Here is a 144,179-nt window from a genome sequence, read left to right on the forward strand (position 1 = left end):
ACAGTGCCTTTGATCACTGTGTTATTCAGTGTTTCTAATGACATGGAGCTGGTTCAGATGTGAATTCTTCTTAGCTGGGATTTGTGGAGCCTAGGACTACTTGTTTTTTTATTTTCCAAACCTAGCAGTAACTGCTTTAATAAAGTTAAGACTTTTTTTTTTTGTGAGTTTCTACTTTGCTGCCTGAATTCTCAGTTTGATGTGCAGTTAATTCAAAAGAATTATGCTCTTAGAAGAGGTGCTTTCCCTTTATCTAGTCATGTCACTGCTTCCTCTGTAACCTCAGCAACTTTCTCGCACGCTGTCCCTCTCTTTCCCGTACCAGAGGAGGCAGCTATAGCTGTAACTGCTAAGAGACAACAGCAGAGCAGAAGGGTACAGTGAAAAGCTGAACTCTTTCAGACAACATCAATGCATAGATGGACTCTTTCTAAGGATTACCAAAAAATTAGATGATACAAACTGAATAAGGAGGGAAAATGTTTCGGTGCCACATTCCTTAAAGGTTAAAATGATAAAACCGTATTGTAAGTGAAAATACCTGAAGTGTTTCTGTTGTGAAAATGTGGGGAAGTTCTTCCTGTTGTATGTGAGTCTGGGACGGAGACTGAATGTGATCTAATTGTGTGAGCAAAATGTACATTAGGAGACTACTAGAAGTGTTGGAAGTCTGAGCAGCTATATGACTTTCTCTTTAAGGATCTGTCTATAAAATGGCAAGGAAATTAGACCCTGTTATTTATCTCTAGCTCCTTTCCTTTCTTTTTGTTTCCCCTTATATGATGGGAAGCTTCACAGTGGGTAGCTTTGAAATTACCAAACAAATTGCTGGCATGGCCTGGTTCGGAAGCCTTAAGGGACTATGGGGCAGTACGAGCATCTATCTACGCATGTGTTTTATATTCAGGGTGGGTATCATACTTTAAATAAATACCTGTGGCAAGCAGGGCAGGGATCTTGAAACAGCTGCTGGCAACTCATAGAGTAGTTGCTTAATACTTGCATATGCTTTAAGAATTCATTATCACCTGTTTTTCCAGCGTGAGGGTTTGTATCAACAGGCAGCTGCTACTTTTGGACTGCAGCTGTAAGTGGTGTCACGCACATACCAAGTGTGCATACGCACGCAGGAGATACTGCGTGCAGAGCCCTGTGCACTTGCAGTATTGTAGACTTAAACACTGGGGACTCTCAGAGGTAGAGAGCAGTCTCTGCTTTTGATCAGGCTCGTTTCTTAGAGGAATATGCACTTATAAACAAAAGAGAAGCAGAAAGCATTAGTTGAGCTGGCTGGTCTGTCTTCAGCAAGTCCAACACACTGACCAGTCCAGTTTTCCTCTGGGCTTAAAACTGGTTTTGTATAGTTGAATTTCAAGTGGTATTCCATACCCTGTGTACTCCGGTCACAACACTTGTTGCTGCAGAGTGGTTTCCAGTTGTTTATTGCCCTATAATTCTTGCAGAGGATAAAATACCAGACCCCTGCAAAAAAGGTGCACATTTCTGAGAGCCTACTGTGGGGATTTGGGCCTGATGGAAAGAACTCCAGGGAGAAAGAATCCTCCCCACCTCTCAAGATAAATAGTAGTAAGAAGTATATTATATTTAGGAGAAGGAAATAGCATGTTCTGAATTATTTCAGCATTGTTTTCTCCCCCCTCCACTGCTTCTGTATAGCTCCATCTCTTACAAGATCTCTTATGTTGAAACCCCACTGAACTGTGGAGGAGGGGGCAAAGTTGTGTGGTCTGACTCTTAAATCCTTGTTAGGATTTCTTCCTGCAGAGGAAACAGAGGAATTTCTTTCCTTCGTGGCTGTGGCACTGGGAGGAGGGTGGTCTGGTGATGAACGGCAGATCCAAGAACTGTCTGCAGTGACTCCTGCCCGCACCTCCGTTAGGAGTGGGACAGTGGTCAACTAATAAGAAGAGCCTTTGTGTCTGAAGGCAGTAGTACAGCACCAATAACTTCCCTTCAAGTCTTCAGTAAAAAGGACAATTATTTTTGGAAATGAGGTTGTGGCTGAAGCATTAGCCCCACTTTCTTGTGGAAGTACAGCTGTGCTATTAGCAGAGGTAGGGAAGGGTTGGATTTTGGCAAACCTGTTTATCAGCACTGAAAAGGAGTAAAAAATAACCCTTTCTTTGATGGTTTTGACATTTCTACCTCTCTACTGAATCCGTGACTGAAAACCTGTGTTCATGGTGGCCACATCTGGGCATCAAAATGCTGCCCTTCCCACTTACTATTGGGCATCCAGCCGCTCCATTTTGCTGTCTTGAGTTTTACTTGGAAAGGAAGATCAGGACTTGGGGGTTTTTTTTCTCCTTTTGTAATGTCTACACCCATACATCTTCATTCTTTTATGGAGGGAGAAAGGAGGTTCATGTATGTACAGGGAGTCCTTACACCTTATGCCACTGAACTGCTCCTGTTTGCATCATGGGGTACAGCAGATGTTGAGCAGAGAATGGAACAACACTGGAAATGATGGCAAAATTTAGGGATGTTTAGAGGTGGCGTGGAGTTGTTTGATAAATTCCCCCCTGTAATTCAACTGGCTGGTATGTGCAAACTGCCATTGTTTCTTGGAAAAAGTGCCAAGGGAGCTTTCTGAAGTGGAGACTATGAAGTAATTTCCAGATGTGCATCTGGATGAAAAGAGAACAGACTGCATCATTCGCTGATTTGTTGGTTTGGCAAAACGCTCAGCTTGTTAAGAGGCCTTTGGGTGTTCCAGGGTTGTGGAGATGCTCACAGACTGGGCTTGGGGCTGGGTGCGCTGGTGAGGGAAGAGCGCAAGGAGCCGTAAACACGCTGCAAGCAATGACACTCATTTTGCAGTAAGGTGAGGTTCTCCTCTGCACCCCTCGGCAGAACCGGTTTGCTGCACAGAGCAGCATGGGCTGTGCTCGCTGCAGGGCTGAGCAGTACACCCAGTGCCTTCACGGGCCACGAATGCAGGAGGGCACTGTGCAGGCTCGGCATTCCCAGAGCTTCTGGTGCTACTGACTTCTTCTGGAGTTTATGCTGCAGGGGCAATCCTTATTCCAGCCAAATCCTACGCAAATCAAGAGGCAAGATGCAGTGCTTTCATAGCTGTACTCATGCAGGTGCTCCTTCTTACTCTGTGGTGCCGGAACCTTCCTTGCTGGCTGTACCTCGACCTCCTCCTCACTATATGAGTGGCACATAAAGCTAGCCGTAAAGGGCGAGGAGGCTGCGGCACTGCGCTGCTTTGGGGACAAGCGTTTCCTAACAGTTTTGACACTGCAAGAAACTCCACCAGGAGGGCCCCTTCCCAGCTATAGCACCGTATCGTAGGTGCTCTCCTATCGCTGCCATTGGTTTTTAGAGAATGGAGAGTTCTGTTGCATTGACTCACATCACTTATAAATCTAAACAATTTTCTTATATGGGAAGTGCGTGGCAGCAGTTGGCATCAGCAAAGCTACTTGAAAAACATTCTTTATGTCCTATGCATAGGTCAGACAAGCTCTCTAAAATTGGTCCAGACATACTTTTGGATTTGCTTCATGCTTTGCTCTTGCCATCAAAAATTGGCAAGTTCAATAACTCCGAAAAGAATGTTCACTCCTTCGTAAATACTGACTTCGTCTTTTTTGTCTGCATAACAAATACAGTATTAAATATTTTAACAGTCTTGCTGGATGAGGTATGGAATGTAGAACTGCTTTTCAGATCAGTCAAGTGGGTTTTGAGCACTAAGGCTTTGTGTCGTTAGCATCTGAAAACAAGAGTTTGGAGTTAAAAGGAAACTTATCAAAACAGTGATTATGCAGCTTGCTTTATTTCCCTATTTTTTTTAACTTCAAAATTAACTCAGGCGTGCAGCATCTCAGGATCACAAAACAAAGGGAAAAATAGCTGAAGGGGATTTACACATAAATGAAATGCACAAAATTAATCAGGCTATTTGTCTCTCCTGCCCTTCTCCCTTTGCATCTGAATTCTTTCTCTTTATTTCCCTCCCATCTTACTGTCATTGTTATCCTCAGTAGGTGCAACTGTTAGTACAGTTGTGCTTTTGGAGATGCAAGCAGCTCAGCCTGCAGTCCTTAACTAAATTATCTGGATGGGGAGATCTGTGGGAATTTTGTCTGTGTGAAGTCTGTGATATTTAATTTTGGTATTTTTCTATTCATGGAAGAGTAAAATTCAGATAACTTCACTGTTACCCAGCAGACATCTCACATTGCTTTCTAAGAAGTGAAAGGCAGTTTTGCCATACTCTAATGGATGCCATTGACCGAACCGACCGCTGTTTTAGGCAGCGTCTAAGTCAGTGTAAAGTATTTATAAAATGCTGATTTGATAGTATGCCCTGTTGTACTCAAAGCACATACCAATGGAAAACTAGGTATGTGATACCATGCTGGTTATTTTTTTATTTTATGTACGTATGACTCTGCTACACAGAAGTACACAAGTAAATCATCTCTGGTCCTGCCAAATTGCTGGTACTTCTTGCTGTATTGAAAACATTCTGTAACACTCTTGGGAACCTTATCCACATATTTTTAACGTAGGTATTGACATGGAGGGATAATACATGAGCTGCTTTTTTCACACAACCTTTTATGTTTCTCAAGAAATTACATTTATTCAATCAAATATAGGCATTTGCTAAAGAAATCCAGCAAGTACACTGATATTTTGTCCAACGTCTGGACAGGCAGTTTATCATCAATTTTTGTCTTCTTTTCTCATTAAGTTAAAAATTGCTTTCAGATTACTTTTTTTTCTGATTAGCTTTCCCCAGATATATTTTTCAACCTTGCTTCTTCCAAGTAAGCTGCCTATTCTCTCAAAATGGTTTTTGCATATCCTACAGGTCCCCATATTTTCTCTATTCCAACTCTGTATCTTCTGTCTTCTTGCAAAATTGGATACCATGGAGCTAGTTCCACTGTCCCTGTTTCCAATAGAATATGCAAAGTAGGATTAGCCCCAGCTTTGAACCCCGCTGAGGGCAGCTCTGAGAACAGCAATTACAGACGCGGGCATATTCTCCATGCCTTGGACGTGGCTTCCTTCCAGTTTTAATGCATCTTGGCATGCTTGCATTGCACTAGTGCTTCTCAACAGAGACTCCTCTGGAGACATGTCTGAAGAGCCAGAACTCTGTAGTACTTGCCTCATCCTTTGCTTTCCATTTTTCCACCTGCTATCTTTTTATGTTGATGTCCTTGGAGCCTGTCTTATCAATATTGGTCCAGGTATATGGAAGCCCACATGTGCATTGCTAGTAGCAGGCGGGGCTTATTTAGATATTGCTATTCCTTAGCATTTGGGTACTCTGGAAAAGTCAAAAATTGTTATATGGATCTGTTTGGACCTGTTTATCTACACTCACCTTGACAGGTTAATTCTTATAGTAGAGTCTCTTTGGCCTATAAGAAGCTCTGCATCTCAAATTGCAGTAAGTGTAAAAAAGTTAATTGCTCCAATCAAAGACTTAATTGTTCTGGATTCTAAGGTCCCTGTGAAACTCCCTGTGAGACTGAGTGCCACCATTCTGTGCTGTTGTGAAGAACCAGGCCTCGTATGTTATGTTAATCTTGTTCTCCCTGCTGAAATGTGCTTGGGACTAAGCATTTCCTGATGAACTCTTCTTTGTTCACCTAGGCTTAATTCTTCCTCTTCCCTGCTCTCCCTGTGCAGTACCTGCCCCATTCATCCATGGTCCTCAGTAAAATAACCAGCGGTCTGAAAGTGCCCCAAGACTCTGCAAGGTTGTTTCCATTTTAAATTCACTAATTTACTTTTTTACCTCTTGGCACTTTCCTTTCAAGATAGCTGTATGAGAGAAGGCTACAGCTGCAGCCTGCCCTTGAAGTCAGTAGATGTTGGACCAAAATCTCTGCTCCAGCGGAGTGATATCAGCAAAGAATTTGGCCCTGAGCCTCTAACAGATCAGCCAGGGAGAATGTGGCGCAGTTCTGTGATCCTTATTCACCCAGACCATCCTACGAGCACTATACTACCAGTTTTCCTGCTTTTCTTAAATAAGGGGGGTGTCTAGTTGTTTCAACTGATAAAAAATCAAATCAGGAAGGTAGGCTGTTTGTAGACAAGTAGGATTTAAATGATTCGTTGGCCTGAACCAACTGGTGTGTTTTCCAACCTCAAACCTGTAAAGTTTGGCTTCTCTTTGTAAATGATGCTCTGAAAAACACGGAGCACTTGCTTCATGAAACTGAAACTCATCAAACTGCTTTTTTATTCTTTCTCAGCCTGTTTTTCCTAGCTCCTTTGGCTAATTAAACACAAACAGTATAATCGATAAAGCCTTTTTTTTTTTTTTTTGGGCACTCAAGAGCTTATGTAAAATCTTTGGAATTTGTTAGCATGATAACATTGTTATGCTCTCCCAGCTGATAGAAGTATCAAAGCCAGCTAAGAATAACTCTGCAGCAGACAGAGAAGATTGGATTTGTTTCCTGGAATGAAAGCAAAAAGCATGTATGCACTGATCAGTTTCTAACCACTAAGGAAAAAATTCTAGCTGTCATGAAAACAAATGGACACTAAAATCTCCCATCTCCCCTTTTTAACAATGTCATTAAATGAGTCAAAATATATACTTAGTTTTGCTGAATATTTGAAAGTCTCCAAGATTTTCCACATCTTCCCTTTTTTTTTCCTTTTTTTTTTTTTTTGGAATGCTGTGATGGTACATGAAACTTCTGTTGCATGCGGCATTCTTCAAATCTTGTTCTTCTGGTAGAAACCCCAAATGAACTTGGTTTGTTAGAGAAGTTACCAATGGAATTTGTGAAGCTTTGAGTCTAGCCTAGGGTTTTCTAGAAATTGATCTTACTAATTTGGAAATTTTTAAAATGGCAGTTTCCCATCACTTTGATCCTCAAAAATGTAATGGTTAACATTAAACCTTCCTTTTTTTTTTTCCCCCCAAAGAAGCAGCTTAAGGTAGAAGTCTAGGAATTTAAAGAGACGGCCATCCCAAAGCCTTCCCAATAAAAATTACTGGGAATTGCACAACCTAATTTTCAGCCACCACAAATGATGGTTGTGGGCAATTTGTATGTGGAAAGTAGTAGAAATATAAAGTTCAGGTGTTTGTTACAGAAGCAGCTTGGAGATCTCAGCCAGGCTGCTCTGCAGCTAATCAGGTCTGTGTTTTGCAGAATGTATGACTATGAACCTCTGATTAGGAAATGCAAAAGAGAAACTCCTCTTTAATTTTAAACAAACTGAAGTCTATTTATATGGTTTTCTTTGTTGCAAATGGCCTTAAAAATGGGCACTAAGCTTCCACAAAGAACAATTTAAGATCACACATGCACATTTTCTTAAAGATTAGTTGCATGATGCAGACTTAGTGTTCAGAACAAACATAGGCATTGCTGTTTTGCCAGCTTTTTTGCAAGTTATCACAAATATGGTAGTATTTGTATTTGCTTACAGACCAGTGATAATCTTAACATCAATTTAAAGAGTTGGAGAAGACTGAGCCTTGTTTTTCATGCTTACAGGAAAAAACTTGACAATGTCATCCGAGTTCACCCTGTAGTCTCAAAAAACAGAATGCAAATTTAAAAGAAAAACTGTGTGGGGTTGGGTTTTTTTTAACATTTATTTAATGGAACATTCCAAGCCAATTTCATGGGTTTCTCATAGTTTTTTTGAGGGCTGGCTCATTTCCACCCCCACCCCCCCCCCAAAGTCCTTTGGTTTGGCAAAAGTGACATGGTTTATGGGAAAAACCCTCGGATCAAATTCACAGGAGCTGGACAGAGTGGGTCACCGCTAGGCATGTGGTGTCCATCGGAAGCCTTCACCAGGTGTCCACCCACAGTTTTAAAGCACCCTGACTATGGAGCACAGCCTGAATGACGGAGTCTCTGACGACATTTCTCAAGTCATAGTCCAGACTTCTGAAAACGCAACCTAAAACAATGTCCTGGAATCCAGCACTGCTGGAGGTACTGAACTTAAGTACCTTTAATTTTTCTGTAATTCAGTTTCCCATATTCCTGAGTGTAGGGTAAAAATGTTGCACGCCTGAGGAGAATATTCATGTGGCGATCCCGCAGTTAGAAGCAACGTGGGATGTGGAAGCTGGGTGAAGTATGTATATATATGCTCTGCCTTCCAGCACCATGTGCCTATGTAATGTCAGGCAACTATAGTATCACCACAGGCACTTCCTTGTACCTGTGTCATGAACTACTTAGCATTGCCCAACTAAAAAGATGATTATTTCTTTTAGGATTTTCTCCACCCGTAAGATTGCAACCTAACTTCTCACATATAGCTTGGTAATTGTTATTTTCCTGGGCACATACATATGGAGAAAAGGAAAAAGTGGGGGTCTAGCAATGATAAAATCCTTCACCCACATGCAAAATACTGGTGTTCTTTTAAAACGTTTGGGATCTACAGTAAAAACCCACAACAGTTCCCCCCAGTATAAGCCATCCCGATGCTTTCTGGCCTTTCCTTGAGGCTAACTCTTCCCTGGGAGCTAGGGAAGGGCCCGGACTCCAGCGGGGCCATCCTGCAGGACGTCCCCTGCCGCTGAGCCCCTCTGCTCAGCACGCTCACCGCTCCCATCCAGCTCCAGCCCTCCAGAGAAATCTTGTGCAAGACTTTCTTTCGCGGCCCTTTGATCTGCAGGCTCCCAGCCTCAGCCAGACAGCGTGTCACTGCAGGCTGCAGCCTGAAAGTCAGCCCCTGTCCTGTAATTGTCTCCCCAGCCTTGCTGGGAGGGTGCTTATCTCTTGTTTTCCTGTTGCTTTTCAGCTTGTTTCCTCTCTCCTCCCCCAAGCCTTCTATTAATGCAGATTAATTAATTCTCACAGGAAAATCAGATAATCAAGCACACCTTAGCAAGGTGTTCCTGGAGTTACTGCGTATCAGTTTTCCACTGTTGAGGTAGCAGAGGGCACTGGGAGGAAGTGGGAAGGTTTTTGTGACAAAGGTGGCTTGAGATTGCTTAGCAGTAGGTGAAAGGGTTTTGGTACAGCAAGAGGCTAATGAGTAAACAGGGAGAGGCATGTTATTTGAGTCTGAATGACCAATAAAATGACCATTTTATTCCAAAAATGCTAAATTTGGTTTTGTTAGCAGGAATGTAGCTAGCCCATGTCCACAGCCGTGCACCAGACTGAAGTGCTGCTTGCAAAGAAAATAAAAATTTATTTTAATGAATCTTATTCTCTCCGGGGTCTCCCTCCTCCTCAGGGCTGTTATACCTGCAGAAGCTATTTGTGAAATGGTTTCCAGATGACAAAAGAGTTTAGTTCCCCCCAAAATGAGAGGGTGGCTGAATGCCTGTACCTGTATCAGAAATCACAGTAACTTTTTCCATGCCTGGTTTCCTGCTGCTTGGGAGGCAGGATATGAGAGAGCTGCTCTCCCCAGGAACTTTAACTCTCTGCCTGAAGTTGATCCTTGCTGTCAGAGCAGATGCTACTGGCTCCTGGTGCTGCGACTAAGTGAACTCCCCACAGCATCTCATTCCACAACTGATGTTTGCCCCTTGATGAGCCGTACCTTGCAGCCCAGGTGATGTTGGTAGTCTACATGTTTTTCAGCATTTTAATCTATGATAGTCTCTGATTTGGTCTCCAGGGATCATTTGGTATATTCCTCTATTTCCTGTACAGGTATCTGAATTGTTAAAAGCAGCAATGAGCACATCCAGGGGAAATCCCTGTCATCTGCTTTCAGACTCGTGAATGTGAAAGTTCTCCTATAACACAAAATTTACCGGGGCAAAAATCTGTTCCCTCCTTTTGCCCATAGAAAATCGAACAAGGGCTAGAATGAGAAAAAGTTCAAGAGTCAAAAAAAAAAAAAAAAAAAGATGAATACCTTTTTACACCTGAGGCTCAGTTCTGAATTGATGCTTTGGGAGGTCCAACTGGTATCATCAGTGTACCCTAACATTAAAAGGAGATGCAGAGCCCTGCTAAGAGCTGGACTGAGTTCTGAAGAAGAGGAGATGTTTTGTCACCCAAGCAGGTAGAGCTGGCACCACAGTTAAATGTCCAGAGTTTGGGCAGAGTGCCCGTGGAGTCACCTGGGAAAGTCAGCTAAATTAAATCTCTGTAGCCCCAGCATTTTATCTGAAATATCTCGATTGGGGATTTGGTAAGCAATGAATCTACCAACTACCTTGCTGTGGGATAGATATTATAGGCGTTTAGTCTATAGGTATTGTGTGACATGTTATAAACATGATAATGATCTCCCTGGGTAGAGACTCAAGTCATTCCTTGGGTGCTGGCAGCTTGTAGACACAGTTTGGTGTATCTCAATGTGAAGACTTAATTACCTGTGAAGCCATTCTTTTGTGCTGTAATAAACCCATAGGAAACCAAAGAGATTAATAAGGGCATGCAACTAATTAAAACTGCTCCATTTTCCTATAGGTAAAGAAACCTATGAGAAAACCTGTGTGACTTTAGGAGCTGGAATTAACACCAGAATTAGAGTAGGAATAAAAAGGTTTGGTTTAGATTTACAGCTATAAACAAATAAAGTTTCAGTGGACGCTGTTAAAAACTTTTCCTGCATCCTGCAACTTTTTAAAAGTCACCTTTAAAGTCGGGCCAAACACCATTCCTGCATCCTGCAACTTTAAAAAGCTGCCAAACACCATCAACTGGCTCGGCTGAAGCGGTTTTTAAAACGTTAGGAGGCATTTGTGCACGCTGGAAGTGTTACATACGGCGTAATTCAATCCCTCCACATCCCCCACCATGGGCAGCAGATGGAAACTCCGAGCAGCTTGCCGTGACTCAACAAGTCCTGGAAGAAATTCCCCGGGAGAAAAAGAACAAAACCCACGGGGGGACGAGTGTTTTATCGCTCTTGCAGCTTTGGGCCAGCGTGAGGGGTCTTGGATGTGTGGGGTGGGGGGGTGTGTGTCCTTCTCTCCGCTTGCTGCAAGCGCTCCCGCGGCCGGACGCGCCCCGCGTCCTCCCCGCCGGGGTCGGATGCCTCCGGGGCGGCGGAGCCGCCCCGGAGGCATCCGACCCCGGCGGGGGAGGACGCGGGGCGCGGCAGGCTTGGTCGCTGCGGCCTTTCCTCGGGGAGCCTCATGGGAGGAGCCTCCGAAAAGCAGCTCCAGGCTTCTCTTCATCGGCCTTTTGTAAGCTCCGGCGCTCGCCCAAGCAGCTGCCGGGGCTGGGGTTTGGAAGTAGGGGAGGGAGAGCCGCTGCTCCCGACCCGGGATGGTGGAAGTGGAGGGAATTCGTTTTCAACTGAGGGCCTGTTGTGGGTTGGCGTGTTGGAACCGAGGATGACTGAGAATAGCGAAGCTGGTGATTATTTCCTGGCCTTGGTAAGTAGACACTTGCGAGGGGAAAGTTAGCCAAGGAAATAACAAAAGCAATGTGCGGTTGCAGTCTGTATCAGAAATTAAAAGTTAGCTGTCGTTTGCCCCTGCTTTTCTCTCTCGGAAAGATTATTGCGCCTTCCCCCCCCCCTTTTTCCCCTTTGCGCAACTTTTTGAAAAAGTTCTTCTACCGAGGAAAATGCCCTCCTGCTCACACTCCAGCTCTGGGACAGGATTAACTCTCCTTGCCTCCAAGAAGGAGGCTGGATGGTTTTGTGGCTCCTGCCATGGCTTGCGGTTGGGTTTCTGCTGGGCCGGAGTGTCAGCGGGCGAGGAGACTTTGGAGGGGAGCTGGGGCTTGATCGCGCTGAGAAACTTCTGGTTCAGGTTTACTAGCTGGAATTAGGAGACTTTTAAATTCTGCAGCAGTGACATCAGGACGTGACTGGGAGCCCTTCAGAGGCTCTAAAAGCTGCACGGCGGTGACGTTGTGGGCTTTTTATACTGGTTGACAGTTATTACAGCGAATACGCTTATTCATCCTGTGCAGGCGTGATTTATACTTCTAAGACTTTTATGTGGCTTTCTGTTGTCCCTCTTAGCTTGCGAAGGAAGTAATACTGTAGCGCGTGTTTCAGTCCCCTTAAGTCTTTTAATCTAAAATAATTGTATTTGCCTAATGTAATAACTCACCATAACTTTTAGGTTTTAATGTGACCCCAGTAATGTAGAACACTCGGGCAAAGAAATTTTATTTTTTTCTATTATGGTTATGACTGATCACATCCATGATCAATCTGGATACACGTGTTATGCGAATCGAGGGACTTTTACGCAAGCAGGGTTGGGTGAGAGAGGAAGTCCAGGCCCTCAGGTAATGTGTGACTAAACACCATCCCTGCCAGGATAACTTCTCTGTCTTGTCAGGATTTCCACAAGCACTGCCAGAAAAGCATCCCTTCTGAGAATTACTCTCCATCGTCACGTGCGCGGACTCCCTGACAGCGATAGCACTATCATCCCGCTCGGCCGGGCGATTTGGAGTTACCTGCAGGGCTTGCCAGCTGCTGTGCAGCTGGGTTTCTGAGGTTGCTTTTAATAGGTGGGGTATTGCCTTCAGGAAGTCTTTTAAAAGATGCTTTAATTTCTCCAGAATGCAGTTTCTGGGTTTGTTTTCCTTTCTTACTTTATCAGGATGGAAATTTGCAGGAGGAGAAGGGACTCCCTTGTTGCTGGAAGCACAGTCTTGTGTCTGGAGCCGGGCAGTCGCGCGTTTCCCCACGGACTGCAGGCAGCCCGCAGCCTTCGGGAGGTGCAGCTGGCTCCTGTTGCTCAGCAGGATGATGGCAGTTCCCTTCCTTGGGGACAGGTGTGACTCAGGTCCTGCCCAAGCCGCGGTGGGCTGGGCTGGCTCTCACGGGACGCTCTGAGCATGGTCACCCAGCATCCAGCGCTGTTCTGCTGATTGCTTGAGTCCGGCTCAGAGGAAGAGCATGTGTATCTGAGACACTGGAGTAATTCCCCCAGGAGCCAGTTCTGGTATCTTGGTGGTCATGTCTTTTTTCCGTAAGTGTAGAAATGCTGCTGTGCACAGTACTGTACATCAAACTCATGTGTCCCCTGAATGCCAGTGATTTTACTTGTTTAATTAACACAGGCCAGTTCATCTCTTGGATACCTTCATTACGGTGTTTGTACAGCGCCCAGCTCAGCAAGACTCAGCCTGGCTGAGGCGTGCAGAAGGTCCTGCAGTGTAAATACAAAGTGCTGATGCGAGGCGCTTAGGGCATAGTTTCTCCTTCAGCGTACAGAAGGAATTTGAGAGATTTTTCCAAAATCACATATTTAAATGCAAAGTAAGTCTTTGGTGGGTTTACAAAAGGCAGCGTATTTTCCGAAACTCGAACTTTTGACTGTGAGTGTGTGTTTAGCTGGTACGAGTAAAGCCTTGGTTATATCTATGCATAGTGACCAGCAAAGGCAACTGGTGACCCCCAGTCGCTGCTGTATCTGAGCTTTTAAAGCTATTGCTGGCATACGGACTTGCCCTGTGGGGACATCGTTTGGTTGTATGGATGTCCCCTTAGTTCACGGGGAAATAAAGCCAGACTTTCCATTTCAATCTTAGCATCTCATATTTTTTCTAAAATTCTATTAATATTTAAATCAATCTTAAATTACCTCACAAGAAGTAGTAGAGGGAAAAAAAAAAAGAGGGTTTTGTTTGTTTTTAATCCTGTGCTGGTAGCTTATGCAGCAGTCCTGAACAAGATTAGTTTTGGTTTCTGATACTAGTAATGTTGATTTCTAATCTGGGAAATAGCTTCTTACCTGCTACTCTGCTAAATTATATTGACAGGAGTCCTGATAATCATGAAAATACTTTTAAAGAACAGAAATACCAAAGGTACATAGAGTTACTATAGCAGGTTATTGTTGGATTTTCTACACATGAAGTTTATTTCAATGAATGTGGCTAATGTATGAGATAAGCTACAAAATAAAGTCTGAGAAGGTAAAAATGAATATTATGAAGGAATGACATAATAAAATGGATGAAATTTTGCAAGGTACAATGTGTTTGAATGAATGAATTTGAACTGATGTAGATGCTGCTAGATCTCTTTCCCTTGCAAAGAATTGCAGTGTAAGAACTTACCAGAAATAGTAAATCAATACATTTCTGTGATTAATTAATATTTTTTCTTATGCATGTGTAAACTGAGGCTCAAAAAATTGACTCTCTGGCCCAAATTATTACAAAGCCAAGTATGAAATCTAGCAGATTTTGTCTATGAGCCTTGCTGTACCCAGTGAGCAACATCTCGTTTCTTGAAGAAGACGACAGCGGGTGATGAGAGTGCTGAGAGCTCAGTCCTGCCTTGCAGTTGTTGGTGCCATTTTCCAGAGATTTCTGGAGTAAGAGCAGGACCTATAAATCTTACCCTTATCTCATTAAAAGCAACCAAATGTTGGGGACTAGGAGATAGCAGGGCTTGAAATGCTTATTGGTTTCCCTTGGAGTAAACTTGGAGCTGTTGTTGAGGGTTCAAAGGGAGCCACATCCAGCTCTCCTGATTGGAAAAACATGGACAGGGAGAAAATGCCAAGACCCGTAGCTGCCTTCTGTCTCCAGCAGCAGTGGCAAAACATTGTAAAACTTTAGTATGAAATTGGGGTTGTAAGATTTGCATCTCACTGATGTCGGTAGGAGAGCAACAAATGGAACCACCACAGTACCTAGCCCTCGCGGCGTTCGCGGGGCTGGCGCCGAGGAGCTGACCCTGCTTGCCTCTGTGTCCACATGTGTAAAGCTGTGCTTTTTTACATATTTTAAATACATTTCCTGCCTTGGTTTGAAAGATTCTTACACAGACAGAGGTCAGACCTCCTATGTTTAAACAGAAGAAATTACATAGGTTTATGCAGTTATTTCTCATTCATTCATTGACGTTTAATGACTGCTATAGGTCAAGCTTTGTCTAAAACTTGCTATTTGCATACCTGCCTTCTAACAGTGGCTTGGAAAATCTCTTTTCAAGGATAAGTAGAGACCTTAAAAGTGAAATTATGAAACTCACGAGCCTAAGGACACTTGATGGGCAACGTCTTTCACTTGTGCCACGCTAATAACAGACTGAACCCCTTGGTCTTGAGGCTGAATTTAGTGTGCTCGCTGCAGCTGTTAGTAAGCAACTGCTTGTTAAACTGTGAGGTATTTTCCTTTGAAAAGTATTTCAGTCATGCTTGTCACAAGTAGAATTTGGAAGTCATTTTAAGTAGATCCTCCTCCAGACTTGACCCAGAACTCAGGCAATGGAATGGAAAAAGCTCATGGCCTTTTTAGAGCTCGATTCTTGAAACAAATTGGCCTAAAAGGCCAGCTGCTGGCGAGGACTTGCAGCAGGGACCTGGTGGCGGGCGCCTGGGAGGCGAAGGCCTTGTGATGCCCAGGAATGTCAGTTGTAGAACTAGTTTGAGCAGCTTTTGGATAGCTTCATTGTTTGTGCCGCACAGAGCAGGGTGGCTTGGCAGCGAACAGCTTCGCCATCACCTCCCCAAGCCCAAGTTTCAAGTTACCTTGTCCGTAGACTGTGTGAACATCGCTGTCTGGGAGTGACAGTTTTAAGTTTATGCTTAAATAAAATCTGTCTGTGTAAGGTACCATCTGTCTGTGTACAGGGTTGTATTCACTTGGTAGTACTGGAAACAACATGGACAGAAGGGGGTTCAGGAAAGCAGCACCTCAAAACCGAGCCAGTTGGGTGAATCCGCAGGTGTGAAATCGGAACTCCAATTAAAGGTCACATTTTACGTTTTCCAAAAACCTGAGGATTTCAGTGAGTTCCAGGGAAAACTGATACTTCCAGGGCCCTGGTCTCTGGGTGGCCACATGAGAAAGTCAGGCTGAAGTAGGCAACAAAACCACTGTTTTCAGGGGGTTCCCATGATTTGGTGTCTGTGTTAAAAACAAACGAAACCCACTTCCTCAGTGAGGCTCCTTTCCTTATTGATTCCAGGGTGCGTTTCCAAATCGTTTTCTTTTAGCCACTTAGTACTCGGCTGTGCCCTGCTTTCCCCGGGTATGGGGCAAGGCTGGGGGTCTCCCTGCAACACCCGGGACACCTTTGGCTGACTCTGTGCTCCCGCCGATGAGCCCCCGCGCAGCTCCGTGGCAGGTGAAAGCCAGACTCGAGCTCCCTGTGTGCTACATGGTTTCTGAGCAAGGAAGTCTTGCCATTTCTCTTGTTCAAGCAGTCGCTCGTTTTCTCATTTGCTTTTTAAAATCAGAAGCAAAATGGGGTTAATTTGCTGTTGTACTATCTCATTGCTCCTGCAGTTGTAACACAGACAAAAATCCAGTGACTTCAGTCTGGTGGGAACAGTAGAGCTGTGCACAAAAGCAGCTTATATTAAAAAAGCCAACTTTCGCTGCATTCCCTAACACACAAGTTCGCATACGCATGCTAAAGTCTGGGGGCTCAGACAGGCAAGTGACAGTAGTTCTGCAATAACTCAGACCTCTAAGGCTGCCTTTTTCCATGTCTTTTCTCTCCGCAGCCCTTCTGGGCCAGGTGATGATATACAGTTGGCTTCTCCCCTTGATCCTTCTGAGCAACCCTTAGCTGTTTCTGCGGCGTATGGAAATGTTGACCCCGCGGATGCTGCTGAGCTGACTGCAGCAAGGTATTGTACAGAGCCATCGCAGCTGGAGCGGTGGGAAGCAGCTGCAGACCGCTTACTGATGTGGGCGGGTGGAGGACCACGGAGGTCAGCGCTAGCTAAGAAATTGCTATAACTCTTCTTGGATGGATATATGTCTGGTATGGCCGGTTGCTGATGGGTTTGCTGAGTCTGTCTGTAGTCACTGGAGCATCTATCAGTGGAAGTCTTTACCAGAATTTAAATCTCCCTCTATCAAAACCTTCAAAGGAAGATGCCGCTTACCTTTCCCTGAGATTGAATCACTTTGGCACATAGGAGGGTCATGCAATGTGAAAGTGCAATATATGCCTTATATTTTTTTAGGTGCTTATACTATTTTTTGGATTAGTACAATGTAACTGATCCTTTGGGTGTTTTCTTTACTTTTGAGAAGTTCTTAACAGTATAATGCTGATTATAAAGCATTCAAGCATCACATCTCTGTTGGACACTGGGCTTTTTGGCTGCTTTTATGTGCACTGAGAAGGGAAACTGTTGCTTTATTTGTGCTGGTGGCAGTTGGGTTGTCAAGATCTTTGGGTGTTGGAGTTTGTCTTAACTGCCAACAGTAGAGGAAGCCTTGTAGGGTGTGTTTGCCCTTCAATCATTGTGAATTCAGTGGAGTGTAAACATGCACAATATATTTAAGCTAGCATTAAATTGGTTAGCTGAAGTAGCAATAATATGCTATCAAAGGCAGAAAGGAGCTTGTGTGGTTTGCTCAATCCACCTTAAAAGCTGGGTGACTTTGCTGTTTAGCCCATACTGGTCTTGAATCAGTCCCCAGGCTGGTTAGTCGCAAATGCTGGCTGAGTGAATCTGCGAGAAACAAACTTTTTTCTCCAGTTGGGGTAAGATGAAGCTTACAGTGGGAAGCTAATGATGTGGATTTCTTCCAGTTCTTTTAAGTTTTTACTCAAAGAGTTGTGTTTCTTTGTTTTTAACAAATGTAATTGAGTTACTGATGGGTTTTTGTGGATTCTGTTTTTTCTTGCTAATGGATTGTTGGCCATAGTAGCAAGGCAGTTAGAAAGAGTGAGCAGTAATTGAGGTGGAGCTGCTTTCTGACTGCGAAGAAATGAAAAAAGACTAACACCAAAAGTGCCAGGAAGATTTGTATATGGTCTCTGGACTACAGTTTGAAATAGAAGACTCTGTTGCCCTTGGGGTGATAGTTTGCTGTTTATAGGGAAAAAGGCACACAAGCTGTCTATGATGAAATGTCACCTTAGGAAACATTTAGGAAGAGCAGTCTGAGAGTGTTTTCATTTACTGCTTCTTGTAAACCTTATGAATTCACACTGTTCACATTCTTACGTGGATCTGGAATTTTGAGTTTATTATATTATACCTTTTCTTTTGATCTACTTCATAACTTCTGTCTTTAAAATGTTGAAAATGTGTTAATGTCCAAAAGTCAGGCTTGGGGTTCCTTGCTTCATCCCGGTTGTGTAGGCTGCGAGTGCTGGTGCTGAGCCCGTATGGGGTGGCTGAGCCCAGTAGGGGTGAGGGCACACAGACCATGCAGCAGCCGCAGGAGCTGGCTCTTGTTTACATATCCTGACCTTGATGGAGGTGCAAGGATTTTTGCAAGGGTTCAGTGCTAAAAAGCTGCAAACCAGGGGTATTTGGTGTGGAAGTAGGTAGTTTTTCAGCTCCTGAAGCGGAGGAAGGTGAGAGAGAAATACACTATGGTCAGCTAGAGTGAATCTGGCTGCAGGTAGTTCACCTATGTTTGTTGGTTTTAATTTTTTTGTCTATTTTTTAAAAAAGCTAACTCTTTTCACAACTCTTAGCACAAGTTAACTCTTGTCGATATTGTTTGTTTTTCTTACTCCTTTATTTTGCATCCTTGCTCAGCTTTAGACATAAAAGCCTACCTGTTCTCCTTGCACCTGTCTTTCCTGCCCAGGCTGTTGTTGCTTGCCAGCTTCTCTGTGAGCCTTGCAGAGGTGTTCCCTGGTCTCCTGGCAATAGAAACACAGTAGCTCCCATGTGTGCCCACCCGCAGATGCAGCGGATCGGCAGAAGAGGGGTTAATACCAATGCAGCTGGACCCCTGCTTTAGCTCCTGTCTGAAACAGGCATGGCGCAACTCTATTCCAGCAGTAAAAAACACTGCTGACTTCTCTGTGGTTCCGTCAGACCTAAACTGGTAACAACATAATGTTAATAGCAAATGAAAGTAGTACTCTTAAAATGCATGGGATTATGCTCACAATGAGGATCAGTAATAGCAGGACTGGGCTTTTCTTATCCAAGGGAAGAGTTGCAGTGATGTGTCTTGTTTCATGTCATTGCCCTATCCCTCAGCTTCTCTTCACCTGTGACGTGGAGCAGATTCTTGCCTATGTAATTAAGATCATCATATCAAAGCCACTGCTTTTTCAGCATTTTTTGTAGGAATACTGCACCACTGCTTTTCAATGTGACTGCACAAAAATTCTCTAGTGCACACATGTGTCATGGCTCTGTGTCGATGCTTTCTGGTTATACCTGTGCACTATACTTTTGAAATGTTACCAGGGCTATTAGATGTCATGATGCTATTCCAGTCTGTCTGCAGTAAAGTACAATTATAAAGTGTTTTTCTCCCAATTTATTTAGTTATTTACTAATAAGTTCCTTTTGTTTCCATGTATTTCCCCATCAGGGGTGTCACATAATGCAGATGGTGTGTACTTTGACAGGGAAAAATAATGGTGCATATAAGGCAGGGGTCGGTTTGTGCTAAATGTCTTCCAGATGGCAGTGCATAATAAGAGATCAGGTTGTCCCTCCATCTGTCCAGTCAAGAAACTGTATCTTTGTTTTGCTTCTTGAGGATGACTGTCTGCCTCTCTCCTCCCCTGCTGGTAACATATTGATCAGGGACAACATGGTATCATCTGCTCAGTAAGTAGATTTTATGTACTGCATCTACAGAGGAGTGCCCTGAAAAGGATTAGGTAAAAAGTTCACTGGCTGTTCTGCCAGGCATTTTTGTTTAGCAATGAATCTGAAAGGCCAAGTTCACTCTGGTTTGCCAGTTCACGTTGCACTAGGAGAAATTTTGGCTAAACACATCTTTCTCTTTATGCTGCAGGTGCAGAGCGCTGCAACAGGACTTCTGTTTTATATGAGAAATGTTTGGATTGGAAAGGCAGAGAAGGCAGATAAGTGCTCCGGCTGTATAAGTGCAGAGAAGGCAGATAAGTGCCACAGCGTAGCTGGGCTCCATGGTTAGAGGTGTTAAACATTTCTGAGCAGTGCCTACCTGTTCCCTTCCAACTTGCTGCCCGTCTTGTGGGCAAAAAACCTGCAGGTGCCCAGGAGAAAATGGCAGCTTGGAAAGCACTTGCTGCATGAGTTGTATTAGGGTCAGGCTATGGGTAACAAGCAGGGCAACCCTATCTAGTCCCTTCCACGTGCTAAGGAAAGCTTCTGCTCTTGCATTTAATCTCCATCTGAAGTTGCAGCATTATGGGCAACTTAATGGGCACATTAAGCTGTCATAAGGGAATTTGTTATAGGTGATGTCGGATGCACTAAAAGCTGTGTTGCTTCATCTGCAGATGGACCTTTCCCGGTGACATAGTTCAGCCTGGGGAACTGTGATGCTCTCAGCGTCTGCTCCTCAGTGTTAGCAGGACACAGGCAGGAATACCCAGGGTTATCTGTATCTGCAGACAGTCAGAAAGTGACTTTTGAGAATTACTTAAGAATAAGCAGAGACAGAGCTTTAAAATTACTTAAAAGTAAGCAGAGACAGAGAACAAAAATGTTTGTTTTCTAATCAGCTTGACTGTACAGGAAGAAGACTGGCCAATGTATGGTTTATTGTGCACTGGGAAGGTTTGGCTCTTTTGGTAGTATCCTTGCTATAACTATTTGAATATTAGTAACTGGAAGATAAGTTTAATGGCAAGTCTTGTTTTAGTAGGAGCTGGGGAGAAGCAGAGGTTTTAATGTAGCCACTTCATGTCTGAGCTGATACAAGTACCATGAGTTGATAGGTGTACCAGAGGTGATGCAGACTTAGGCGGGATTGTTTGAAGTGGAGTCTGTGTTTGGGGCAGGGTTGCTGTGCTGTGCTACCCTGCCTCAGTTTGGGCAGTCTGTGCCATTTCTGAGCTGCTCTGCTTCTGCCTTGTCCCTGGTGAGCTCATTATGCCACCAGTGGGCAGCACCCATCTGCAGGTGATGCCCGTCTGGTGATGGGCAATTGCACTACGCCGTTGCGATTCTACCTGCAAACCACGCTGAACAGTGCCAAAATTATTACGTGGCAATATTAGCCCCAGACCTGGTGTGATTACTCTTGCAACCTACTTTTCATGGCCTTGCTCAGCACTCCTTGGTACTGTGGACCCCTTGTCAGAGCGACAGCAGTGGGGAAAAGGGGTGGAGGCTGCCCGTGGTACCCTGTCCGACAGCCCGCCGTCCACGGCACGCGGGTGGATGCCTCCTGGTACTTGTGTTGGTGCCAGATGTCAGAGAAAATGCAAGTACTAACTGCATTTCTGCCGTGTTCCTTTACAAGCTCACTTGCACAAGGAAGGCAGCTGACACTTGGCAGGCATGGTCTTTATGGGAATGCAGTATTTGACGGTTTAGATGAAGCTTGGAAAGATGAAGGGAAATTATTTGTGGATTTTAACACATACAGATACTATAGCTCATAAAAGTAAGCCCTGTGCTTTGTGAAGGCCAGGGAGCAGAGCTTTTCTAAAAATGCCTGTATTTTGATGGCTAGTTCTGCTTCGCAGGGAGCGTTAAAAATGACATTAGTGGAAGTATATCTCTGAAAATTGTTTCATTTTATGTGGAAAGACTTAAAGGGAGAAGCTGAAGGGCTGCAGGTGGGCAGTGGGGCCTGCGTGAAGGGCGTGGGTGAGAGGGAGCAGGTGCTTCTGTGAGCAGTTAACTGAGACGGTTTTATGTGCGCTAACATAAGGTCCGTAATTCTATGTGCGTTTGGTATTCTTGCTTGGCTGGGCCCTCTTGTGAATTGTTTGGGCTTTGCAATTCTTTGTTTACTCTCCAAACAGATGTTCAGCATTCGCTTATTTTTAGCAGTTAACTTTTTCCTTTAAAATCTTACTTTCTCTAATCTCCGTGTGACCCTATATAGTCACATCACGTCTGTATATGTTTGATGCTATTACTATATTAGGACAAAGACATTTTTAGCAAGGGGAAAAGCCCTTTGCATGCAAAAGGAAATAGCTTGCTTTTTAATTATTATTTATTTATTTATTTTGACTTGATGTGACTGAAAATTTAGGAAATCTATGTCAGTGTCAGACCAGTTTGGACAAACTGGGGAAAGGGAAGGAGGGACGGAGGAAGGGAGGGAGGAAGGAAGGAAGGAAGGAGTACATAAAGCACAGATAATTTCTTAGAAGAAATAACCGAGTAACTATCCCATATGGCACAAAACAACTTCATGGATATGAGCTAGTCAAGGTAAACCACTCTCAGCAAGAGCTTTCATGATCTTAGTAAGTTAGTGGATAAACACTTTGGGGAATAACTGTTCTTGAATGTATTGTAACTAAAGTTGGGAATGTGATTTATGTTTGTCCTCTGTTTGTATACATGTTTCTAAAGAAAGGAACAATCTGTCCCTGAACTTTACCAACTCTTATTCAGTAACACAACTTAATCTACCTTCTACAATTACAATATAATTACTGGGGGGGGGGGAGGAAATTTTAAAAGGAATGGCTAAGATAACTGCTTATATTTAGTTCAGGAAAACTAAAAGAAACTTCTTGGCCAAGGCCTGGTTTCACCAACGTTTCCTTGAACGTCTGCGTCTGGATCTCTGGAAGCAGGAGCTGGCACGAGGGGAGGCTGTTACGTGTGGCTGCTACCCCAGAACGTCTGTGTCCCTCCTCTGTGTCGGAGGTGCCTTGGAAAGGACAACGTGGCGTGACAAGACCCTACGCTGCTCCTGCTTTTGAGACATGAAGTCATTGGTTATTTAGTTCCTTTTCTGTCATTAGTTTAATGAGCGTGGCCAAGAGCAGGGCAAGTAGTATGGTTACCAGTCTGTTTAAAGTGAGGGAGGGAGAATGCAGGTGAGCTTCTTGTGGGGTGATCTTTTGGGTACACTGGTGATTTACCTTCTTCAGGACCGTTAGAAGGAAGGCTTATGAGAGAAGTGTTTTATTTGTGTTGCTGTCGAGGGTTTTTTTCTAATTTGGGTTTTGCTTGAGAAAACAGAAAGTTAATGGAGCTGTAACGGGGCATTCTGCTCTGGTCTGCCTTGAGGAGAGGGAAGGGCAAGGCTACCTCCCCGGTGTGCCGGGGATGTGGGCAGATGGCCGCCTCCTCCTGTACTCTGGCTGGGGTCTGTGAGCAAGAGCTCCTTTTCTGCGGGGACCGGGAGAGGGCATGCCTCCCCAGAGCACCCCGCAGTGCCTTCCCTTGCTGCGAAGAAACTCTGTCTTTCCAATCTGTATTTACATGCTCTGGAAATCATTACATGGCTGTCATGCTTCTGAGCCTGGGTTCCGTGGGGCTTTGCTGAGCAGAGGGACTTGTAGGAATTAACAAATACAGCAGTATTACAGACCTGTAATCTTAACATTCATGTCATGAGTTCAGGGATTATTGTGCTTTTAGCTTTACAGTCTAGGGAGAACTTTTAAAGCATGAGAATTTTTTAGTCCTGGGTTTTAGTTTTTTCTAAAAGACAAGACACTCAAGTCACTTAATTGAATGTTTGTACTGTACGCTGAGGAGAAAGGGCTGTCTGAGAACTGCAAAGTAGTCATTAGTGATTTATTTATGTTACTAATTTCATATACAGTTAAATTTCTCTGGCAGTTAATGTTATGGTCTATAAGAGCTGTCAAAACTTTGCAATATTACTGGTTATGTGGTCACCTGAGAAATTAAGTGAAATAGGGTTTGTAGGAAGAAGTAATTTGTGGGAGGTGTGAGAGAGACGGTATTGGGGAGGGGACGATGTGCTCCTTAGAGCTCCTTGGTTTAGATCCAGCCAAAGTTCATCTTTTAAGGGACTTCACTGAAGCTTCATGGGCACTTCTGAAATTTGTCAGCTTATTTTTAATAATTGTTTTGCAGCACTTCCAAGTCTGATAGCTGCAACGAAGTTGCTAACCTTGTTTCTGGGGATGTACCTTTGGCTGCGGTCCCTGGTGATGGTGTAGAACTGCCTGCTCAAGAAACTGAAGGTTTCACAAGGGAAAAAAAGAGGTATAGTGCAATGTTATTTCATTACAATGTACAATAAATTTCCCTATCTGTACATCCTTTGCTTAAGAAAACATAAATAGTGTGAAAGAGGCTGAATAATTTTAACAAGCGTTTTGTCTAAGTTATACGAACGCTTTGTTGCTAGATTTTGAAACCAAATGGTAGACTGTCAAGACCTGCTTACTCCAGTGTATTTACTGCAAAAGACCAGAAGAGGGAGCTTGGGCTACACTGGTTATTACTATCCTGATCTTTCCTACTATTTTTAAATTAATAAATTTTTAGGGTTTTTTCCAAATATTTTCCCTTCTTGAAGTTCAAGTTTGTTTTGGTTTGGTTTGGGTTGGATTTTTTTGTTTTTTGGGGGTTTTTTTTGGTGAAACTGTGCAAGATCAGGTCATATTCAAGAGGACTGTTCTACTCATTGCCCTTCAGATGCTGCCAGCGTCTTCCCCACCCCACACTACTGATTTGTATTGTAGCTGTCAGTACTGAAGGAATAAGTTCAGCTTGGTTTTGCTCTTGCTGAAGAAATGTTGAATTACCTTGATTTCAAAGTGAAATGTTTCTCTCCTTCAGATTTGCACTGATTGGTGCCATAGTGTTTGATAGGTGGCCTAGGGAATTTTTGCTTGGAAAACCCCCAAACTGAGTCCTACCATCTCAAATATAGTCAAGACGAGACATGTGCTTGGATATTCATGTCAGAGCTTCAGATGACGCCTGTCTGTGGATGATTAACCAGTGTGCTGTTGTGGCTGAGCAATAAAGGCATGCCCTTATTGTGACATCTATTAATGGAAAAGGTCACAGCACAGCTGAGAATATTAAATGGGCACTCCCTGGGGAATAGCGTTCTCCACCCCAGAAATGCAGGCCGGCAGCTTGTGACAAGTACGATACAAGACAGGAGACACCATGGGAAATACAGCTATTCCACTAAAGTTCTGTTCAGAAACGTTAAAAGATGCCACTGTCAGCGGGAGGATACTCTGAATCACGAGTGAAAACGTACACAATAGGCATGTTCTGCTGTGGAACAGTGAATGAATACCTATCAGCAAATGCTATTCAAAAAACCATCCACAGCATAATATCTAGGAAACATGTTAGTTAACTATGTGTTCTAAAGCTCTGATTATTTTAATCGGAAAATGGTGTCCTCATCTCTAGTGTATATGCTTGCTGTAACACAGTTAGGCCAAGTCTTCTGTGTAATGTTCCTCCATGATACTGTACTGGACCTGCACTTTTTAACCTGTGGGTAGTTGGTGGGGAACAGAAGTGCTTAAAGGTCTGTTTTGCACCAGTATGCAAGTTCTGTAATCTGGTGAGAATTTTCTGAATGAAGGGTAGATACCATGGTCATTCTCTAAAAATGGAGAGAAATGGTCAGGTGAGGTTGTAAGTTAGAAAATATTCACCCGAAGGTGTTGGCTCTTTCCAGAGAATCATTCAAAATTGTTTGAACTTTATGGATACCCTGGACTGAATTTCACATTCTGTCAGTGCTTTAGTGTAGTCACAGATGACTATCGTTTACAAATCCAAATTGAAACCACCAAAACACATGGTGATTTTTTTTTTTCCCTTTTCACTAGAATTCAGCATCAAAGAGAGGAGAAATAATTTTAGAACTCTGTAGACAAGTAGAGCTGCTGTGCTCACACATTTAGATTGGCTTCTGCCTCTGAAGTTTCTGTTTGGTTTTGATAATGATGTAGTGTGTTTAATAATATAAATATCTGTGTGCGTGTAAGAATCTCTTGGATGGGGTAAACGATGGTGTAATTAAGTGATATTAGTAGAACTGCTTAATGCAGAACCAAAATCCAGCCTAGGACATCAGAAACCAAAATGTTCACTGGCAAGCATCCTCATTAGGCCTTGAGAATAGCAGCGTTATCACCCACAGCCTTCTTTCTCTAAAGCTGAACTTGCGTGTTTGTTCTGTCTGTAACATGAACGCAGACTTTCACAGATCTTAATGGAAATTAAGATGCATACAGAGGTGAGAATTAGAGATATCTGTGGGACAAAAGAGAGTTCTTGCATCCTCTTGAAAAGCAAATATATTACTGTCCAAATAGCTCTTTGCGGTTATAATCAGCCCCTTATGTAAATACTTCTTGGACTGTCTTGCATTTTTATGCGATTCATGTGTATCAAGTCAAATCAGCCATGGAAAATTGGGTTATGTTTCACTTTGTCACGTTTATGGCAACTGCCTGGACGGCAAGGTGCTAAACTTCTGCAAATGCTGGGCCACTGCACAATTTTCTGCAAAATGGATCCTTGAGGCATTTCAGTCTCCTCTGTGATTATGATGGTCACGTTATGAACTGTGTCACAGACACTTCATAATTTGGGAGAAGCGCTGAAATATTGCTAATGAGTGTAACTTGTCCTTTATGGAAGCCCTCCGGGTAGAGCAGGAAAGGCTCTGAAGAGCTGTTCCATCCCTCTGGTTGTCCTATGAGGAAGAGAGACAGATAATCCATTCTGTAGAGCAAAAAGCAAATGCTGTCTTTGTGCATGTCCTCACCTGTAGCCTCACTACCTGCTTCGAAAGCTGCACCTGTGATGTTAAATGGGGCTGGTGCGATTGGAGAGGTGGGTCCTCCTTGTCAGATATGGGGTCAGTTTTCTTTCAAAAGCTAAAACAGACTGGAGTCGGATCATCTTGAGAGGCTCTGGATGGACAGGGAACTTCTGCTGATCTCTGAATCTCTGAAATTAAATACACATCTCTGTCTTACCCAATTTTCCTGAAATGAGCCTGGAACCAATTGAAAGCACAGCAACAAGTCTTTCTATCCAAAAGCAAAAAGTCACCACAGTCTTTACAGAAAGCTCCACTTTTCTATGTTGCTGGGGTAGTCTAACCGTGTAGTCTAACAGGAGCTGGTGGAAGGCCAAGGCTTATGTAAAGCTGATAAGGGGGATTCACAGAATCACAGAATCATATCAGTTGGAAAAGGCCTTTAAGATCATCGAGTCCAACCGTAAACCTAACACTACCAAGACCACCACTACACCATGTCCCTCAGCACCTCATCCAAACGTCTTTTAAACACCTCCAGGGATGGGGACTCAACCACTTCCCTGGGCAGCCTGTTCCAATGCTTGACAACCCTTTCGGTGAAGTAAAATTTCCTCATATCCAGTCTAAACCTCCCCTGGCGCAACTTGAGGCCATTTCCTCTTGTCCTATCACTTGTTACCTGGGAGAAGAGACCGACCCCACCTCTCTACAACCTCCTTTCAGGCAGTTGTAGAGAGCGATGAGGTCTCCCCTCAGCCTCCTTTTCTCCAGGCTGAACAACCCCAGGTCCCTCAGCCGCTCCCCATCAGCCTTGTGCTCCAGACCCTTCCCCAGCTCCGTTGCCCTTCTCTGGACACGCTCCAGCCCCTCAATGTCCCTCTTGTAGTGAGGGGCCCAACACTGAACACAGCATTCGAGGTGCAGCCTCACCAGTGCTGAGTACAGGGGCACGATCACTTCCCTAGTCCTGCTGGCCACACTATTCCTGATACAAGCCAGGATGCCATTGGCCTTCTCGGCCACCTGGGCACACTGCTGGCTCATAGTCAGTCGTCTGTCGACCAACACCCCCAGGTCCTTCTCTGCCTGGCAGCTTTCCATCCACTCTTCCCCAAGCCTGTAGCGTTGCATGGGGTTGCTGTGACCCAAGTGCAGGACCCGGCACTGAGCCTTGTTGAACCCCATACAATTGGCCTTGGCCCATCGATCCAGCCTGTCCAGGTCCCTCTGCAGAGCCTTCCTACCCTCAAGCAAATCAACACTGCCGCCCAACTTGGTGTCATCTGCAAGCTTACTGAGGATGTGCTCAATCCCCTTGTCCAGATCCTTGATAAAGATATTAAACAGGACTGGCCCCAACACAGAGCCCTGGGGAACACCGCTTGTGACCGGCCGCCAACTGGAGTAAACTCCATTCACCACCACTCTTTGGGCCCAGCCATCCAGCCAGTTATTTACCCAGCGAAGAGTAGCGGAAGGTCTAAACAAGAATTACTGTCCTTGGGAGAGAAGCACGTCCTGAAGAAATATGTAAGCTAATTAAAATATTTTGGGAACCAACTGAAACAACTAGTAGAAGTGTGATAAGAAGCGCCCTCACGTGAACTACCCTCATTATAATATTAAAAGTCACACCCCTCAAGAGACCCCAGCCCAAGCAGAGACCCCTCACCTTTGAGTGTGCGCAGAACTTTAAAGTAGCACTGTAGCTTTAAATTGAAATAAGAGAAATGTAGACCAACAGAAAACGGCTTTGTGTAATTGCTTATGCATATGCATAACTAGACTTTATAAATACTGTACCTGTACGACCAAACTTTGTGCTAGCTTTGTGGAGCTACCACCTAGCACCCATCTCTGCGCAGACATGAAATAAAATACCTCTGCCCTGGGTGTATGTTGGCGTCTCGCACACCGGGTAAACGACCTCACACTTGTGGGGTAACGCTGGTTTCCGAAAGGTGGTTTCATAATACTTCCCCGGGAGGAAGCAAAGCTGAATTATTGGTGTCACACAGAAAAACAGGATAAGCTTTATGACTTCTGGGTTTTATTTGCTTGATCACATGTTGAAAACAACTTTTCTCCTTTTGCCCACCTTTGGAGAGGCTTGGTGTAAAACTAAGTAAATAGAAATTAATGTATTGCCTTCGTTTATGACCGATACTGATAATCCTAGACTGAGTTGCTTTTAATGATGTAACGAAAACCAAGAAGGCATTAAATGGGATTCAAAAACACAAGGCTTTTTTCCTTGACTGAATTTAACCCTTTTGAAAGGGATGAGTCATTCCACTGAGTTTACAAGTGCACTGAGCAAGGAAGAGATGGGAAATACAAGTGAGGGATACAAATGCAATCTCAAGGCCTTCTTGTTTCCAAAGTGTGGGGTTTTGAGGTTTTTGATTTTTTTTGGGGGGGCAAGGGTTGTTTTTTTAATGTGTATTATATGAACTGGATGGTAGTATACCTCTAATGTGTGTCTGGACTGTCTGCTGCACAAGTGAAGTGATTTTTTTCATAATAGCAACAGAATGAAGGCATTAAAATGAAGTTGCTTAGGTCTCGGAAACTAAAACCCAAGGATTTTTCTTGAGGCTTTGTGGCTGATATCCTGAAAAGCGTTCACCGTCTTCTGAAGCACAACATAAAAATTAGATACCTTCCACGTAATCAGCCAGTCTGTAACAAATGGACAGGAATGAGCCACAGTCCTGCTCTTCATTCATTTCCTCCATTCCAGGTTTTTAAAAGAGGTTGTGTCTCCTGAGTGATGTGTTCAGAACTGCTCAGCCCCAGGCAGGAGGATGCTTTGTGTTGCTCAGTATAGATCTCTTCAGCCTTTTACTGAGTAATAGCATCAAATCTTGGGATGTCTGCTGTGTTTCAAGCCAAAAATGTTGTGGACTAAGTGCATTTTCTTGTAGCTGATTGTGGGACTGGTATGGTGGGGTCCCCAGACGAAGGACTGGATCCTGCAGGCTTCTCTGGGTGAACCCATGACTGGGGCAGGGGTGTGTGTGTGATGGCCAGGGTGCCTGGGGACCCCCATGTTGTGTGCTGGCAGAGGACAGCTCCATAAAACAGCAGCAATTCAACAAATAGCTTCCAGTAACTGCATTTTTAAAAGGCAAAGCATTAATGGATGCTTGACAGAAGTGGGAAATTTCACCGGTTTTCTAACCATATCTTTGTTCAGAATTTGGGCTCTCTGGGGTGCATTCTGCTTGCCTGTTTATGCTCAAAGAGAGCAATTATTTGTGTGTGTTGTAAAGCTTCTCTCTGTATGTGGCAATGGACAAAAGGGCGATGGTAGCCCTCTGTTTGCTTGTTATTACTGTGTATTTTACAGGTTCCCTCAGGCGATATATGGTAATTTCCTTGCTGCTAGAACAGGTTCAGCAGTGTGAAAATGAGTATGTCATTATACTAATTAATCCGTCCACAAGGAATTTTAGAATGGCGTTAATCATCTTGCATCAACCCTACAAAACTGGCAGTACAGATTCAAGGCAGAGATGATACCCCTGGCTTGGGTTGCTGTTCCCTGGCAGTGTGGCACGCACAGTGACAGCTCCAAGGGCACCAGAGGAGCCTGGCACTGCCAGGAGGGTGGAGGACTTGTAGGGGATCGCCTCTTGTCCTAGAGCAGGTAACTCATGGGTTAAAACTGTTGAGTCAGGTGTATTTTGTATTTCTCAATAGTCAACGTTATGCTTAAATATGGCCTGTGCTTTTGGGGCACTCTACCCCTCATGCTGAATCTTTCAAAAACAAAAGCAAAAAGAAACCCCTGAAAAATACCGAAAATACTTCAATTTTCTGTTAACTCTTTTGAAATCAAATTGAAGCTGTAAGCTAACTTCTTCAAGAAGTTACCCAGTCATCCTTTGACCACCCATCCTTGGCAGTCACAGCAAACTTGCACCAGGCGGGAATACTGTTCTTGGCCGATTTCTTCATCCTGCATTTTCATAATCTAATTCTTCACGTAGGCCCTGAGGGCAAGAAACCTTTGGATTCTGCCTCCTGAAATCTCCTGCAACAAGGTGCCCCCGGAGAGTATTATTCGCACTGATCTTGTCAGCTGAGGGCAGGTGCATGAAAGCCCTTAAAAATGTCAGTCCCCTCCCTCCTTTCCCAACAAGCCTGGCTCCAGCTGTCTTAGGGATCTTATACCTCGGGATGTTTAAAGGCTTAGAAAGTAGCACGGAAGCAAGAAAAGGTCCCATAGTCTGTGATGGCAGTTCTGCAGCTCTGGTGCACGGAAATGTCAACAGAGCTTTGGGCGTTTGGCTCATGGACGTGGTCTGCAGAGGCATATTCAGCAGTAAAACAAATTCCCTCCTTTGCTGCGGTTATGTTTGTGGTCCCGGTCTGAAGGCTGGGCCAGAAATTTGGAAAACAGGGGTTTAAAGTTTTGTTTGGGATCCAGTGAATTCAGGCCTATTTCATACAGTAGCTGCAAGATACGGATGGAATCCAAAATTGACGTGTCTGTGCCTCAGCAGGAGGGGAAAGCAAAGGAGCAAATGACAGGCCAGAGGCTGCATGACATGGTGCGGGACGAAGAGCTTTCCACGGGGGTTTGGCTGCCCTGGAGCCTTAACTTGGGTCTCCTCTGCGGATCTGCGTGGTAGGCAGACCCCTTCATCCTTTGGTGAAATCTCTGTATGGCCACCGTGGAGGCTTCCACGCTTGAGGGTGTGCTCAGCTCTCGGAACCCTCATCTCCCTGTTTGTATGGCTTCTTAATTTCATAAAACGTTTTGTACACAGAATCTTCTGGTGTGTTTAGTTCTCACGTTACCGATCGTAATTCACTGCCGACCTCTGAAAGACTGTAGCCCCCCTGGCATCCTGAATAGCACCGTGCAGAGGCCCCTTTTGTTATCTTTGCAGTGGGTTTCCCATGCAGGAAATTTCAATAACTAAGCAGGCATCTTGGTTATTCATAACTCTTAATGCCATTAATCTCACTTGCAATTTAGATTAAGCAGTGACCTTAGCAACCAAACAGTGATCAGTGGGGGTGGGGGGCACAGGTGGGGTTTTTTTGGTTGTTTTTTTTTTTTTAGAAACCCATTCTAGTGTTTGTTTCCTGTGAGTTGCAGTGTCCATCCTGGGTGCATCACCACTGGTCACTCCATTTTTCTTTGACTTGTCAGATGGAAATATTCTGTGAGTGTGCTCAGGCTTGAAATTCTGAGACAGTGGTTCGTTTCATGAACTAACAACGTATCAATGCAAACAAAGTGCTCACGCTGTGTTAATCTAGATAAGTGGTGGAGCAGACTGTGTTTATCAAAGTATTTAATCTATAAGAGTAAGTTAAATCCCTGAAGCTTTACACCTAGTATCTCCTCATGTTATTTTGTGGCGTATTACTTTATATCATGGTAACACAGATAGGGCTGTGTTATGCCAGGTATTGTACAGACACAATTGAAGGAATTGCTTTTATTTTTCTTGAAGAGAATATTGAAAAATATCCCACTGATTTAACACACTCTAATTATTTTACTGCTCAGATTTCATTTACACTCTCTAGTCATGAATCAGGACCCTACTCTAAGCCCATTTAAAAAAAAAAACAAAACAGAGCTACAAAAAAACCCCAAACCAACAAGACTGTGGTTTCAATCTGAAGGTCTGTCATTCTTACTTTACGGCTGAATTTTTGATTTATCTGTACTGGAGAGGGATTAAATTAGGGATAACTGGATCTTTGAAGGATGGTGATGAATGTGCCTTTAAATTGCAAATTATAGACTATAATCATATCTTAATTATACTGCGGACATGAACTGCACTAAATGCCTATTTATTAGGCACTACGAAAGCATAGGTGTTACAATTTATGTTAACACTTTACTGTCTTTTGCCAGTAAACCAAAATGGGAGAAATTTATTGCATATTTCAGGTAACTTTTCATACCTACTCTTCCATTTGTAGCACAAAGTTGCCCCATAAACCTAAGGGAGAGAAAGAAAGAAACCTGCTTTTCTTCCACTGCTCTTGCTACCTGATAGCAAGAGGTCATTCTTCTCTTTGACAATTTGCATGGCTCTCCAGGAGGTGGCATTTGCTTAGGTTCTCTCTTTGGGATATCATCTTTCAAAATAACAAAGATTTTTAATTTTAAATGGTGGTCTATTCACATGCAATACTGCGGCTATTCCCTAAAGCAAAAAAAAATTAGAATCGCACCTCTGGGGAGAGAGAGATTGAAGGGGTTAGGGTTGCTTTCTGTGTTTAGGTGTGAGTTTCTGAAGGATTTGATGACAGTACCAGCATTAAGTATTGCCACTGTCCCTGTCCCCCACAGCAGTGCAGGAGTGCAGTGGAATGACCTGGCTAGAAAAACAAATGCAAGATCATTGTGGTCTCGCAAAGATTCCTGCTGGCACATCTCTGGGCGTAACGTAAGGGTAGTGTAAACTGGTTAAGTGAAGAACCAAAGTGAAGGGTAGCGAATGCCTTGTAGCGTTCAACTGGCAGCCTCAGCAGCTCATTGCTTGAAGAGGTCTTTGAAGTGACGCTCCTCAAGGTGAGTGGAAATTATAAGATAGATCTGCTCTTGGTCACTTTAGAGAGGGAGGTAAGACTAAGGAGCGAAAAAATCTGTCTGCAGGAGTGAAAGAGACTGATTTGGAGAATAAACAAACAAAAATAACTCCTGTGTGCCCCAGGACTGAAAAAATGCATGGTGAGTAAATTAGCACAGGAATATGAGTAACATGTCTAGAGCCATGTATTTTTGTGCAGCCTATAATGAAGAATGCTTGAATTCTTTAAAAGCCTGTAAAACTGCTTACTGTATAACCTTCAGAAAGATGAACTCCAAACCTTGAGTGCCCACGTGGTTGAAAACAGTCTGCTCGACCTTCTCTGTAACACAAGGATCAACGCTGGTCCCGGGAGACCCGTATTTCTGGGAAGGACTTAGCAGACGGAGCCTGTGCTTAGAGGAGCCTGTGCTTAGACAGCGTATCAGCAAAGGCCAAGGAGGGCTGGTGCTCCTGGAAGGGTTTTACAGTACAGGAGTCTCCAGCCTTGGGTGTCCTAAAAAGGCTGTCACCACTGCACTTCAAAAGATGTCAATGCTTTTATGTGCTAATGTGTTCTCAAAAGTACAGCCAGCCTCCCGGAGGCACTGGTTTGCCTTGCAACTGTGTCTATACAGAACAGCGGTGATTTTTTTTGAGCAGTTTGGTCCTTTTAGCCCTTTAGGAAAGGTGTTGCTCTTTCTTAGCAGTCTGATGTTGTGGATGCCCGAGCCATGAGCCCTTTGATACCTGGCAGCCTAACAATAAGGGAGTCCTTGGGGTGAAAACTTCTTCCTAGGCTGCACTCAAGGCTTTGGGATCCAAAGGCAATATCCTCTAAATATTAAAAAAAAAATATTTGGGGGGGAAGGGGGTTCTGTTTAAACAATAGTCTATCTTTTGTTAACATTTTCCCTTTTGTTTGTTTGTTTGTTTGTTTCTTGTAGACAGTACCATTCCTCAGAGCTTTGGCAGCAGCCTTCAGGAGGCTCAGCCTACTGGAGAAACCCCTTTTTCTTAGTGGGATGTTTGGTTTTGCTCTGTTCTGTGCAGTTTGCTTTATCTGGTGCTCATTTCTGCACAGTACCTCGCTAATGCATCGCAGCTAGGAGGTATAGCTTAATATTCACCCAGTCCTTCCCAAGGGGGATAGATGGGTGAGGGAGGGTTTTCTTTCAGTAGGCTCTTTGGTGTTTCCGTGTGTGTACGTGTGGTCATGTTTATAACTAGCGTAAATGCCTAGCACGATGGACAGCGAAGCCAAGAGCAAAGAAACAGAACATAAATTTCAGTATGTCATAAACCTTATCACAGTCCTGTCCGGCACTGTTTTTTGATGGAAGCCAAAAATTTCAAATTGGGTGCAAGTGACTGAAGTCTGAATTTATATATAAACATAAAATGTAGTAAGACCAAATATGTAGGGGCCTGTACAGCATTTTAAACAACTAACCACTAGACATCAAGTTTCAATAAAACATTAATTTAGTGTAGGCCAAAATGTGGCTCTTGCTTAAATAGATGAAACAGGCAGGAAGAGAAAATGATAAACTTTAAAGGACGGTACTGAATACTTAAGGAGCCTTTTTCAGCAGTGGGATCACAATAAGTTGTTATGTGGCTGTTCATCCCTAGGCTGAAATGCCTGGGGCACTTCTAAGTCCTTTGAAGCCACAGTGGGATTTATTTATTTATTTATTTATTTATTAGCTACATCTGTGTGTTTTTCAGGTTCCAGAGAAGTTCTTACAAAATGTACTTATAGTGTCAACACAGTTCTCATATTTTAAAAGCCAGCACTAAATTTAGTACTAAATTGATACTTCTTGGCAGGCCCAGAGGATGGATTGGGGCCAGGCAGGAGAGGGAGAGCTCCCTTCTCATCTGAGGTCTTTCTTACCGATCAGGGTGGGCTGCAGGGAAAACCTTCCAGTGCTGCTGATCCCACCACGTCTGTGTTTGGACTCGAGCTCTATCAGACTCTGTGCTTCTGCCCCACAGAGAAATCAAAGGCCAGAGCCAGCTCTGCAAGCTTACTGCTGTAGTTGCATGATGCTTAATTACGTGTCCCCTCTCTTGGAAGTGCAAGAAGTGAAATGAGTGACATGATCCTCTGAGCATCTAGAGTCGTTTAAAGAATGCGTGGGTTTGGGTGAATGTAGCAACAAGCCAAATGACGGATCCTCTCCAAACCTCAACCTAGGGTTGGTCTGCAGACAGCTTTGTAGTGTAACAGATTTTATGGCCAAATCAGAAGTACATCTACAGTCTGGCTTCTTGCACAGTGTTGGCCAGAGACTGCAGTCTATTAGTTGTTACACTTGCATCCCTTAGTCGATAAACACTTTCAAGTCCAAGGCTCAGTTACAGCACATCTTTTTTTGAAAGACCGTCACAGTCTGGAGTTTTAAAATTATTAAATGTGTTCCCTCCCCATGAGGTAACTGTACTCACTATTAGGAATTTGCATGTGAAGGTTGATTTGATTTTGTTTTCCTAATTTTAGTTTCTCTCATTGGATCTTGTTGATGTAGTCCTTGGTCAGAACCGCCACTGCTTTCGAGCACGTAACTTCTCTTTGTGCAGGTGCCTTTGGGTGTAATGGTCTGAGCTCCCTCATTTTTGATCTGAAACATTTTCCTAAGGCTCTGAGCAGCTCTCTTCTGGCCAGTCAACAAAGTATTGACACTAAACTGACAGAAGCACATCCATCAAGGTCTCACTAGTGTTCTTGTTTTGCCAGTGCTCCAGTTCACATTGCTGTAATTGAGCTGCTTGGATGGTTATTTTTCAAAGAGAAGAGTTAAATCCTGTCCCCTTTATAAGCAGGAGCGGCATAGAGGCGGTGAGCTGTCCTCGTGGTGAATCTCTGAGCCATGCTGTGAGCTGTGCACACAAACTGGGGTGCGAGGGAGGGGAGAAGGAGACAATACCTTCTCTGTGACTCCCCTCACGATAGACCAGAGCCCCCTGCTAACCCACACAATACGTGCAGAGAGACCAAGGGCAGCTGGGATCGAAAGGCTGAAGCCCTTGATCTGCAGACTGTCAGTGAACATGTTAGCCAAGACCTGCGATTTCTAGTGGAACTCGAATGTCTGTTGCATAGAAGCGTTGGGGAATGGGATAAAAACTTTCTCCACTATACGGCTCCTGAAAGGACCATGCTGCCTCAGAATAGGATTCAATCCCAGCCTTTTTTTATTGGGCCTTTGTTTATTTACTAGATGTACGCATGAAACTTGAGGGAGTTGACACAGGCATTTTCAGTGTATTCTTTACACTTGTTCGGAAGATGCCACAATATTCCTGTTTTCCCCACTGGCAGGACAAACAGTGCCTGTGCTCTCCCTCTTGGCTTCCAGGTACCTGCTAGGGCTTTACTTTCTCAATATGGTGTTTGCGTTTCTGAGGACATTTTTTTTCTCAATGTCTTTCTTTTCTCTGTAACAAATCCAGTAGGGAGCTCATATGATATTCAAAAGACCAGTCCTCTGAACTTCAGTAGAGCTACCGCATGCAAAACTGAAGCTGAGCTGTAACCTCAACCTAATAGGGTCTCTGAATACAGCCATGTAATTTTAGTCTGTTGGCTGGTACCATTCATTTCCCGTATCGGATGGAAACACTGGAGTTATTAACCATTTCAGATCTACTGCCAGAGTGTACATGGGGCTTTTCATACACTTCCTTCAGATCTTGTGTTTTACTTACTTGGGAATGCTCCTGACAAGTGTTCAGCTGACATTACGTTAAAATTTTGCACACTGAGTTGTGTTTTTATTTAGCTCTGCTGATTTGCTGTCATTAACAAAATTGTCCAGTTCATGGCATTTTATGCTTATCCTGGTAAATGTCTGGTGAAGTAAATACTGCTGTAAAAGGGCTAAAAAGCCGCCTGTATTCTCCAGCACAGAAGAGGTACAAACCTGTCAAGTGACACTGTCCTGTATTTTGGACTCTTACTCTGAGAGTTGTAGAGTTGTGACGGTGCCTGGGACGAGTCTGGTTCCTCATCTCTTGTCTGGTGCTGACTGGAAATGGCTGTTTGGGCAGGTTGGGCTGCCCAAGCAGTGAGAGCCTTCCCCTGGGAGCTGGCAAATACAGAAGGCGTAGTGAGCTGCCACTGCCTTGGCAAGGGAGCATCCGAGCTGGGCTCTGCTGCAGGGCTTGGGGGTTAACCCTGGCGCAGGCACCCAGCTGGGCACCAGCAGTTCTGAAGCTCAGTCCCTGGGTGAGGCGGTGCCACTGCTTCTCTGGGGGACTTGAGATGACTGTTGAGCAATGAGACACTAGAAATGAGGGTTTGGCTTTCACCAGAAACGAAACAACCCCAAAATTGTAACTTGCTTGGAAGTTTGTGGCTAAACAAAGTGCTGGCTCACTAGCTTTTCCCCTTAGTTAAAAAAAAAATAGAGAGAAAAAAGGGCACATTTATTTTGATGCTGTCCATAAAACAGAATTTAATTTCAGGCAGTCTCTGGAAATGAAATGTGTTTTGTGTTCACTAAGCATCTTTGTTTCTTCTTATCCCAAGAACAATTTACTGTGGGTGCACCCAGAGAGACAGAACCTTGCACATGTATACAGCAACCCTTGTTTTTGTAAAGTAAGCAAACCCTACTGGATTTCCCTTTTTGCAAGCAGAGAAAATAACCAGAAGCTGTTTAAGGTGTGAGGCTAGTGAGGCTTCCACGGAAACACAAAAGCCATGCTGTGGTAGGTGCTTGGAGGCTAGTGTGTTTTAATAGTTCTGTTCAATTTATCTGTTCCTTTTGACCTTAGGACAAGAGGAAGTGGCCTCAAGTTGCGCCAGGGGAGGTTTAGACTGAATATTAGGAAATTTTACTTCACCGAAAGGGTTATCAAGCACTGGAACAGGCTGCCCAGGGAAGTGGTGGAGTCCCCATCCCTGGAGGTATTTAAAAGCCGTTTGGATGAGGTGCTTATGGACATGGGGTAGTGGTGGTCTTGGTAGTGTTAGGTTTACGGTTGGACTCGATGATCTTAAAGGTCTTTTCCAACCTATATGATTTTGTGATTCTGTGACCTCTCTGCCCTGTCACATAGCCAGAATTGTTACATAGCTTCAAGTCATTTGTGCCCCTGGAGTTCAATTCCTAGTGTAGATGATAGTGCGACTGATTTTTTTTTTTTTTTCTCCTTTAGTGATGCGAAACATAACTTGTATGTGGAGCATCTGTTATTTGCTAAAGACGGTGATGCGGAGAGTGATGGTGCCCAGCCCTTTCTGCTTGTTACACATGTGAATTTGAAGTACCCTGGTACCTCCACGGTGGCAAAGGGATAAGCTTATTCATAGGGTTTGGAATGCTGTTTGCTTGGACTTGTACTTTCTGGGCTTAAAGATCCTCACCGCTAATCACATCAGTATTAGATGATGAGCATCCCCACGGCTCTCCACCTCCTCGTCCACCAAGGGGGTCCGTGCAGGCAGAAGCAAAATGGTTAAGTGCACCGATCTGTCGGATGGAGCTGTGCCGGGTAGGGTCCGCTCCCACATTGCCTTGTTTACCTTGGCTGCTCATGATATTCTCCCTACGTTCCTCATGGAAGATTCCATTTTTTGCAAGAGGGATGAGCTCATTTGTTTAAATGAGAAAAAAAGCGGCCATTCTGCTTATTAATCCTCTCTGCAGTCATCCCGATATGCACAACTTGGCTGTTATTAAAGGGAAATGTATGCATGGCATCCAGTGCACACGTGCATTTGCATTTCAAATCAGCTGAGTCAACACAATATAATGGTCCTGCCTGTAGGTCCTTGGGGAGCCACAGTAGCTGACAATGTGTGCTTAAAGGGAGGGTCTGCTTTTCTTCTTCTTCTTCTTTTTTTTTTTTTTTTTTTTTTTTGAAGCCAGTTTCAATAGCCAATAGTCCGGTGTTAGAGGCGCTTGCACCGTAGCTGCTTGGACCACTGATGTTTAGCAGATGATTAGCCTGTCACAGTGGCTGGGATTTTATTTTATTTTATAAATAGTGTTCATCTGGACAAAAAAAAAAAAAAATAACTGGCAACAGTTCAGAGAAGAGAAGCTGCTGCTGAAGTGTTTCTGCTTGTGCTGCCACTGATGCAAGCAGCTGTTTCCATCTGCACTGCAGTATTGCAGCCTCTCCACAGCCAGAGCTCTCGGGGCTCCTTGCTGGTGGGATTACGGAGGAAGCTGGCCTTGCTCGCATCTAGCTCCAGCCCACGGGCACGCTGAGGATGGGAGGGTCGCAGTCTCTGCAGCAGGCACAGACAGGTAGCCTGCACCGGGAACCGTCAGAGGCCATGTAAGTGTGGATTCCCTTTGCTCTCCTCTTTCTCCTCTGCACTGTTGGGCCTGCAGCCTTTCTGCGCTTAACCTGTGCGGTGCATTAAGGAGCTGACTTTTGTGTCTGAGGCCTTTGTTTAATGCTAATTGCATTCAGCTGGAGACATAGTTAAGGTTTTGCTGAATATTGCGAGTTATCTTTTATAATGCTTTCCTAGTATGGAGGCACCTTGCTTGGACTGACCACCGCGATTCATTTGTGTCGAGCAGTATCTGTGTACCATATGTTTTGTCTTTTTATGTTTTGGATGCATAATCAATCAAACACAATGACCATTTCCAGTGAACAAAAACACACCCCTTCCCCCCTCCCAAACCCACCACCTCTGTGTTTTCTGTTTAAAATGCACGGCGTGGAGCTGCATTTCACTGGTTTTTCAGAGCTTCTTTTTGCTTTTCTCTATACAGATACTGTTTTTCAGGTCACATCACCCTTGTCAGCATCCGTCCCTGTCATGGTGTTATACCCTCTGATGAATCATAAGCAAAGGGTCCTTAGATCTCTTCTCACTGGAGGCCAACTCTGAAAGAATCATTGGGGGGAGGGAGGAAAAGGCAAACCATTAGTGGTTATTCAGAACAAGTTATCACTTTTTCAGAGGGCTAAATCATACATGAAAGTGCACAAATATGTATGTGCATGCAGAAATAGCAGAGTCATTTCCCATTTGTAAATAGGATTTTGTCATTTGTTGGTTGAGGATTGATCAGTTTACTTAGCCAACAGTCTTTTCTCCCTAACCCTCCACCTCAGACTACTAAGCTGGCATGCTAGAGCACGGACCTTACCTCTGAATGGATTTTAGAAGAATTGCCTTGTCTCCTATTGTCATTTCAGTTACATAAATCACATTTATCTAACATGTCTGAACACTGAGTTCATTTCTGATCATGTATTTTGGTAAGTTTTAGGTATGTATCCAGTAGGGCTAGTCTACAAACCAGCCTCATGTAGGTCTCTTAAATTTTTTTTTTAATGTTATGTCTGCTTATTAAGGTAGATCTGATTAGAGTTGAGACATCATTTGTATGTTTGAGATAAGTTCTTCAGAGTCAATGGGGAATGATAGAGCAGTAACTGATAGTTTTGCCTCTATAATAGGCCTTACCAGTAGGTATATGCTCCCTATTGTCATATTCCAGTATATCAGCAGATAGCTTTGCTTGATACTGTCTTGTTATATTTGTAAGATACAGGCCTAACAGCATTTCTGCATCCTTTGTTCTTTTGATGTATAGCTTCACCAGTTAAGATTTTTTTTCTATATAGTTCCATCTTATATAGTACTGGCATTCCTATATACAGCATCTATTTTAATGGTATGGTGGAATAAATTAATGCCTCATTATCTTTAAAGTACTGTAAATTACATTTTCATCTGCACAAACTGGTGCTGATTTTTAACAGTGATCCAAGGACTGGCAACAAATGAGATGGAGCTAAAGCAGGGTTCAGTCTTTTTTATCAACGATTTTCACAGCCTTTTAAGAATTCATTCTGTTGAAGAACATATTGATCAAGGTGTGTATATATATGTATATATTTTGGGGGCACATGAGTAAATTATATTGTCATCTCTTTCAGTGGCTTGTTTCATATATAAATATACTCATCTTTTGCAGTTAGTCATTCTTGTGGGGTTCAATATGATCCCTTAAGGCCCGACATAATCAACAGATATACTTTTAGCACAGGCGTCGTGCAATAACTGTTGATGTCCTTGGGAAGAGTTTGTGAAAGATATTACTCATCTTGTATTAAATAAATCACTAAGAGAGTGTGCCATTTTCTTCACTCCAGCTACATACTCTTTAAAATAAGATAAGTACAGAGATGCTTCTTTATCCTTGAGAAAGTATGAGCCTGTTTTCCCAAAACAAGAACCTCCTTATCAGATGTCATGGTAATTAGTTCTGGTCTGAGGTTTTGACTTCGTACCCTAATAACTATAACTTTTACCAGTGCTTTTTTAATGAGGTTACATTTAACTTACTTTGCAGACACAAGCAAATTCCTTAATGGCAGTGATAGTTCAGAGGCAAGAACATCTGGCCGTGTCCCAGGCAAGTTGGGTAACTCCCCACGCAGTTACAGCATCCCTGAAGTCATCATTTTATCCATCAGCAGAGGCTGACTGCTTAATGGAGACAGCTTCTTAACAAAGGGAGAGCCGAGTTGTCTTTGGCTGCCCTGAGCTCATTAGATTAGAGGGGTGTAAATCAGAAATCATTACTGAAATGGATTTATGTTAGCATCAAAAAAGTACAGAGACAAACAAATTCCTATATAGCTGCTGGTTTAGGAGTTTCTCCAAAGTGTCCTATGATGGAGTTCTTCGCTAAACACTAGGGAGTCGTAGAAAGAAATTGACGGTAGAATCGATGCTGAAGAGGGGTCTAGGTTAAGATTTTAGAGTGTATCCATGATTAAATATGCTCTTTTTGCATGTGTATGCCAAATTCCCAATTTTAATGTAAATTTGTTTCAGCCAGGGTAAAAGTATTTGTAATAAAACCAGTATTGATACTGACAGCCTGGGGTGTTCTGTTGTTCATTGTGGATTGTTAGCGACTCAGTCACTGGCAGTAGACAATTGTCCTTTTATTTAAAGAAAAAAAAAGTCAATTTTGAATGAGAAAAAAGGGAAAGCCCAAGGGAAGCCCGTGACAATAAAAGTTAACTGCAGATAAAAGCGATGTGGTTCAGACCTCGCTATTGACATTATAAGCACTGTCATGTGCTTTGCAAATTGCAGCAGGCACCCTGGTGGTCACAGATTTAGCTAAATCAAGGGCACGTTTCAATCAGATAATAGGAATGGACTCGGTTGAAATCAAAGCAGATGACAGCACGATGATGTTTAGCGTGCATGAATTTGTTCAGGTGCATATGCACTTACATCTGGTGCAGTCCTGACGGGATCCTTGCATGCGCTGTTCCTGCTACGCTGAGGCACCAGTTTTGTCCTGCTGAGGATGTGAACAGAATTCCGTTTGCCAAGTGCCATCACCTATCTATCAGTGGTTTTCTTTTTAATAGTAATACATTTCTATCTCTTGGTAATACTTTTTAAGTATTAGAAAAGTGGAAATGTTGCTAGGTTTTGAAACATTGGTGGCTCTTAGGCAGCTGTCATCTCTAAATAATTTTTTTTTTCTCCGATGGAAAGGGTTCCTTTCTCCTGAGCACGAACCACACCTTCCTTTTGTGGAGCATTATGGTTGCTGTCCTTGCAGCAACTGGGCAGGATTTACATTCAGTGCCCATTTCTTGGTCAGCCAAAGGGCTGATGATGTGTTATTTCCTCCCATCAGGAGCTCTACACGCTGCTTCTCTAACATTTTCATCCCTTGCCAATCCAAGAGGAAAATGACTGAAGACTGAGCCAGCTCCCACTGAAGTTGATGGTGAAATGCCCACTGACTTCAGTGGGAGCTGGATCGGGCTCCAAGAAAGAAATTGAATGTTACTGATCGTTGGTAGCAGGCCAAGATTTTGGTGCCCTTGTGGGTTGTTTTTCAATATTTCTTCTGCTGCATGGTCCTTTCATGTTTGTTGGTTGCTGGAAGGACTCAGAAAAATTTAAACTGGATTGACTCAGCCTTGTGCATAAGAGATGGGAGCAGCTGTTCCGTGTCTATGTGCGTATATACTCACGTATATATAAGTTATCTGTGCACACGTACAAAAATGCAGCCCTTGCTTGCTACCACATTTTTTATTTTTCTATCTCCCAAACTTAGAAGAATCCACTGTATGGTTCTTAAAAGTTTGAAGGAGATTAGTCTGGTAAAATATTTGCACAGTTTTATATGCTTATACATAGGGAAATCATCTTAATGAATATATAGATGGAAGAGTAGGATATATATATATTGCCAGTATTGAGAAGAATTTGGGTCTTGGGAGGAGGAGAGGCTTCTCTTACTGAGTTGGTATTTAGTCTGAGTTAATCCCTTGACAGATAGTTCTACCTATTGTCAGCGTTCTATGTAAATTTGTTTTCTTCTTCCTCTTATTGACAGTCATCAGTAAGCATCCCCATCAATAAGTAGAGCATACTCTGTCTTCTAGATTTGTCTACTAAATAGGGTGAATTGCTGGAAGATGTGGGGATGTTTTACTTAAGAGAAAATGGACCAGAAGTAACAAGCAAATTCTGTCAAGCTCCCCTGTCTTTCATTCCAGCCTCCCTTATTTGAGTCCAAAGGATCTCATCTCTGAAGTCAATGACAGCTCTTCCTTTGATATGAGAGGTTATTACATCAACTGCTACATCCGTCACTAGAAGTAGGCAGGTCACGTTTAGACTTGAAAACAAAATAAAAAGACCCCAGAATCACTCACCCTTCTATTAGCAAGGCATGCCACACATCTGGCAAATACGTGTATATTATAAAGCTCTCTATAGTGAATGGTGTGCCCTATGCCATGCATAATGGAGCTGCTGTCATCTATTATGTATTATGACATACGGGCAAATTGGAAAATACAAACTGATGTGAAGTAGGAAAAACATGAATGAAAAGGCGTTCCTGCACATGCATTGTGGCTGTCACTTACAGGCAGAACTGTTTCCCTGTTTGCTTTTGCTTTTTGCTTTGCTTGACCTGGCAGTCAAAGTAACTGCTTGTTACTTTTCAATTTAAATCAAAGATGCTCTTCAGTCCTGTGTGTTTCAAGAGGTAATAGCCTGGGTGCTTTTAATGTTTCTCTAACATGATTATAGCACATGGAAAAGTGGTTCTGTCTATTATAAACACATTTCCTTTGTTTTAAGACCTTACACGTATGGAGAGTTTTCGTATTTGCTAATGTCTTAGACACCATTTCCTTATCCATCTCTGATGCTTTGTAAGGATTTAGCTATGTAACAAAGTTCTTATTTAGTCTAGGTAAGCAGGCTTTTCAGTGGCAAAAGGCAGTTGTAATTATAGCTAGAATTTCAATGCAGTTTGTATTTTCTTTGAGAAAGTGGGCGTGTTTGCTGTAAGAAACAAACAAACAAATATATTTTTTACTGTGGAAAAACTTCTAAGAAAAAAAGGTGTCATTTCCCTTCAGATCCTTAAATGCTCTGAAGCAACTGTCTGAATTTAGTAGCAGACTGTGGCTATCATGTTTTGTATTCCTGTTAGCACCAGAGATCCAGCTTAGTGGGGAAAAAAATTGAATTAGTTTCCTTTTTCCACCACAGTCTGAGGTTTCAGAGGTTTCTTTTAAGGCACATTTTGACCTGAGAGCCTTCGTTGATGGCAATCCTAGACAAGATAGTAAGATCCCTCCTTAGCTCTAGAAACCAAAGTGAAGTTTGCAGCATAGACATATAGCGTGTGAACTGAATTTTGGTTTAAGCAAGTGTAGATATCTCTGAGACAGACCTCAGGGTAACTGTAGAGCCGTGTTAATTGTCTGGTTGCATCCCCACAGTACTGTTTGCTCCAGCTCCTCTCCCTCCGCTGCGAGGTCTGATGAGCGAGAGGAATGGGTGCTTGGGAAGCCTCTTGCTTTCCGGAGGAAGAACTGGGGCCGTTGGTTCTGTTGGGATGAAAAGTAAACTTTGGGAAAATCTGGGGCTTTCCTTTTCAAGTTTCTTTGATTTTGATTAAACGGGATCCTTAGAATTATGTTCAAATTTATGAGATAGGGTTTTCCTAAACAAAAGAAGTTTGTTTCTAGGGCTAAATATAGACCAGATTATATCTGAAACCTAGTGGTAGTTAGAATCAAATAAGCTCCTGCTTTTGAGTTTTGATTTCCTTCGGCATAGAAACCTTCATTTATTGGTCCTGTTACTAACAGTTCATTGCTCTCGTTAGAAATGAGTCCAGTGTTGTGCTGGGAAAAGGGTTTGGTTGCTAAAGGAGGGGGAGGATAAGCAAGGAATTTGAATCCCTTTGTCTAACTTCCCAAGTGCAGGACTGTCCCCTTCCGAAGCAGGAGCCTGGGAAGAGAAGGTTCAGAGCCGTTGTTCCTCACCTAGCAGAGCTGCGGGAGGACAGCCGGGGTGCCAGCTGGTGAGGTGCCACTGCAAATCAGGATTCCTTTTTCCCAGCTTGCTGTTGTGCTGAGCAGGCACTTCCCTCAGCCTGGCGTTCCCGCAGCACCTGCTGAAAGGGACGGTTTCGTTGTGCTGGGAGCTGGAGCGGCACAGGATGTGCCCACGGGAGAGGTAAAGCTGAAGTCAATGCGAAATCTCCCACAGCTACACCAGGCTGGAGAGGCAGCAGAAGGATCACACCCACCCCCGAGTCAGGAGATGAAATTGTTATAGCCTGATGAGAGATTTTTTTGGTTGTTAAGATGTTTTTTGTCCTTTGTGCCTATTGCTTCCTGGCCAGGTTTCTATCCATGAAGCTGCTTCATGTGTTGAGGTGGAGGAATAAGGGTTAGCGAGGATCTGTGCGAAGCTCTGCACAGCTTTACAGAGGCTGTGCAGGGGTAAAATAGGCAGAATATGGAGCAGGTTGGGGGCAGAGGGACTCTTTTCTCCCATCTTCCCTTTTAGCAAAGGGACTCCCCACCTCCCTTCTTCCCCACCCTCTGTGTAGTCCTTATCTCCTTTCTGAAAGGAAGGACCATAAGCATTGCAGGAACACAGTCTTATTTCCACATCTCGCTATTTGCACAAATCTCTATGCCTCTCAAGATAAGCTGGTGCCCCAGGGATTACGAGTGTCATATATTCATCTCTGCACTTCACAGTCGCTGTTTTGTCCCTGGGTCCTGCTTTTGAGCAGTGTGGCTGAGCAGAGATGTGGCTCTGGAAAGCCTTGTTGCATTTAAAAGGTAGTTCCAATAAACAAAGCAATTTCAAACCTATGGCTCTGGCTCCCAATGAATTATTGATTATTTTCCCTTGAAGCCATTGCATGATGCTGTATAGCAGCGAGCACAGGCACATGGATGCTTTCCGAGGAGGTAGTTAACAGGATGTTGTTTCCTGAATTAAAACTTTAGAGCTTGTTACCAAAGGCAGAGGAAAGGTATTTGCCATGGGTATTAAATACTTAAACATCAACTACTGATTCAAATACCAATCCCTAACCTAGTAGGGTGAACAAACTGCAGCACTGACTGGGATTATTATGCATTGACTGATTATAACTGTATATGTGGTAAGTATGTTCTACCTTGGATATTGGGGTATCCTGCATCTTTACTGTTTCTTCTCATCCCTTAAGAGATCTATGTGTTTGAATATTTAGCAGCTTGGTGATTTAGGGACACGTTAGTATATTTGCCGTTGTGATGTCTGAAGATGAGTGCCTTAAATTAAATGGTATTTTCCTGTTGTTCCTCTGAGAATGAAGCATCTGCCTGAAAAGAACATAGGGATTAAAAAAATCTTCAATTCTGGGTCCTGTTTCTGTAACGTAGATGTTTTCATTATTCAGACTGAAGCCAGTAAAAGAGAAAGCAGGCTGGCCAGAAAGGATGGGGGTTCACTTCATTATTCATTTATATCAGTCGTGTTGAAAAACATTCCCTGTTAGATCTCAGGAAAAGCAATAAAAAGGAAAAATTTAACATGATGTAAAGCAATATGGGGAACTTCTTGCTAATCAGTTAGAAAAATGATTTAAGTAGTTTGAAGTGCTGCTGTAAGTATGCCATGTTATATCCCTCAGTCTTTTTTTCCTTCAGATGTGGCTTCCCACAGCTTGAGACATTTCTTTCTGGTTGCTGTGTGAAAGCAGGAAATGGCTTTTGTTGGGGGAGTGTGAATTTGGCTTCTGCACAAAATGCTCTAAAAATCACCGAATAAACAAGCAGAAAAAGCAGGAAAAAATAATTCCTTCTTCCCATATCAGTTATGGTAGGAAGATTACTTATAATACAATAGGTTAAAAAACAAAAATCAGCATTATTTTTAAGGTGATTATGCCCTTTTAATTCTCCTCTGCTGCAGTTCTAATCCTGTTATCTAAATATAATCATCCTGTGAGGAAAAATTGGCCTTTTTATAGTAAGTGATTAATGTTTGAGGAATTCTTAAGTTTCTTTTTGCAATCTATTCTAGAAGACACATTTCCAAACTGACCTGTGTGGTTTGGATAACATGCAAGGTATTATTTTCCGTTTGAAAATGGAAGCCATAGCATTTTATTTTAAATATTTTAAATCAGATTCTTGTATCTCAGCTCAGACACTAAGTTGTCCAAGGGCTTGACATTGGAGGCCGAATGTTATGGGAAGAGCAGTGAAGTCGCTCAGTAGAGTTGCATCAGCAGCAGTATGTAACTGAGCCATATTTACCCTTTCACACCAAATTTACCCTGGTGTAAATCATTAACACTTCAGCTGAACTGCCTGAGATGTGCTGGGGCAGCAGAGGACATTAAACCCTTGGGCTCACGGCGTGGAGGAGAAGCAGAAAGCTGCACAAAGCAGGGGAACGACTCTGGCTGCTTCTGAGCATGATGCAGAATGATCTTCCTCCCTTGTGTCCCTGAATTAAACCATGTGCCTGTCATGACACATCACTTGTGGGCTGGGAAGTATCACCTTCAATGTAATAGTGATTATTTTTCTGGGAAGCCATGTTTTCCATGGGTCTTGTAGGAATATTTATGCTGAAATAATATTAAAATCCTTCTCTGGAGAGGAGTGCCTGCCCTGCTTTCTGCACACATCAGTGTCAATATGAGTTCTTGTGTAATTGCATTGCACTAAAGTAGGTCTTTGTCGTTTCAGCGGAATGAGATTTATTTGATAAAAGCTTTATTCTTAAGTGAGAACTGCAAAGGATGCTTCTCTGCCGCGTCGTAGCTCAGGCCATAAAATGAACATGTGACATTTATCCTGCTCTTATGTTGGGCGGAACACCTCTGCTGAGGAAGAAACTGCGGATGATTTTGTGGAATATTACTTTTGCTGCAGAAACCCATGAATGCAAAACATAATTCCTATTTAAACCTCCCAACTTTGATTGGATATGTTCTTTCACAAAAACCTTTTTTTAAAAAATTGCTATCTGTTTTTCTTGTCCTACAATATTGCTTTTGTTAGGGTTTTAACGCATCAGAAAGATAGCAGGACAAAGAATGAAGATACCTAGGAAATTAACTTCATCCGAGTTCAGGGATTTATTCTATAAAATTATTTTAAATTGCTGTCATTGAAGAAGCTGGAGTTGTACCTATTTTTCATTGAGCCATATCCAGTTTCAAAGTAAAAATAAAGAGAAGATCTGTAGGCCAGCAATGATGAGTGTTATAAAGTAAGACTAAAATTATTCTCCAGCATTATTGTTTAATCTGAAATAATCCTGTGATGAAATTACGGTTTTGTTTTGATGATCAGACTTAGCAAGTCAGGAACCTATGAAATATGGCAGCAATGTTGCAATGCAGGTGAGTAGCACAAGGCGTAATTGCCTTTTCTGGTACACACATGATACATATTCTATACATGTACCGTACATATCGGATAGCAGACAAAAGTATTCCTCCGTAAGGTGATGTATTTGCTTAGGACAGACTCAGCGCTAGAAAGCTGTGAGTTCCCACTGACTCCTGGTGTAGCCTGGGGCATTTTGCGTTTCACTGGAGCAGACCCTCAGAGACCAATGCACTCTGGTTTTCCTGTGGCTACCTTGGGGGTACCAAACATTATTTTATTTTATTTGCAAGGCTTGATTCTCATCTCATGTGTGCAAATCAGTAGTAATGTTCCAGATGGGACAATGGTATCGTGCTAGTAGGAGCAGGATTTGAGTGGAAGGCAAGGTTGGTGATCTGACTGTTTCCCTCTCAGCATCCTCTTCTTGTGACCTGTTTTGCAGTCTGTCTCCTCACAGTATAGGTTTGTTGTGAATTTATTTAATCATAGGATAGATGGTCTTGTCACTGAATACCCTTACAACAGTGTGAGAGAAGTCCATTAATAGTTAATGGTCAGAAATGTGTCCTTAAAGGAACTGTCTTGTAAATGAAGTCTGGTGACATGTAAGTGACATGTTTGTACCTCCCCCGGCTCCTGACTCAATATAAGCGTCAGATCCAGCACCGAGAACAATCCCCATGGGGCGAGAGGCAGCAAGGCAGATGGCTTGCAGTGGTCCCTGACAGGTCACCCACCCTTGAGCTTTGGTAGGCCAGGCTAAGGTTGCTGGTTTTGCTCTTCACTGGGCAAAACATTTTCAGAGCTATCTGTACTGTTGAACTCTTTTGAGAAGTTCTATCATTTCAGTGGTGTATTTTATTAGAGCGAAGGGAAGTATTGTTTGTGAGGTTTATGCCTATCACCGTTTGTGTTGTTTTTAATACCATGCATTTAGCAGATCCTTGGATGCTAGGTTTGATAGGTAGACTAATTCAGACACCAAATATTAATATTTAATACCTAAAATAACCAGATAGATCTACTATTGTATCCATGTTTTCTATATGTTGCTGTACAAATTTAATATTAAAATTCAAGATCTGTAGGGATGTTTCATATTTAAAACATGTCGGTAAACAATGACATAGCTAACAATCATAATGTTAAAAGAAGCTAATTATTGTGGAATGTCATGTTAGCCGGAAGTCACTGAGTAGGCAAATACGGTACAAAAATGATAGCATACAAAGTTGACACATCTGATATTATCCTAACCTAGTGCTGGGATGAAACAAATGACCTTTTGTTGTAGCTGTAGAATATTCTTGGTCCTTGTGAGCAGGCCCTTGGGTCAGCTAATGGCTGCTGGCGTAAGTTGGTAACTTGATCTCCAGGAAAGGAATTACCATTTGGGCTCTCGTGGTGATTTTGAATTATGATCCAGAGCTGTATTTGTAAGAGTCTGAAGGACAAAAAAAAAAAAAAGAGGAAAGATTGGATGTCTGTCTGTATTACAGAGTTGTGTAACTGCAACATGAGTGATACCACAAGATGAATTATAAGAGATTGTCAGTAATTGAGCTTTATATAAACAAAAGGAAAAAACCCTCAAATGTAATGTGTGCCAAGCAGTCTCTTTCCCCCCTCTGGACTCTGCATACATCCACAGCAAGAAGCTGTTCATGCCCTTAAGAGATCCCAGCCGGAGTGGATAAGGCAGACTTGTGGTGGATGCAGAAGTGAACTGACCAAGACCACGTATGTGCCGCAGTTCAGGGGCAGAGCTGAGAGCAGGATTGATCTTCATCTGGAGAGATGTATTGCTGAAACATCCTGCTTCAGTGTTCTTTTTTGTTGTTGTTTTTTATTTGGTTTTGGTTTTTCTAAGAACTATATGGAAAAATCACTTTAACCATTGAAAATGGCACCAGGATATCTGCAAAGGTTTTATCAGACTGTTTACAGTGAAAGAGCTTTGACTGAAATTAATGTGCATCTCTGAGTGCCTTGCCTCTCTGGCTTTAGAAACTAAAGCTTAAAGTCACTGAGTGTCTTTTCAAATCTTGCCAGTGCAGTGTATGTGCCTGCTTAAGTAACATGCAAACCAGATTGACCTCAGAAGTATGCAGGCAGTCCTGCATTCTTGGTTCTGATCTCATTAGTAAACCAGATCTGAATTATTCATGCAGGTTTTATGAGGATCATCTCTGAAAATGATCGATGGAGGTGAGACTACAGAACTTATTCCTCCTTTTTATTTCCAGCTCATCTCCCAATGGGTTTTACAAGAATGAAAACCAAAATTCATCTTCAGTACTAAATTGAACATTGTAAGAAGTTGCCTTTTTTTTTTTTTAATTTAGATTCCTGTCATGGTGTATGATGAATTGTTCGGTAAATACTCATGTAAAATGTATACCTTAACTTCATGATATAGCAGCTATAGACGCTTTGGAGGGCCAGGTCTGATGGAAACTCTGCATTGCCTTTAGGTGTTGCCACAGGTAGCGCTTACGTATCAGCACTGCAGCGTTTGCTCATTTGGGTCCTTCCATCACGTGGCTTTGGACTCCCTGTTCGTCTCGGAGCCCTGCTAGTACCGCTGCTGCACAGAAATCTCAGTACGGGACCCAAGCATTGCGTGATGTCCTTCTGGTAACAGATGCATGTGCCTTGTGCGCTCTTATTTGTCATTTGATTCTTAAAGCCCAGGGCAACAGATCTGCAGATCACTCTAGTGTGGTTTTATGTGGCCTAGAGGTGATGGAGGTACTTGAGCAGCCATTTTCCCCTTGAACTGCAGCTCTAGCCAGCTGTAAAGAACATGTGGATCTAAAGATGAGATGGAAAAAAAGACAAAATATCCATTTCTGTCTCCTCCCCCTCAGGGAGTACAGCTATATCTTGGGAAAAGACTTTAGAAGTTATTGCCAGTTAAAATTGATCAGGCAGGAATTGCTCATCGTCTGAGACAGTCCTCAATTGCTCTGTACGTTTCCAAGCATCCCGCAAACTACAATTAGAAGGCAATCTGCAAACAACAGCTCTCCAGTAAAGCTTTGGAGTCCTTGCTTGTGTTTCATTACCCTCCAAGGACTCTTGGGTGGTAGCGGAGCACAGTTGGTGTTGTCTGCATGTTGTAAGATTCCCTGACTTCTTTCCTCCCGATATGTCATATTTCCAAATACACCATGAGAATGAAATTGTTGCCTCTGGTCTGATGTCAATAAAACAAAGGTACACAGAGACAAAACTATTAGTGGATAGAGTTTTTTGAGTACCAGCGAGAAGAATGAGTTTATGGAGTGCTAGCTGGGCATCAGTGATACCACTGACAGGTGTGAGAGACCTCAGTTAATCTGGAACATGTTCCACTAGTAAGGGAAATTTAACATACTTTTTCCTAAGTGCAGAGTTGGGAAGAAAATATACAAATTTAAATACGGGTGGACAGAGGCTGTTCACCTTAGCTCTGATGGAGCAGATCCCCCTGAAGCTGGTCTTGATGTTGTTACGTGTGATTCCACAACCTCAGCTGGTGGAGAGCAGCTCCTTTGGCTCCATCCCCCTCTCCCCACTCCCAGCACAGGCAGCGCTTCTCGATAATGCAACTCCAGCTCCTGGCTTCAAAACTCCAAAATATCACACACCCATGCCTCTCCAGACTGTCCATATTGCACACCAATAGATCAGTGCTCCATAAAGTAGTTAGGCATGTTTGGGGTTTTGGGGGGTTTTTTGGTTTTGCCTTTTTTTTTTTTTCCTGAAGCAGGCTATATGCTAAATAAAAATTCTATATAGATTTGACCTAAAGTGAAGTAACTCTACAAAAGCCCATGGAGCTCCCTCGGCACATACCGGTTCCAGATTTGCTCCCTTGTGCCCCTCCACAGGAAGTGAGGCTGCTGACCCCAGTCCTGGTGTCAAAGCCCTGCTTTTAGGTTTCTTTCATATATCAGACATCCCTTTCATTCCTGTGAAATAAAACCGGAGTGCACACTTGCATTGGTTGTACTGCTGTAGTGTAAATGTTAGAAGAACCTGAGACAGATGGCAGGGTTCCTGATGCGGCTGAAGGTCGCAGCTCTTTTTTGCAAACTACTTTTTAGTAGAAGGTCTTGCAAACTACTTTTTAATGAATTGAGTTTCCAAGTGACAGCTAGGATGACCTCACTTCAGTGGCTGAAGAGGTCTTCGTGCCTGAAGAGGGCAAACAGTGAGGAGAGGCAGTGGAACAAGAACTCTCATTCCTGCTTACTGAGCGCTTTCCAGCTACAGTGACAAAAAGGCAATTTTTCATTCTGAAATAGAGGAGGACTTAAAATTATAAGCATCTGTGGTTTACAAAAAAAAGGTAATGTAACTTATGAGGCTGGATTTCCACAAGGCCAAAAGTGAAGAAAAGTCAGCCCTAGTGACTCCCTTCACTATTTCCTCCGGAGATTTATGTAACGGGCTGGGCAAGACCTCAAAGTTTCCGGATGAGAGTGGGAGTGCTCCTGCAACACAAGGTGATGCAGTGTTGCCAGAGTTGTGTTGGTCTAGTACGATTCTTGCATTTCTCAGTTCTCCCCTGCTTCTCTCCCCCATCTCTATGTGTTACATTTACTCTTTGCTGGTATCTTTCAAGAAGGGAGGTGAGAGAGATGGACTAGAAGAATGTTTCTGGTCATTTTGTATTCTATTACTATCATCTAATCATTTTGTAGCTTCTACAGTCTATACTTTTTTGCCCATTATGTATAAAACCCAAAGGATACAGATGGAAACATATGACATATGCTATCAAGGCAAGCTCCCGCTAATTTCCCAAGCGGGCTAAAAGGACGTGTGAATGTACGTTCCTTCCTGTAGCTTTTACTTCATCGCTGCCCCACAGACTAGTCCTGCAGACTTGGATCTGCACTTACACACCCCATCTCCACAACGTTACGAGCTGAGGCCAGCAAACGAGTTCTCCATCTCTAAAACCCATGCGTCCCATCTCACTGAGCTTCCATCCTTGGCTGGAGCTTCAGAATAATATTCTAGATGATACAAGGGCTCTTCTTTTCGTGAGAGCCTGCCCGCAGCGGGGTCCGTGGTGGCTGCTCCTTGCACAGCTTTGAATTGGTGCAGAGTCTCACAGCATATCACAATTTGGCAATCTGTTTTACACTATGAACTTTGTGGCAGCATTATTTTCTTTCTATGTATTCCATGTATTTCTCAGAGAAAAGACATTATGAATAGAACTGGCTGAAATGTGTAATTTCCTTTTCACAGGAAATCCTGTTGTTCTGGGAAAATCTTTTCTCACAGTTTGAAAGTAGGACTGTAGTCTTAAAAATATCTTATGCAAGAGAGACCATCCGTATTTTCACTAAGGAAAACTGAACACAGGATCTAATTTTTCCAGGATATATGTAACGTAGACCTTGGAGCGTAGGCCTGGTATGCGCTTCCAGGCTTTATGCTCTCTCCCAGATCCCAGGCTATGACAAAGAACATTTTTCTGGTATTCAGCTTCCCTTCATATTTCTTTGTTAAATACCATATTTTGCCAGCACAATTGCTTCTCATAACAAACTCAGCAGCATTTGGATTATGGTTAAGACAGTTCTTACTTACTTACACTGCTGCTTATGGAGGGGCGCAGCTGAAAATTAGGAGTATTGCATCAGAATCTTTTGGGGATTATTAAATATTAGCAAAACAAAGCCTTGTGCTGGAGCTCAGGCACCACAACTGTCTGTCCACAGGCTCGGGAGGTTCTCCAGTGTGGAAGCTCATACAGTGAACAAAAAAAGAACAGACTTTTCCCTTTACTTCAAATGCTTATGCCCACCTCATCCAAAGAAGAGACCAAGTAAACAAAGGCAGCTCATTTAAAAGGGAGATAAACATGCACAGTCTTTCCATCATTTAAATAAAGGAGGACACAGAACTGTGCCATCAAGCCAGTTTTAACAAAGCAGTTACAAACATGAGTAGGACATGAAAATAGAGACTTTTTACAATTTCAGTGATACTACATATGTCTATATATTTACTGCATATGTTACATGTGCTATACAGGCAGTTTGGAAAAAAGGGGTCTAAACGTGTGCAACCATTATTGTTTCAGTATTACAGAGCAACACTTTGGGTTCGAAATGAAGAGAGTAAAGCATTAATTAAGTACAGCGCAGTGCAGAATTATGTGAAACCCTGAGAGATATGAATTACTTTTAATTTTGTTGGTTTAGATGGTAACTTTCTAGGTTTATTTTTATGACACAAGAAACATTTCTCTACTGGGAAAATATCACACAACTCTGTTTCTCTTTGATTCTTCAGCTTAAAAGTTTCCTGAACCAGCTCTGTGGAAGGAAGAGAAAGCGTTATTTTGTTGAATCCCTATTGTGCAGCTTTATTTACAGAAGCTCTTTGTTTGCAGCTGTTCTTAAGCTTAAAATATTTTGAACTTAAATCATGGTGCATCTTTGAAGGGATATAATTTAAAATGCTGCAGCCTACCTCTTCCAATTTGTCTGTTCTGTGGCCTGATGAATGAATATGGTTTAAGCAATGACACAAAGAAGGTATTTCGAGGAGCCGCAGCAATAGGTATAATTGAAAGCCAGGCACTCTCTTTTTGAGCAGTTCCCCAGGCAGTGACATAAGTTTGGGGAGAAAAAAAAAAATCTCCCAAAATCCCCGAGTAACACAAACATCCAAAGCTATTAGCTAGTAGAAATCCTTTTGCTTTGCGCAGGAGTAGAGGTGTTCAGACAGGGGAGATGGGGCTCGGAGCCCAGCTGTGGTGCGCGCCCTGACGGCGTGCGAGGAGGTGGGAGCTCCCATTGGGATTCTGCGGAGGCAGCCGGGGAGAATCGGGTCCGCTGTGCTCCTCGAGCTGTCAGGGGTGACATCGGGGTCTTTTCTTCCCCAGCTCGCCCAAGGCTTCATGCTGTGATAGGTTTAGGCAAATGTAATTGAATGCAAATCTTGTACTTGTACTTCTCCTGACATGGAGCTGCTTAAAATAATCATGAGCTTTGAGAAACCAAACAGAATCTGGCAGCTCAGAGTTATCTTTTAACTTGAACAAAATGAGAAGAGTCCCCGATTCAGGATGGCTTGTAGAGTGCTTCTGGGGGATGAAATGGCCTTTCATTTCATGCAAATTTTGTCCCCGTTGCACTGGGGGATGTGGAAAGCCATGGGGAGCAGTGGAGACTACAGCCATGCAAAGTACCACTGGAAAGAGGCGAATCAGTCCTGTCCTTTAGGAAACTGTCATATTCAATTCACTTTATTACAGACCAGCAGTAAAAATCTGCATCTGACCCACAGAAATGCTTATTGAACATATATTGAACATATGTTCAGTGCATATTGAATATGACACCATTGTTACTGCATTCCTTGCTCCCAAAAAAAGGCTTCAAGAAGAAATGTTTAAAAGCTAAAATTTCATTTCAGTTTGGTTTAAGAACAAATAAGATCTATAGCTTTCAGATCTAGAAGGACAGTTTCCTAAGGCTGTACTGCTGTAAGAGCAAATTGTGTGGCCTTGTGTGGTTTACGAGGTTACCCATCGTTCTGTACAGTTACTGCCTTTCAAGCTTGTGCTTCATTTGATTGGCTCCATTTTGGGTGCTGCTGTTTTCCTGCTGGGTTTTTGTGTCTGTGTGAGCTAGACAAGGTGCTAGAAAAGGTTTATTGATAATACCAGGACTCCATGTGTTTTACAGGTTGTCTTACCTTGTGCAGCAAAGCCATACACTTACTGTTTGAAAAGGGCTATGGTAAAATTCTGCTAAAAACAGAATGTAGTATTTCCACGGGAGCAGGATGCACAAGGAATTGCTGCAGCTCAGGTATCTCCGTGCCTGCTTTCTCCCCTGTAGGAGCACACACACAGGTTTGATGCTGTTTTAGGTGGGTTTTTTGATGAAGCTGTGAAATCTCTTGAGAAGATCCTGTTTATTTATTTTTTTTTAGTTGATTTAGGTACACTTGTGCCAAGGAGAGTTTTAGAAACTAAGACAGGGGTGTCAGTGTTGTTGTCTGTGTGGTTGAGCCACCTTCATGCTAGAAAGCAGGCTTTCCAGGGCAGATTTATTTCCAAGTGTGTGTTCACTTTTGTAACGCAAAGAAGTCCTAAGTGATATAAATACTTATATACGGAGAAGACCACAGCCATGATACTCTGCTCTGGAAACCATACTGCAATGTAAAATCTCCTCTGGGAAATGCAGAGGTAGCCTGATAGCTGACATCTATGCCATCAGCTCAGAAAGCCCTGCATTGCCAAGTATGACCTGCAAACATGAATCGTCACTCTGCTCACTAGTCTCTCATTTGATTTTCACCAGGAGCTCTGACTCTGAAGAAGCATTTGAGACCCCGGAGTCCACTACACCGGTAAAGGCACCACCTTCACCTCCGCAGCCACCCCCTGAAGCGGCGGCGGCAGCAGCAGTTGTAGCAGACATAGCAGAACAAGAAATAAAACCCCAGCTGCCCTTGGAAGACACAGGTAACGAGCATGGAATGAGTGGGACAGGTTACTGGGGAAGGTGAAGCTGCAGGGAGGTGTTTGTGTTAGCACAGGCAAGGAACTGATGCTAATAAAATGTTTCCTGGAAGATGAGTTAGTGTATGCGGGGCCTTATCCGTGCTGAGAGGAAAAACCCTGTCGTCTCCTGGAATAAAGTATTGGAGAATCTGTCTATAACATTTGACAAATAATAAAGGAAAGAGGAGTTTTCTAGAAAAACCTTTATTCCTTTTGAATCAAACTTCATTCCCTTCTCTCAGAATTGTAGGATTTTTACAGAGTCAGATGAGTAAAAAAATGAGGTATGAGATAGAGATGCAGGTACCTGGGTGAGTACCATTAACAGTGACAGTTAACTAAATGTTATTTTCAAATGTATTATCAGCTGAAACAGAAGGTAAACAAAAAGCTCATAGAACAATAGAAGTATTTCTATTAGCTCTGTGGTACAGTATTGCTCTATGGTACAGTATAGGAGGAACATGGGAGTATGTGTGAATGTATGTATAATATACATACATAAAAATCGGTATATACATATTAACCTTTAAAAAGGGAATAGTCTGTTTAAAAAACCAAAGAAACCCTTTCCCCAAAAAAGTGTTCTTTGTTCTCCAAATTGAGTAATGGAATATGAGGGAGTAGAAAGCACTCTGCTAGCCCAAAATAGCTTTGTTTGGGCTGTCAGATGACAGCTCAACAGTTTAAGATTGAGTTCCCCATTATGCTGTCTTCTTTCCCATCTGAAAGTCAAGTCATCTTGATCACCTGGCTAAATTGTATAAAGGTAATTTTACTCTAAGCAGACTGAAGCTTACTTGTATTTCCTTTGGAAAGATGTATAGCATTGCCGGGCAGGGTTTTAAAGCTTCCATTTCCACTGTAGAAGCGGCTATGTTTAGCAGTGGGCAAAGCAAGGTCCATGGCTGGTGTGTGTATTAAAAAGGCTGTCCAGCTTTGATTTAAAGCTTCAGCAAAGTGACAAATAAGTCTTGCAAATGTCTTGAGCCACCTAATGCATTTCTGGGAGCTATGCATTAAGGAATGCTCTTTAAGATCATGATTTATTATACGAGTTTATAAGAAGCTAGAAAGATGTTCAACAAACTGATTCCACAAAATAAAAATGAAATACTGACACATCCTGACACTTTTTCTTTTCTGCTGTTATAGTTCCCTCTTCATTGTAGCAAACAACATTACTCATTCTCCATCTTCTTTTCTTTTTCTCATCTTTTGTAATCTAATGATTACAAAATAAGTGCTGAGAGAACAAAAGAACACATATGCTAAACAGGGTTGGAGTGTGTTTTTAATTACTGCAGTAGATTATCTTCAAACCCTTGACTACACATGTGCTTCCCTGGCACATGTGATTCTTTTCTCCCTACATCCCAGATCTCCCCCTTCTTTCTTTCAGATATTTCTGAAGAAAGGTAGGAAACTGAATATATCTATTCACGGCCAGTGTGAAGTATATTGAAGGTCATTGGATGGCAGAGATGAAAACATTTCATTTGCAAATAAGATTTGTCCATGGGAGGCAAGTTACCACAAATGAACAGCTATGTTCAGCATTCCAAAGTTATGCAAAATGAAGTTATACAACAGGGTAATTTATGTGATGGAAGGAAGATGTGTAACGCAGAAAAAATTCAAATGTAGGAGGGCAACACAAAGCATTCAATTGTTTTGGAAATCTTTAGAAGAAATTAATAATACTAAGACCATAGCTTAGGTGTTTGCATGCTTCTTCAGAAATGCGAACAGTTAAACGTTTTGTACTTTATAAACCACTTGAGTAACAGTTATCTTGTAGTTTACTTACCTCATAGCTTATGCATGTGGCTGCACACAAAGAGAATGAGTCCCTTCCTTGGGGGTTATGGGCAGTTGAAGCAGAGTTCCTCGTTGGTACCATACAGCTAAATAAATAGGTTTCTATAAAAGAGGAGTAAGGACTACGGGCAGCCAGAGAGCCTGGCACACACAGAGGGAGAGGCAGCGATGTCCAGCTGGGTTTCTGGTTCGCCAGCTGCATGGCTTTGTCTTCTACATGAGGTTGGTGACGGAGCATGTGCTTGGGTGGAAGGAGGAAGCATAGTAAGTTTTTTAAAGGATTATTTCATCTATATCTGACAATAATTACTTATGCAGACGGTTGCAGTTATGCTGCATGATATCATTAGCGCAACAGCTGGACCCCACTGCTGGAAAGCCAAGAGGAGAGTTTTTAATTAGGTTGACTTCAACACTAGCTTAATAAATATGATGAAAGTAAAATATAGCTAGACTCATCCTGGGTTTGTGCCAGCTCCTGGTGGGGTAAAACCTGCTGCATGGCTCCAGTCCATCAGCAGCAGAGCAGAAGAGGGGAGTCAGTCTGCGGGCAAGTCTGGAGGGGAAGAGCAATAACAGAGCATGTATGGAAACTACCTCGGAACCCCTGAAAGTGCCACTAATGAGCCCTTCCATTCCTCCGTACATACTTGGTTTGTTTTGGAGAACGTGGGTTATACTCTCGAGGCAAATGAATTTGAGGGTGCTTTTAAATTTTTTGTTGTCGTTGTTATTATTATTTTGGTAGTATTTTAAATTATTGTTGCCTGTCTCATCAGCTTCTCATAGCAGTGTCCTCTTGTCCCTCGGTCCAGCCATCTGAGCACCAGAAAGTGCCCCAAGCCCTTTCTCCCAGGTCAATACCCCCTGTTTCTGGCCAGGAATTCCTGCCTAGGCAGGGGCATTTCTTCTGCTCTTCTGCCACCTTCCCCAATTAATGAATGAATTCAGATTATACACCCAGGGGAGATGTGAGAACTGGAGTCCCCTCTATGCATTACAGCCCACCGATCAGGATGCAGGAGACCTGTATTCACGTCCTTCTTGTGCCAGGGAAATAGAGGTCAGACTTTCCTGTAGAGAGATGATGACCCAGACAACAACAAACCGAATTTTTGGGATGGAAAACATTATTCTTCAGTGTTTTTCCTCTTGAAGCCTAACACAGAAAAATTGAAAGTAAAATTTATATCCAAAGTTTTCTCTCAGAATAAATGGCAAAAGTATTTTTACAGTGATTTTTAAAATAGCGTTACTAATTGATTTCATAACTTCAAAGGCTTCTCATAACAAGCAGGAACTTGAAATAAACTGTCCTTCAAAATGTCTAGTATTAGGTAATTCCAATTCCTATATGCTATAGGAAAAGTTTACTTGTCTCCTGAGTTATTTCATTATAATGGAGTATGTGGGTATATGCTGTATGTATTTTCCAAGGGTTTCTCTTTGTTTTTCTCTAGAAAACACAACAAGAATTTAACTTCTTCTGTGTTTGCTTTATTGGAACTGGTTAAGTTTTGTTTCTAAGCCTTTCAAAATAGTGTTTCATTTTATTTCCAGCTCAGCAGTGTTAAGGCCTTCCATTTTCAGCCTATTGGGTTTCCCCCTATTTTAGAGATACATCAAGGAAGAAAAAATGCTCAACAGTCCTAGTGCACAGTACAGTTCCCCCTCTAGAAGAATTTGTTGTAATTTAAAGGGAAAAATATTTAAAAATACCTAAAAGTACTTTATATGTTCTAACTCCTTCATATAGTTTCATTATTCATAAAGAAATAGTTCAGACTTAGATTCAATAAGCTCATAGCTGGTGCAGATATTTCATTTTCTTTAAAATATCTTTAAAACAAATCTGAAGTTCCAAAGTTTTTGGAAATAAAGTTTCTTTTTGTGAACACATCCCGGGAGAGCACACTACCCGTGCCGTGGTAGGGGATGCTCCGGGGTGCTGCGTCCTGTCCCGCTGGTACCGCAGTGCTCAGAGCGGGGAAGGCACGGAGCACGGGGAGCTCCGCGGGTGAGGAAGAGAGCAGTGATACTGCAGCAACATGAAACAAGTCTGCCCTTGCTTTGGCTACTTCTGTAGCTCCTTGGGCAACTACTGCCACTGAGTTTCTGCGCTCTTTCCTAAGGCTGTAAAAAGATAGGCTGTCAGATGTAAATCCTAATACCAGTCCTGCTCTAAACCTATGAATACCTCCTATCCTTCCATATTCAATGTAAAGCAGTGGTAGCAATGTAGTAAGAATTTTATATCCTCATCAGTGGACAGTTCGGAGCACATGCATGGGATTTATTGCTGTTCAGACCATTTATGGATCTTTATTTAAAGAAGGCTGAGTTAAGTGAGGTATGCGTCTACTTTGCTGTTCTTGTGGGACATTGAAGCTTTACTGGCATCTGAAGTGCTATCAAAATCTAGGTGGTTTATAACATACAAGAAAAAGATTTCTGTAGCTGACTAGAAAAGTTTTTTTATTTTTTTGATTCCTTTTTGTTGATACTAACAACAGAAATTTGTTTTGTTTTTTAAGGCAAACAGCCTTATATTATCTCTTTAGCAACTTTTGCTTCTGCCATAATAGGTGACAGGTGAAAATGCCAAGCATTAAGCATGTCATGCAGCTCTCACTTAGAGGTCTCATCACCTGGATACAAGAAGTCTGGGGTCTTCCGTTGTTATTTTTGGTTTGGGGATTGTTTTTGTTTTTCATACCTGACCCAGGCAAAAATTATCTGAAATCAGAAAAATTTCCTTGTGGAAGGAGCAGAACTTGGACCTTCTTTTTTAATGAATGAAATGGGAGGTTTTTTCAGGGGATGCCTGTTTTTTATGGCAACGTAAGTTTCCCTGCTATTGCTCATGTTCTTGGAATGCTTTATAAAACTTAATATCTACCTGTGGGCAGCTCTGACCAGTATAAATTGTGGGTGACTGTCAGCGCCAGTAAAAGGCATAAACCTTATTTAAAACCTTGTGCTGGCCTCTCTCTAGGGCAAGTCCTGCCTTAATTTTCATAACTTGTGTTGTAGCATGTTCCTTTGCAATCAAATTGCATTTTAGTAAAATACTGTAATTAGTAATACTGATTTGCTTAATTCTGTGATGTAAAAGGACAAATGGCACTGCTCTCTGAATAGGCTGTTAATGTCAGGAAAGAATGGTCTGCAGATCTCTGTAGTAATAAAGCCGTGCTGTTTTGCGATAGTGAGTACTGTTCGTATTTTCCTCTCCAGCATTTCTGCTGTTACTAGTACTGAGCCAATTCTGTTGTCATGCCAGAAGAGTCTAACAGCAGCATTTCACTCCTACCAAAAGCCATGTTTTCTGAGACAGTTTCACATATTATTTCATAAAGAAACAATGGAAACATCACAGTACCGAGTCGAGCGACGCTCTGCAGAAATCTATAAGTAAAGGATTTGATTAGGGGGAAGTCGTGAAATAAGCAATTAAAGAAGATTAAAGCTCTGCACTATGTGGAGCACACCAAATTTGAATGCTGCTTTGCTTTGAGTAGCTGGAAAGCCTTGTACACTCTCTTTGCTGCCGTGATGCATCCTTCACCTCAGCTCTACCACGCCTGTTATTTACAGTCCAAGTCCTGCAGGGCATTGGTTTATTTTATTTTATTTTGTTTAAATGCATGTTTGTACTGCCTTTGAACAAGGGGCCTCGATCCTGTTGAGGCCTTCGGCGCACACTGGAATGAAAACAACGCGTAATTGCAGACGGTTTCTTCTTCAGATCTCCCTTTTATTTCATGCTGACCTACATTTGTACTCTGCTGACATGTCAGAGCTACGCCAGTGTTTATTGTAATGTATTCCCGTTACGTGTCTTCCATTCCCGTTTCAGTGTAAAATGTACGGATGAGTCTAATGCTGGAGTTTTATGGCACTCTTTCGATTCCCCTTAACAGAAGTCCCGTCAGTGTCAGAAAGGGATGTGTGTGGTGAGCACTACTCAGCTGCAAATCCCGTCTAATTACTGACCTCTCAGCCAGGCTGAAACCAAGCCCAACCCAGTGGAGATTAAGGAGAAAAATAAACTGTCCTGAAGTACTGCCACGTTATTAGCATACATTTAGCAGAAAAACACATTAAAATATTATTTTCATTGATGTAACTTAGTAAACTTCCACAGTCTTAAAAGAGAAACTGTGTAGCTGTCATTCCTTGGCCATCTCTGGAAATACGTGATGCCTCTCTAAGGCACTGCTTTGGGAAATGTGTCCAATTTCCTTAAATCCTTTCTGTCCTCTACACCCATAAATAAAAATTCCTGTAATCTCTATGCAGATTAATAATTTCCACTGAAACAAAGGAAAAATTTTTTTTTTCTGTTCTTAATCTGTTCATAGCTTCTGACTAAAAGTAATTATTGATTGTCCGTATTGCTTTTATGAATAACATTAAAGAACGTAGCTGGGCAAAATGGGAATTATTTTGCAAAACATGTCAGGATTTAAATGAAAAAGATCTGTAGAAATTTCTCTGAAATAATTTCAGGGTGAGCAAAGCATTCATTTTTGACTGTTTTTCTTTATAATTGCATAATTTAAAAAAAATGACAACATGAAGAATGCTGCGTTGCTTCAATAGGAAACACTGGGGCGTTTTGCTCCAGTACGTATCGGTGAGAGCTCAGAGCTGCTGGCTTACCCCAGCTTGAGCTGTGAGCTGGAGAGAGATTTCCCAGGTCTCCGATACCCTGACCGGGACACGCACGCACAGGCAGAGGTGACCAGGTTACATTCACACAGGGAGCAGGACAATGACAGCAGGAACAAACCATATTCAGAATTTGTAAAACATTTTTGTAATGAACTTTTATGAACTGGAAGGCAGAAAGGACCATCATCTTAATACCTTCCTACCTATATATTTTCTTTTTTTTTTTTCATATGCACTGTATATTTTTCTACTTTGTCCAATATAGTTGCTATATCCCAAGTCAAGGGACTTCTAGAAATCTTTTTAGGTTTCCATTCAATAAGCAAATCTTTAATTATAATGAAAAGCTGCTCAGTTTAACAGTTTTAGCATATAATTATCTCTATAAATTTTCTTTTCATTGATGAGTTAGAACTAGACTTCGAGAAATCTCTTTTAAATAATTTGTAGGGAGCTTCTAGCGGTCTTTTTTAAGGAAGATGTTCAGCTGAGAATATTTGTACAGTACTCTAATTGACTGATTTTCTTACCTTTACCATAATTTATTTAATATGAAATTCTCAGTGATTCATGTCTCATTATAAACTTGGAATTATGAGGTCAAAGTGGAGTGTACTGACTGCTTGGGGCAGAGAGAGGAGCAGCATTGACGGGTTGTGGAGAGGAAGCCATGTTCCTCTGGGAAATTGGTAAAAATAGCACATGGGAAACAAAACTTAATATCAACATGTAATTGCTGAAGCACCAGTCAATTTACAGGGGATTTACTGCACAAGAGTTCTGACACAATTCTGTGAACTGTTTATAACAGTAGAAAACAGGAGTAATAAAGTGCTCGATGTTCAGTTTTTCTGGTATTTGGCATAGTTAGCATGTTACGGTAATATCCATCTCTTTAACTAAGTGATAATTACTTTAGAAGAGATGCTCTAGAGGCTATTGCAAATGCATATTTTGTGTTTTCATTAAACTTGCCTTGAATCCTTTTCTGGGGAGAACAGAACTATTTTTTTCCCCTAATCTAGTTCATATATTGGAAATGTCACTTTAGTTTGTATGTCCTTTAATCATTGCTTAGGCCATTTTTATTATTTTAAGCCTTTATTTTTTTTTGTAGCAATATTAGAGTAAGTAAAATTTATTAAGCTCCAGTTTTAAAAATGTGTTTAAAATTCACAGGGTTTTCTGTTTGTTCCCACAGGATTATGTTCAGAAACTGTACCCGTAACTGATGTGTCACACAGTGAATCAGTTGAAGAAAGCCCTTTCCGTCCCCCTTCCCATTCTTTTTCCACCGTCTTCGATGAGGACAAGCCAATAGCCAGCAGTGGAACTTACAACTTGGACTTCGATAACATTGAGTTGGTTGATTCTCTCCATGCCTTAGGACCGAGCTCACCAGAATTGAAGAATCGTGATCCCAAAGCGAATGTTCGAAGAAAATCTACCGATTCAGTCCCAGTGTCCAAATCTACATTGTCTCGATCTCTTAGCTTGCAAGCAAGTGATTTTGATGGAGCATCTTATCTTGGCAATAGTGAGACATTAGCACCGGCAGCAGATGTGTACGGTACTGGTTCAAGTAGTGCTTCTAGTACCCTTAAGAGAACAAAGAAATCCAGACCAGCTTCCTTAAAAAAGAAGCAGTCAGCAAAAAAATCTCTGGATGCTCCACCAGTGAAGGAAACACCACAAGAACCATCTGACCTTGGCCAAACAGCTTGTGCTCCAGGTGAGGATAAACCAGTATCTGAAGCAAAGGCTGACTCAGTAAAGCCTGAATGTACTGAACCTTCTAAAATCTCTGCTGAGAAACAGGAGGCCCCGCCTGTGCCTGAAGGATCCTACCCTTTGGATCCAGACAGTTTTGAAGGGATTAGTGCATTTAGCACTGGAGGCAGCAAAGTACAAAACTCTCCCCCTGCCAATAAAAAACCACTACCTCTTACAACGGCACCAGAGGCTGTGGAGGTGACTCCGCCTGACACTGGAGGACAAGAAGACCCTCCGGTCAAGGGCATTGCGGTGAGGCTGGAGTTTGATTATTCTGAAGAAAAAGGGGTGAGTGAAGACCAGCAGGAGAGTACTCCTCCTCCCAAAAAAGCAGGTAAAAAGCCTGGTGCTAAAATGCCACTACGGAGGCCAAAGACTAAAAAGTCAGTGGAAAAGCTTGACAATGCTCCAACCACACCGACCAAGTCACCCACTGATCCAAATGAAATCCCTATCACAAAAGGCTCTTACACTTTTGATATTGACAAATGGGATGATCCCAATTTTAACCCATTCTCATCTAGTACAAAAATGCAAGAATCGCCCAAACTGCCTCAACAAACGTACAGTTTTGAGCCAGACGTGTGTGAGGACTCTATCGACCCTTTCAAGTCTTCTTCTAAGATAGCCAGCTCACCCTCTAAATCTCCAGCTTCCTTTGAGATACCAGCCAGTGCCAATGAAACAAACGGAACTGAAGGAGACAACTTGAATAAACCTGCAAAAAAGAAGAAGACGCCACTAAAAACGTAAGTTAAAGGGCACAGATGATTCTAGATTAGAAGAAGCACATTCCTACCCCTTAGCACAGTTACACATGGTTTATATTTGAATAGAGAAAGGAAGATGCCGTTGAGCGTTGGTAGCCACACAACTGGACTCGTGCTGGGGGTCTGTACGTGCTCTCCCTCAACCTGTTTCCTCAATAGCTTGACGTTTCCAGACTGAAGGGAAGAACCAGGGCTAAGTCAAGCCAGATTAGCCCACTGGACTGGCAGTTGGATTTTTGAAGCTTTGGGGCTCAGTGTAGCTTTGAATCTGATTAAGTCCAAATTTTATCAAATTTGTGCCAAATTTTCTGTGACGTCGTCTTGGGAATTTGATGCTGTTTAAGCTGATTGAAGTAGTCACACCAGTAAAGACTATTTTGTGAATCCTCGGTTTTGAGAATGGGACATGAAATAGTAAGGCAGCGACAAATCTCCTATTGCACACAGCAGGAAGATGGTTTTATCTAGTGACTTAGAGTATTTAAAATAAAATAACCTGAAACAAAAGAGTGCAGTATTGAAATACATATTTTTAAATAAAAGACTAAAAAATGTGAAAAATTTCCTTTCCGTGAAAGAGCTTACAGTTCTGCAGAAGGGTTTAAAATCTCCTAGATGGCTATGTGTTAGGGAAATATCCAGCTTTTAGACACAGTTGACAAACTGCAGGATAAATTCTCCAGCGTGTTGTATTTAGATATTTGGTTAAGGATTTCAATGGCTAGTTGATTCCATGGTTAACTTGCTGGTGTGCATATTATCTTACCCGTTCAGACATGGTTATTTTGAGTTGGTAATCAGTAAGTTTATATCCCATTTATCTGAAATTGATATCCTGTGCGTATCTATAAGAAAGTATCTCAACTCATGTCCCTTTATGATTTAAATGTTTCGGCTAACTAACAAAAATGTGACTTAAAATTACAAAAGCCTGACAATTTGAAGATAACGTGGTTAATGTAAAGCAGTACAAAAAATGACCTCCTTTATGGAGTGAGGTGGAGATAGTTCATTTTTTTCTGAGCAGCCTGCTGCCCTCTAGACGTCTAATTCAGGTCCCTTGCCAGATTTCAGGAAGCTTGTGCCATTTTTCTTTTTAGGGGCATTTTTGACTTACAAAAATTATAGACCACTGTATAGTTGAGTTGAGTTTGAGTTGTTCTGATGTTTCTTCTTTTTGAGGTATGCCTGAAATTTGGGGGAAATTAAGGTAGGAGTTAAGACACACGCTAAGCTGACACATTTTCCGAGCCTACAGTCCAAACTGGTTTTGTCCAAAACAAGAATACTTAAAAGTCTGACTGCAAGAGAGGAAGAATTTGAGTCTTACTGGGGAAGTGCAGAGGGAGAGAGGGGAATTTTAATATCACCAGATCCTGAAGTCTGATATTTGCAGCCAGCCAGAGTCTCCTGTGTCTTCCAGTAGCTGCAGTGGAGTTGACAGACCCCCAGTATAAACCTCTTGGGTCCATCCATCTGCTGTGAATATTAGAATCAATTCCCAAGTTGTCAATTTAAGGGCAACATGAGTTTACAAAGAGTTTGCTAAACTACATCCATCCTTGGGAAAATCCATTGCAGGAAGGCCCTCTCCTACAGTCACAAGGTTCACTGCTGCTCTTTATCATGGTGGAAGAAGTGAAACTACCCTAGAGCAGGGCTTACAGGTTCTTAGGTCAGGAGGTCTGCAGGAATTCCCAGCCCTTGCCTGGGACTGCTTTCACCGCGTTCCGTGTCTGCAGCCCCGTAACCTACTTTTGCTAGTGGTTTCTAACAAAGAAGAGAATCTGCATATTAATACACAGTGCAGCCTGGAACCATAATACTTTCAGAAGAAAATTAGCCTAAGGCTAGTTGGGGGATGCCAGGGGAAGCAGTGGCTCTGTTTGTCTCTGCCTGTCACTGGTCTCTCCTCTCCACAAAAAGGGCCCTTGGCATGACTCCTCCGTGGGGTCCAGTGCAGGAGAACCCCTGGCCAGGCAGGGAGATGGGATGTAGGACCCTTCTTGTTGCTGCTGTCTTAGTGGGATGGGAGAGAGAAGCCAGTGCAAGATGCTTCAGCTACAAGGTGCAGAGAGGGTGTTTGAATTAGGAAATGATACTGTAATATACCAGGACTTACAAAACCCAAATAATGGATAATTTTGCGAAGCCAGGATTTTTTATTAGCACTATTGAGGGGTGCAGAAATACAACTGTACGGACCATTTTGAAAATGTGTTCCTTATACAGAAAGATGATGATTTCTAGATTAGACCTATGGGAGGTGAAGAAGCCAGGCATGAGTTTAAGCCATTGCTAAGCCTGTACTGCTTTGAATTTGTGCCCTATGCTAGGTCTTACCTCTGTTAAATCAATAAAAATAATCAGTTTTTATTCTGGAATGAAACCTGCAGCAGTCTAAGGATTGACCTCCATGTGAAAAGATGAGATTTTTAGAATAGATGTCAGTTTGACACAAATTACTCTCTGGTCGTATACCTAAGTGCTGAGCTGTTTTGAGATAGATCATCTTGCTCAGATGATACTGAACAAAGAGCAGATGATGCCTCCTGAGTGCCTGTCTGTAGTGAAGAGTAAAAATAAGTGGCTTGTATAGACATGGCTCTCGAAACTGTTGGATGATCAGAGGCTGTGTTTAGAAGCGCAAGGTGCCGGCTTCCAAGAGCATTGCACGTGAGAAGAGCTGAGCAGAAGCTGCCAAGCTTATAAGTAGATGAAAGCGTTTCTTAGCCTTCATTGTTTGGCAAGGTTTGCTTCTGGTTTTGGGGCAATTTGTTCTGTCAGAACACAAAGTTAGGTTTCAGTGAGGGCCAAAATAGATGAGACTTGAAGAAATGTCGTTTTCTTTCTTGACTTAGGTAAATGATTTGAAATGGTCAAGTAGCTTTTTCTGTACTGTCATAACAAATCAGCAGACATGAAAAAAACTTGCATAACCGTGCTCTTTCCTTAAGCTTAGCTGCCATTCAAGAACAGTTTTACATCCCATATAGTAACAAATACTGTGTTTTGAAAAGAAAGCAGGTGGCTACCATCAGGGAAGGCAAGGACGCTTAGTATGCTGATAGGAACTTAACTTGGGGGCCTCAGCTTTGAAAAATGCGTTTTGTAAGATGGAAGCGTGTCAAAAGTATAACATTGAATTTGAAAACGTTAAAGGACTTGATGAATATTTTTTTTCTCCCTATGTATTTCATAATAAAAAGTAGGTGTTAAGATTATACAGGTAGAAAATATGCATGATCAGATTGCCTTAACACATTAACATTAACAGAGTATTTGTAGGTTTATCTTTTTTGTCAGTTCCTTCTGTCTGTCTCTCTTTTCTTTGTCTTATTTGTCTTAGGATGGTAGAAGATGTGATGTCTGTATGTTCTCTGTTGTAAGTAATTCTAAGCTAACAATTCAAGTTTCCTCTTTGATTTATGGGCTTTTTAATTTTACTCATTTATTTTGCAGCATGATCAGTTATTATTCAGCATGAAGCTTTCATGTTAACTATTTCACTTCACTGGCACATATGAAAGCTAGTTTAAGTAAGATGCCTTGCTGTGAATGAGTTTGAGGAATCTATTGCCTCATTATCTGTTTGCCTATCAAAGATCCTCTTTTAAAAACTATATAGATTTTGTATCCTTGAGCTAAAATATGAAAGTTTTATTTCTACCATTGTACAACATTGTACAATCAGTTTTTCATAAATCCTGCATGAAGTGTTTCTTCTTCTTAAAGGAATAAGTTATCCTAATTACTTCTAGCATGATAACTAGATAATCAGTAGCATCAAACACACCAATATTCAGCTGTCCAATTTATTTTCCCCTCTAGATGTAGTTTTGATTTACCCTCTACCGACTGAAAGCCACCATTATCATTTCTAGTGTTGATTTTGCCATTTATTGATCAGGGATGAGCTGGTGGGCAGTGATTTTTGCTACTGCATCTCATTTCAATCATTAAGTCTTTATCAGCGAGTTTGGTATGATATTTTTCTCCCTCTTCTAATTAGTAGCAAAAATGCGTTTGAATAACTCTGGCAATATGCATCAAGAGAACAGGTGGATAATTGGTTTATTTCCTTGTAAGAAAATATTTTTAACCAATTTTGAATAAACATAAAGGCAACATTCATCATTATACACCAAGACATAATGTTTATTCTTCATTCCTTTTGCCTGATTGAAACCTATGGGATTTTGAAGGGCTACAGTGTCCGTGCTCCCAGTCTGCACTGTGAGCTGTCAGGGGAACTGGAAGCAGAATTGCCATATTTGCTGCTGTATTTGTTTTAAAGAGGGAGGGGGTCCGTTGTGCACATTTGTAATGATAGAGCTTTGTTCTGGCACCTTGGGAACAGCATCTGCCTCAGCTGTTTTGATGTAGTTCATCCAAAGCACACCAGTTTTTTTCTTAATGATTTATGGGGTCATTGGAGCTCACTGCCCAAGTTTATCACAGTTTTAATTCTCATTTATAGATGTGGTTTAGACCTAATTTTCAGATGGGAAACTGAAGCAGACAGAAGCTAAATAATTTGCTTAAGGCCACTGAAGATGTCTGTGGTGAAGCAGGGATTTGAATTGCAATCAAGCAGCAACTCCGTTCTGTAAATGTGTTGGTAGTTGGCATGAAAAATATGGCAATCCTGCTTTTCTCAGCTTTTGGGGAATTGAGGCCTGTTCCAAGTGCATGACAAGAATACGTACCTATGGCATGTTTCTCTGTGGTGCTGCTGCCTAATGGATGGGATTTTCAAGCAGAAGGGCTTACAGAGGTTGCATTGTCTGTGGCTGTCTCTTGCTAAGTGTGAAATGACCCCAGTCTTGCTGGTATTACCATATTAACTGTTTTAACTTTATTTTCAGTGATACATTTAGGGTGAAAAAATCACCAAAAAGATCCCCACTATCTGATCCTCCTTCTCAGGTAAAGTACTGCCTTATTTTGATGCATGTAATTTGTGTTCTTGTAGGGGCAAAAAAGGGAAATTTGATTTGTTTAATTGTAGAATTGTACATATAATAATAGAAGAGGTTTATGTAAAGAGTATAAGCATACTGGTGTTTAAGTATAGCACACTGGGCTATAATCATAAGGTGTTAAACTTTTGGTCTTTAGAAGTGAGTATACAATGTATATTAGTTCTAGTATTCGCTCTGGGAATTCCAGTTAGATTATTAGCACATGTACTTTGGAAAATCCTATGTTACAATGGAGCGACAATATGAATAAATATCTTCAATCAGTTGTCTGAAAAATGAGATGTAACTGTCCACCCTGGAATTTTTAGATGAGGAAGTAAGAAACTAAATGCATCAAACTGGTGGGCTGGAAGGGAAACAGAAATAAAACAAGTGGGCTGATCTACCAGGAACATGTGCTGGGATGGTCTTATTCCTTGTTGTAAACTGCCGGCAGGTGGTTTTCTTGGAAGAGAAGTTAACAAAAGCTGTTCTGCCTACAAAGGCCTACGTGCTTTGATGTGGCACAGCTCCTTCCACGCTGCTGTTCGTCTTCCTGTTACCCATCCTACCCTTTTATTTATGCTGCTTGACAGCCTAGAAGTGAAGAAAGGGTTCATGACCTCGCGGACCTACGAAGGCTTGCTCCCATGAGTGAAGCCTAAAAAGTCAGTTTTGGTAGTCAAAGACTTCAGTCATGGGTGATGTGTGCCCCTTATGTCAAGTGCCTAACAGATTTAAACGGCTCTGGATTTTCTTTCTTCCTTGTTATCAAGGCAGCTTTGCAATGCGAGTGTTTATCATCAAAGAGTTTAGTTATACTGGGAAAACTTGCTGCTAGGAGAGTTCTAAATGAAGTGCTTTAATATTTTTCATTAAGTATTTTATACAGAGTTGCAGTAAAGAGTACGGAATTAAAAAGATGACTGTGGTCATGCAGAGGAATTTAGGGAGTTGATTATTCAATGTGTTAATGAAAGATAATAGAATTAATTGGCACTTGTTTTCTGCAGGATCCCACTCCACTGCCTACTCCAGAAACACCTCCCGTCATATCCACGGTGGTTCATGCGACAGATGAGGAGAAACTGGCGTCTTCGGTGACCAGTCAGAAATGGACCTGCATGACTGTGGACCTGAACACAGATAAACAGGATTACCCGCAACCATCTGATCTGTCTACATTTGTTAATGAGACTAAATTCAGCTCTCCTACAGAGGGTATGCTTTATAAAAGACTGTCTGCATCCAGCTAAATGTTATATTTACTGGGGGCGGAGGGGTGTTGGTTCGTTCGAGGATATTGGCATATATTTTGCTGAATGCAAACTGTAGTATTTGGGAACCCGAAAAAATGATGCTCTTTGGACCAGTCTGGGGAACTTGGCAGTTCTGGGGAGGTGAACGTATGACCCCCATAGTCCCACCTTGAGTTTTCAAGAAAGAGAAGAAAGGAAGCTTAAAGAAAAATGAAAGGGGCCTGCAGAGAAAGGCTTTTGCTTCCTTTGCATGGTTAATTGTAGACATGCTCTGTTCTTCTGTGCGTGCTACCTGTTCTCTCGGTGCCTTCAAGGGAGACTGGGGTCTGATACCGCTCTTGGTTAGTGCTCTTGGATCCAGAGTCACTGAACTACTGATTTTGCCTGAGCCTGTTCCTCTAACCTGAATGGGAGAAGGTCCCAGGTTAAAATTCTGCTCAAAGTTTGTGTATTGCATTAAGACCCTTAACATGCCATCTCTCCTTCAGGTTCCTAGGATCCAGGCATCTTCATGCATAAAAATGGCCAGGATATTCCCTGCATAAGATAGTTACCATTCACGTGCCAGATAAAATTTCCTTGTAGATAAGCTTATTAGATTTTTCCTGTCGTACCTTCCTATAAGCAGTTGTGAGCTAAAGCTGGAAGTTTCTGTTAAAAGAACTGTCATTCCAGGTCTGTGAAATGTGGAAGAGACAGAATTTAGAAAATTTGTGTGTGGCCTTCCTTGGGGTTACCAGAGGGAATACTGCTTTGCAACATCTGCTCCAAGGGCTGATTTTCAGCTTTGTGGGTGGGAAGAATGTATGAGTTTAACTTGGCTTAAACTTTTTCTTCTTGATCAGAATTTATTTTTTTTCCCTAACCTTTCAACCCTTGTCCCAATCAACCATTAAAGCTACTTTATGCCATTTTAGACTGGGTCTGAGGAGTTTTTGCCTAATTAAGAATTGCTAAGCTTTTAGGTCAAATGTGTTTGACGTTAAGAGGCATGAATAATCACAGTGGTTTTAATGGGGCTGCACATGTTCATATGCACATGCTTGTATGTTTGCATGGCCTGGGCTTTTTGGAAATCTGTTGATTCTTCTGTTCAGATGAAGTATTTTGGTCTGGATAAATCCATTTGGCTTTATTGTCAAACTATAAATTTTAGCAATTGGCTTCACTTAATTTGTATATAAAAAAAATAAAGGAATATTTTTTAGAAAATAAGCCCCCCAAATCTGGGAAAATGGAAATTATATGGAAGGAAATAGAACAAAAGAATAGTGAGAGATACTCTAAGGCAATCATTTTATCTATCAAAGTGGGTAGAAGAAAGTGAGCAAAGCTCCTAATTAAATGCTAATCATCTTGTCTCATGTGTGCTGCATGGTATAGTCGGAGTTTCAGATTACATGCTAATTATAATCAACAATGCTTCCGCTTTTCAGATCTCTTAAAAATAATAATTTTTTTCCCTTGACAGTCTTGCTCCTGCAGCATTGAGAAATTTTTTGAGTAATTCCAGGGCTGTTTCTCAGTGCGAATATTTTTACCCTTCCCAGATACTAGTATGAGTGTTATCCTGTAACCTAACACTGCTTTTGTACAGATACAGCCCAACTACTGAGTCAGCCAATACATCCAGCTCTCATCTGTTGCATGCGCTGCTTATAACTGCTGCCATTTTCATGTTGCACCGACCCGAAATAAGCAGTAATTATTAGCAGAAAATTCTGATGTAATCTTGCAGCTATTTGTAGGAGGAGTTGGAGGACATCACTTAGTAAGTCTGTTGTACGTATTTATAAAAGATAATTATCTTATTTCATGGGATATCCTGGGCATTTGGAATTTTGAATGTGGAGAGATAACCGGAGCCTAAGATTTTGGAGGGAGATGATGTCTTAGAGGAGATACCTAGGAGAGGAGATAGTGTCTAATTATGCTGTAAACTTCTGAGAGCAATGAGACAAAACCAACTGCGTTTAGCGAGCCATGTTAGTCCTTTTGTTTCTAGTTGAAGTATTTCCATCTCTGTTCTGCCTTTTTTAAAAATCAGTAAAGTTAAATATGTGTTGTCCCAAAAGTCAGTTTGGATTGCAATTGCAAAGCCTCTCCCAGCCCTGCAGGCAGATGGAAGATCTGTGCCGGCTGTGCCGGCAGAGGACAGTGCCGGAACGTCTCCTGCCCGTGAGCGTGCTTGTACGCTTGCTCACTGATTGCTCTCTGGGGTCGTAAACCTGCCCCATAGACATTTGTGATGCACCTCACCGGGCTGTGTGTAGATAAATGAAGTACAGAAAGGCACTTACTAAACACTGGATGCTGTTCTCTGGTATTTCAGGCTTTTTCCTGCAATGCTGCATCCAGGAGGTGGTTTGAATCTCATAGTTTCAGTTTTGCTTCTGCTTTGACTAGGAAGACGCTTGTATCTGATACCAGGAGGTTGTCCATCTTGCCTGGCTCCCTATTACCATTAAAATATATGGTGCTAGGAATTTAAATGTGAGGAGCCTGCTATTATAGCGTTCTCTTCACTTAAACGTTTTACTATTAATATCTCCCACATGTCAGGTACTGAGAGTTTGTGGCTGTTCCTCTCCAGTGTTTGTTTGACAAAATACATAGACCTGTGGAATTACAGTGCTTGTACTCTACGGTGCTTTTTATTATAAAAAAATTTTGAGCATTGTAAACTCACATTGCACCCTTTGAAACATTTAAAAAAAAAAAAAAAACAGGTAAGAGACTATCTTTAGGGTTGATTTGTTTTTAAAGAACAAACATTTTAACGATGGTTACCGTCTTCCTGATAAAAGCCCTACTTTTCAAAAGCTGCCCAAATCTAGAAGAATTTTAGCACATACTTTTATCATAATGTAAATGCTAGTGTGCCATTTATTAGAACTTATCTATAATGGAAAGGAAATTATACAAGTGGTTTATTGAATTAACTCATGGAAACAGAGTAAAATACAGCATTAGGACAAATTAATGATGTTTTTAATTTTTAAATTAAGGTGGCATTGAATGAAGTCTTTGCTTTTATTTGGGTGCAGGAAGGTATGCTCTCTTTTCCATTTTTCTGTGTTTTATCCGTCTGCCTCTATATCAGCTGACTACTGGGTGACCATGGATTGGAAAGAAATAGTGGTTATTCCCTTCAGTGTAATTAGGAGATTAGAAGTAGAGAAGCAGTAAAGATTTGCATTTTTATTAGGGTTTAGATTTAGGGTTCTTCGTAAATCTTCCCGCCTTAGGCTTTTCCTCTGTAACTAAGACGTGAGAACAGCCCAGTAAGCTGGGCTTTTGTGTCACCCCTTGTTCAATGAGCATACAGGTATTTTATGTATCTTTTTGTTTTAAGTGATACCACAGTAGTCCTTCTTAATTAAGAACTGCATGATAAACATTAAGAAATAGAAATTACTTCATTTCTCCACAGCCTTTAAAATCTTTTTGTGTACATTAAAGGAAACTGATATCAGCATTACCAATTATTGAAACATGTGTTTTCTGTGATAAGATAACATGACAGAGGAAAGTTATCTGTGCTCTGAAAGCGCTCTGAAACTTTGTTAATATTCTGGCCCCTGAGGCAGAATCTTCAGCAAATTGATAAAGCTGAAATTTTTCAGGCAAATTCATTTGCCTGAAATGTGTCATAGGTTCATTGTTGAAAATCGGTGCACCTTCTACTTTCTCTCTGTATATTCTATTAATACCTCATAGAAAAGTATTGAGCAGAATGGGAGTGGCCCTTGTAAATGAGAAGAGGTCTCATTTACTTATGCAAAAATCATTTCATGGCATGTATTTAATGGCTCTTTTTTGTTTCTGTTGCAGAATTGGAATATGGCAACTCCTATGAAATAGAATATATGGAGAAAATAGGCTCCTCTGTGCCTGTAAGTTCTCACTTCCATTGCCATTCATTTGCATTCCCTTGTCATAATATACTATCCTGATAATGCCGTCAGCCTCACTACCCCTTAAATTACTTATAATGTACCTGCAGCAGATTTGCAAACCCAGTTTCTTTAAATTGGCATAACTGGGGTAAATTGCATGTGCTTTGGTTTCCTATATCCTGTAGAGATCGTTCCATTTTATTATTTTATTTTGAAGCTAGCATCATAGTAGTTCTTTCTGGAGCTTAAAAGCAAATCAGTATTTCCAGCAGTGTAGAGTACAAAGCTGTCTACATCAACTATTGAACTATTTTAAGAAACTGAGAGTAAAACTTTTAAGATGGAGGGAATCAGGAGAGAATACAGAATGAATGTGAAATGTGGAATGCAGTACTATACATTATCAGTTGTTTTGCCTTACTTCTATCTAATTCATGGATTTGATAGCTTGACTAGATCCAATGGGGGTATATCCACAGGGGAAAATCAAGCGTGTATGTCAGGTGCTTAAACTGATGAGAATAACATTGGTTTCAATGAATATTTTAGTAACACTTTCAGTCAAGGGATGCCTCCTGCCTGACAGGACCAGAAATCTGATTAACCCCGAAGTGGGAGAAGAAGAGCCATTACAAAGAATGAACTGTTTAGGTTTTGTTCTTTAATGGTTTCTTCCTTAAAGGGATCATCTCAGTATCAGCATAGACTGTATTACAGTCTTATATTATTAGTTGTCTGTCAAGTCATTTGGTCACTCAAAGCTTCAGTGACCTGAATTAGCTTTAATGGAGAATGGTTGAGTTGCTTAACGAGTCTTTCTTTTCCTATTGCCAGCAGGATGATAGCACCCCGAAGAAACAATCTTTATACCTGATGTTTGATGCACAGCATGAGAGCCCAGTCAAATCACCTCCCATCAGACTGTCTGATTCCACAACGCCATGCTCAGGGTATGTCACTGCAAGCAAATTCAGCAATGGAAAAGGATGGCAGGGAAATGGGTTACCATCATAGCACGTACACAGGCAATTCTTCCTCTCTCTGGCTCTCTGTTGCCGAGTTGTTTGTTTAAAAATAGATTCCCATCTGTGTACGCATATGATAGAGAATAGAGGGCAAATATACAGAAATTTTATAATGGGAAGGAATAAGGACATATATTTCTCCTTCATATTCTTACTAAATAGAGTCACAGTGGCAACTGTTTCACTAGACTGGGGCTTCCTACTTACAGTTTTTTTCTCAGATACTGAGGTCATTTTCATGTCAATCTAGAAATCTCCTAATTGCAACTTTTCACTTGGCCTTTCCTAGATATATTTTCTGAACAAGGAGTCTACTTCATAAGAACAGGATGTGGAGGTTGTATTTACTTCCAAAATTTTGCTTGTTAAGGACATCTGTTCTTGTTAGTAAAAGTTGTTTGTTGGGACAGATGTAGGTCACAATGGGAAAGGGGTAAAAAGGCAAGTGAGAAATATTTAAGGAATGTGCATAACATTTCTGATAGAACTGGCTTTATTTAGATGACTCTGGTGCATTACTTTGAAAGGCTATTGCAAAGTGTTAAGAGATATAATGATATAAAGTTGAGTTGAAACAAAAGTTTCAGTAATGAAGAGGACTTCCTTAGCTGTTCCCAGAAGCAGAATTGCAAGGGCCTTGTGCTCCACCCTGAAAGCATGTACACAATGTTTTTCCAGGTCAAGTTTTGAAGACCCTGAAGCCCAGCAATCCTCTGGAATGAAAATACAACATCCAGCCTCCCGAGTCCTAGCTGCCAGCCAAGAGGCACACTTACAGTCACCTGACAAGTCAAAGCAGAAAGACCTAGAGCCCATGACCCTAGGAACAACTCCAGAGGCTATTGAAATAGTAAGTAATTTATGATAAGAGTTTGGGAATCATTTTCCTGCAGAAATTTCTCATGTCATAGGTAGCAAAGGTGGATCTCGAAAGTAGAGTGAAACTCAGCCTGATACTTAAAGATCTTGGTAGCAGTATGTGGTAGGACCCAAATGAGGGAGGTATGTTGATGGAACTGATGGAATTCAGAAGAATTTTCTGAATTCTTATTGTAGCTTAACATGTTCTTGTGATAACTTATTCCAAGTTGATACTTTGAAGTGCTTTTTTTCTCACACAGGCTTTTTTACACTGTCCTTTAACCCAATATTTGAAGAAATATTTTATACATAAAATAAGGGGTTTTACATAAACATAGAGACATGATTTGTTCTGTTGCATATACTGTGAAATTTCAAAAATGTGTTGGTAAAGAACAGGTGCCCTTTCACATTTTTGTATAAACTGTTAACTGTGGTGTTGTCATCTGATACTGATAATGTAAAATTCACTTTTTTGATCGTTAGAACTCATTCCAGCTTCCAGTTAAATAACTTTTTTCAGTGGCTTCTCTGGGTTGGATTTGAATTAGTGGTGAGCCCTTCCTTGCTTCCAACCTGTGCTGCATATAGACTTTAGAGCATTGGTTCTCAAATTCATGGAGATTCCCTCAAGGCCTCCACTTTTCCAGGCAAACTTTTTCACAAATGCCTACAGCACTAGGCATGCTAAGCTATATGACAATATATTAACTTGGGAGTCAAAATAAGAAGCAGCTCACTTTAATACTATGCTTAATTTATATTAACGATGCTGTTGATACCATCTCAAAAGACATTTTTTATGAGCTTGGATACTTTTCCCACTGCAGGGAGTCTTGGGTACTCAAATCCCAGAGGTCTTGTTTTTGCCATTCTAATTCCGTCCACCCTCATATTGTGTATTTATCCTGATCACGTTATAATCGTGAACATAACTTAGTTTATCGCCAGTAAGCAGCAAAAGACTTTGTAAAGACTGCAAAAAGAGTCTTGCTGAGGTTCCGCTCAGTTCTGGTGGTCTTCAAAGCTTTTGGACTGCCTTAGAGATGCCTGAACTGAACATAAGCTATTGTATGAACAACATCTATGCTAACTGTTTGAAAAGTATTGTAGAAGTATTGAGAGTGGGCTGTGGTCCATGGTTTGATAGCCATTGCTTTAGAGGTCCTAGTATTACTTACTTCATGTTTAGTCTTGGAAAATTTACTCAGCTTTTAAATTAGGAGTTGTTCTTGATGTTTGTCTGTTACACCTGTGAATCGTGTATTCAAAAGTAATCTTCAGTGGGGCATGAAATTACTAGGAATCAAAGATGTGCAGACAGGTATGTTGCTTTTGGCCTGAACTACTTGGGCAAAATCTCTGTTGCTTATTCTATATCCTCCTTACCCTTCAGACATCTCCTGAAGACTCCTTTGTCTCTGCTGATGCTCTTCTCAATAGGATATCTAAGAAAACCTCAATATGTGATCAGCCTGAATATCTAGATCCTGACTTAGCAGAAAAGAACCCCCCAGTATTTGCTCAGAAACTTCAGGTTTGTAGCAGAACTATAAACGTCACTTTTCTTTTAAGTTTGTCTATACACAGGTAGAGGAATGCTTTGCCTCATCTGAAAGGGGTGAGGGGAGGCTTGGACGGGAGGTGGGAAAGAAGCAAAATAATGATTTGATTCTTTCCAAAGTAACTCTGGCCTTTCAAGAACTTAAGGAACAGAGATATTTTAATTTATTTCATATAATACATAAAGTTAAACTTAAATTTCCTCCACACTTTCAGGTATCCTATACCACTGATGTATATATTTTGCAGCAGTCTTTATAAAGCAAATCTTTTAAGCTTGACCACAGGACTTGATGTGTGGGGAGTTGTCCTGACACCTGGCCTTAGTAGGTCTGTATGCATAGCTTCATTTTCAGAGATTTAGGCCCTAATTCTGCTGAAAGGAAAATTAGGCTTTGTTTTTCTGGTAATCTATCTAATGCAGAATTTGGCATGGCTTCTTCTAGGAAAAACAAGTTTATCTGCAGAGCAGTTCTGTATGTCAGAACATATTTTCTAGAATATTTAAAGTGAAACTTTAAAACAGCAAAGGTTGACTTGAGAGCAGCAGCTGGCATAAATTAACATAAAATGAAAACAAAAGGAGAGGAGTCTGTGAAAAACAGCTTTAGCTTTGGAAAACATTTATTTTACCCAAAGTGTTGTTCATACTTACCCCCTAATAAAAATTGTTTGTCTGTACAGCTACCTCAAAACTAACAAAAAACTGGAGTTTTGTACCAATGTTCTAGTCATGAAAGGAATATGGGATGCATTTGTCACCCAGGAATTGTCAGAATTATACATTAAAATATAACATTCCATTTTTGAATGTGTTGAACATTTTTGCTATGTTCTTAATACATTTTTTTCTGTGGATTGCTCACAACCAAACACTTGACAGGAGGAGTTAGAGTTTGCTGCAATGAGGATAGAAGCACTGAAGTTAGCCAGGCAGATTACCCTGTCTTCTTTCTGCTGCGAGGTATCTGTTTTGTGCCTGCCATGTGTGTGTGAGTGTGCACAGACTAAGAAACCGAGTGCTGCTTTGTCTTTAACAAGGTAACTAAGGCTCTCGGAGTGCAGTGCTAAGCTGTGCGCACCTCAGTGTGACATGGAAGAGCATGCTGAAAGCAGTACTGCACACGGAAATGCTGTCACCTGCTCCACTTACAGAGTACCGCTACATCCATATTAACAAAAGGCAAATTTGAAGTCAAGAATCAGGCACATACCTTTCGCAGGAGACAGATTCTGCAATCAGGTGGCCATTTGTCTTCTGTCTAAGGCAAGATTTGTCCCAAAATGTTTAATGGCAAAACAATACCAAACCTACTTCTTATAAAGATGCTATAGATTTTGACTGTAGGGGCATTTTGCCTTTTGTTGGTATTTTCAGCTTGAAATCAGTCACCTTGACCCTCAAAGTTCAGAAGTGAGAAGTTCAATCAACCCTGCCTTCAGGCTTCTGAAGAAAAGGACTACAGCAGGCTTGGAAAGGCTGTAGAGCTCCCAAGGACAAAAGGCCTCCCAACACAATGTGTCTTTATTCATGAAGATCTAAAGCTTTTTTTTTATTGCTACTTCTGTGTTGTGCTGGCTGGTGCCTCCTCAGAGTGATGCTTTGCACGGCTCTAGGGATGCACATGGTCCTTGCTGTGTTTGGAACAGGACAGAAAAGCTCACTCTGATGCGCTGGGTTTGGTGGTTAGCCAGTTGTGCAGCCAGTTTATGATGCCCTTCATGGTCCTTTTAACAAAAAAGTCAAGCCAAAAATGTTGGTGGCTTTCTTGGGAGGTGGTATCAGCTGAATGGGATGCTGATGGGATGGCAGTGTCTTGCTGCAGGGAGACATTTTATTCCAAATGAGGAGGATGTGCTTCTGACATGTTCTTCTCCAGTGATCTTCCTCTTCTTATACTGTCCATTAATAAGTCAATGGGAAGTCTTTTGCCTGGTTCTGTATCATCTTGAGTTCATTGCTACATAACAACATTTGAGGTGGTTATAGGGTAGAATTGGTGCTCTAAAGATCAGTCATAAAGTAGCTGGTTTATAAAAGTAAAGATTTTTGTAGATTAACTGTACTTTTATGAAAAAATAATGATCATATTTGATTTATTTTGCTCACCTTAAATAGCCCACGAGCCAGCCGTTTCCATGGTGCACATATACTTACCCCAGTAAACTCATTCCGTGCAGATTTATGGGTGTTTTAAAGTATGTGGCTATAATCTTTTATTTAATCAAGGAAAGTGTGCTGTTGTCTTCATTAGAAACCAAGATTAACTTTCTAATTAAAGGAGTGAAGAAATAAATACCATTTCCCCGAGTACTAGCGTGTCTGTGACGGTGTCCCCTTGCTCCATTGCCCTGAGTGGCGGGTGTCAGAAGAGGGTAGGTGGGATCCTGTCCAGATCCTCCGTACCTCCTATTCCCTCTCTGCCTCCTTGTCCTCCCAGCGCTTTGCTGTAGCATGCAGCAGTCAAGCTCTCCAGCACCAGGAAACGCTCGAGCTGAAACACATAATAATACCTAGATGCTCTTCACAGGTTATACAAAAAATTCTGTTAGACATCTGCATTTTTGCTACCAGCCAGCAATTCAGAAATTCACAAGCTGTACTATTGTAGACTGAAGAGAATAGGTTCGTATGTTTGTGAATTCTTGTGTGTTACCCAGGGAAGATTCTGCACTGCAAAAATGTTATAGTATGTATTTGATTATGTGGAGTTATATTTTAAAGATGCTTTTTAACATCATTACAGCATTTTCTTTTATATAGAACAAGTTTATGAACTCCTTAGAAACAGGGAATGGATTTCATGTGAGTTTTGAGAAAATGCCATTAATCTGTATAATAAAGATAGCAAAAATGATAAGCAGAGATGAGGAGAGAAAAATAAGCAAAAGTCCACCCTCTGACAGAGAATCGGTAGCATTTTGACGTTCACAAAGCCCCATGTTGGCCCAGTCAGAGGAGTGCTTTTAGCTGAATACTGTGGGTGTCATGGTAGGCTGGGAAGGACTTTTGTCCTTGCATAACTTTACGATTTCAGTGGGAGGCTGCTAATGTTAAATTAGGCTATGATGACAACCCTTGTGACCTACAGTGACTGATGGCCTGGATTAAGTATAATAGGATCCACCAGACGACTGCAGTGACTTAAATTCGGATGCTAACTGGCAGAATTCCCTTCTGGTTGGCTGGCCTCAGTTCTTTTCTTAACGTTGTATAATTACATTTAACATTTGCTAAACCATTACAGGATGGGGTAACGAGAATAGGTTGCTAAATAAAGACACAAGCACTTGTTATGGCAAGTTAGGCCATCGAAAATAAAGATTAAATACAAGCATTTTCTGCTAGTGCTAGGACTGAGAATAGGGATGTGCAGTTTGTTGTTCTCAGACAGGGAAGTTATTTGGCCACTCCCAAACTTCTTGTCACAGACTTCAACAACAGCAGGACTAGTCATCTATTTTTACATTGCCAAAGATTTCTGTCTTCCAGCGTTGCGATGAATTAACACTACTCTATTAAACAGTCTCCATTAGGGTGTCCTGTGGCCACTTTTTTATGGGTGCAACTTGAACAGAAAGCCAGTAGGGTTTGTGTCCACCACCGTACAGGTGCTGAGGCCACGTAGAGCTGGGTGTTGAAATAATATCCAAGGAAGGTGGAGAAACTGAAAGGAAAGGCTTGGGCACAAATGTGATTAGTGCATCATGGCTTGCGGGAGCTCTCGTGGTAGTGAAGGAGGAATATTTCCTTCAAACAAGGATACCATTTTTTCTAATAAAACTTTACAAGCAGAGAACTTATGCTTGGATTTTACTTGCTTTTCAATGTATTTGCAAGCACAAGTAGGTCTTGTTTTGCCTCCATTGACCTGTCTGCACACACATCAATTAGTTAAAAGAGTAGATCATTTGATACGCACCCAAGCAGTATTTGAATGCTTGTAAAGGGCAAGCCAGTTTTCAGCAGGGCTAAATCCATATTCCTCTAAACAGTACGATAAAACCTAGTTTTCATTTTCAGCGCAGTGCCTTTCTCTGTTTTCTTTCACTTTGACCTTCTTGAAGCGAGATAACTGCAGCTGGTTAATCAACGTGCATTTATTCCCTTTCTGGTCAAATATCTGGTTTCCGTAAAAGATGCTGGGAAGAGAAGAGGACGTGCGTTAGGCTCTTAGATATTTACACCAAGATTGCAGTGACCTACATTTACTAGTAATTCCCCTGCAGACTCTAATCTTTCTGTGCAAGGTTCAGTGACTTATAAATCCCTATGCTTATTATTACCCCAATTAACTGCTTACCTTCTCAGCAGTTAGGTGTTGAACTTAAAGCATTGACAGAGTTATTTTGGGTAATACCATCATCCTGTTGGTCAGGTTATATTGTTTTCTCAGGATAGGCATATTTGGAGGCAGCAAATAGCAGTTACTGAATTGTACATCAGTTTGGAGCTGTGTAATATTGGCTTTTGAAATAAAACCATGAGGACTTTTACTGGTTGATCCTGCCAAAGAGAGAACCCAGCAGCCCAGTTGTGACTCGTGTAAAGTGTTTCCAGAGTTAGGACAATACTGGTCGGACCACTACTGCAAGCATTTCTGCTCAATGGTTAAATTCCAGGAGTTTTTACCATAGTTTTTGGAAATTTTAAGTTGTTTTGCATGTTTTTGTTTTTGCATTACTATTCTTTTGTACAATGTACTCAAATGCAAGAGAGAACTAGAGAAAACTTAACTATATTAGTGAGATGTATATAAAAAATATGCATAAGTATGTATTAAACACTCTAACTGTTCTTTTTTCTTTAAAAATTTTCATCATCCTGGCAGTTACTTTGACACGTTTTTATATGAGCTTGAGAAATCCGTGTTTCTTTTGCCACAATTAATATTTTCCAGCAATCTCTTTATAAGATCCAGCAAATTAAGCTGCAGGAGGCTTTTGAAATATGATACATACAGTTCAACAGATTGATCTTCAGGATGGCCTTTCTTTTGAGGGCAGCTTTGATGATCTAATGGCTCTTTTTTATCTCTCGGATTTTCTTGCCTTGTGCTTGAGGAAAAACTAAAGTACATTTTTTTGAAGTTAGGATACTGAGTTGAGCCAGCAGTAGTCTTTTTTTATTGGCTGTTTCACCTTTACTCAGATCTGTGGATGGCACCATGTGTTTTTGTGTTTATACATTTACACAGATGTCTGAGCTTGTGTCCCAGATGTATTTTTTCCTGTTGTTGTATATTGGGAGATAGTTTCAAGAATACAGGCTATGTAGTTTTGATAGATCTTGTGATGCTTTTTGCTCACGTAGGAGAATCCACTGGATTTGAGGTTGCACCTCCTAATTATGTTGGAATTGATCATTATTTTGTGTGTTCATGGTTAAATGTAGCAAAAAAGAGAAGGGTTGGCCTGCTCCATAAATGCTAGAAGTAATAGTCAGTTGACTCCCGTGTTTAAAAATGAACAAAAAATTAGAACAGAGCAAATTAGTGAGAGTCTCTTATTTAAATAAAGATGCAGTATGGTGTTCTGCAAGTACTTGTTTAGCTTATTCTCGCTCTAATTACATTTTATTGCCCAGTCTTTTAACGTTGCTGGTGTGGTTTCTTCATGTTGTCTACAGGTGCGATATCCAGAACATCTAGTCCTGTGCTTATCTCGAGTGAGCATTGTGTGTAATTTTTAATATAGCTTCTTAATAAGGTGTAATGTGAGAACTCAGAAGGGATTGCAACAGAATTAACAGTGAGTTTGAATCCTTTCTGTTATTCTAGGCTATGCGAGAAGAACTGTGAGCAAGTGAATGATTTATGGAATAGCATCTGACAAAATTTCCTTTAACTGTGTTGAAACAAGAGCATGTGGTCTTGAAATTAATGTGTGCATGTTGTGGAGAGGAGGACTGAACCTTGATTCAGACATTATCTACTCGCTTTCACGTTCCTGTGCTTCAAGCAGTAGAATGTGACTCTGCTATTTCATTTTAAAAAAACAACAAAAACAACTAAAAAACCCCCATCGCTCTTTTACAATAAAATAAAATCTTTTTCTCTCTTTTATGTAAAACACTCATTTAAAAAATCTTGATTACTACTCTTAATTATTGCAGATAAAGCCTAAAGACTAAGGTACTGCATTAGTGAACTTGAAGGAACAGAATGTGTTGCTTTATGCACAAAGGTAACGAGTAAACTGGAAAAATAGGTTATTCCCTTTTCAGCAGCAAGGAAGTGCTGTACCAGAAAAGCTGTATGTGAATATCCATTTCCATCAGTGGGTGGAAAAAGGCATTGATCAACCTGACTTTCCTCCCCACCCACACAAACTGTGGGCCACGGTCTGTGGCTACATGTAGCATCACCATAGAGACAATTTTAATTGTCGTGAGAGCCCACTGAAAAATTCTTCTATTGAATCTGCAGGTTAAACTTAAAAAAAAAAAACATTCTGTATTTTAAAAGGCAGCCACAGGCACTGGTTTAGCAAGTGACGTGTATACATACACAGTGAGAGAGGGATTTCTGGGCATTTGTGTCCTCCCCGCTGAAGTCAGTGTCTTTGAATGTTCTGCACCATGTGAAGTATCTTCTCAGGTCACAGAAATTCAAGGAATTTCAGCCATACTCAGATACAAGATCTTTCCTGTGAAACTTCTTTTGGTGGAAGGATTTCATATAAAGAGACAGAGAAAGGAAAATACTGAATAAGTGCAAGAGCATGTCCCTGGCCAGGGCTAAGCCCGTCTTCCCCCACAGTCCTCCCCAAGGTGGGGCTCCCCTGGGACTGCTCTGGGCAATGTGGGGACCAGAGCGGGTCCTCAGCCCGTGAAGTGGAGGTGCTCTGGCTCTGTCTCGCAGAATTATCCTGAGGACAATGTAGCCTGCGCCTGTGCAGTGTAGTCGTGGGGGTCCCAGCACTGCATGGGCGGAGGGGATCCCCTTTCTCTGCTCGGGAGCCTGGAAACATAACAGAGCTCGTACAGATGCCTCTTACCATTAACTTACTACCGTGTTTGGTTTCTATGAGGGTTTCCTCTTTTTAAAAAAGTTTATTTTAATTTTTGGTGACATTTTGATTCTCCAGCCTGTTTTAGTCCAGTGTTGCAAGGAAGCAGTGTTTTGGTGATGGCCGCGGTGTCTGTACTGTCTGCCCCTCTCCTCCCCATCCCCAGCAATGCCGATTCCTTTGGCCAGCTTCGTGCATATTTAACAGAGGAGTGGACCGTTAAACCCCAGCAATAGGGATATGGTCACCTCCACCCCCAAAATTATTTTGTGACCCACCAGCAGCTGAGAGAAAGAACATTTTGTTTCCCAGGCCACCAGAGGCAATACCCGGCCAGGCGGTCAGCACGCGCATGTTAGCTGGTTGATGGTGAGATGCAAAGGGGGACATGGAGTTGTGGTGGTGCCTCTGCTGCAGAGGGGTCTGCTCTCGGGGTTGCTACAGATGGTGTCCAAAAATCTGAGGGTTTTTTGTTTAGTATCTTCCTAACTGTCTTTTATAATCTCCTTGGTTTTAATGTGCTGTAACTTGGATTGTTTGTACCTGGAGTTGTTTGCAAGACATCTCATGCATCTCGATGTCACATACCTCTTTTTTGCTCTCTTCTTCATTTCACGTGCTGCTCTCCTCTTGCGTTAATCTGGGCCACTGACATGAGCAAAACTGGCAGCTGCAAATAAAACCTCATTTAACTTACTAATCGCATGCTAAATACCAGTGGGGCAGCAAAGGTCACTTGTATATTCACACTTTTTATGTAATACCTTTTATGATAGATACAATATATTGCCAGGTCAGACCTAAGAAAGTGAGCTGTCCTCTTGCTTCTGGTTTCTTGATCTATTTTATGGAAGCAGAATTCCCTTTAACAAGCTCTCTGCCTCCAATTCTAATTTCCTCTGCTGATGTGCATTTCTTGTGGATGTTTTGATGAAATTTCTGCATCAGAAAGTAGTAAATTTTCTAATATAGGACCTTAAAATATTGGTGGCAAAGTGCTGTCTTTATTTTCTCTCTATAAGGGTAATATGTCTCTCTTGGTGCTTACTGTGGATCTTAAAAGTGTATTTTATGATTGCTAAATTCAAAGTTCCTTGTCAGTGTTACTGCTGTTATAATTTAGTAGTGCACAGGATTCTAGCTCAGGACCCTGGTTCCTAGCACTACACCCAGAAAACATATAAGCTAAACACGTATTTAATGGTTCATTTCTTTGTATTTAAAAAAACAAACACACAGAGAGAACCTGCTATCCCAGCAGATGTTTCCATCTCTAAAAGTGCACTGTACTCCCGGATCGGCACCTCGGATGCAGAAAGCACCACAGGTCTTCTCTACCCCCAGCAAGACTTAGACTCTGCACTACGACTCGCCAGAGCAGAGGTAATTTTCTTCAGAATTTGGAAAAGGAAATAAGTGCCCCTTGTGGTTTCCTTCTTTCCTGTTTTCTCCCAAATGATTCATATTACGAACACTTGTTCTATTCTTGAAACCATCCTCAGTCATGCTAAAGCCACGCTAGAGGCTACTAAAGCAAAAGGTGCTACACTGTAAGTTTTACTTTTTTTGACATAAGTGAAAAGCAGACATTATATGAAAATAAATCTTTATTGTTTTTAACCTCAAGTGTACTCTGTGCATCTTGACATTGCTATATAATTATATAAAAATTGTAAGATGCTAGAAATGGGAATAAAATTATGTATTTTACAAAGCTACGTATAAGATTAGTCTGGCTAATAACAATTAAAAAATGGGTACAATCCAGTGTTAGAGTATTCCAAACTTAATGATAGATTGTGTGAACGAAAGGAGCACAAAGGAACACAGTCCTTTGGGTATAAAATTTCATGGACAGTCAGCCCTAAGTATGCATGCAGAAGCAGTAGAACCCCCTTAGAGAACAAACCAGGGGACCACGTTCCAAATGCACGTGCAGAAGTATTTCAGGTTTGGCACCAGGTCAAATCAGACACGGTGTAGGGTAATAGAGTATTTTGTGAAAAGTGTCCTTGTTATAATCAGGAATGAAACATGAAACAAGAACATTGCATCTACTTTCCTAAGTTAGTTTTTCAAAACTTGAGTATGATTTCACATCCAAACTTTTTTAATTGCACCTTGCAGTCTGAAGAAGAAAAGGATCACTGGGGTGCTTATATTTGAACCCATTATGCACTTGCAAACTATACCTCTGTTAATTAGGATTTGATATTAAATCAAATATTGTACAGTTGTTTAATTTCCTCTTTAACGGATCACTTCGTTTTACTGGGTTTTTTGCCTTTGCTTTCTTTGTTTCAGATTGTGGCCAAGGAAAGAGAAGTATCTGAGTGGAAAGAGAAATATGAAGAAAGCAGAAGGGAAGTGATGGAAATGAGGTGGGTTATTAACTTGTCACTAATCACCCTGACAGAGAGTCTCATTTCAGCCTGTGGATAGTATGCAGAGTACCGCGATTGTACAACTGTTTTGTTTAGCTGAATTTGTTCCGTTATTTTTAACTGCAGGCTTTGGATTGATCCTAAACCGATACTTTGTCTTTGCTCTGCACGGTGGGCACCCCTGTTCAGGGTAATCATTGAAAACATCTATGTTGTTAATCTCATTTGCATCCTCAAAATACTGAGATAAGGGAGGTCTTAATCTAGGTTAATGTAAGGGAAGAATTTCCTCCAGTTTGTGCTGTGTATTCTCACATGGATTGCGTAGTGATGTTTTTGTTGCCTGACTGAATGAGTCTGCCTGCAGAGCTGGCAGAGGTATGCATGTGCTCATTTAAAATTCACTCTCCATAAATAGTTTTGCCAACAGAAGAAAGAATGTGAAGGTTCACAGATAGGTATGAGTAGTACAGGCTCCCTCCAGGATGTTATTGTAAGAAGTTTCTTTAACAATAGAAAACAAAAACCCAGTTGCCAGTAGAAAAACATTTCTTGCAAAGGAATCACTCTGGCTTGTGCTGACTTTCAGGGAGACTCTACACCCTTTTCTTTGAACTGAGCTGATTTTTTAATTACTGCACACACTAAGCTTGATTTTAGTTAAGCAATAATTATCTTGGATTTTGCTGCTCCGCTTGAGAGCTGACAGAAGGACCCTGAGCTTTTCAAGTTTATGCTAGTTGTATCTGTTCTATTCTATTTCTCCTTGCAAACCTGCCTCTATTACATTAAACATCTGTATACTGGAACATCACTGGTTTGACCTTCCTTCCCAGCCCAGGTCCTACCACTTGCAAGGGTGACGACAAAATCACTGTAGTGGATGAGGTGAGCGGTGTTGCTCAAAGAATCACCATTGCTTCCCATTTAGTCAGTTGAAAGTTTCAGCCTTTCTTTTTTTTTACAGTGGTTATACCATAAGAACGACGTACCAATGAGCTTGACCTGCTCATCAATCTGAATCTGAGAAAGTCATCAATTGCAAAAGAGAACGTCTAAAAATATTTCATGGAGTCTTTAAAGCCTTTTATTTCTACCTTCAAACAAACAGAAAATCCCCCCCTTGACTCATAAATAAAATGAAACTGTCAGATTATTTTAGCATCCTTCTTTTAAGTAATAATTTCTGCAGTCACTTCTGAGACTGAATTTTCTTCAGAAATCACTTCTGTTCTAGCACCAGCTTCTTCCCAAAATTAAACGTCTCGGTGGTGTTAAGCTAAAGCCAATGAGCCGTATCAAGTGATGACCTGCATATGCAATTCCTGCTTATATCCAGGAAAACGGTACTGAAGGAGTAAGGGTAAAAGGGAACTGCGTGCAGAACTCGGCAAACGCCAGCATGGATGCCAGGAGTCGCACATGGCAGATTTTAATAGCGGCAGCGCAGGGCTTTGAGCCAAAGCATCTCAAGAGAAGCATCTGCAAAAGGCAGGGCAGACACTTGAGTTCTTTCAGAAAACCATCTCCCAGCGCCCAGCTGAGTTCTCTCACTTCTCTTGCTCTCTGCTTGGGAAAGGAAACAAAACCCTGGCATAGCCCTCAAATGCATAATGAGGCAAAATGGAAAGGAGCTGCTGCAAGCAGTCAAACCGAGGAAGCAAAACAAGGACTGAACAACATTAGGAATTGTGTAAGGAATGTCTCGGCCTTCAGCAGACGCTCAAGGGCGGTACTTGGTCTGTTCTCTAGAAACTGCCTGGGTGCACGTGCCTGCCGGCTGCAAATGGGCACTGACAGAGGTTGCTTGTTCCTTAATGAAAGGAGAGCAGGGGGTGAGACAGAGCAGCTGGCACACTGCAGAGCTCTACCTTCATCTTCCTCACAGTAATTTGTTTGTGTGTCTACACCCTCAATAAAATTTGATTTGAAAAAAACACATTATCTAAGCCAAATTTCCCACAGGCATATCCCTAGAACACATGGGTGAAAAAAAAAATCTGACTAATATTGTCACAAAATGATAAAATATGCATGTGTGCACAAAGAAAGATTTCTCTTGGAAGACTAAATGTTGAAACAGTCCATGTGTGGTAAATTAGAGATGCAGCAATTAGATATGATATATGATAAGCAAGGAGTGGAGGGATTATCTAGAGTTGCAAGCACAAAAGCATCACTTCCCACAGAAGGAGAAGCAATGTTCCTTTACCCAAGTCCTGCACTCTCTACCTGAAATATCCTGAGTTCAGCTAAATTTCCAGAAAAACATCAGACTGGAGGAAATGCCACTCCAGAGAGCAGTAGCCAAGATGAGAAGTTGTAATAATGTAATAACTCTCAAAGAGTTAACCAGCCTATAATCCAAGGGTACAACCAGAGGCAGGCAAGAAATACTTAAATATGGTTATTTGGAGGTCTAATTGATTATGCCTCAGTAAGGGAAGTCAAGCAGATGACCTCTGAGATCTTTTGTAGCCCTGGATTTTGGTGGTTTTATGACTTAGGAAATTGCAGGAAGTCAGTAAATAGACTGAATGTCTAAAATACCAAAAGTTACGCCTATGCAGTGTGTCAGGCTAGCGTTAAGATGTGCCATCACAGAGAGGAATGATGTGGCCAGCATCCTTTGGTTCCCCAGCCATAATCACCGTTATTTAGGCTGCTTGACTGAAAGAGGCCTTTGACATGAATCTGGAACAAGACTTCACTTGACGACCTTGCTTTCCAAATCAGATATTATTCAAATCAATGTGCCATTGCAGTATCGACTTCTGTTGAACAGCTGCCACATGACTTGTAAGGCTGGATAATGCAGAGAATGTGGTACCTACTTGAACTAGTCTAAGCTGGTAAAAATAAGAAATAGATAATGTTATTTCACTTTGCTGCCAACTTTCATGGTGCAGCCTAGGCTGGGAAGTGCTGTAGTGTTGTAACAGTGTTTAATGTCGTGCTCGTTGCTCTGAGTCCTTGGCTTCATTTTCTAGGATGATAAAACTTCCTAAAGGTGCCTGGTGTTACAAGGATAGGACATGGCTTTAAAATCCTTATTGCTTACAGCAGGCTTTTGAGGTAATCTTCTTTGGACGTGAAACCAATCCCTTCCTTTTAGGGGAAAATCCTTGCGGCTATCTTTGCTCTCAAAAGTGTCATTTATGGTTTAAAAAAAAAAAAGAAAAAGAAAAAAGCCAATTAAAACAACAGGACTGACAGCAGGGAAAGCAGCATCTGAGCAGATCCCCGCGGAGGCAGCGGCTGGGGGCACGGCGAGCTGTGCAGAGACGGGCTTTGGCCCCAGGACCGAAAATCGTTTCTACCTGAAGCCTGAGCGAGGTCCGTGGGGTGCGAACCCCCCGCTCTGCTGAGTGCTCTGCAGGACCAGGGCATGTGAGACGCTACTGGCCTTTGGGGCAAGTGGCCTTCTCAGGGGTTTCTGGGCTCTGTTTGTGATTCAGATTGGAGACAGATGGTACTGGAGTTACTGCATTAGTTTTTTGGGAGCTCCGCAAGTTTCTCCTCTCCTTGCTGACTTTTGTCTCAGGATTTTCCCACATCCTTTCTGTAACCTCACCAACTGCAGCAGACTTCTCTAAAATGGAGCAAGTGAAAGCGAGCGAAGGCTTCAAAAGAGACGTATTTGAACACCAGTGAGCTATTTTGAATATCCACTTCAGATGAAGTGTGGGGTAATTTTGTTTTTCGCAGACAGTCCTACGTGGCTCATGAATCAAAGCATAGATCAAGCTAGTCTCATTTCATTAGCTTTATTTGGCTCTGGGAAGGGATGGATCATCTTTCTAAATCACATTTAATCTGCTTATTTTGGCTAACCTCTTTTCAAGAAGGAAATTCAAAGCCTACCGTGAGTATATGAAATAAAATAGTCTTAAAAGTAACATTTTGCCACTTCTGTTTCAAAAACAGATTTGGGAAGTAGGACACGACGGATTTTGTGCTACGTAATTGAATATTTTGGTCTTGTTCTCTTAAGTGCTAATGGATCATTTAGTCACATTTGGAGAGTGGAAGATTAGATATATTTTGGATGAGGGCCAACTATACTCCTGATAGGTTTACTTGCTACCAATTATAACTTTACTTATCATTTACATTAAAAATAAGCAAACACAAACATGGAGAAGAGGGGAGAAAGTAATGAAGAAATCAGTCTCCTTGTAACTCTTGAATTAGACCAGTGTGGTTATGTTTATATTGAAATCATGATTGGTAATGTACTTTGGGCATGTTTCAAATAACAGAATTTGTTTCAAAGCAATCTCTTTTCCCTCCCCCCACCTATATTGATTTACATGGAGAGTTAAAAATCAGGTGCAATTTTTAAACTGTCAGTTTTATTTGTTACTCAGGTAATAAGGAGCGCATAAAAGTGTGAAGGGGTTCTGTATCTCTGTTAAAATACCATAGTTCAGTTACTGAGTAGCATTATTTTCTAAGTAAGCATTAGCAATTATGATGTTTGCCAAAAGCTTTTCTTTTTTTTCCCTCTTATAGGAAAATAGTTTCAGAATATGAGAAGACGATTGCTCAGATGATAGGTAGGTGTTTCTACTCTGAAAGATGCTATCCTCCACTCTGATTTTCTGCAGAGAGCCTAGAAACATGGTTGAAGTCTGTGGGCTTCATTTTGATGCTAGCTACATCTGCTGATGCTGCTGGGAATTGCGAATGCATCTGAGGACACCAGTGTGTGCTGCCAGGTTGTGATGAAAAGCTAGGGATTTCATTTTACAGAAAGTAGCCCCCGAGGCAGTCCAGGTAATACAGAAAGGTCAGGGCTTTTTCTTCTGCATCAAAGCAAACTGTCCCATGGGAAACATGTTCAAATGCTTTGCCCAGAATTCATGGGTATCTCCGCGAGAGACTTCCAATGACCTAAAAACCCTTTAGTCGTCCGCTCCCAACTGTTTAATGGGAGATACCAAACTTAGCTCTTTACAACAACAGGGATTATCTGTGCTAAGTGCATTGGTCAGACCAAAACCTAGATTAACTCCAATCCCAGCTGAGAGATTATGAGTGGCCAATCGACCTCCCTGTTTATTTCCTGACATAGGGGTCTCCTTTACAGTCTAAATTATGCCATATTTTGCCTCACAATAATTAGAAAACGCCTTTGTCAACAGCATGCCCCACAAATGAAAAACGCTATGTGCAGTAGCATTTCAAAACCAAAGGTTGCAGTACTCGTGCCTCCTTGGCGCAGGAGGTCTGGCCTCTGGGGTGTGATTTTAAAGCCGCCTCATAAGATTTCCAAAGCTCTTTTTCTTAGTCTGGCTATAGAAAGCGCCAGTGGCTTGTGCTGCCCTGTACTGCTTCAGCTCGAGCTCTCTCCCAGAGAAGCGAACGGCTGAGCGGGGTCGTGGGTTCTCTATGGCCAAAATTGCTGGGAAGAGCAGGAAAAGAAGCAGTGGCTGATGAGAAAGCAGGACCCAGCTCATCTGGACAAAGCTCGAGTTAAGCAGCAGAGAACTGTGAAATACTGTTAAAAGCCATTAGGAGCGGCCTCGGAGTTAAATCTGGGCTGTGGGATGCAGGAGAAAGGCTAGCCTAGCTAGGGATATCTGCGAGCAGGGAGTGTTATGAATCCAGCCTGTTTGCACTGTGTTTATTGGAAAATAAAAAGAAAGAAATTATTCCTCTTATTCCCCCTGAGAGAACTGTCACAGAGAGTACGGCGTGCCAGGAACGCAACAGGCGTACCTGCAACGCTCTAACAGGTTTTTAACAGGGAAGGATTTTTATTACAGCTATCAACGTATCACATTGTTTTGCCCCTTTTAAAATTTTCAGTCCCCTCATATACAGTCACTATTGTGTGAACCCCAAATTTTTGGTTTCTTTTAAATTGTTTTTTTTTGATTAATGCTTGAGTTGTGTTTACATATGTTTGTAGCAAATTTGCTTATTTTTACCCAAAGAGAGTAGGGGGAAGTAGTTCAATGTCTGGTGTTTTTGCTGCCTTCCTGCGTTTCTCAGCCGTTGGGAGATATTCAGCCTCCTTTCAAGTGAAGGGAAAAATGGACCCATGAATAAATAAATAAGCATTATGATAATAATAATAAATAAAATAAATAATAAAATCTATAATAATAATAATATATAATAATAACATGGCTGGCTTCATTCTCTATGGTGTTATGCCTCCATTGCCTTTTGTATGTACAACAGAGCAAATTTGCCTGCCTTCTGACATAATGTCTGTCATTCTCATCATGCAGGTGTTAAAATAGGAGTGACCAGGGTATGCAAAGAACTTAACGCATTTTGGTTTACACTAAACGTACTCTGGTATGGCTTCATCCCTGAACCGGGCTATTCATGTGGACAAACACAGGACCTGTCCTTTTTCCCCAAGCATATGCATATAGTTAGCAACAGAAGTTTATTTTTGATAACAAATTCAAATTCTATTTTTGAGAAACAGATTTTAAAAAAAAAAAAAATCAAATTGTGAGACCGCACTGCAACAAGAAGGTGTAGAATAGGGGTCCTAAGGCAAAGGCACAGCCATGGCGTACATCGTAAATTCTACAATTGCCATTTCCTCTTGCGGCAAAGAAATCAAGGATAATTAAAGCATCGGGCCATTGACCGCTGAGGAAATAGAAAGATCTTTAAACTTCAAATTCAGAGTATCAGTCAGAGCCTCTCAAATTATCTATGGCAAGTTTTTAAGAGCTATGGCTATAAATAATGTAATTTGCTGTCCATTTGCAAAGGAACTGAAACAACAACAGTGATACAGAAAGCATGTGTCAATTAGGGCAGTATGCAAATTCTACAGCATGGTAATATGTTAAATGCTTCCTCTCCCTGCATTTAATGTAAATTTTTGATGTAATTGTCCCACTTTCTCCTGTCATTTCTCGTAAGTTACTGCCCCTTTTGATAAAGGAATTCACTCATCCACATGCCATGTTGTGGAGGAAAATGATTGTCTGTCTGCTATTTGCATATACTTCACTGAACTATTATCACAATAATGCCTTACTGCTAAAGCAAAATATGCATTTTAACAAAAGAAATGCCTGTGCTGTTTCTATTTATGATTTAACCCTTCTGAGCTATTTATACAGCCCTGTTAGGAGGGCATTACAAGTCAACCGATTTCCCAAATCCCTTTAATGAATATTCAGTGTGGTTGATAGGTCCTGCTCAGCTTTTTATAGGTTGTCATGTGTATGTATAATGAATATTGAAAATATTCCATATTAACAATATATGATTGTGTATGTTTGCCTATAAAGGCACTGAAAACATGCACTGCAAACAGTAATTGCCTTTGATTTCAAGGGCTGTGGAATGTCTAGTATTTGCTGTCATATACATACAGAACCCAATATTACCCGAGTTAGCTTATGCAATTAGTTTCATGCCACGCTCTGTACAGCCAAAGCTTGCAAGCTGTCAACATATAGATCCCTGTTAGTGTCTCTTTCCGTGCTTTTTACTGGTGCTTTAACTTTCTTTCCTTTTTTCTTACACTTGCCTCAGCCCCTAACACATTCTTGTTAATATTGAGGAGGGGGGAGAAAAAAGAACAGGCTTTCCAGGCTGGCCTGCTGCTTGTGCTACTGCTTCGCTGACTGTTGCCCAAGTTTTGCAGCTCACGACTGTGTGGCACTGACAGCCGTGTGGAACAGAGCCAGCGTCATCCCGATGTTCACTGCACCCCACCCTACACACACCTTGATCACAGCCATCCACAGTTCCCTTCCAAAATCCCTGTCGTGGATTTCCTTTTTATTGATGGATTTGTAATGTTGGGGTTTTTTTCTGTTAAAAATGTATCCTTATATTTGTATGTTTAAATACATAATTAAATTCTCATTATGAAAAACAAACAGATGTTATGCTTTGTGCATTACAGGTTGTTGCACTACTTATTTTCTGCTTTCCTAACAATTCCTGATTTTCTGTTTTGCTTCCGTTTTTGTTGCTTCTTGCTATTTGCTTGCAAAAACAAATCAGGCAAGCCTGGTAAGTAAAGCTTTTCACCAACTTTCACACCAGCATTTTGCATTTTTAGTTTCTTTTGCTTTTGTTCTCCGTTTGCTGCATTCCCATTAAGTAATGTAAGTAATACTGAGCTGAGCCTGAAAGCGGATCTGCTGTGGTGGTGCTCTGATTCTGTCAATTTGGATGGTGTTAGTCCTGAGCATACTGTTGTTATTGTTGGTGAGCCGTGGACAGTGTGTGTTGCAGACATGGAAGCCATTTAATGAAAATATTTTAATCTCATAACCTCATAAATATCTTTAAAAATAAGTATCTGTAACTGCTTAACTAAGATTTGACTGGCAGACTATTATCAGCGCAGTCCCACTAAGCAGCTTTTTCATTAAAGCTAAATCATAGTTTCAGAAAATATCACATAGATCTTCCAGTCCCCCTGCAGCCGGATGCCAGTTTCTGTTTTCTGTAGTATTTATCCACTTTGGTTTTAAACGTCTCTTAACTGTTATCTGAGATTATCAGATGCCCCTTTCCTAAAGCTCGCTGGAAACTTTCCCTCTTTTCAATTTATATGTCACTCCCGCAGTATAAATTCCTGTTTTCCCCTGGGAGTCTAATGAGGCCTCAGCTCGCTCCCCAGTCCATGGACACCTCTAGCATGGAGCGGGAGAGGAGAACGGGAGCATCGGAGATGGCTTGCCCGTAATTCCCATGTGCAAGTTGAGGTGGGCTGGGATGAGTGTGTGAGGAGCTGGTCCAGCAGAGGAGAGAGGAGGGCACGGCGGTGCGCTGGGAACAGGAAGAGCTCGGTAGCTGTGAGGGCGTGAGTCATGAATTACTGACTTTCTAGATTGCCCTAGAAACAAATAAGAAGGAAGTTGGTAAAATACCGCAGGCAGCAGTCTCAGAAACAGTAAAGTTGTGACTAAATACATTTAAGTACCTGACATGATTGTGCAGATGGATCCCTTCCCCTGCACGCACTTGCGAGGACGGAGGTTTTGCCAAAGAACAGGATCCTGCCAGTAAGTGTTCTGGAATTAGGCTAGGCAGTGTGTAATCTCCAGCGTGATTAAATAAATCTTGTGCTGGAACACAAGGTGACAGCTTCTCAGGTGTAGAAAAATAAACAAAGGATGACAAATGGTTTTCTCATTTTACTTGAGAATACATCCATTTTGGCATTACAGATGATCAGAGAGTGTCTTTCAGAAGGCAAAATAGAAAAGAATGTTTATTTTTTATGAAACGTTAAATGTTATCAAAGTGATGTGGCATTACAGGGCTCTGGGTTTCTCAGTTCTGCCGTATCAAAGGTGTTTGTAAAATAAAGGTGTTACAGTTTCCAGTGCTGCAAACTCAGTGCAGGCCCTGGGAGCTTCCCTGGTTCTTTCGATCTTCTGCACCACACAGAGCAAACTGAGCTCAGGTCAGGCTCTGCCCCAGCAGGGTGCTGTCGGGGCGCGCAGGGGAGCACCGAACAGAGCCAACGTGAGCTGACACACGGCGTGGCATCGCCGCTGCTCGGGGCTTAGTTATGCTAGCAAAAAAGTGTATGAAAGGACTGAATATGCAAAAGGAAGAGATTAATCTCAGTTTGGGAAGGGACAGTATCAACTGCAACATTTCAGAGCTGACCAGCTCTAGGAAATACTTAATTCAGATGAAGACTTCTATTCAAGTAAAAAAAAAACAACTCTTCTTTAGTTCTTTATATTTCAAAATATAAAGGCCTGAATGAAAAGTTGTAGATTTTGAAATGCCCTGTGCTTTTTACATGGAAGAACTTCTTACCTTATTTTAGTTTCCATTGTAGACAAAGGAAAACGATAATATAAAACTGCTATGTTTTATGATGTTAAAATCATTTTCATTTCAGTATCATTCAAAGTAGCCCTTAAAACATGGACACAAGAATCATATTCTAGGATATGAAGCAAACAATGAAGCATTTTGGAAGACAATGCCAGACCTTTTCTTCCAGTGTTATATGGGTATTCCAATTTATTACTAGGTCAATTCCTTTGGAAAGTTCTCTTCCATATGGGTTTGGATTCCTGTTGTGTTCTTCCCACCATCCCCACCTCAAATTTGACTATCCACAGGAGAAGCTTGGAAGATGTTTTCTGCAGACCAGAACTTAGAAAGTCTGTCTAATGTAGGATTTCCTTTCTGGCACTTGCTACAGTAATCCTAAGAATGAGAGTTTGCAAAACACTGTTTTTCCAAGGGAGGAATTTGAGTTGAATTCCGTTAAACAAGGTGCCGTGTTTGTACAGGATTAGAAGAGATGCCAGGAGATGACAAGCGTATATCAGCAATGGCAAATAATTTATTGCCAGTGCTAGTAATATGCATAAATCTCCTTTCCTTCAGCTAGTGCATCTTCAGGCAAACAAGGGAAATCCAACACCTGCCTTTTTCATGGGAACAGCTCAGTTCAGAGTGAAATAAATCATCAGTATAGAGATACATTCACATTTTTCCCCAACATCAAAATATTTAAATATCACTGTATTTAGCAACCTTTTTCCAAAACAAGATTGTGTTTTTATATAAAAATGACTTTTCTGGATCCCGCAAACTCACTAATACACAAGGTAGAGCACAGTATAGTAGAAACTATAGATGACAGTGAAATCAGTGTTCTTACTACTACTACCCTTCTGAAAATCACTTTTTCTCCTCCCCCTCTCTTCTTTCTAACAGAGGATGAACAGAGAGAGAAATCTGTCTCCCATCACACTGTTCAGCAGCTGATAGTGGAGAAGGAACAAGCTTTGGCAGATCTGAACTCAGTGGAGAAATCACTGGCAGATCTTTTCAGGAGATACGAAAAAATGAAAGAAGTATTGGAGGGGTTTCGGAAGGTGAGTCACGTTAAAGTCCCCTCCTTTAAAGAGCAGAGCAGAGCCGAGCAGGCTCTCATGTCTACCCGTGCTGCTTAACAGAAGGCACGTCTTTGTTTCCAGTTGGATCTGACGTACTACATTAGGCTGCAGTGTGCTGGGGGGAGGCGGAACATGAATGCACATTTGTGCTTTCGTTTTGGAATAGCTTTAAAAAGAGGAAGGTTTTGCACAAGAGTAACTTGCTCCCACCTGTGACACTGCGGTTTCAATAGATGTCACATAACTGCGGGAGCTGAGCGCAGGTCAGGGCTGGCTTCTGGACTGAGCGTTCTGTTAAAACCTAGGCCGTGAATTCCTCAGGTCAGAGGTTGCGTCCAAAGTGCGTGACATAACGTAATCCTCAGATGAAGGATTGCAGCCATGTATCAAATGCAAACGGAAGCATTGTAAAGCTTTTTGCATTGTGTAATATTGCTTCAGATGGCCTCTGTGGCAGGGTGTCCGTGTGAGACTGCAGCCCTTAAAATATCTCGGTGTGACTCCCGCAAATAGGTGCCTGTCCTAAGGTTCAACCTCTTGGATTAAATTTAATGTAATCTTCTCATTTAAGAATGAAGAAGTGTTAAAGAAATGTGCACAAGAATATTTATCACGAGTAAAGAAGGAAGAGCAGAGGTATCAAGCACTCAAAATTCACGCTGAGGAAAAACTGGACAGGTAATTGATTGTACACATCTCTTTTCAGGAGTTCATGCTGCAGGAGGATTCCTGTGGCTGGACCTTGCATCCCAAACCTGCTCCTTCAATATGCAGAGCAGAGGCTGTTCTGTGATGGAGCTGGAATGAAATGCCGTAATGAGAATTTCTGTAATGTGCTGGCGTTTCTTCCAGCTCGTGACCATACGGGACACCTTAAACTTCTGTCTTTATCGAATGCCTTCGTGTTTCTTTAACGTATTTTCCAGGGCAGACCAAGAAAGAAGCCATTAGCTAGGTTTATGCAGCTATGGAGGGCTGTGCTCAGATATTTGCACCTGCAGCCAGTATTCCTGCCCCCAGAGACTGGCTGTTGCCCCTGTGCTGTAGTATTGCCCCTGCGTCAGTCAGCAGAACAGAACGTGTAAGTGCTGCTCAGCTGTTTCAGTGCAGAATCAGTAGGCGGGCTCGCCCTAGCAACACCAGTTATCTAAGCTGGATCAGCCCAACTTGTGCTGAGGGCGGCGAGGAATAGTTGCACAAAAGACCGTGCCAGATGTGCACGGATAGTGACTCCTTAAGCCACCACTAAGGAGCAGACATCAGATTGTGGCTTAAGAGAGGCAGCTCTGGTTGGTTTGGGGTTTTTTTTAATTTTTTTTTTCTATGCTTCCGTGTAATGACCAATTAAGCATTTCTAGGGATTACATTCAGGACTCGTATTACAGTCCCCTAGACCCAAAAGATGTTTCAAAAATGTTACTAGCATTGATCAGTGCCTGAAACAAAGTAAGACTTGGATTTGCTTTCCAGCTGTTGTCCCAGCTGTGGGTCTAGTCTGTAAGAACTGGAGATCAGGTTTAAAAACTGCCATAAAACACTTCTACCTAAGTGATATTTGTGACCCCAGCACAGATATGTGAGAGAAGCATGAAGGGAACGACACAGACATTAAGCAAAGACTTTGCAGCCTCTGCTGAGCAAGAGAGGGAGTCATGAAGAGTCTCTAGGGACAAGTCTCAGAATACTCTCAAAGACATGGAGAAAGTAGCCCTGCCCTCACCACCCATCGGTTAAGATGCAGTCCATCCTTTGGTACCCGCTGTCCTTTCCTGTAGAGAACCTGACGTGACAAAAATCTGTGTTTTTCTAGAGCCAATGCTGAAATTGCACAAGTGAGAGGCAAGGCTCAGCAAGAGCAAGCAGCGTATCAGGCCAGCCTTCGTAAAGAGCAGCTGAAAGTGGACGCATTGGAAAGAACACTGGAACAAAAGGTAAATAGCGATTCAGCTCTTTTAACACAGAAGTCAACAGGATAACCAAAGTTAAGTGAAACTTCCCCAGAGTGGCTGCATCCAGCTCTCCTCTGGAGCTCAGACTGCAGCCAAGGTCTGCCCGAGGACCTGTCTTGCTCCTCACGTCCAGCTGGCCTGGCTATACCCAAACCTTATACCAAAATCAGCTGCGTGCACCGGGCAGTTCAGGCAAATGGACCCATCTGCCGGGCTTTGATCTCCGCCACAGGCCACCCCTCGGGGCTGATTCAGGCTCGGTCAAAGCTCAGTGTGCACCTGTGTACCGAGCAGGGCCCTTGGTTTGCTCTGGTTCTCGGGTTTAAGGTCTTCTTGGTTTAGTTCCTCTTTTGTTTTTTGTTTCCATTTTTAGTTTTAGCTGTAATTCCAGTGCTAGCTTACATGCCTCCACTGTTAGCATAGACAAAATGAGCAGATACAGATCTGTACGGCTTAGGGCAAAAGTGTAGGAAATCGCTATTTATATCTCCTGTTCTCTAGCTCAGCAAAGGAGGTTGCTTTCAGTATAGCACAGCTCGTCCTTGCTCAGAGCCCCTGGAAAACAGGGTGAAAATAATGCTATAAAAGGGCAGCCTAGAAACAAATTTACACTATGTATTATTATCGTGTGCTAGGAATGACTGCTATAAAGCTGTCTGCTTTAGTGCTAAATTGTATTTATGTATGTCAGAGGAGCTGTATGTGGAAATAAGTAAGCATATTGTTTGAATGCACTATACGTACTATGTATGCATCTCTCTCTATATATATATGTATATATATTCTGTTCTCAGTATTGGAGAAAAATTAATTGTCCCACACTTCTCCCAAAGGTTGGATAATTTAAGAAAAAATACTCAGCTTAATGCAACAATATTTTTCATAATACTTAATATTGCCTTTTATTTTCCAGAATAAAGAGATAGAAGAATTAACAAAGATTTGTGATGAACTGATTGCCAAAATGGGGAAAAGCTAACTTTTAACCAAATTTCTGGACTTCGATATTGAGTGCAATATGACCATTGGCACACTGATGTCCATACATTTATGTGGACAGGTTATATTTTCACTTTTTCGTATGCACTACTGTATTTTCTTTCTAAATAAAGTTGATTTAATTGTATGCAGTACTAAGATGACTATCAGAATTTCTTGCTATTGTTTGCATTTTCATAGTATAATTCATAGCAAGTTGATCTCAAAGTTCCTGTATCAGGGAGATTGTCAAGTTCTCTAAGAAATTACAAATTGCTGATCCTAGCCTTCCCTTTGTACATGAGTTCCCATGTTGGATGTCTTTTGGATTTAATATAAACACGTATTACTTGCATGGGGACTCTTGCCTTAAGGAGTGTAAACTTTATCTGCATTTGCTGATTTGTAAAATAAAATTAAAACTGAAAAAAAAAAAAGAAAATGCATGTCACTTAAATGAAATTCTCTATTGTAAATAAATTTTTTCGTTGAAAATTGAAGATAAGTATGGCTCTGTTTTATGTACTTCGCTTGCTTACTTCATGTGCAGCGCCAGATACAGCAGCTTTTATGAAGGAACTCCTCCACAGAAAGCGCTTCATGGGTCACTGCTTGGAGCACTCCGTGGGTCCCAAGAATATACTACTTATGTGCACATATCTATGTCTATACCTTGCTCTCTCTATAAATATATCTCTCTCTCTGCTAGATTTGGACCATTCATGTCCCAAGCATAAGCTTAATCCTAAAAAACGTTTAATACTCTGACCCTGATCCAGCAAATCACATAGGCAAGTGTAATGAGACTGTTTGCATGAGTTGGAGGCTGTGACACGCGATGATGGGATGGTCGTTTTTAAGCAAGTCTATCACTGAAAGGTGAAGACATTGTCTTCTGCCTGCTACTGGAAGAATTTGCATGCAGTGTTTGTGGAGGTGAACTATGTGTGATTAGAAGTACAACCAGAATAAGCTAGATAAGTAGCATTCTTGCACACCTCTTTATCCTATAAGTTATCCTCTGCAGAGGATTAGGTATGTAAGATAAGCATTAAGGCTTTAATAGCAAACAAACTGCTTTCTTTGGCTGATGGTACATCTCTTGTATCTCCATGATGTGGACAGTCTTCAGCCTGGTTCTTGTCAGCTCCCTTTTTGTACTCAAAAGTAAGTCAACTCCCTTTTCTTTCCTTTTTTATTTCTTTTTCATTTCCTACTTCAGGCATGGCTGAGCCTCTTTGCTGTTCTGGGCTTCTCTCCTGGGTTGGTTTGGTTTCGGATTATTTTGTGTATGTGGTTAGCAGCACAGAATTTCACCTCTGCTATTTAATATAAACATAAAGATCTATGTGAACAAATTTAAATGCATGTGTCCCTGTGGACAGCAAGTGTGCCTTCTACCCTGCTAGTCTGAAGTATGGTATTTTAAATCTATTTCAAATTCATGCTTGCCTTTGAAAAGACCATGTAGTTTGAACCAAGGGAAAGAAAGAGGATGGAGTTACGGTTGTAATGTTTAAACAAAGGCAAAACTCTTAAGATATACTGTTGTGCCTTCCAGCTGAATTGATACTTTAGGAGAAAATGAAATATGGATCATAGTTAAGATTTTATGTGTTTACAATGTACTTTTTCATGGTACTGTGGACCAAAGACCATGACGGAGGGGGGAAAAACCATGATACTCCAAGCTGTTACAGTGGACTCTGCTCTGAAAATGTTACAGGAAGATGTGGATGCAATTACAGAATATCAGATATTCTTGGATTATTTTAAGGGCAAATTGTAACAACATAATAATAAATGGCTTTTTAAAATATCTTTAAAACCAGTATCTGGACCACCTCTAAAAAGGAAAAATTGATAGGATTTGCAGAATCTCTAGATTTTTTTAAACCTTTTTGCAATTTTTGCATATGCTTCAAACAAAATTAGAAAGAGTGCGTAGTTGATATTTTAAAATCTTTTTTGTAAACTCTAAACACTACTGTTATAAGTGGTCTTTTTTTCCTTAATGCCAGGCGAAGCACTGCAGTGTTACACCTGTGTAGGTTCTAGTGATGAAGACTGTAACAGACAAGGAACTCAGCAATGTCCAGGGCATTCAGATGCATGTGCGATCATTAAAGGACAAGCAAGTAAGTAGTCACAAACAGTTCAGACTCATTAAATTTTTTAATAGAAATAAATAATCAATGTTGGAAAGAGAAGAGTATAGAGTAAGCTAAGGAGAAAAACAAAGGTAAATGTTTCCTCTCAAAATAAACCCTATTAATAAATCTCAATCCCTAATTTTATTGGTTCAGCAGCAATCTGATACAAAATCCCACTCAATGATTTGTCAGTATGCCAGGATGAGCCGTATCCACGCTATGTGAAAGCTGTAAAAAAGCATTTTAAGTACTGCCCACTTCTTACCTAAATCTGTCATTTTTCAGTTAAATGACTTACCTGGCAATTAGGAAGGAAAAGAAGCTAATGAGGCACTGCACTTGAGCACGTTCAGAGATATTTAAGCTGCATCAGTTGCATCTAAGATAAATTACAATTATTTAACTTAAGTGGGAGCTTGTTAGCATGCTGTAATCTGGTGTAGTTGTATCCATTTACTTGTAAGGAACGGCCAAACCTAATGTTGTTGCTCAATACTGGATGGTCAGGTTCATGCTGAGGGGATGCAGCCAGGAGTGGAGACCATGAACACGCAGGTCCGTTTGGGTTCAATGTGGCTCTGTTCTAGGTGGCGTTATGAAGTCCTGTTCGTTCAGGTCCTTCTGCGAGCGGGCAAGGAGGGACGGATCCAGAGCGCCTGGAGTGAGCGTTCAGTGCTGCTACTCAAACAACTGCAATGTAAAAAGCCTGGCTCCAAGAGTCACCACCTCCGCGAGCTACTTCTCTGTCCTCGTCTTTACATTGCTGTGGCACTCGTTGTTGAAGCTGACATGAGGGGGGAAAAAAGAGTAACCTGAAGCAACAAGTCTGCCTTCTTAGAAAGGGATGATTGTATTTCCTAATCACGTTACTCCATGTACCGTATTTCTCAGTAGGCAAAAAGCAGTAGGCAGACCCGACAGATGTTCAGATAAAAATTGTTCCATCTGTTAAATATGTCTTGACCTATATGTAAGAAACGCTGCCCTCTTCTTGTTTATCGTACGGGGTGCGAATATGTAGCATTTTCCTGTAATGTAGACAGTATGTATAAAGAGAAGGAGAAATCTTAGCTGCAAGTAGCCTTGTAGTAGGGTAAAGGACCAATATCTTCCAAATGCGGTTTACTGTTGGCAGACATTCAACAGCTAGCTAAAATTTTCAAGCACAAAGTGACTGAAAATTGTAGCAAGCAAATCAGTCTTTCAGAGAACATTTGCGAACTGGACAAAGCCAGAAAACTTGAAATAAAGATGATTTGGTATTAATAAAAACTGGTAAGAGAAGGTCATTAAGAGAACAATGCATGGAACTTTGTTACATCATGTCCATTTCCTGGGAAAAAAAACCTTCCAGTCTTCTCTTTTCTGATCCTTTGAGAATCTTACCATAACATTGGAAGAAGAAGAAGAAAACTAAGAGCTTGGAAGTTATTTTGAACTGCTAAGCTCCCTCCAAAGATCAGCTCATTCTATCTCTACTGCTGATTTTGAGAACAAGTGGTTAGTCCCTGTCTTGTAGGCAAATTATAACTTGAGTAATAGCATTTTTGTTTATCCAAATTCTTCTTGTGGTTTCAACTATGTAGTTAATTCTTCACTGTCCTAAACGTCATTCTTTGAGAATAAGAGTATATATCTCCCCCTTCAACGATGTGATTTGAGTTGATCTGTCGTGGTTTATATATCCTTTCCATTTTGCAAAGGGAATGAAATTACTTGGAGATCTTTAGAGATGTAAGGAACTAAATCAACATTTTTAATAATCCCATTCATTGCAGTCTTACCAAGTAAATGATCTAGAATGGGCCACATCGTAGAAGGCATTGTGCATCACTAGCTAGTAGGCAGACGGTCCTTTGAAATGGTTATGTTGAAACTAGGCAAGACGAGAAGTGACATAAGGCACGATGCGTAGCACCAAGCAGGGTCTTGGGTCTATGATATTGGAGAGCAGGGTGGTACCTCCTTTGATCCAAAACTCAGAGAGACAGACAAGCAGATGAGTGATATTTGTAGATCTTAATGTCCAACTGTGATGATCTGGTCTAATCTCTGGCACACAACGTGTACAGGACTGGCTTAAAGTCCAGCTGGTGTCACTGAAGTAGAGGTGGTCTGTCAAGTTCCAGTTTTAGTTGCCCATTTGGAAAAAGATGTGGTCGTCAAGTTTATGGAACTCACAAAATACGTGGCAAAGTAGTTTTCCCACTAGCTTTGTGTTGTGACTTTTCTTCAGTTTAATTCTTTGAAAAATCAATTCCAGGCAGCGTGTCATAGAATTCTGCACATTCACAAAAATTTTATTAAGGTTGCAAACTCTAGAGAGCTTCTTCAAGTGAAATCAGTGAAACCTCCACGTAGAGTATAACCCTAGCCTGCCTTGTAGCTGCTGCCTGTTACATGGACCAAACTGTCTCCTTGTTTTGTTACACTCTTTCCTCTGTATGGATCCTTTCATCATCTCATGTAGATTGTGGCTTCGGACTGGGACTATTCTTCTGGGGTTTTGTTCCCTCAGACAATGGGCCCTCAGACAAGGCGGTTCTGGTCTATGCTTAGCTGCTAGGCACAAGTCTGGTAAAGCTGTTGAGTATAAAGATTGCAACAATGCAACAGATCTTGGCTGAGAATGTTAATTTAGACTTAAATATCTCATCTGTGTAAAAATCACTTAAGTTGGTTTAAGTATTTTTCATTTCCTTCTCAGCCTGAATCGGGTCCTTCAATCTGTTCTGCTACAGGAAATATGTATTGGTTGTAGCTGTATTTTCTGATTGTTCTGTAATGATAAATCCATATTGAGTGTAATCTCTGTATATGCTCAGTGCATTTCCTTAATGAGAAAATAAAATACATGCAATGGCTGACAATGGCTCTTGATAAACAAAACTACATCTTTTAATTGGAATTTCCAGTTGCATCTGGCGGTCTTTTTTCCAGCAGAAATTCTGGCTTTTCTCAGTGGGATGTATTTCTTAAATCTGTTAGATAAAATAGTGAATGTTGATGGTTTTCTTACTGTGATATTTCCATGATAAAATAAGAAGGTAAGGCTCTATCCTCTTGACAAACACCATCTGTCGCTCCTGACTACAGCCAGGACTCAGATCTTCAGGCAGCTCACAGCCTCCCACCGCCTCCGTTTGATTCTGCCACCCAGCCCGTAACGGGCTGTGTTTTGCTTTTTACGGGTCTGACATTTTTCCTGCCTAATTATGAACCTGAAGTGTGCATGCATGTATATATCTAGAAATTATGAACTGTATTTATGGGTTGATGATATCAGAGGGGTTTCACAGTGGTTCTTGGCATAAACATTCACAAGAAGACAAGCACAGAAAAACTGGAACAAAATAGAAGGAATATTTTTTTAAGCTCCATTAAAAATACAGAAAATATTTTAAAGTTTCCATTGCCATGACTGTGCAGAGCTATTGCCAGTCATATGTAAAACAGAAAGTAATTGTCTTTAGTTTGGTTGTTCTGAAGTCTACTCATTCCCGGCGCAGTGGCATACTCTTTCTGTCTTCCTTAATGTTGACAGACCGTTGGGACAAAAGGAGCAGAAACTGGTCATGAAATGCCTTCTGCTGCAAGTAAAAATGATAGGACTTCTTTTTCATCTGTTGTATTAGTTGGATCTGTGTAGTAGATCAGCTGGGTAAGTACTGGGTTGGAGTTTAATGCTAGCCTCTCACCTTCAAGAAGGGATCTCCAAAGCAAGAGATTCGTAATTTCTGATTTATAATTGAGAGAAGCTCTCAGTTATAACTATACCTTGTAGGACTTACAGATAGCCCCAAATCATAATTTCCATGATTTCTTTAAATGCTCTTGGTTTTGGCAATACAGACAGCGTTTCCTTATTTTCCCAGTCTTCTCAAAGACAACGAGAGTCTCTGGGTCCTACCAGGAGGGCACATCTGAGCAAAGTGTGCCTGCACCTTCTCGGAGAGCATGCATGTACGATCTAATTTGTGTCAATATTCATCCACACCTGAATTTTCCCACAGCGAGAGCAAGGTTCCAAGCTGTCTCTTGTTCTTGGTAAGGAATAAGCAATTCTGGAAGCTTGTGAGCTTTAAAATCTAGATCAGAGATTACCTCAATACCGGCTGAGCTATTTAATGAAAGAAGTTTTAAGAACATCTTGGTGCCACAGACCACAGTTCCTTTTTAACCTTTTTTCTCATGTGAAATGTTAGTCGTGTGGCTCTGTTCAGTAGGGATTAAAACAAAGAACACCCTTGCGCCTTGTGCTATCATGTCTTTGTGTGCAAGGAAAGCCCAACTGTGACAGATTTCACTGTGAGCATCGCTCCAAAGGGTCTCAACATTTCCGGACCCTATAGACGTTTAGGACATAGCCTGGAGCTGTTGGCTGTGCCTGGTGACTGCCCTTGGGGAGGAGTTTGATGCTTTTGAAATCAGAAGTCCTGCCTGCAAATCGTGCAGCTCAAGGTTATCACCTGCATACACATACACTCCCTCTTATCCAAAGCCAGCAGTTCATGGGGTATTTTCAATTGGTGAATTTATGACGTGCTTAGGTGTAGCATATTTATTCACAACAGAGTGGGGAAAAATTGATAACAGCGTTAATCCAAGTAACTGTGTGTATCAAGAGTGTCGCTAGAAATTCATCATGTTGGTGGCGTAGGTACAAGTAAACTTTGTTAGCATCTGGACCAAACAAGGGAAAAGCCAATGTGGGATTTGGTTCAGAAAGAACCACAGAAGCAGCATGTGATACTTGGCAGCGTGGCTTTACGGAAAGTAGGTCTTGTCAAAACCACCTCATTTGAGGTTACGGATTTTTGCTGATAAAGGCAAACACATAGATTTTGCAACACATTTCAGATAAAATTGCAGTCGTGATCTACAGACTGAGAGTTCAAGAGCTAGAAGAGTGAAAGACTGCAAAAACAAGTTCTGGGTAGAAAATCATCCAAATGGTATCTTGGACACAGGCGATCTCACATCACCTTTCTGACAATCTCAGGATGTCACCATAAGAAGTGCCACAAAAAGAAGGGGCTGTCAAAGTACTAGCATGTCTGCATCAAGGCAGTCCGTTATGTTGCCATAGGGACAGGTTTCCAAGGGAGACAGGTAATGCACTTTTCTGGAACAAAGCTAAAGCAGAGCAAGGAGAGTGGGAGGATGGGGCTGAGCATTTTGTAGCCACCCAACCCTCCTCTACTCCACACTTCTCACCAGTAATCTGTGAAGGAGTCCGCTATTACTAAAATTGCTTACACCTTTTCTAGCACCCGATTTAGCCCCGCAGGCAATAATTCTTTCAAAAACTACCCTTTTAGCTGCTGGTTCAAAAGACTTGTAAGTATGAGACGATCTTTGAAAGGTGAAGGGGAATTTCTCACTTGAAGTCGTTTCCCTTTTCTGAAGACTTCCTGCCCTTCATCCTCACCAAAATGTTTTTCATTTTTTGCTTTAAACAGTCAAGGGGGGAGGTGTTTGAACATTGGCAGAGACTTGGACAGAAAATTAAGGCTGGTGTTCAAATGCAGTAACTGATTCCTACCGCCTTTGAGACATCTGTCATTTTAAGCAATGCCGGTTGCCCTCAGCTTCTGATTTTCAGTGCAAAAAGGTCAGTGTCTGCAGAACTGGCCTGGAGCTCAGACGGACTGGCTGGCATCTCTTCAGCCAGGTCAGAGCCTGATTTTGCTCAAAGACAAATTTTTGATGCATGGTTTTGCTCCTGTGCTCTCCCAACCTTCACAAAGCTTTTGCGATCTTGAGGATGTTCTGCGTCCCCTTTAGCGACTTGTCCTTATGCCCCTTTGCAGCTTTTGGAGGACTTTTATCAAATGAAAAGAAAATATCCAAAAGTGTGTATTTATTAATTTCAAGTTCTCGTATATATGTGTCAATGGAATTAAATTTCTAAGAGCATAATAATCTCTAAATTGCATCTCCCAGCTCTATGATGATTACTACTTTCAATCTTTATCAGCATGATAGATTTCACTCTGGTTTATTTTATGCTGAGTGTATGAAGACTTAAAGGCTAAGGCCTATACAAGCCAGCTCCAGAGAAAAACTCCTGCCCCACCAGCAGGCAGGCATGCCAGAAACCCAGAAGCTGTGTTTAAAGCAGGATCCGTTTAAATCACAGTCAGCTGGGAGCACTGAGCCTTGCTGGGGCTGCAGGCCCAGGGGTCAAGACACACTTTTAAAGCAACCCACTGTCACAGAAGAGAAATAAGCACCTTTGCAGCATCAAACAGCCTCGGTGCTTTTTTCGGTCTCACCTCTTGTGTTTCACTGCATCTGTGAAAGCTGCCACCACCAGCTGTACATGGGCAGGTAAGAGCAGTTAGTGACAATACCTGTCTTCATCTCTCCCCTCGTTTAGTCCTTCTAAGGGTTAAGCTTTACTTTTGGGAGCCATCTTTTTGGACATTTCTTTTGCACCATACCGTTAACAGTGCTTATGAGTGTTTGGCAGTCTCCATCACTTCAGTTTCCACATTCCCCCAGCCAGCTATGACTCCTTGTATTAGATAAACACGTCTGGTTTTGTTAAATATTCAGTTTCAATGAAAATGACTCTGGAAAGAGCAAATCAGTTACCAGGATGAAGCAAATCCATGCGTGGGGCAGTTAACTGAGCCAGGAAAAATGTACATCGGGAAGTCACCCGAGCAGGGCTGTGCCCATGGGGCACTGGCAGCGGGTTTATTGGCATTCCTGTAATCAAGCGTAGGAGGAGCTCGTGGAGAGGAGGGATCTACCAGGCTGCTTTGCATTTGGTGATGTTTGTGCAGCAGATGAAAACCAATGTTTTGTCCCTGGGTTGGTTTGGTTAGCTCCCCCCAAGGTTTAGGACAAGGAGGAGCTTCTGCTAAAGCATCTTTCCCACACAGCTCTGCGTTGGAAGATGTTCTCTGCAACAGAGAAAAAATCTCTGTTGATTTTTTCTAGATTTAGTAGATCTTCCTTCTGAATCCCAGCACAGCTGCGGGGTCAAAACCCCAGCCCCAAGACGGATGTGTGTGTGGAAGAAAATCTGTGTGTGTTCAGGGTGTGGTGCTCTTCAAATGAGGGTGGTTTTGCAGTCAAGCTGGTTTCACCAATTGCTGGCAATTTCCTCATGGCTTCAGCTGTGATATTTTAGGAACTGTGCAAGCCTATAAGGCTTTCAGAGCTGGCCTTGATGAGACTCTTCTGAGGATGATGACAGGTAGGGGAAAAAAAAGAAAACCTTGATTTGACACCTCCTGTTAATGCTAGAGAGAAGCACTCCCTGAAAAAAAGCCATCTTCTGCTCGCTCAAAAATCAGGATCCCTTGTGGAAACTGAAAATGATACTTTGCTCGGGAATGATCAGCAGTCTAGGGATCTCATCCAACCTTTACTTTGACATGGCTTATCCAAAGCTTTTTATGCTTATCCAAACTTTTTATGCTTATCCAGACCACACTGCGAACCCGAGGTATTTGGGGCAAATCCTGGTGACCTCTTCTTTCTGCTTGCTCTCATCAGGAGGATGAACAGAGGATTACTCGTCCATGGATGGAGTGTCCTGAGCCAGCAAATAAAACAGTTCTCCCCATCTTGGAGCTGATTTCTAAGTCATGGTGTGCTTGAAGATCTTTCTGTGCCCAGTTTCAGAGACCAGTTCTCCAGGAGACAGATGGCCTGGTCTCGAGAAATACAGAGTCAGCTGCAGCGCTTAAAATAGTTCTTAAAATAGTTCTCTCTCTCTTGTCTTTTTTTTCTGAACAATTTTGCTCTAGATTTGCCCAGCAACTACAGAAGCATTTTCATTCATGTTATTTTCATAACTGGGAAACTGAGGTCAAGGTGGCCACAAGCCCCAGTCAGGCAGAGGAAATGGGATTGGAGCCGACGGCTGAAATTAGGACAAGGTTTAGCAATGTTGCTGCCATTGGAAGTTTGCCCTGGTTGACGCGAGGTGCCTGCAGACAGACACCGATCCTCAGGTGTCCCAGCCCTGTCTCAGCTCCAGGTCCCCTCTCAGAGCTGGCTGTCTAGATGTCAGCTTTGTCCTGCTTTCCTGCAGTTGCTGCTGGGAATTTGGATGCATTTTAAATTGGATTAGACTCTGCTAGTTCTGCATGAAAAGTCTAACGAGGCTGCAGTGCCAAATCAGGGGCTCATTTATGGAGTTTTTGTTGAGCATCAGTGCGCTCATTCTTTGTTCTTTCTGCGGTAAAATCACCTTCCTTGCTTTGCTGCATAATTTACAAGAGAAATCCTTAGGGTGTCACCTAATCAATGTACTTCCACTCAGTCAACAGAAGACTTGTCTTCAACCCCTTAGCTGAGGCACACCGGCATCTCCAGGCAGTACAGCACATCTGGCATCTGGGCTGGGACGTACTCCTCAGATGTACGTAGCACCATGGCCTCCAAAAAAGGGTGGCACGCTGGACAGGTAGCACAAACACATCTTATGCTTTTGCTATTTGTGTAAAAATGAAAAGAAAGAGTACAAATCTGTTTAGCTGTGGGTAACGGTCTTGCAGCAGTGACAGACTAAAGGCAGAGGTGAGGGAAGGTTTGGGAGGAGGTGGGAGTCGTTACTGAGGCCAGCTAAGCAAACTGGAAAAAGAAACAGGCACATAAGTCTTCTGCAGATCTGAAAACTCTTAATATTGAAGTTTTCCTCCTCTTTTTTTCTTCTCTAAGGTTATATACCCAGAAACCCCATCCAAAGGAACTCTTGCCCACACACAAAAGATCACAGAAGATGCTCGTCCAAGTCAGAAAGAGTGACCTGAGAGAAGATGTTCCTTGGAAATTGCATTTTCTCTGATCCGAGTTAGCAAGACTTCAATGCAAGTTTTCCCTTCTTCCTTGTAAGTGTTCTTGAAGTGTTGGGCTTCCTGTGGGATCCTCACTGGATCTATTCATTTAAATCCAGAAACTGTCGGAGCTTTTTGCACTGCTTGTAGACATGCTCCCGAAAGCTTGATCTCAGTCTCAGCTTCTTAGGGCAGCGACGGGAGTGGATGGGGAACATGGGACACTGCAGACCAAGTGACCTAATGGCTGGCTGCTGCCAACCTCCCTCTGCCATCAGCCTTACCCCTGCTGCTGCTGTGGCATTTCTGCTCTTCTGCAGCAGGGCAATAACACGTCAGACAACTAACTCCACTAAAGTGGAAAAAAATCTGGCAGCTTCATTTCTTGAAGCAGTTCAAGGGGGACTAAAGCACGGCTGGGACAAGACAAAGAGAGAAGGACCACCCATAAAAGCCAGACTTCATAGGCTTTCCTACGCTATTTTATTTGCACGAAGAACACAGATGTCTGTACAAAGGAATCGCCATGTGTTTTGTCTAACAAAGCTCATCGTGGTCTGGGAAGGCCCATTCAAGTGTGGTTTTGGTGGAGGTTTGGCTGTGGCAGATCGTGATGCATCTTATCCTGGAATATTGGCTGCAAGTCATGTCAAAGATCCACTGTTGCCCACCATACTGCATTATCTTCCAGTGAAATGGGAGCAGCCCTGCTTCTCACACCTACAGAAGGACAGGGGACATTAAAAAACCTCCAGAGGTGTTAGCTGCATGCTTGATTCCCTAATCCTCAACGCCGGGCTGTGATAAAACCCAGGAGAAATAGGGCTGGGAAGGAGGGGGTGGTACAGAAGCTGCAGCCTTGCAGATTCATGATCAAGGCTTCAAGACAGGACAAAATGAAACAGCTTTCAGCCACACTGGCTCTGGTGAATTGACGTAGTTCCCAAGAAGAGCTACTTGCTTTGTAGTATTTTTTTACCATAAAATATAGTTCAAATACGCTTACTTGAACTAGAATTGCATATCTTGGTGGAATCAAAAATGCTACAGTTAGCTGAAGGTAACCACCTCGATTAGTAGAGACTCACGGGAGCGCGCTGTGCGATACCACTCAGCTTTTTAATTGCTTTTAAAAATAGCAGGATACACAAAGCAATGTGTTAACCCATGAAAAGTCAAATGATCTCATTGATGGCAAGCGATCAGCACACACAAAAAAGTGCCACAGAGGGACATTTATGGCAGCAATAACCAGTTTTCACTTACCCACCACTGTGACGGGGCTGGCAGGCAGCAGGAGCTGCACTAGCCATTCATTTGCTCCTCAGCATCCATGAAATGCTTTTTGCTGGACCGGTTCGCTAGCAATAGCTCCAATTCTGCAGCCAAGCTGTTCTCTCAAGATAGCTGAGGCATATCATTTTATATATGCGATGATACAGTATAGCTCTGTTACTTTGGTAAAGCTAGCCCAGGATTGAAAGCAGTCTACAAAACTATATCCCAGGCAGAAAAAGTAATCCCTGCCATAGCGTGGGTTCCTCTCAGCATCTCATGCCTTGAATAGTAGGGATGCAACATCTTGTTTCTGAAAGCTGGGGATCTTTTGAATTAAAAAAAAATTGAATTTAAAAAAATAATAATAATAAGCAGCAGCAGAAGGAAAATCTGCATATTGTCAAACACTCTCGATCTGCAGCAATTATCTCACTACAAGGAAGGGGATGAGCTGATCTATAGTGTGAAGGTATCAGTGGAAACCCTCCTGTGCGCTCTGAAACCAGTGATCAGATTCAGACAAAGCTTCAGACTTTCAGCTTATCGTAATGCCTGAATTAGTCTGAGAATGAGCCCATTTTTGCATAGCTTATCATTAGAGTATCTGCAAAATTTCTTGCTGGGCTGAAGAACAGCTGGGCTGTTTTACAGCGCCACTGTCGAGGTGTCTATCGCACGTGTGTGGGCACCCGCCTTCCGAGGAGCGCTCTTCAACATAACCGCGCTAAATCCAAGTGAGTATGAACGGTATTTATACAATATTTGAGTTGGCACGGGTCTTCCAACTGAAATGCAGCCAGGAGGCTGCAAATTTGCTTGCCATCATGCACATGATACTTTTTAGACATTGCTATCCCTAAGATGCACATTAGGCTGCTGCTACTTGAACTGTGCTAGCACCTCTGTACTGCTGTTTACTCACAGTAGTGACCTTGATGACTGAAAGGCATTTAGACCCGTAGCCCAGATTTTACTTTTCTTTCCTTTTTAGGGCCATGTTGTCTGTGCCTCTTGGCAGAAGAGCCTCACCCACAGCATCTCCAGAGTGAGAGAACGGCAAAAAATCATTGTGTCTATCACCTTGCCGCGGCACATGAAAACAAATCCTGATCACAGGCATGAAACAAGTCTTCTTGGTTTGGTATTTAAACTAGAAGCAACGCATAAATGTTTAAAATGTTAGTATTTTTCTTGAATTATCAGAGTACAAAAACCTCTTGGCAAGCAACAACTGGCTAAATTTCTTTTACAGACAGAGATTACTAGTGTCTTTCTTTCACATATCTGTATTTGCCTAATTTGATTTATTCAGCTGTCTGGTTTGGAAACCTCATTTTTGCACATCCAAAATAATGACAGCAATGACAATGATTGACAGGAATTTTGAAAATTAAGAATCAAAGACACTACAATTTCATCCGCAGTCCCATTCTGTTAATATTTAAGTGTCCTTAAATTGCACTCAATTTGCACATTCACGATCTGTTGCTTTGATGGAGCAAGGTATGAAACAGCATTAGAGAACTGACTGATCAGGATCATCAGCAATCACTTCTTTTTGGTTCATTAAATTACTTCACAGCTGCCTGATGTTCTCCAAACAGCAGGAGTATTAGAGGAGCTTTCATGCTCAAGTCAAGCAAAACGAAATTAGTCCTTCTGGAGGAACATATATAAATGGCAAGGAATATATGTATGAATACGCATAGCCACTGATACCACCTAACAGGGTGAAGAACTGAAATGTATGCGTTACCTTTTCATACTGATGAAAATTAAATTGATGAAATAAATTCTGACGATCTGGAAATCAGATTTTTTACAAGGGGTCATATATTTGGTCCTGGGAATGTAATATTATTTTTTAGAAACAAGGTTTATACAACAGCTAGAGCACCTTTCATCTGAGGATTTGGAAACCCTTCAGACAAGCACCTCGCTTCCAGCTCAGACATTCTCAAACAACCTCTCTTCCCTCTTTCCCTCTTTCCCATAGAATTATGGAGGGTTTTAGCAGCCGTCTTGTTCTGGAGCACTGTGTCTCAGCTCCTCAGCTCCTCTCTTGTTACTCCTGGTCACTTTGGTCTCTTCAGAAGCACTGAAACATTTTTTCCCCTTTTCTTTTTCCTCCATATACTAAAATAATCGGGCCATCACTTATTCATGCTCTTGTCACCCCAAATCATCTTCAAATTTCTTCTGAAAACTCCTTTTTCCCAAGAATTCCTTCTTTCTTCCAACTGGCAACAGTGCTTGGTCACTTCTCAACTGTTCCTCAGCTGCTGTCCGTGCTTGGCCTGGTGTCTCGCTCCCACGCAGGGTATCAGGCTTCCCATGCTTTGCTTACAATAATAGGAAACTTAACACCCCTTCTGGAGACTGTTAATGTGAAAAGATGTTGTGAGGTTTCCTCAAAGAAAATGCCAGAGAATGTGTTATTGGCTAACAGCTGTTAGCCAACCAGAGTCCTCACCCCGTTCCAATTTAACTAGTAAAATTACATTTTTAACTCACATCTCTTGACTTCTGATTACAAAATATAAACATTCCTTCTTATATAAACCTTTAAAAGTATTTTTTCCCTCTGTATCACAGGTGTCAGTCCATCATGAAGTGTGGAGTTTGCTCAGCGACATCTGTAGCTGCTGGCCAGGTGAGACAGAGACACTGCTGAGGTCTGGGAACGCTCCTTGGGGTGGGAGGTCTCAAGGTGACAAAACTGGGGACTGGCTCGGGAACCTCTGAACTGCTGTTAGACACCCCGAAGCCGGAAATCCTTTTGCATGCATTGACTGGCATATAACAGCACTGTACACATCTTTGTATTATGTTACTTGTCAAAAATCGGGCTTGAAATCTGCTAACTATGGCATCTACCCAAATTTAAGATGCTGAATAATCTGCCCATCAATTTATGTCTAGCTGGGGTGAGATCTTTTCAGTCGCCAAATTTCTCTTCTGCGGAGTTTAAATTTTATAAGCATGAACAATGCGATGAAAACTACTTGACAATAAAATTATATTCCTTAAACTTCTGCTTACCAGGTTGCCAGGAGGCAGTGTGGCCCAGCAGCACTCCCCGCGCCCACCAGCAGATGGTAACCGGGGTTCACAAATAAATGTCTTCCCAGGGGTTTGGGCTCTCTGCTAGTTATTTAACCAGCAAACACAGCAGACCCCAAAAGACAGCTTGAAGTGAACCTTGTTCCTCAGCTCCCCTGCCAGACCCAACTAGGGAAACTGCCCCAATATTTAGTGCCTTGCATGCTCCATCCCCAGGTCAGGCTGGCTGGTAGGTCCCCCTTCTTCAGGTGTGACATTATTTTATTGTTCTCAAAAGTAATGCTTCCTGCTAAATACATCATGCACTGACCATTTCTACTGCATCCTGTGAAAGCAATCATCTGCTGAATGCACATCTCACCTTGCGATGACCGTAGCCATCGTGAGCCTGAGACGAGCCCGGCACAGCCAAGCCTCAATGTGCTTGGTGCTGTACAAATGTAAAGGACGGGGCTGAGTATGAACCTGGGCTGAACTCAGGAGCTAGATCCCCACATGAGTTGCATTTCTACACAAAAATCCTAAAATACATTTGTAGGTGTCCACGCTTTCTTAGGAGGATGATAATAATGTGCTACATCACAAATTGACCCATTTCTTTCTGTCCTTGGGTGACCTTGCAAGCACTCTCGCAAAAGTTAAATCAGAAGAAGTCCCGTTTCCAAAACCAGGTGCCTGCAGGTTTGTTTTTATTCCATGTCCCTTGCCAGATCTGCCCGTGTGCAAATACTAGATCTGCTAGACATTAATTCCCACTGCAGCTCCCTGCTCCTAGGACAGAAAGGATGGCATTTATCTGGGAATGCAGTCAGGGAGTGCTGGAGCATTGCTGCGAATGTACGCCAGCCTTTCCCCGTGGGGTGAGTACTGGCTTGTGAGCTCTGTCCTGCTCCTTTTCAGAATTTCTGCTTTCTGCGGAGACCCCAGGCTAGTGTCGGGACCAGTTACGCTCCAGTTTTTCACTTACACAGAATGCCTTCTTCTTTATGCCAGTGCAGTAATTCTTTATCAATGATCTGGACGAGGGGATCGAGTGCACCCTCAGTAAGTTTGCAGATGACACCAAGTTGTGCGGCAGTGTTGATCTGATTGAGGGTAGGAAGGCTCTGCAGAGGGACCTGGACGGGCTGGATCGATGGGCTGGGGCCAATTATATGGGGTTCAACAAGGCTCAGTGCCAGGTCCTGCACTTGGGTCACAGCAACCCCATGCAACGCTACAGGCTTGGGGAAGAGTGGCTGGAAAGCTGCCAGGCAGAGAAGGACCTGGGGGTGTTGGTCGACAGCCGGCTGAATATGAGCCAGCAGTGTGCCCAGGTGGCCAAGAAAGCCAATGGCATCCTGGCATGTATCAGAAATAGTGTGGCCAGCAGGACTAGGGCAGTGATCGTCCCCCTGTACTCAGCACTGGTGAGGCCGCACCTCGAATGCTGTGTTCAGTGTTGGGCCCCTCACTCCAAGAGAGACATTGAGGGGCTGGAGCGTGTCCAGAGAAGGGCAACGGAGCTGGGGAAGGGTCTGGAGCACAAGGCTGATGGGGAGCGGCTGAGGGACCTGGGGTTGTTCAGCCTGGAGAAAAGGAGGCTGAGGGGAGACCTCATCGCTCTCTACAACTCCCTGAAGGGAGGTTGTAGGGAGGTGGGGTCGGTCTCTTCTCCCAGGTAACAAGTGATAGGACAAGAGGAAATGGCCTCAAGTTGTGCCAGGGGAGGTTTAGATTGGATATTAGGAAATTTTACTTCACCGAAAGGGTTGTCAAGCATTGGAACAGGCTGCCCAGGGAAGTGGTGGAGTCCCCATCCCTGGAGGTATTTAAAAGATGTTTGGATGAGGTGCTTAGGGACATGGTGTAGTGGTGGTCTTGGTAGTGTTAGGTTTACGGTTGGACTCGATGATTTTTAAAGGTCTTTTCCAATCTATATGATTCTGTGATTCTGTGATTCTGTAAAGTGGAATCAGGCAAATACACTGTTGAATGGCCAAAGAAAAGATCAATCTGTAAGACAGGTGTAATGGCTTGTGCTCAAAGTAAGAACTCTTACACTGCACCGGTTGTAATATCTTACTAAAAAAAGAAATTAAAAACCTCTTTCTGTTTAGCTATTTTACCCACGTCTATGTCAAACTCCTGCAACTATTCTATGTGATATTGGCATCATTAAGAGTTTACTTGTTATGAAAGCTCTGAAGTTCATGGTCATGTCTTCCAGCTACAGGAGCAACTATAAAAAAATAGTTCCAGGTCTATCCTGTTGTCATGGCTTAACCCCAGCCGGCAACTAAGCCCCACACAGCTGCTCGCTCACTCCCCCCTCCCGGTGGGATGGGGGAGAGAATCAGAAGAGTAAAAGTGAAAAAACTCATGGGTTGAGATAAAGACAGTTTAATAGGTAAACCAAGAGCCACATGCACAAGCAAAACAAAAGAAAGAATTCATTCACTCCTTCCCACGGGCAGGCAGGTGTTCAGCCATCTCCAGGAAAGCAGGGCTCCATCACGCCTAACGGTGACTTGGGAAGACAAACGCCATCACTCCGAACGTCCCCCCCTTCCTTCATCTTCCCCCAGCTTTATACGCTGAGCATGACGTCATATGGTATGGAATAGTCCTTTGGGCAGTTGGGGTCAGCTGTCCCAGCTGTGTCCCCTCCCAGCTTCTTGTGCCCCCCCAGCCCACTCGCTGGTGGGGTGGGGTGAGGAGCAGCAAAGGCCTTGACTCTGTGTAAGCACTGCTCAGCAGTGACGAAAACATCCCTGTGTTCTCAGCACTGTTTTCTGCACAAATCCAAAACACAGCCCCATACTAGCTGCTATGGAAAAAATTAACTCTATCCCAGCCAAAACCAGCATGTTCTCCACCCCTTATTCCATACCATTTACATCATGCTCAGGTCTCACACTATCCAATACATCCTCATTAACCACCATCCCCTCTTCCCATCCTTTCATATAATCCACAGATATCATTCCCTTAGTCTGTGGACCACTCCTGGGAAATGTCTGTAAAATGTCCTTAAATGTCCACCAAATGTCCACTGAGTTCATTTAGTCCATGACTTTGGGCTCCATCTCTTATGGTGGTCCCTCAGGCCAGGAGAGGTGGTGTGTTGCGTGGGGTTACTGCGCACCAAAGCCAGCTCAGGTCGGGTCACTGCTGCACTACACTGCTTCTTGTAAGGCTTCTCCTCCATTGCTTCAGGTGGTTCCTGCGATAGTAATTCCCATAACATGCAACTCAAATCCCGGGGACTGCAGTTCCTGAGGGGTGTACCTGCTCCAAGTGGAGCCTTACCTATGAGCCACAGTCTCTCCAGGGGTATACCTGCTGTGGCATAGACTTCTCCACAGCCACAGTTGCTTTGAGGTGCACGTGTTCCAGCGTGACCTTCTCCATGGGCCACAATGCCTTCAGAGATGTACCTGCTCCAGCGTGGCCTGACCCACAGCCACAGTCCCTTCAGAAGTAAACCTGCTGCAGCACGGCCTGACCCGTGGCTGCAGTCCCTCCAGGGGGGTACCTGCTCTGTTGTGGGCTTATCCATGGCCACACGCTTTGAGGTGCTCCAGCATGACCTCCTGCACAGCCACTGATGCTTCAAGGAGTACCTGCCGCAGCATGGACTTATCCACAGCCACAGATGCTTCAAGGTGTACCTTCTCCGGCGTGGACTTATCCTTGGGCCACAATCCCTTCAGAGGTATACCTGCTGCAGCACAGACATAACCACGGCCACAGACGCTTCGAGATGTACCTGCTCTGGTGTGGACTTATCCACAGCCACAGATACTTTGAGGTGTCCTGCTCCCCCGTGGACTCATCCACAGGTCACAGTCCCTTTGACTCGAGTTCACACTGGAGTTCCAGCCTGTCCAGTGCAGCAGCACAGAAACAGCAGCGATGCCCTGGCCATCTGCCAGCCCAGGCACATGGCCATCGCTGTTATCAAAATGTTCCCAGGCACAGCACAGTAAGATGATAAGCAGTACAGCCTACAGCAAGCAGCGAAAGCAACGAGCACTACTAACGAGCTTGAGCACTACAACAAGCACTACTAACTACCACTAACGAGCACTAGACTAATATACAGTAAGGCAAGCAAGCAAATGGCAAGCACAGGAGCCTGCTAATTAAGAGCTAAATAGCAATTACAGCTATAAATTTAATCTAGCACATTCCAGTCAAATCTGTTGTTATCTTGAACACTTGAGCACCATGTTGGGCGCCAAAAAGGACTGTCGTGGTTTAACCCCAGCCGGCAACTGAGCCCCACGCAGCCACTCGCTCACTCGCCCCCGGTGGGATGGGGGAGAGAATCAGAAGAGTAAAAGTGAGAAAACTCATGGGTTGAGATAAAGACAGTTTAACAGGGAAAGCAAAAGCTGCACACACAAGCAAAGCAAAACAAGGAATTCATTCACTGCTTCCCAGGGGCAGGCAGATGTCCAGGAAAGCAGGGCTCCATCACGTGTAACAGTGACTTGGGAAGACAAACGCCATCACTCTGAACGTCCCCCCCTTCCTTCTCCTTCCCCAGCTTTATATACTGAGCATGACGCCTTATGGTGTGGAATAGCCCTTTGGGCAGTTGGGGTCAGCTGTCCCAGCCGTGTCCCCTCCCAGCTTCTTGTGCCCCCACAGCCCACTCGTGAGAAGCCTTTGACTCTGTGTAAGCACTGCTCAGCAGTGATGAAAACATCCCTGTCTTATCAACACTGTTTCCAACACAAATGCAAAACATAGCCCCATACTAGCTGCTATGGAAAAAATTAACTCTATCCCAGCCAAACCCAGCACACCTGTAAACATGACCACAGTGACCCAGAGCAGAGGGAAGGTTGATGGGACGAGGCTCTAAACTGAACATCACTCTTTTACACCCAGATACATGAAAAGCCTATTTTTAAAAGATAGCTAAATCTTTCCCCACAGATTTATAAACATTCTTTCATGTCTGGAAACACTGTGTTGTAACATAGCATACCATGGCCACCAGTGGAGTGGAGCATTTTAAAACAAACAGCAAAGAAATGACGATGGGCGTGAAAACATGAAAGCAAATTTTCTGGAAGATTTGTTGTTGCTGCCCTTTTAAAATGAAACAGTCTGTAGATTTGTAAGAAGGTTCAAAATATTGACAGTCTGACCTCCCTGGCTCTTGCTTCTAAGCTCTTCCACCTTCAACTGCAGGGCAATTTTTTGGTATTAAGTGGAGTTTCTCTCTAACAAAATCCCACCTGGTTAATCCTGTTCTAGTAAGAAAAACTCAAATTTAATGAAAGTTAGCAATGATTAGAGAGTGCCATAACCTACTCATCACAAACACTGACTTAGGATAAATGTGATAAAGGGCTTTTTCCCTCCAGGTTCCTGGTTTTAATATCTAATGAGGATCTGAAAGTCAGGAAAATGAGAATAGTCTTGATAGACAAACCTAGCCGATGCTCTGGTAAACAAGAGCCACCTCCTAATCCATGTAAAATTCTCATTAGTCTTAATTAACTTGAAATGAAAGAGTAGGCTGTAAAACTTTATCAAAAGTTTGCCCCTGTACTTGGCACTGGTGAGGCCACACCTCGAATACTGTGTTCAGTTTTAGGTCCCTAAGTACAAGAAGGACATTGAGGGGCTGGAGCATGTCCAGAGAAGGGCAACGAAGCTGGTGAAGGGTCTGGAGAACAAGTCTGATAAGGAGTGACTGAGGAAACCGGGATTGTTTAGTCTGGAGAAGCAGAGGCTGAGGGAGACCTTATCACTCTCCACAACTCCCTGAAAGGAGGTTGTAGTGAGGTGGGGGTTGGTCTCTTCTCCCAAGTAACTAGCCATAGGACAAGAGGAAATGGCCTCAAGTTGTGCCAGGGGAGGTTTAGATTGGATATTATTAAAAATTTCTTTACTGAAAGGGTGGTCAAGCATTGGAACAGGCTGCCCAGGGAAGTGGTGGAGTCCCCATCCCTGGAGGAGTTCACAAGACGTGTAGACGTGGCACTTTGAGACATGGGTTAGTAGGCATGGAGGTGTTGGGTTGATGGTTGGACTAGATGATCTTAAGAGGTCTTTTCCAACCTTACTAATTCTATGATTCTATGATTCTATGATTCTAAAAATGTAATACAGCATCCTCAGTGATCTCTCGGTGATACCTGAGTGAAGACCGATGCTAAAGCAAAGTTAGCTGCTTTACTCATTCACATTTGTCATTTCCCAGCTGCTGCGTTTCTTCGCCGTAATTAGGGGGGTGGGTCTCCTGCAGTCCTGCACTCCACTGGAGGCATCACGCGGGGGTTGCTGCAATCGCAGGCAAATACAGTACAGATGTTTAATTCAGAAGGACCCAACGTCTGTACTGCTAGCTAGAACTTGCTGTGCACCACCCAATCCGTCCTTTGCAGAGGATACAATTTCTTTCAGACTTTGAAGGTGTTAGTTACCAGTTATACTAATTGTCTTTTCCTTCCCAAACCATATTTTCCAATTTTAATGTCAAGTGTTAAGCAAAACCAGAGATACATGGCTGTTCCTGTTAGGCTCCTCCACGACAAAACATGCTTTTCCAACTTCTCATGTAACTCATCCTGACGTTGCCTTTTCCACTGGAAAACCAGTACTTTTTCCTTTACACCAGCTGTCATCGACAAACATCCGTGGTCACTGGATTCCCCCACACATGCACTCACCTTTCAAGCAGTCTCCTTGACACGTACGTTTTCTCTGGCAAGGCTTGGTTTCCTTATGGTCAGCCAGGGATACTTTCTGTCTTCTTCTGGCTTGAAACTGCTCGCTCAGAACATCTGCTCGCTCAGGCTTGGATGAGTTCCCTGGTTTCTGCCTCTCCAGTTCGTGCTGGATATGGACTACAGGGCTCCCAGCATTTCATCCCCTGCTGCCTGAGCTTGTTTCAGAACCTCTCTTCTGCAGTTCCCTGTATCCCTCTGATGCCAAAATGCATCACCCATAGCCTGCACTCCTCCTGCACGGGCTGCTGGTGCTCCCCGGCTGATCTGAAATCCTCACGCCCTACGGCAAGTCATGGTGGAGGTCTCACTACTACAACTGGTTTCCTTTGCCTTCTAACGTGTAAATCATCTGCCACTCTTCTTCTCCCTAGTAATCGGGTGGCCACTACATGAAATAGAAATTATTCATAATGTTGAAGGAAAACACAATTTAATAAGCTAGGAAAGCCAGTACAACTCTAGCAGTTGCAAAGCTACAGTAGAAATCTATTGTACTTATCATTTTGATACGGACATTTGATGAAATAGGCTTCGGGACTCAAGACTCAAGTATTTTACCCCCTATAACCTCTAATGCAGGAGAGCAGTCAGTGAGTTGCCAGTGCTGCCATGGGCACCAAGGGGCTGGTACGAGTGACACTGCTGCAGTGCTTCCTGAAATTAAGGGTTCATGATCCCTGCTCTTTCAGCACCTTTTAGAAGGTATTTTCACCCCTGAAGCCAAGTAAAAACAAGACAACCTGAAACCAGGAAAGCTCTTGGCTCTCACCTGTGGTCTGCGAGAAGCTACTTGGGGCTGGAAAGCTTTGTGTCCCACAGCAAGTGAAGGTCAGATGGTTCAGCCCTTACCCTGGAGCCTCTACGAGCAGACATGTGGGGAGAGATCAGTCCTTTGGGCTGTATTACATCTTCCCAGGCAAAAGCCACTCTGGACATACAGTCTTACTATTGCCCAAATGTCTGTAGAAGTCCAGGCTATGACTCCTCTCCTAGTGCTTCCGAATGTATCATGGTTGGAAATGGCAGCTTAGGGCTGATCTCTCCCTGACACGGTAATATGGAATAAACAATTCATGCCAATCTGTTATTAACAAATCTTTTCTTCCTGCAGGTTATTTACACTCCGTGAATTTCACCTACTGAAAGCGACTCTCTGATGGAACTTCCTATGGATAAATCCAACTGTCCAGATAATTCCAGCTGGTGAAACTGTTCTACTGTATTTTAGCAGGTAAGGAAGTGAATTTGAGTGGAAAGAAATTAATTCAATTCCAATTCAAGCTTTTTTTGAAATACAAATTTTGATTTTGCAACAAGTTTTCCTACATCATCAGGAATTAACTCTTAAATAAGAAACTCTTCCAAAGTCCACATTTTTATTTCATCTTTTAAGTGTTCATGGAGAACCAGAGAAATCTGTTTTATTTATTATAGCAATCATAGTATGTAAATGCATAGTTCATTTGCTGTAGCATCCCTGTGAAGGAAGTTACCCCAAGGCCCCAAATTATATCTTGCTGGAACCTGAACTGCATTTTTTTGAAAGCTCCTAAAATGCGTGGGAGAGAGTAGTGATCTGTACTGAGATAATACAAGTAATTTTCTTAGTCTTCACAGACTGAAATTAATTGGTCCTGAGCACGGCTTTAAATGTGTAGCATGAAAGAGGCGCATAGTTACCCTACAGGAATAAGCTACCCTACATTTTAATGTTGCATCATTGTCTAGTTTTGTATTCCTGGCCACGTGATATTGACTCTGGAACAGGAGGCAAGATGTTTTAATTACTCATAAATAATTATGTAAATGTAGATAGCAATGCTTGTTGAAATTAATCATCCATTAGCACTCTGGAAAAAAAAAGAAATGGAAATCAGATGAGATATTGCTGCTGGAAGCCGAGTTGAAATTCTGTTTCATTTCCCAATCAGCATTCATGAAATGTGCTTGATGAATATTGAATTACCCTGCTGAATAAATCTGCCTGAGGGAGGAGACACTTCCCAGAGAGGGCAGGTAATATTTGTAATAATTAAAGGCTCATCAAGAGGTTGCAAAGCAACTTATGGAGGAGGATCAACTGCTTTTATTCACACTGGTGAGTAAGGAAACAGCAATGCAAAGGAGACACTTAAGTAAAGTTACTAATAAGCTACTGGACATTAAAAAACCAAAAGAATAGAGGGTATCTGCTGACTGTACCGAACCTCCTACCACGGATTACTGCCACATAACTTGCAGGGTCAGCTCGCACGATAGGGGATGCAGAGGCTTCATTCACACCAGGGGCAACCTACGGGCATGCACTGAAAAGAAAACATCTATTCCCAGTGTCTTGTAAGATGGTGTGAAATTAATTCATAATTCTGATTTTGGCTTCTTTATCCAGTGGATGGGCTTAAGCTGGCCTTTGAGCTGTCCCACAGTGCCACTCACCTCTCCTCTCTGGGGTGCTGCCCCCTCTGATACCCACCCTGCCTTGGCAGCTGCCTGGGGAGCTCCTAGGGAAGAGCTTCGCCATTTCAGCGCAGAGGAGCTGGAGGACACTGTGAAGACCACAGGAGCAAGGCAAAAATGGCTGAGGGCCTTTTCCGACCTTTTGCCCTTTGCTTGATTGCCTGTTTCTTTAAAGTGAATTTACTTATGCGTTTTTTATTTAGTTTTTTCTCCCGCTATCCCCATGAGGCATTCTTTCCTATGAGTCACGCACACCATAAAGAAATTACTGTTTGGCTCAAAGTTCTGCTCCCATGCCTGGAATCAACATTTTTTCAGTGAGAGATAGGAAATGAGCTGAATTTGTGGGTGATTCATTATTTACTATTTTGACCTGAGATGTGTTTTTACCCCTAGCTTTAGAAGAAAAGAAAATCATACAATAAAATCCCTGAAACCCAAGGCCAAAGCTACATGTGACTCAAGACACGAAACATGCTCTTTAATGATTTCTTACATCATATACAGTAATAATGCCTTATATCTTTTGACATTGATTTTACATTTTATCAGGATTATTGATGTGATTAATTTTATTCCAGAGTGGTATCTTAGTCATTTAAAAGACCTTTCAAGAATATATTTTCTCATATGGCTCAGAAACATGGTGTTGTTTATGCATTTATATTCTTTTATGTGTGCATGATACAACATAATAAGGCACTTTTTAAACACCTATACAGCCTGGGTGTAAAAATCATGCAGATACATATAAACAGAGCAGTCCTGGGCACTAAAGCCCATCTAAGCTCAGAAACCCAAATTTGGAATAAAACAGAATTCCAGATGATAAAAGAGTAAATCAGGCCAAAACCTGGCAACCAAAATCCAATGCAATAGCCAGAGGCAGAGCCCCAGAAGCCACTTCCATTGGGGACAGCTGGAAGGGCCCCAGCAAAAAGGTTAAGAATTGGAGGAACACGCGGAGGCCTTGTCATTGGCAGGCTTTTTAAGGGTATTTTAGTATTAGTTCCAGGTGGATTATAACCACTTCCAGTTGCCAGACAATTCCAGCAGTGCTATCTGCCTGAGCTCCAGCCTAACGGGCGGACCCCAAAGGCAGCCCAGCCCAAGCCACCAAAATCCTCCTGGAAGCCAAGAAGGTGAAACCTAACCACTGCTGCCTGTAGTAGGGATATTTGCAACGTACCTGGAAAGGTCGCGCCTGGGATCAAAGGCAATCACAGTCTGCCCAGAGACAGGATTTCTTGAACCATCCGACTGCTGAAGGTTTGCTGAACACCACAGTTTGCCCATTTTTCTTCAACGCCATCAGGTGGGGTATTGAAACATATTCTCTTTCCCTACAGGCTTGCCTCTTGGTATGTCAAACCAGTTGTGGCTTTGAGGGGTTGACCCCCCTCCATCTCCATCACAAACAGTGCTGATGTGCTTATGTGAATGTCTGAGGGTCTTGCCCCATGTGCATGGGTCACAGCCCTGCCCGGCTTAGGACCCACGGTGGGGCCGTAAGTCAACAGCATCTACGTAAACGCCATGAATCAGCTCTTCGCTTAAAGGAGAGAAAATAAAATCCAGACCAAGCTCTGAAAGCCTTGCTTGAACCCATTGCAAGTCACTTTCTAAAATTAGATTTAGACATTTAGGTCATTGTAACGCAGATGCTACCACCAAATTTGTTTGGACGTAACTCACTGCGGCACTTTTGCCAGTAGAAACAAATTAGAAAATGCTGGCTAGCTCATCAAATCCTACTGATTTATTCATTTCAAACTAAAGCGGTTGCAGAAAGCTCTTAAGTAGTGCATCTCCATCCCTGGCACATATTTATGCAAAAGGCAATGATTTTAATTTTTACTGCAGGAAATGGAACACATCTGGGATCAAGAAGTCTCTTTTATGGGGGCCATCGCTTCAGGTGGGAGGGGAGGAGGAGGAAGAGGAGATGAGGAAATGAATTTCCCAGAAAAGGCCACGATATATTTTAAAAAAGATATAAGCTAAAATATTGTTCAGAATGATTTCTCTTGGTTGAAGTGAATGTTATCTGTCCAGTTCTCCCAGGATAGCTTCTGGATTTGCAGATGGGTTTTTAAAGTGCAGCTGGCTGTTCCAGGTTGACTAATATTCTTGCAGCCATGTAGCGATAAGTTTGGGTGGCAATGAGATTGCCTTTCTACCCTCCATGCAAGCAGACGGAGGAAAGCAGAAGCTATCAGTGACCTCTTCTCCCATAAAAGCTACCCAATATACACACAGTGTTGCCAACTTGCAATTTTTTCACAAGTCCCATGATTTTTAGTTGGGAGGAAAAATGCGTTTAAAAGTCCCACACCCTGGAAGCAGCTAAATCAGCATGTATCACCCTAAATTATCTTGAATCACAGAAAGCCGGGGTTGAACAAGCAGAGCCCCTAAACTATAATTTACAAACAACAACATTTTAAGCCATCCCACCATTTCTGGAGTCTGATTAATGAGTCTGAATGGCGGCGTGTACAACCAGCACACAAACAGCATCTAAGGTTTTCCTATTTCTGCTTGGCTGCGACCACTTTAAACAATTACTTCAGAAGAGTTTGACATCCAACTGGGCATATGCTGTGCTGCTTGTGGCAAGGAGACCAGGGGCCTGTTGACCATCATTGGACACGTCAGGGACAATCTCTTAATTACCAGACACGTTGAGGCTGTTCTAGCTGCAGAGATGTGCTGAGGCTTCCCTCCCACTCTTCATCAGGAGTAAAGGTGAGGGGATCTCTGCTCCCTGTTCAAAGGGACTGTCCTCAGCTCAATCTGCTCGAGCTGTTAGGATTCTTTAAATTAAAAGCAGGCCCATTTTTAGTCTTTTTCATCCTGAATGAGTGATTTTGGGAAGATATAGCAGATCTTACAAACCATGACACTACTCAAAACCCAACACAGAACTGCAGCGACTGAAGCTCTCACAAGCTCCTGCACAGGAAACGAGATCTCAATGGCATTTCTGTCTCATTTCTGAAGGAGCCTGGCCCTGTTCCTCTTCCTTTTCAGAACACAAACAATGTGTAGAACGGTATATACATTGCTACTGCGAGCTGGGGTTTTGTTCATTGTTAATGCAGTGAAAAATACAGACTTTTCACAGAGTTTTCTTTGTAAAGCCAACAGTTGGCTACGAGCAAATGCTCTGTAAGCACAGGATGCACATTACAGGGAAGAACGCTACTGGACTGGCAAAGTCAGGTCCACAAAAACAATGAAATGACATGATTAAAACTTCCTATGCAATCTTAATCCAGGGCCCTTTTGCATAGGCATTATAATAAAGCCTTATAATAAATAAGTAAAGAACCATTTTTGTCATCGCATCCCTGTTTCAGAGCACAAAAGCATTCAAAAAATGAGGTGTCTGCATGTTCTGTCTTCTTCTTGTTGCTGACTGCATCTTGCAATATGCTGTTTAAACACTTTTTTGAAGTCATGATAATTAACGTCACCATCAGGTTTGCCATGGTTCTCATCCTGGTCTTGCCCAGTGAACATCGCAGATGTTTATTAATGATGTACTTTCATACCAATTTGAAGTGTGAAGATTTAACTCCTCTAAATTCCCCCCTTGGGGAACAAGGACAGAGGTAAATGAACACCCAAAGTGCCCACCTTCTCTGCTCAGCTGCTGTCTCAGACTTGGGGTTCTTTCAGAGGATTTAGAAGTATGTAGCGTTTCACTTATTTGACAGGCAACTTTAGCTGAGCCCAGTTACAACGAGTTATTGACAGCTCTGGAGCTCTGAATCAGAGCTCTCCAGAAAGTAGACCATGAATAACTGGTGACTATGTGGGAACTGATTAAGGCACCAGGTGTTACAGGCAACCCAGCCTCTTTTCCTGAACAAGCCTGATTCATGCCCAGAACAGGTCCATCCTCTGCAGGGAAACAGGCAGGTGTCACATAGGAAAAAGAAAAAGTAGTGTCACGGAACTGCTGTTCATTGGGCTGATTTATGTGAGGCTGATCTAAGGCTGAACAAGTGCCCTTTCGGGGTATTCTTAGCTCATTTTCACATTTTAATGTGCCTTTGTGTATTCCCTTATGCCTAGTTGTGGTAACCACACGAGGAGAGGCGATGCTATCCAGAGGGACTGGGTCGCCTTTAGCACATGTGCCACTACCCACTGTCAGAGGTACAAGAGTGCACGTTCTGGGTTGAAAATTATAAATATGGGAAAGACTCATCAAAAGCACAGCTATTATATAGGATTGATGCTGAGGAGGCAGAACAGATTTGTGTTTGGACACGAGACCTGGAGTGAAATTTAGCAGTATGGTTTGGAGGGGCTGGTTCAGAACAAAAGAGAAAGAGGATCTGGGGCTTTTCCAGCGACGCTGTTGCTGTTGCAATATTTTAAAAGGTCATAGTGAAAAATCCATTTGCTGGATACTCGTCTGGGTTTCCACCACGACTCACTGGGTGATCTAGCCCACATCATGTAATTAATTTGTGCCTTGGAATTCATGTCTGCTCAGGAGAGTGAATTTCAGAGCCTTTCAGTGCATTTCTTGTTTTTCTGAGGCTGAGATTTTCCAGTGTGGCTCCATCTTTCAGGTGTGGCACATTATTCATGTTAGACTTGAGGTGGGATTCAGTAAAAACCAGCCAAGCCAGAGACACAGTGCACCTCAAAGAGAAGGGGTGCTATGAAGCGTTAATGCTTATTTACCTGGGAAAGAAGCAATTCAAACAACATGTTTTCCTCCAGAGTTAAGATGAACTTGCTGTTTAACTCCTTTGTTACCAAAGGCTGCTGAATTCCCAGGCAATAGCACTGCTGAGACAAATCACCATTTCCTCTTCAGAAAATGGAAGTGGTGTACAATTGTTCTTTTTTCTTTTTTCTTTTTTTTTTTTTTTGGTGGGAAAAACAACTTCTAAGTTCCTTTACCACTTTCGGAGCTGAGCTACAATGGGGCCCAGCCACCCGTGACCTTTCACAACATGGGGGAGGCGATATGACGGAGTTACAGCTCGTTTCTAATTTGTAATGGTCCCTTTGCAAAACAGTACCTGCGTTTCCAGGACCCCAAATGCACAGCTACTTGGAGAAGCAAACGATTAATCTTTCTCTTTCACCTCCTTCAGAAGCTGCGGCAGTGGCAGTGTTCAGCCAACCCATTATATATATATATATATATATATATATATATATATATATATATATATATATATATATATATTCTTTGCAATCAGAGCATTTAGATTGCTTTAAAATGCAGCAGCAAAAGGCAGCATATGGAAAATTCTGATTGAAAACATATGGGAAGTTGCATCAGAAACAGAGACTTTTTTCTCTTGCCTTCTGCGGATGTTGATTTGCTCCACTAACAACTATTTGGGGAAATAGCAGGGAAAATACATTTCGTCTTTTGCTGAGCGCCATCTAAGCCTTGTGGATTGATAACTTCAGTATTACTGTGATCTCTACCACGTTCTGCCAGCTGAGAGACTTCCTTATCTCGAATCGCGTGTTTCCTATTAATAATTACTCAACCAAAGTTTAGATATGTATTATTCATAGCTTTTTTTTGAAGTCATTGACACCACCTGCACTGAACTCTGAAAACCAGTCCTGAATCAGCTTTCACAGATCTCTGCCAGATTTGGGTGTCACCAGATGGAAAATATAACTATTACAGTAAAACAATTTTTTACTTTTTTTCCTTCCTAGAGCTAATTGTTTTAATTATTTACCACTTCATTTCCTACTAGTAACCAGCTGCTGCTTCTTGCCCTGCCTGTAATCGTGTTTATTTGTTAATGCCAGGGACAGAAAGAGAAGCTACCGCTGTAAGAGTGGAAACAAACTTAAATCATCTTCAGCCCTGGCTCACACCTCGCACAGTCCCATTCATCTAACAGAGGCTATATGGGATTGTAAATCAGACAGGGCCCTACATTCTCACACCAACAAAAAAATCCAAGTGAGTCAACTATGGACTTAGGAAAGACTGTTAATGATTACAGAAGGCTAAATTGCTGGCATTACATGTAATACAGCTTTCTTTTCATTTACATCCCAGGCTGCTAAAATTCATCAGTGTGAACAGCAAAATCTTAAATGTACCTTCCAGTTCATGAAGAAAATAAAGGTCCAATTTAACAAGGGTGGTTTATGCAATTTAATTTTCAATTTTAATTTTTTCTGCCCACAACCAAGGGGAAAAAAAAAAAAAAAAGAAAAAAACACTGATCTGGCAAGAGCAGGATGCCCAGTATCACAGTGCCTGTGCTTGTGCCGGGTCCTGCTCCTTCCAGCGCAACAGAAAAAGATGGCTGCAAACTGTGCCGCTGGATTTATAAGAACACAAAGCTTTTTCTTTCCTTGCAGGCACTCAAATTCTGGCTTGTAACAACATAGGGACCTTGGATGCCAGGCTGGAAAGCCAAGCAGCCGCAGAAGCTCCCCATGCAGCAGGGCTGAGCCCGGGCAAGGGGCTGTGGCAGGGGGGTCCGGTGGGTCTTGCGGGGGGACGTGGTGCAGGAACGTAGCCTGAAATTACCTTTTCTAGCCCGTCTGTTGGTGCATTTGTCATTCCCTTTCGATCATTTTACTACACGGGATCAAACGCCCCATCTCACAGGGCTTGTTCTAACATTAGAACGCCTTAATAAAGACGTTATTTTTCACGTGTACAAATTTCTGTGATTTTTTTTAAATTCACTTGCTTAAAAATTGTTTCTTTTCTTCCCTTCCTCTTCTTCCTCCAATATCACTGGACTGAAGTGAGCAGCAGATACTACTTAGCCATAGTTTCGGTGATAGTTTGGTAACCTGGTACCTCCTTACCCTGGAAAGACTCACATCACGAAGACGATGAGATTCTCAGTTAGGTATGAGAAGAAGAACTTTGTTGTGGACCTCAGCTTCCCCAAATCCTTACATCTAGAAGAACTAGTTGCTCTCACTTTTAGAGAGCGTCTAAATGTACTTGTTACTCTTTTATGCTCCTTCCAGAATTTATACACCTTGAGCTGACAGCAGTACAAATAATTTCTGGCCTTAAAATTAAAGCTTTAAGAAAGACAGAGACAGACAGAATGAATAAAGTTTTAGAAACTTTCCAAACTATTTGTCAGATCATTTTTTTCCGTAGCAGGAGGCTGGCAGCAGTGACCTGTGCTGGGAAATGCTTAGTGCACCAGCGTGGCCTTGGTATTTGTAGGCTAATTTTTGTTTTGAGTATAACTCTTGACTCATGGAAAAATAATCTAAGTGTTTGGGGCTGGTTCCTGACTTGATCTTCCTTGAATTAATGACTGTCTGTTTCAAAGTAAGTGTGGAGAAGCTTTTATGATAATGTTTTTATCCTCTTGCTCTCTCCCTTGCCCGCTCTTCGAGAGGCAGAAGTCACTGGAAGTCAGCTCCCAGCAGCTGTTCGCTACGTGGGTGGCTGGGCTTTTCCAGTGAGCAAAACTCAGCCATCAGCTCTACCAGACTCCTGCTGCCACTCCAGCACTGCCGTCTCCAAACATGAAGTGACATTTCATGTTAACAATTAATGCCAAGATGCGAAATGAAATCAGCCAGTTTTAACCACAGTGCTACAACGGCTGCTTTAGGCAAATGGCAAACATCCCTCTGAAAGTCAGTACGTTGGGAGGCACATACACCAAACAAAACCTAAACAGCTAAATTTAGTCCGGATAGGAAATTAGCTTGAGGTTAAGTAAAGTTTTCTGCTACTTTGTTTTGTTTTTAGATTACCCAAGAGATGTTCCTTCCTGGAAAGGGAAATAGGACAGAGATACATAGCTGTTTTTCAATCCCTTCGTTTACATGGACTCATTTCAAGTACATTTTATCGTGTGTTTGTGATTGAAACCTTACCAGCTCCTATTTTCAGATGGAAAGATTTGAAGTGCCAGCACCAGGTCTGTGTGCAGCACAGCTCCTATCGGTACCTCCCTCCCGGGCAGGGGGGCACCTTTCTTCCAAACTCTTACCTACTCTGAACACAGGAGGACAATGTAAAAGTCTATTTAAAAAAAAATTCCTTCACACCTAGTAGTTAGAATCGGTATTTATTGCAAAATTACATTCCAGAACAGATGAAAAATTACGAGCTCTGCTAAGTAACGTCTAAGCCAGAGGAGACAGAGCTCCTCAATCCAGCAACTCCAGCCAAAGCTCAGTAAAATCTAACCCACAGACTTTCTGGATTCATATTTTATCATCTACCCAAACATTTTTGCTTGGGCGTCATTTTGCTTAGAGACATGCTTCTAAAGCTAAATCCTGGAGCTAAGCAGCCACAACTGGCTGGCTGGCTGTTTGCATACATCAAACCAGATCTATAATTTCTGATATTTTTCATTAAAGACGCCGGTTTTCTTTGTATACATGTAATTTTTTCCTACTTGTTTTATTTTGCAATAATCAGGGTAGAAGTAACTGTAGGAAGGCATACAGTTATAGGTTTATTTACTGATCCACGATACAAATCTAGTTGCTTAAGCAAACACAAACTGTTTAAACAGCTGTTTAAGCAAACATGAAGGATGAGGTGCACTGGAAAGGATTCTAAAAATGCTCTGAAAGTTGGGGGCTTGGTGGGGTTTTTTTTGTTTAACAAGGCTATACCATTACTTCTTATAACTGCTGGGGAGGTGATGGGAGAGGAAGAGGACTCTTGGCACTTGTATAATGAGGTTTTTTTGTTGGCAAGCCTGCTACCTGCGCTGCTGGGCAGCCCTCACAGGGAACTTGTACTCCTAAAGCCTCCTGCAGCCCAGCCCCTGCAGTTCCAGGGGTGGCAAAAAACTGTGCACAGGGGGAAACTGGTCCTGGCCGGGGCTTTCCCCTACCCCCCTTTGCTGGAAGCACGGCTGGGTAGGGATCCATAGGGAAAAGTGGTGAGTAACTGCTTTGGTGGCACTGAGTGCTCGGGGACTTCCAGAGCTGTGGCAAGCCAGCTTAAATGGCAAAGTAGCAGAATCTCTCTGCAAAGGTTGCTATTTATTTATGCCAAAGTTATTCTTTCAGAGGAAGCAATAGGAACATACAGTTTCAGAGCAGGAAATGCTACTGTCTTACTAACACCGTGCATCAGAATACAGGGCGTGAGGGTGGTGTCGAGCTGGACAGGTGGCTGTTGAAGCCAAACTCTCCCCCTGGCACTCTTGCAGCTGGAGGGCTTACAGGAGATTGACTTCTTCCCAGTGCCTCGGATGGCGGGGTCCTAGCCAAGCATCGCCGTGCAGCGAGATGGGAGAATCATTTGCAGAACAGAAACAGAAAATGTTGGAGGTTATTCCTTGGAACTCAGATTACTGCTTTTTTTTATCGCATCCTTACAAAGTGCCTTGAAGTCCTGGTCAGATTTGGGCCATGTTGCGTCAGAAGACGGGTGTCAGAAACACCCTCTGAACTGCAAAGCTTTTACTTTCCTGTTGCATGTATAAAATAGCTTTGGTGGTACACCTTGGGATATAAGGTACCCTATAAATAAAGCTAAAAAGTAGATGAGGACAGAAAGACAGACATTTTTAGCTTAGCGGATAGACTGCTGTTATCCTTACATGCACTTCATAAATAATTTTTTGGCTTTCTGGAGGTTTCTGAAGAGTGCATTACTCAAAATATCCAGCTATTCCTTCTGAGACTGAGTGTGTTCACTGGCATCTTATGAAATGCTCACTGTATTTAATTATTATTTTTTCAAGTAGCTATGAGTTTTTTCCACTCTGTACAACATGTGCAAGGTCAATTCTCAAAATGATAAGAAGGAAGATGAAGCTGAGGGTCTTCTTGGCCATGACACCTTTCCATTGCATTTCTTGCCAACCTCCCTCAGGACCCTTGTCATGACAGTCTGGTTTCATCATAGCGCTTTTGCTCCTGATGAGGCAACCTGAATATGATGCTTTTAAAAAGGAAAGAGAAAAAAAACCAAGCAGAAAGTGATCACTGAAATTAAACACTGAGTCAGAATTGCATTATTAATTTCTTTTGCATGTTCTGGCTTAGCAAAAAGGTCTGTCCTACAGCTCCCAATACTCCATCTCCTTGGATCTTCCATGGAAAATGGATCTGCCACTGGAAAATGCCATTACAAAATGGCAGCACTTGGAACCCTTTTCTTTGTCAGGAGCAACCACTTTCCTTTCAGCTGGAGAATGCTGATGGCACGAGAGACCACAAAGATTTTGCCTTGCGAGCTGTGAGATTTGGTGTGGTGTTTGAACAGGCACATAAAGCTGAGAAACAGAAACAATATGGTACAAGTTTCAAGATTTAGCGTGTTTTTCAGAAGGTGCCAATATGTTACATGTGTAATGTGCATATTTCTGGAAAATTATGAATCACATACTTTTTTCCTGTAAAAATGACAGCTGTTTTCTAGGATGTCAAATCTGTAACTCCTTCCAAATAGCAAAACAAATTAAGTAAGACTAGCTAAACTGGTAGGGAGAATATTTTGAACAATGGGAAGTAGAGCAGATTGCGCCCCATTTTGCAGTGCATCTGTTGATGGGAAAGGGAAGAGGGGCCGGCTCCACGCCAGCGCCGTGCGGACAACACGGTCCATGCATGGGACTGATGCATGGTAACAAAAATGATTTCTCTTATCAGACAGCAGTTCATTCTGGTGGTGACTCAAAGGGGATTTTACTGAGTATGCAAGCTTCTTTAATACGCAATACAATTAATACATCTCCCTCTTGACTTTCCTCCTGTGTGCGTTGGCTTCAGGCTGCAGCAGATCAAGTGTCTACAGCAAACCAGGCGAGAGCTGTTTCGGTCCAGCTCCAAGTTGGCAAGGACCTTCCAGCAAACACTCTCCGTCCCCTGAGCATGAAGGAGCCAAACGCCAGCAGTCCCAAAGAGCACGTGTTGTACAGACAGGAACAAACTTGTATATACTTGAAAAAGCCTTCATGGTCTTGCAGGGCTATAAAACATGTTGCGTGTTAGTTGCTTTGTGATACTTGCCCTTAGTATTGAGATTATCTGGTACCAGTGTTTTTCTTCCTTAATCTTCTTTTAGGAGCCAAATCACCACAAAGGAATAATTCCCATTTATGAACTCTTCTTTCAGGTAGAAGCAGATAAATACGAAGCTTCATCATACAGCTTTTACACTGCAGTAAAAATTCCCATAGCGAAAATGGCGTTTCTGCCTGTTTGTGAAATTACCTTCATTTAAAGGACTAATTTGATGTTGAGAAGAATGGCAAACAATTACAGCAATCGCTCTCTGTGGTGCAAGTACGTTCATGCTTTTTCTGCCTTCTGACTGCAAAGACAATATTTACATAGGCATACAAATTGTATCACGTATTGAAATAGTGCTAGAACTGCAAATATTAAAACTGCAATGACATTCTGTTGATATTTTAGACACTTGATGATCAGGAAATGCCAAGGCATTGATAAAACAGCTGGCTGTCAGGTGTTTTGCAGGGCCCATCTTCAGGAAGTCACTTTCTGAACACCTGCAGACATGAAGTGTCAGGAAATTTATTTCATCGGCCCCTTGCTAACAAAGCCCCATATCACCCAACAGGGCATGACAGAAGAGATCCATCCTGGTCCTCAATGTATTTTCTAATTCTTTTCTTTCTGAGGAGCAGGTAATGCTCTGGGAACATGAAGAGGAGCACAAGAAGTCCCTCTACCTTCGGTAGCAAGTTGAACGTTGAGATGCCGATGGAGAAGACTATCATAGTACACATGTTGTTGCCATTTGATTAGTCCCTTTCCTGTAAAGAGCCTGGCTTTAATTAAATGACAAAACAAAGTAAGAACTTTTCTCCAAGCCATTTTAAAATGCTCACTTCCTCCTCTGTGTTCTGCGGTTTATTAGATTTGAATGAGTAATGGGGCGGTTTCATTTGTTTAGTAAAATTAAAGTGGTCAGTAACAATTTCCTGTCTGAGCAAACCGTGCGCTGATTAATAATATTGGTGATGGTGGTGAATAGGTTTTCTTGCCGCACACAGGTTGTGCTACCAGCCTGCTGCTGCTCGGGGGTTTCCAGAGCTGCTGGTACTTACCAGGCTCAATCTCAACCCTCACCAAGACAAAAGTTGTGCTACCAGGACTGGGCTGGCACAGGAGGAGTTCGAAAGGTGCCTTCAGAACTGAACACCAAAGCAGCGTGGAGGAGATAACGTCTTGAACCAAATCTGATCTTCCTTCTTACCCAAACATTTAATAATTTGCATTTGCAGGACCAAGTCTGGGTGTGGTATGAGCACTGGAAGCACCGGCGAGGTGTCTGGGTCTGGAACGTGCATCAGTCATTCAGGACGGCAGAGAAAGTGTTTGCCTGGTCCTCTCTGGCGTGTTTCCCAGTGTTGCTGGCAGGGATGGCTGTCCCTACCAGGGAATCCCTTCACTTTTCACAGAAACACATTCTTGTTTAATCTGCACATAGCAATTTTGCAGAACCCCCATGATCCTGGGTCAAAACTGCACAGCATCCCATGAATTTGAACTAACAGCAAAAATGGTAGGGAAATCAAACACATTGTGCAAACCCCGGCATGGGATTCGGTATTTTTACTCCTGCTGAAAACACCCTGGAGAACTTTATCTCTGTTTATACTTGAAAAAAGCTGCATGTAACCAGGGGCTTCAGTCTCCCAACCTAAATTGCAATTACCAGTTGACACAAACAATATTTAGCAGTCCGTTTTCCCATATGCGTTACAGATTTTTGCCTGAATTTTATTCATTGCCTCTTCAGAGAGTCAGACACACAGACTGGTCCTGATCAGCTCACCCAACATCCGGAGTGAGACACGATCCTCTTGCAAAAGGCATTTGGAAAAGGATGAACTCTACTGCAGTTATTCTTGCTATATCTAAACACTGATATGGTATTTGTGGCAACTAAATGCTTACTGCACATAAAAGAGCTTGGACTCTGATATGACATATAAAAAACCTAAAAAAAATAGGCATAGTACATGAATTTTAAAATGTGGTGGCAGACACGGAGTACGACAGAAACATCTGGCTTGTTGCAACACCTATTGAGTCAATGACAAAAATGCTGTCTCCAATTATTGTTGTTCAGTTGATGACAAATACAGTGCCTTTGCCATTAGTAGGCATATACAAGGGCCTGTCAGCACGTAAGACTTCAAAACCCGACATCGACATCCAGCAGTTTGTTTAAAGAGTTGATTCAACACATCGCTGGCATGGTTTTTTGCTAGACTGACTTCTTCAGCCTTTGCCCATTGAGCCTCATGCCTACATATGACCATTAACTAACACGGCTCTTTCTAGAAGCTGCAGAGTGTTTCAAGGGTCACGGTTAGCTAGAGGGTTGATAAGCAGAGATTCTGTAAATAAAATACTTTGTGCATCAACACCAGTGCTTTCTACAAGGGATGGCTGAGCATGTACAGCCTCTACGAGAATCGTTCTACCCGAGGTTCAATTCTGGAGTATTTGAGTTCCCTTAATGTTTCCTGAAACTGGTGTCAAAAGGAGATACTTAGCGCTTCAAAGAAAATGTTGGTGGCATGTGGACTCAAACCCTCATGGAAAATGCTAATAGGTTATCTCAGGAACATAACACACTGAAGTAAGGTTTTCAGCTTAGAAAAAAAAAGTAAAATGACTTCTGTGAAAGAAAAAGCACATACTAAGTAGGTATCTTTAAAAAAACTTAAAAGAGAAGCATACTTCTTTCCTTAATCATACTTCCTAACGCAGATAACACCAAGCCTTTGCACAGAAAGGAAGTCAGAGAAATGACGCTGTTCCACATGAACAAGCAGGTTGCGTGGGCGTAACCGAAATCAGAAATTACACTAATAAATAATGTCTCTCCTCTGACAACCCAAAGTGCTCTGCAAATGTTATTTCAGTTGAGCAGTAGAGATGGGCAAACATTTTATAGTTTTAGAGCTGAAGGTTCAGAGAAAAGTAACGATGCAAGTGTCTTGCTTGAGGTGAGACACAAGGCTAACGAAGAGCAGAAATGGTACCCCTGTGTTATGACTTGTAGACCTGTGGTCTAACCACCAGACAAGAAAGGGCTTATTAAAATTAACAGTGTTAGAAAATACCAAGTTCCTGTGAAGACCTATGAATCGCTTGCTTAGCTTTTGCAAAAAGTTATTTAAGAGACACCGACTGTGGTTCCTCTGTGTGCATCTATGTCAGGACTTTTGAATAGTTACTTAGAAGTCAAACGTGTTTCTCTTCACCTTGTCTGCAAAACTCAGATTTCAGGTATAGATTACACCCTGCCTGCTTCACGGCAGGAAAACAAAGTGCCTAGACTTACCCCTTCCTCATTTAAAAAGAAACTGTCTTTTTGCTAAAAGTTCAAAGCAAGAGGATTGCAGCTATTTTGCCAAACCAAATACTTGGCCAGAAGTCATCTTAGAATTTTAAATTACTAATAAATTAGATCAATTCCTCCAATATGGATCCTGGTTTGGGTTTGGATATAGGTGCTGAAGCAATGGCTACCATCCGTTCCAAGCCATGTGACACATGCTCATCTTCTTCCACCTTCTTGAGTCAGTAAGTCCTAGTGTTTCCTCTCTTGCAGAACTGATTTTAGCACCTGATGGGGTTGGTGAAGCAGGAGCCATCAGTTTAGCCCATGTTTAATCATGTTAGTCACAGAGTGAAAATAAGCAACTGCAGCCTCTCCTTGTGTCACCCTCATTTGAAGGGTAAATTCGATCAACAGCCCACTTCCATTACCCATAGCTTCTTGCTGAAAATCGGCAATTTCCTCTGTATTAGGCATGGGCTCGGATGACAAAACCTGGCTCTAGATTATAGGAAAAGAAAGTTTGGGGGTGTTTGTGTCTCAGCTTTCCTGCAGTTCCACACATGTTTTCTAATTTCTTTTTGATTTAATAATACTTTCCAAGTGGGCTCCAACTTTACGAAAACCATGAATGAGCCTAATCTAGATCAATTGGGCAACTGTTTTTGCAAATCCTTATGAGTTCACATGCTACTCTGCCCTCTCTGACTCTCCAGCCTATGTCCCTTCCTCCTACCCCACTTCTACACTTTGAATTTTAGCGCACGACTCTTGGCAGCCTCTGGTCCCTGCAGGTCTGACTTCTGCTGCAGCCACCCATGCAACCCTGCTGCCTCCAGAGGGGACAAAATACAGCCTGTTTCAGAGCAAGGGATCTTGTTTGATGCCATTAGATCCACACCTTGGGTATAAATTGTTCTTTCCAGCATGACTCTACTCCAAAATTTCTGTAACAGCTGAAATATTGTGCAACAGAGTTATATACGGAGAGGCAGGCTCAGGCCAGAACTGATGCAGCAGTGCCATCCTCTATCTGGGTTATGATTAATTCTGCCTTTCAGCACATGAAATATCAGCTATCAATCTCTTTGCCTTCTTCTTCTACTTTTATAATGGCAGAGACACTACCTGAGATATTCTATGGTTCCATAAAAGGTGCCGATTATTTATTTAGAATAAATGAAGTGTGGTTTAATGGAGCGTGTGTTGGGCTCCAAGCCAGGGAGTGGGTTCTGGTGTTCTGGGCTTCACTGTAGATGCTCTATAATCAGGGTTTTCAAATGAAAATCAGGGTTGACTCACAAGCAGTTTAAAAGCTCGTCTTGGCTCTACCCCTGGCTCCACTGTCGGTTGAATTGCAGCCTTTTGCCTGGTTCTCCCATCACTTGAGATGGGAGGAAAACGGGCTCCAGCTCTAGATGAGCTCTTTACTCCTGCTGAACTCCAGACACAGGGCTCTCAAAATTGCATTTCCAGACAGGCAAAGCCTTGCCCGTGGGAGCTGGAGCTGCCTTCTGAGCAAGCATTTCCCACACACAGGGAGGGGCACTGTGGGGGCACTGATGGATACGTCAGAATAATGTTTGACCTTACCTAAAATCCGGGCGGTGCAGCAATCGCCCCCATGCTGGCCATCACGCAGGTTCCCCGGGCAGGTTTTGCTCGTCACCTCCCATGAATATGGATTGGGATGTCTTAAGGGATTTAAGCCTAAACTCCAGTTTCCTGTGTATCGCCAAGTTCTCACTGTGCTCTCCAGCAATCCCACCACCAAGGGGATGGTGCAATGGTCAGAGATTAAAAGGAGCATGCATCAAAACGAAGCCACGCCACTGGGGAATAAAGTCACGTAGCTATGGGAAAAACATGTGTCTGTGAAGACTTCCCTTGACTTTAGCACACACATTCTGCTTGTTATAAACTGCCTTTTTATATAACTTGACCTAACAACATCTGCAAAATTCTTGCCTTTTTGAAACAGCTATGAATAGGCCACTGTTTATTTCTGATTAAGCCTGATTCATTTATCATTCTGCTCAGGCTTTCATTCCTGTAAATACATTTATTCTCAAGATTCTCAGTATTTAAAATTCATGTTTCATAGTAATTCTGAGGTCAGGGAAACAGTCTGCCAAAGAACATGTGCACGTTTCTACAGCATAAAGTTTATTTTTTGCTTGTTAAAAAAAAAAAAGGCAGTGTGCTTGTACTAAATCACAATTTTGAAAGGAAATTTAAGGCAATCATTTCTGTAAAAGCTTTAGCAGTTAACAGTTGGCTGAGTATTTAAGTGTAAACTGTTCCTAGACACAGTTCAATAAAACCCCTGTTCAATTAGATGTACAATTATCGTATTGACATATTGTAGGAAATATAAAATATTTAGGGATAGCCTTTAGCAGATAAATCATATAGATAGTAAGCTCCCAAGCTCACACAGATCATTTTTCATGTGTTCTTACACAGAAGCCAATTTTAAAGCAGAATTAAGGCTAAAATACATTTTGTCAGAATTCAGAACCCGCTGGCTAATTAAAATCAGCTTTGCAAGAGC

At 42.2% G+C, this 144,179-nt stretch overlaps 1 protein-coding gene across 6 annotated transcripts; it reads left to right on the forward strand.

Annotated features, from left to right (window-relative positions):
• Positions 1–12,657: 12,657 nt before the first annotated feature.
• On the forward strand, positions 12,658–103,312 carry TACC2 (transforming acidic coiled-coil containing protein 2). Of its 6 annotated transcripts, none has more exons than XM_072870859.1 (18): positions 12,658–12,701; positions 16,394–16,519; positions 23,615–23,746; positions 56,848–57,011; positions 64,750–66,070; positions 70,960–71,020; positions 72,069–72,276; positions 76,149–76,210; positions 77,048–77,163; positions 77,917–78,088; positions 79,496–79,636; positions 87,913–88,056; positions 88,978–89,054; positions 93,573–93,616; positions 99,747–99,907; positions 100,500–100,606; positions 101,739–101,859; positions 102,791–103,312. In XM_072870859.1, exons 1-18 carry the CDS (start codon positions 12,673–12,675, stop codon positions 102,854–102,856), a joined length of 3,252 nt encoding a protein of 1,083 aa, XP_072726960.1. In that variant the 5' UTR covers positions 12,658–12,672; the 3' UTR covers positions 102,857–103,312. The 6 variants fall into 6 exon arrangements, with proteins under 6 accessions (XP_072726960.1, XP_072726961.1, XP_072726963.1 ...); XM_072870860.1 differs by having other exon boundaries at positions 77,051–77,163; XM_072870862.1 differs by lacking the exon at positions 79,496–79,636.
• Positions 103,313–144,179: the final 40,867 nt, after the last annotated feature.

Source organism: Ciconia boyciana, chromosome 8 (genome assembly GCF_034638445.1).
Source record: "Ciconia boyciana chromosome 8, ASM3463844v1, whole genome shotgun sequence".
NCBI lineage: Eukaryota > Metazoa > Chordata > Aves > Ciconiiformes > Ciconiidae > Ciconia > Ciconia boyciana.

What these genes read in the sequence shown, in the direction of transcription:
- TACC2 (XM_072870859.1), top strand. Translation starts at nt 12,673, where the DNA reads ATGATGGCAGTTCCCTTCCTTGGGGACAG. An exon ending in TATTGGAGGGGTTTCGGAAG is followed by an intron (nt 99,908 to 100,499) that starts GTGAGTCACGTT and finishes TTCTCATTTAAG; the next exon opens with AATGAAGAAGTGTTAAAGAA. An exon ending in AAAGAACACTGGAACAAAAG is followed by an intron (nt 101,860 to 102,790) that starts GTAAATAGCGAT and finishes TTTATTTTCCAG; the next exon opens with AATAAAGAGATAGAAGAATT.